The sequence below is a fragment of the Typopeltis vanoorti genome, chromosome 8 (assembly GCF_054136105.1).
Source record: "Typopeltis vanoorti isolate ZY-2024b chromosome 8, IOZ_Tvanoo_1.0, whole genome shotgun sequence".
NCBI classification, from domain to species: Eukaryota; Metazoa; Arthropoda; class Arachnida; order Uropygi; family Thelyphonidae; genus Typopeltis; species Typopeltis vanoorti.
This window is the reverse complement of record NC_143556.1, coordinates 134,326,504-134,470,682: the sequence shown is the minus strand read 5'-3', so window position 1 is coordinate 134,470,682 and position 144,179 is coordinate 134,326,504.

Genomic DNA, 144,179 nt, shown 5'->3' with positions numbered 1-144,179 from the left:
TGCTGCGAGTTGCCCGAGATTGTACTACGTACTAGGACTACTTGCATTAGCTCACGCTAGTTATCGCCGATACTTTTATAGTTTACTATATTCGGCATGAAACTCTCTGATTCCAATCTTCGAGTTTCTTATTCGGTTTTAAAACAATGTGGGATTTAATATCCCCTTAATTTAAATAATGGAGTTTTAAGTTTTTTTCCCCTTCATCAAACATAAAAGCCACCACTACATAATTGTTGAGCCAATGAACTTGCTTCGTGACCTTATTCTGAACTAATTCAGAAACACCCAAGCAAAGAAAATGTCTTCGACTAGGAGCCAGGACTTAAGGCTAAATTGAGCAATGACACGGAGGTTCTAGTGAATATGGCAGCCAAGGCGCAAGATTAAAACTTAATTTTAAAAACATTTTAAGTACAGATAAGATTTCGTAAGTCACTGAACTATTGATAATGTTGCACAAAAAGGATATTTCAATTACATTAATTATTCCGATCACTGATATAAACTTCTCAGCAAAGATGAGCCATCCTGTTCTGTTTTACTATCTTTCCCACTTTGCTTTTCCCCTTCGGTCTATATTTATCCACTTCTTTTCGTATTCGATCTCTTTCCATTGTATATAAATGTTTTCATTTACATTCCTTGATCTTTTCATTTAAACCATAAATAATCCTGCGTAGTGTCTTCAATTTCATGTGATCTAATTTTGTACATACTTTAATGATTCTCAAATATCTAATTTCTGCTATCTGTATATTTGATCTTTTTAAAACATTTAATAGGATTAGCACTAAAGACTTTTCTTAGTACATAGCTGGAAGGATCAAAACGAGGGATCACCCATGGAAATTGCGTAACAATGTGGTTAAAACCTGGAATTGCCAGAGTTCGTTGCGAGTGCTTCGTCAGTAAATGACTAAGGAGATGATAGGTATTGTACGAGTAATGGCGAATGTACTCATCGCTGGAGATGAGTCCATTCAAACCACTCCCTTTTATGACCATATAAAAGGGAGTGGTCATTACTTTATAAAATGTAATTTGTTTCGTAATTTGTTCCACAAATTTACTGAAAAATGTCATCTATATCTTTTAGACATGTTTAAAGCCTAAATAATTTGTGATCTATTATTTTATATTCAATATTTGATAAAATATATGTTCGCACTGCATTGAAATGCCAGGATTTTTGTTTTCAGAAATTTCTAGATAGTACAGTTGACCGTTGACAGATAATCTTAATTATCTTGTATTATAATCTATCATCTGCACACAGCATATATATATTTACAACTTTAAAACGAGTGGATGTTTTTCTTAATGAAACAAGATGAGAAAATATTTTACACTGTGAAGTTAATATCGTCTGTATGAGTAAACACATTACCTTTAATAGCCCATGATTATTTAATGTTTAGAAGGCTTTCTAGTGAGCCGACAGTCATTTCTAGTATCACAGGACACGTATTTGCATGTTTCAAAATGAAGATTAAATCAAGTAATTATCGATTTCATTATCAATTAAATCAGTTATCAAGTAATCATTCCTAAATTTTATTAAATTTTGCTCAATCTAAAGTATATTATTCCATATAAAGGAGTTTGAACACTACGACTGGACGTAATGAAGTAATGGTAAAATATAGTCCACGTACATTAAAGTCAAAACAAACAAACAAAAAAAAGTGGGTGATATACGTTTGGTGTCAGCCATGATTCATTGCGGTGCAGGCGTACTATGCAGTGAGATGGCATGTTGAGGACTTGGAGATATTTGTAACGAGGAGCACTGAGTGCAGGAATGACGAAAAGTGTCTAAGGCAAGGAAATACAGCTGTCCGAGCAGATATAGTACAAAAGTAACTGATATCATCAGGAAATCCATCCGTCTTTTGAACGCCACAATACATCACAAACCGTTCTCAAGTGGTCAGAGATGCTAAATACCAATTCAATTCTTATTTGATAATCGAAAAGTGGACAAGAATAAAATCATCATGAACCACATTTTATAAAAGAGCATTCAAAAAATTAACAATTTTAACAACACAAATAAATGTATGCATCACACTCATCTTTCTTTTCATTTCAGTATACTTTCGAGGCTATAAGTGTATATAGCAATCGCAGAGGTGATTACATAATACGACCTCAACTGCTAATTTTCTTGATATCATTAAATTAAAATTTTAATATACTAAGCTAATTTTCTTAATTCCTTCTATATATGGTATTACTTCATGATAAAGTACCACAAAATCAGTGGGCTATTCTTTTGTTAAATTTTAAAACTATATCAACCTTATTAAGCAAGAGATTCACAAGAAGATCACGTGGAAAGAATATCGTGAGAATAAGAGTGAGAGGAGTTATGAAATAAATAAAGCTCAGATCAGAAGAGTATTGTGCTGAAAGCTAAATTGGAGTATGAAAAGAAATTGCCTATTTAAGCTAAAGGCAATCCAAAAGAATTTTATTATTATGCTACAAGAAAAAGAAAGAATGAATGTTAAAGAATAACTTGATTGAATGCAGATGGTATTCGAGTGTCTGAAGCTAATGAGATTGTTCAGTTAATGATTGCCTTTGCTTAGATATACCAACCATGTGTATGTAATATGATGAACAGTGCTACTGCTATATTGGATGACGTTAGAGGTGCACGAAAATGAGGTTGAAGAGCTGTTGCATAACCTGGATAACAATTTGTCTATAGGGGAAGATGGAGTATCAGTGCGTTTGTTAAAGGAATGTTCAGCAGAACTATCTAGGCCTTTCACATGTTTGTATAACTTGAGTCTCAGCTCAGGAATGGAAGGAATGTATGATAGTTCTATTGTACAAGGATGGCGCAAAACCTAATGCTCATAACTACCGACCTATCAAGTATCTCTGGTGTGATAGTGAAAATTTTTGAGAAGTTGGTAAGAATTCGTATACCGAAATGGGTAGATAAACAAGCTATACTCTGCAAAGAGAAGCATGGATTTACTCAAGGAAGGTTATGTTTTAGCAGTTTGCTTATATTTCATAATACTGTTACAGCCGATTCGGATGAAAGGAATACACTAAGATAATGTTGGATTTTGCTAAGGTATTTGATAGGATGCTACACGAAAGGCTATTGCATATGCTAGAGAATATGAGATTGGAATATATATACTCTTGACCTGGATCAGAGAGGATGGTAGAGAGAGATATTTAAAAAAAAAACGATTATATGGTGAGTGTGAATCTGCTAGATTAAAGATGACCAGTTGTGTACCACAGGTTTTAGTCCTTGGGCCATTGTTGTACAATCTATACATTAATGACATTAGGAAGGGTCTAATAGGAGATGTGCAATTGTTTGCCAATGATGCGAAGATGAACAGGGCAATCGTGGAGCTAACCAGCACTTACAAAATTATTAAAAATCAGTTTAATATTAACAAGTGCAAAGTTATGTACTTTGGCGTGATGTGATTTCCAGCGGCATATTATATTAGCGGGGTTATGCTATAAGAAACTAATGAGGCTAGGGATCTTGGCATAATGGTGAATAGGAATTTGAAGTTGAAATGTCACATAGCAAAAGTTGCAAATAAAACTCAGAGGGTAATTGCGATGTTGAAGTGAACCTTGACATGTAAGGATAAGGAAGTCATTTTGTCTCTTTAGAAGGCCTTAATAAGACTACACCTGGATTATTCTGCGCAGATTTGTTTCCCCGGGTTATAAGGGGATAATGACGCTGTGGAAAGGGCACAAAGAAGGGCTACAAAGATTATGTCCCGTTTATGGGATTTAGATTATGAGGACAGATTGCGAGTGTGTGGATTGACTGGTTAAAAGGGGGGAATAGAGCTATATTATGATAGCTGTCTATAAACTTTTGAATGGGTGTTATAGGATATCGTATGATGAAAGTTTTCGTTATATGAAAAGTGGGGGAAAAACACGGGGCATCCATGAAAGTTAAGTTTCTTCGCAGTCAAAAAAGGGGTAAGAGCTAGGTTTTTCTCTCAAAGAGCAGTGAAAGTGTGAAGGAATGACAGCTGATTTGGCTAATTTATAGCCTCCATCGATAAGTCTTAACTCCCTGGAGGTCTCAAATAATAATAATATATGAGCAGGATCTTTCGGTCACTTTAGGATTTTTCCATAATTTGAAAACTTTATGACAAATTCTGTCGGCTATACTTATTCAGATAACCAATTCGAATGAATTCAAGAACTAGGAATACACCAGGCCTTTATAATAGTGGGCCGAGTGGTTAGTGCTCTACCAAAGAGGCTGCTGGATAATCGGAAAGTGGGCTTGAATGTTTGTGATTGTCTTTAGGTGGAGGGGATGAACTTCGCCAGGTGCGATCCCACTTCCCGCTTATTGGAAGCCGAAAGTGGATTGAAAAATTTCCGTCTTTGGTCACTTGAGCAGAGATTCCGAATCATAGGAATAAATAAAAATACAAATTCGCTGACAGACATCCATTAGCTAATAACGGACAAGATGTCTGTCACTGATATCCCATCATCCTGTCGTGTATTTTTTTTCTGCGTATATGCGCAGAAAAAAAAAATACACGATAGTCATATATGCGTCATATAGTATAGTATCGAAAATATATATGCGTATTCCGACTTTTTTTTTCGAGCAGGGGAAATCCAGCTAATCCTTTATGAGAATTATTAACCTACATTATATGGAAAGCCATTATAGAAGGTTCCTCATGTTCTAGATGGATATTCAACCTCTAACGCAATTATTTGCAACTAAAATTCATCTGCAGTTCCGAATGTGCTGTAAAAGTGTTCATCAGATGGAGAAAGATAAAACAAAATATTTTCTTGACACATATTTACAAAAAAAAAAGTATTAATAAATGAAAATGGTAATCTAGCAAAGTCAGGTAATAATAATAAGCCGAGTAACTGAAAGTCAATTATCAGTAATTGATGTAAAAAACTATCCATAGCCCAGAAAATAAAAAAAAAGGTTTTCTCTTAGGGCTTAATTTTTGCACCATCTTATTGTTTCATTTAAGATGCCCAGCCCTATATACGAGTATGTCACTGTGGAGTTATTTCTTTAAGAAGCTTAAACAGTTAATGGTTAAGTTAAATACGAATTTCTTAACTATTCCCAGTTTCTCTGTCATCAGGTCTAACATAAGGTATTATCAGTGTAGCCTACGAACGAAAGTATACTTTCAAATTATTTCATATCAGCTATGATCAACAAAGTTCTTTAGCTGAAAAGACAATTTGTATCAAGCCAATTTATAGTTACGAAATCTACTTTACATTACTTTCATAGTATCTTACAAATACTTCCAAATCAGAATGATTAAACATCTAATGCGTAGAAAAAAAAAATCATGTATTAAGAATACTAATCTTATGGAACTTTGAGCGCTACATTAATTACCTCATCTGTTATTTGGAATGAGGGCTGAATTAACTAAGTTAAATGAAGCCAGTGATTGTCTGTTAATTGACTATTATACAAGATTAAAACCCGAAGTTAGTGAAATGGAGGGGCACCCTACTTCATCTATATGAGATCCGCTAACTACCTTAAACTCTGTCGAGGAAATATAAAACTACCATAAAAACTAACAGATTCAACACTGAAGACAAATACAAAACGTGCGCCCCATTTCATTGACTTATTTCGCTCCTAATACTTGGGCGAGAGAGAAAATCACTCAGTGGTAGCAGCACCGATAATCCAGAAGGAATGAAATTCAGTAACTGATATAGGGGTCACGTATTTTACGATCAACAGTGGAGCGCTTAGGGAAGAAGATGGTGGGTTAGTTTTCCACACTTGTCTTTACAATACCATGCGTCCTACCGTAAAACCTCTCTCTACCATTTTATGCATTTTCTTTGTATGCGAGCTGCATTCATGAAGACACATGACTACTACCCAAGGAAAAAAAAAAGCAGTGCTGATTGGTCATTTCTTGCAGAGAAATGCAGTTTGCTTTATTATTGCAGTTTGTGTTATTTTTATTATCGTAATTTAATTATTTTCAAGTTGTTATAAAATCCTAAGTTCGAGATATAGTTCGCCCACCGTTTGTAGATCTCACCTTGGCATTTTGCCAAGAATAGTCGATTCATGCTGAAGGGGAGAAAGAAATGAAGGATGTACGAATTGGTCGCCAACATGCGAAATCACGTGCTTTCTTGTCTGCCGCTGTACTAGCACTAGCTTGATTTTTGTTGTCACTTTTTTTGCATTATTTTTTTATTGTTAATTTGTATGATGGATCCAGTACACTCGACAAAGTCTGTTGTTAAATGTTTCAGTAGCTCTTGCAAAAGAATGTTGAATAATGTGCTGACATTCTGCAAAAAAGAATCGTCTCCTTGTTCCCCTTTCTCAAGTCATAAAACGTGCAAGTGCAATTGCGGGCGTATCGGGGTCGACTGTTAAAAGAATTCGTAGGGAATCAAAAGGTGAAGGTAAGCCAAAATTTAAATCTCCTAAAAAAAGCGCCAGAGTAAAGAAAACCATCGAAACCGTAGCTTTGAATGATTTTGATGTAGACGTTATAAGAAGAACTATTCACGAATTTTACGTGAATGAGCGAAGTGACATTGTTTTATCTAGAACGCAGTATTTGAGTGCAATAAGACGTTTCAGGGAGGAAAAAAAACCGATTGTGTATCTAGATGAAACTTGGATTGATAGTAATTTAAATTATGGAAAATGTTGGCAGTCTAAAGAAGAATGTGGAGTGCTACAAACCGGAAATGCCTCGCGGCGCATAATAATTTTGTGTGCGGGTGGAGAAATGGGTTTTTTACCGAATTCAAACTTACTATACAAAACCAATTACCATAGGCAAATGAATTCTACGATCTTCGAAAAGTGGGAAGAAGAAAACCTGATTCCAAATCTTCCTAAAAATGATGTTGTTATAATTGATAACGCTTCATATCACTCTATTCGATCAAACAAAGTTCCAAATTGGTCTAATAAGAAACAAGTTCTTATGGATTGGCTCTCTGCAAATAACATTTCTCATTCCCCAGATATGTGAAAAATTGAATTGCTTAATTTGGTCAAAAGAAACTCGCCCACAACTAAACTATTTAAATTCGACACGATGCTCAAAGAGCACAGATTTCTATCTTTGAGGCTACCACCATATCATTGCGATATTAATACTATTGAGTATATTTGGGCAGAAGTGAAAAGTTTCATTCGCCATCCCAACGTAACTGGAGATATTGACATGTCGAAAGTTTTTAAGCTTTCAGAACAGGTGATTGAAAGTATTGCAGTTTAAAACTGGGGAAAATATTGCTTTCATGTCACCTCATTGGAAAAGATGTATTGGGACAGAGACAGAATTATCGAAGAATTATGCGAACCTTTGGTGATCAGTTTAAGTGAAAGTGATGGCGATTCGGACACCCGAATCGCCATCACTTTCACTTTGATAATGGTATTTTTTTCCAACCTTTTTTTTTGAGGGATTTGTTAAAAGAGTCACAACAAGTCATAAATAATTAATCGGTTTAGGACATTAAAGTGTCTCAGTTCTCTCAACTGTAAGTTTAGAATATCTAAGTTCATTTGAAAAAATTTGTTTTTCTGTATAATTATTTTTATTTTATAGAAAACTTTCTTAAAAATAAACTTAGTTAAATTTTTGTTTTATGCTATACCTTTTTTAATTTTGTTAATACTCTACGTACATTTTTCCAACTGTTATACAAGCAAAATAGTTACACTTTAAAAACTACAATATTCGTAAAAGAAAAGCTAAATTTTCCGCCCTGTAATAATAAACAAACACATCCCAGAAGAAGATTGATTACCCTATTATCGGAATGGATTCTCCTTTTTCTGACATGCGCAGAAGTGTCGAGGGACCTCTAATCGGTGGGCGAACTATACCAGCATTTATTTTACATATCGTACATTGCTAAGTACTTATTCACATACACAGTGTTTATTTTAATGTGATTTTTCTTCTCTGCATAAATTGGCTGTTAATTTAATATGCAAAATCTTAATGATTTTGCATATTAAATGAATTCCAAACGTTTGAATTGAAATAAAAGCAATTGTCATTGTCGGTCCAGCGCTTCTAAAATATTTCCTCAGTTCAAGTACTCAGAGAACTAAGTAAAACGTGAAAACACCGTACAAACGTAAAGCACAAACCTTGCTTCATTAAGAATGTACTGCCTAAATATTAAATTAATTTTAAATCTTAGTGGCATGATTTAGTTCTATGTCGCAAATCTTTCTAGCTGTATTTTGAGCAATAATTTGTACAGTCGTCATTATATGACCTGAATGTATATTAAAAATTACATCAAAACATAATGGGAAACTTAATGCGAGGTTACAAGATATATAATCTTGGTAAAAGCGAATATTTGCTTCACACAAAGAAAAGTAAATAAATTCTGATTTACTTAATTTGATCTACAATTCCTTGTGGGAACCAGGTGGTAAAAAAGAAAGAAGGAACGTAGGATACTGTATTTCCTGAAGGTCTGGAAGCGTAGTCCGTCGGGAAAAAAGTGTGAGGATTAATAACAAAACAGAAGTCGAGAAAGTGGTTTGGTAAGCTTGAATCTTAATTTAATTATATGGAAATCTTACACAGAAAAGCATCAGAGAGAAACAACGGGTCTATTAGGTGATCAAAATGTGAGTTGGAGAGAATTGATTTTAAGGAGTTTTTTGATGCAGCTTCCAAACGTGAGAACAGTGTTCTAGAGGTAGTAAATATTCGTGTGAGAAATAGCGTCTTGAATGGAAAACAATTTTGGGAGAAGAACAGGCTATCGGCTGAGATGCGTTTGTGTCAGCAAAAGACAGAGTTGGAAGCAAACCCAAGAACGTCGGTGACGATTTTGGTATGGGGGAAGGGTTAAGAGTGAAGCCAGAATCTTTCTTAGAAGAAAAAATAAGACAGGACTGTGTTTTGGCATAAAAGGTATTTTTAGATATGAATTATAAAACTGAATTTTCATAAAAGGATGGAGCAGCGCGATCAATCATATCGTAACATCTTTAACGAATAGCAAAACTGTTACTTATACTTGCAATGAGGAAGATTTGTTTGTAGACGAAAAAAATCAAGTTTTCTTCAAAACATTCAGTACAAATTGAGTTACTACAGAAAGAAGTTGATACCTTTTGTAATGTCTTTATTCGTTTACTGTACGACATCTGATACACTAGAAAATATTCTATTGTGAGAAAGAGAACCGAAATTTAGAATAAAATTTTAATTCATATGCATTTTGAGGAAAGTTAAAAAACACCGATCTAGCAGATATTTACCTGCACTTGCGTGTATTGCCAAGGACACCATCGAGCCAGACAGGACTGTGTGAAGCAACTGGGAGAAAAAATTACTCTCAGATTACTTTTCAAATGTAGGCAATCAAATTTGCGCGAAATATCCTACCCAGAAAACAAAAAACACACGTATAAATTTCAAATGTTATCAATGCAAAAACATTAGTATCTCTAAAACCCTCGAGCAAAAGTCATAACCAAGTTCACAAGACAAGCAAAAGTAGACGGTTCAAAAAATATCATCGGTGTGTACAGATATTCGACTTGACAGTTGTTTTTCCACAGTCTCTTTCCACTGAACTAAAAATTATTGCTGACAAGTCGTATAACTTCAGAAGATGAAATTTTTTTTTCTAGCCTTTAGCTTACCCTTAAAATCCTATCATTTTTAACTTGGTGTTTTCATGCGGTGCTTTCCTGGGAGTATCTTAAAATACTAATATCTAGACTTTAACAGTCTTGAGGGAAAAATAGAGGTCATAGGTACTCTTCTGATGAATAATAATACATCGTCTTCTTCGAAATACTACTATACAGTGTGTCCTATGAAAATAGGTCAAACAAATATTTCTATGCGACCTTTCTTACATTTTGATTTGCGTTTTATTAAAGTTTCTTAGCTTCGATGAAAAAAAAATGAAAATATTTCGGAATATGTTTTTCATCGCAAACACCAATACGACTGTTCTATTACGTATTCTAAAACAGAACTGATCTTATACTGTAAGAAATGGATAACAGGGTCTACTAGTTCTTATGCTGGAACCAAATATAGTCAAACTACGGAGGCATTCGTTCGCCGTCTACAAACTGAAAAAGAAATGGCTACTCCGAAAGTTTTCCATCCACGTTTTTTTTCGGCCAAAGGAGGAAAGTTTATTTCTTTAAGGTTTATTTAAGGACAAGAACCTTCGGCGAAACCTAAGTAATAAAGTTTATATACCATGAGAACTGCTTCTGTCCCTTCAAAACTTACAAAGATCTCCCCTCTATAAACAAAAGATGTAGCATTAAAGCGAAATAGCCCTGAAATAGAAGTCATTTATTATTAGCATCAATCGATGAGTCACAATGTCTAACTTTATTCCAGAAGCCTGGATAAGTATGCTTACTGTCAAACGGCAGAAACGACTCAAGCATTTCCTTCAAGTAAAGCAGATAACCCGAGAGACGTAGACAAAGTAGCAGAGGATTGGTAAGAGATGAGATAAGAAAGATATGTTATCTTAGATGTGATCCTGTGTCAGTATTCTGAGCGGCAAGCAATGCTGTGTTTTGTGGATGCAAGAGAAAAATGTCTCGAAAGCATTCTCAGACACCACCGCCGTTTTTGTGAATACTTTTTTTTTGTAGTCCATGAATGATGAGTCTCACGACTATCTCTTTTAATGGTAGCTTTGGAAGATATCTTTTTATGCTGAAAAGCCTCTTTTAGTCTTTGTGTTCCTTATATGTGTTTTAAATTCTGTTTATTGCTTGAGCAATACATTTGGCTTAAGTAGGCTGCTGTGCGTGTTGCCTAACCTATTTTACTTCTTCCAATATAATGAAATTAAAAGAAATGCTTTGATGACTAATGACACTGAGTATTTGAAAGGCGATTTCTTATGTAGTACTGTATAATATTTCACACAGAAATTTACGTGTGAAAAGGATTGACTGAACAAATCACTATTGCAAATGGTCTTGAGTACATGTCACGGGCATGCACTACTAACTATTCTTTTGTTTATTTTTTTAAATACGTTTGGCTTTGAATTATTGAATTGTACTCTAATTTAATTTCCCAATTCCTATGCATCTATCAACGGAACCTTTTCATATTAGAAAATATCTGAAACTATAAATCGTATTCTAATTCTCAAACCATACGTGCAAAGCCTTTCTCTGAAAATTTTAAAGTTTCCAAACAAAATGTAATTTTTATTTTTTAAAATTCAAATGGCATGCTCTAAGCATTTTTTACTTATTATTTTAAGCATTTTTTACTTATTTTTTTATTAAAAAAATTTGCACGGACCGAAATTTATAGCCTGAGACTGGGCTTCCCATCCCCCCTTCAACGACCCCCATACTAGACCCAACTAGAATATAAAGTTTACAATCACTTAACGAAATTCTGAGATTGCTTATGCTGTAATGTGTTTTATCTAGATTTAATCCATAAACTTAATTTCAAAAAATACCTGAGAAATCAAGCATGCTTTGACTTTCTTAAAGAAGTTTGAAGAAACTATTTTACAGGCCTTCATTTTCTCTTAATAAGTTCTGAGACGCTAGGACTGAAAAATGACTGTTCTGATCACTGTCTACAGAAATGTTTTTTTTTTGTAATGGGGTAAAGTGAAGATCAGATGCATCCAGATTTCGAAAAAAGGACGGAAAATTGGTTCTGAGCTCTTTTGGAAACTCATAGATTTTTTCGTAGTTAATAAATTTGTCGTTGCAGTTGCAAATGTATATTTTTTTTCTTCCAAAAATATTAAAGTATTTAATGATAAAATTTACTTTAAAATTCTTATCAATACATAGTTGTTCAACATCTGTCTAATATACTGAAATTATACGCAACTCGAGTCACACCTTTGTCAGCAGCAATTCTTGAAGGTAGTATTTCATTATTTTGTGTACAGTAACAAAGACGAATTTAGTTTGATTAGAAGGTGAAAAATAAGGTATGCAAAGCCGGTATATTTCTTAACTGAGTGAACTCTGACAGCTTTGTTTTTCGGGACGATAAACCGTTATGAGACTGGGTAACACCCATTCCTTTAAAAGTCCTTGTAGAAACTTCCCAAGCCTAAACTGGGATAGAATTAGTCTGTCCAACAAAAGGGAATATGTTACGACTAGTAAAAAGGCTGACATTTCAAAATATCGTTTTACCAAATGCGCGCGCGCACACACAGAGAAGATATTAATGGTAGCGATTGTTTGTTTTCACTCTCACTATCCAACCTGTATGAATATCAAATCAAAACTGAAATGTTTCCATTGTCCCCTCATGCATTTTTGATACGATAAGCACATTTAGGGCAATAAATCACCTGCCTAATGCACCCAACAGACAATTCGCTTTGACGCCACTTGTATCTTTAACACTACGCTAAGAATTTGATTTAAAGAAAGATCGAAGACTGCCAAAAGTTTCCTACTTTCTGACAGGTGTCAGTTATATGTGAAAAATTGTCTTGCGGACAGATGGAGCTAAAAGTTTCAATTTTTATGTCAGTGCATTCAAGACGATGATGTATTTGTATAAGGCTAAAGGGGATTATGCTATTAGAGCCTTGGTGGGTTAGGGCTAAAGATCCATCCTAAGTTTGTGTGTGTAAAATCTTCGGATCAACTATGATAATGTCCTCAAATTTTTAATTAAATTTTAATTTAATTTATCTAAACATTTATGGATTATTTTTGTAAATAATCATTTACAAAAATAATCCATAAATGTTTAGATAAAGAATGTTTAGGTTCATGCCATTTTCTTTCATTTTTGTCTACGACATAAAAGCTAAATGAAGCTTAAAAACAGCAGGTAAGAAAATCGATCTTACAAGCTTCTGACATTCTCTGACAAGTTTCTTATTCCTGCTTCCCTTCTTGGCAAATGACCAAACATGCAAAGGACTCATAGTAGTAGTAATGAAGCGGATGAAATCTTAACAGCTTGTTAATACTTGTATTTCTCTCAGTTCTGTAGCTAGTGGAGGACAGTTTCTTTGAATTTTTTTATTAGAAAATTTATTTTCAACCATTATATTTTACCCTTAACCCCATTTAGGTAGTATTAAGGTATCTGCTATCATTAGACATGCCGTCCGTTTGTATGAACTTACTGGAATATTTACCAATTAGTATGAAGTACACAGAAACTTAATTCACTGTAAATGGGCATCAAGTTCATTCTATTAAAATACTCATTTACGTATTCGGTGTAACTAATTACAGATATTTAAGTGTGCACTTTTGGTCTGTACAATTAATTTTGAGCAATGCATGAGTTAAATTCGTTGCCAGAAGCAGACTCGAATATATTTTGATTCACTTCATTTCCCCCTTTTTTTTTATTCCACAAAACCAACGAGTAGACTACACGAAGGCGGTTTGATCATTATGAATTTTTTTAATGAGTGTCTTTACAACCAAATAATTTAGCAATTAAAAAGGCTTTAAAAATGACAGTCAAATAATGAGTTACAACTATTAATAACAAACTCATTTAAATAGTATTAAAATGATTTTATAAAACAATGCTTTGATGAATTGGCCTTTCAATTCATCTTCCGTCAATAAATAATTTGCTTCCCCCACTTCCTATGATTTGCCGATTCGATGAATTGCTTTCTGTAAATTTTCTGCACTTCGTGGCATCTTCGCTTTGCAACCAAAATGTTGCAAAGAATTCTATTAGAATAATTCTACTGTAGAACGAATGCTTTCTAGTCTTTAGGGCGAAGCCGATTTCTATGATCGGTGTGTGGAAAGATGACAAACCGTCCGGATTCCAATACATTGTCCCCCATTTCAAAAACATCCCAATTTTTAAGATGCGAGTTACGCGATTTTAGAGTGTTTTTAATACAAATCTAACTCGTACCTTAAGTGGTCACGTGACAAATGTCCGCAATATTATTTCGAAAGGCTAATACAGTATTTTCTATCTATATATACTGTCCATACTGTACCGACATTTTTAAATTAATCACTTTTTTTTAACAATAGACGTAATATCATTATTCTAAGATACAACAAATTCCACAGGTTACAAAGGTTTCTGGACATTGTACAAACAATTATGTTCCTTTTGAAACTTAAAAAAAAATGAATTGAATCTCTTTTGCAGGGAACGAATGCACATAACGTGCAGTTTCAGTAACAACTTGTAGAGTGCATAACTGAACCTCGAAGAATAATGTACAATATTATTTGTTACTGTTTTCTTAATTGACTTTTGCGATATAATTATTAAAATTGGTGATTGCCGCTATCCTGCTTGTTAAAGTCTTGAAAAGATCTTTATTATGTAAAATAAAGTTGTTGATTACATAATCTTTAGTTGATCCACAGTACCAATGTGGTGTACGCTTGCCTTTCCTTGTGAGATTCATATAAAAGAAACATATCTCGATAACTAAAAGCAAACAAGTTCATCTAACAGACGATAGTCTGCTAGACAAGGGAATGCATGAATGACTAAAATGTAAAATATATTCCATCTTTCCAACTAGTTCATTTGTAATTCTTACGAATTACCTTATATTTTTTTGATCCAAATACTTCCACCATTCCGCCATGTGGGGGGGGGGGGGCAAGATAAACCCTCTTGGAACTCACTTCGGTCCCACGAAGGGGTTGTTGCAGCGCTATCATCAGTCCAATTACTGTTGTTCATTTTTCACAATAAAACTATTTATAGTTCAAATAACTGTACAAACCGTACGTAGTGTAATGTAAAAGGTGTGATTATAAAAGAAGCACTATTATATTGAAGAAAGAATAAAGTACTTATATTTAAAAGCAATATTAGACCATTCTGAAGTTACATCCTAATTTTTTGGATACGACATCAAATTTTTGTTATTCCAAGATTCCCTTTCCAGCCATTTAGATTATGAGATGCCATATTCTTAGTAATCTCCATTTATTTCATCCTCGAATATCTAATTTTTTACGTAGTGGTTTACTTAAATACGGCGACCAAATAGTGACATATACTTTACATAATTTGTATAAGAAAGCGAATCTTCACAATGTGGTAAACGAACCATCGTCTACTGAATTTTTTTTTTTTTTTTTTCGCCGTGCTTGTGTGGAGTACTTTCAGCCTCTTCTCTCACCTAATAATTTCGGTCGACGGAGAGGAGCATAATGACAAAACTGTTTTCCATCCTCAGTAAGCATCAGGGCCATAATGCACCCCTCTGTAGCGTAAAAAATAACTGTCTCCATGGTGGTAGGACTATAATTTGTAGCAACTCCCGAGCAATTCGTGCCGTTCTTTGCAAGCCTAACCGTTACTACGACCTATAATTTCACGAGCTAGAAATGGATGTTCCACGTTTTTCTGAGTGTGCTGGCTAACGATCAGATCTGCTTTTTTGTTGTTTTTTTTTCTTTCGGATTCTCTTTTGCATTACATTATTCGTCACTAATGTTTTGCTTGTTGTCATCTTGCTAAAGAAGTGAAAGTTGTTCCACACACACTCTCATCTCCAAAACCGATAGTGAAACAGATCCATCTTGGCTTGCTCATTTTTGCTCTTTCCAGAAATAAAGTTACTTGTTTAAGGAAAGACGTTTGCAGAAGTCCACTTCATGTAGAAAATGCTGCTCAAAAAAATAATCGCTTAAATATTTACTTCTAATCTAAATTTAGTTATGTTACACAACGAGGTGACATTTACCGATTTTCGAACAAAAATAAGCGTAACTAAAAATAATTGTATAGGAGTCTATAATTATCGATGCGATAATTATAGGCTCAATATACAATTCGAGTGTTTTGTGTTAATGTAATACGAAATCAATGTTGATGGATCACTTGTGCGACCGTGGAGGTGACCAGTCCATTTAAGTATTCATAATTGAGATTATAGAGGAAAAATAAAAATGAAATTTGTTTAATTAGTGATTCTAAAAAATGTTAATATTTAGAGCATATGCAAATAATTGTTTTAAAATTTGGTTGTTTGATGAGATGCGGATGTACTTATAAAACAAGCAGATTCAAGTGTACTTCGATTTTCTAAAAAAAAAGAATCAGAATTTAATTAATTCTCATTTTTTTATTTCATTTTCTTAAAAATAAATCACTTTCAAGTCCTAGTCTGTGAAATTGTGGATTTTTTTTTTTTTTTTTAGCAGAACGGCACAAAGAAAATTTAGATAAAATTTTGGCATAAAAGGAAAAAAGAACTGAAGTACCTGAGAAATCAAGGATTATAGCAACATATGTCTATCATTATTTAACAGTAGAGATCGTGCGTGCACCCAGCATTAATTACTTGGTATTGGAAGCCTAAATAGCTGATATCACGTCGTCTGCTATTCTACGAGTATGAACACTTAATGCATAGTAATTTGGATTATTAGAAATGAGTTATTGAAGTAAATTATTAATGATTTATTACACTTTTTTTGAAATTTCATTACAAAAGCAACCGGAACAATTGTTCCTATACTTGCGAAAGATTTACCTAATAGACTATTTCCGATCTAAGCTAGCAACAAACCTCTCTCTAAAGTATCAACGGCATGAATTCTATGAATTGCTGCAAATACTCAAAAAAGTGTGTTTACAATAGTGCTACTTACATGCTTACTGTTGTAACAATCGCCACATTGGAACCGTCAATAATTCAAAATATTAAGAGAGCTTGGAAAGCAGAGCACTAGTTGCATATGTTTCGTTAAGTATTATTTTGTGTTTTAATGATGTTGGGTTTGCTGAGTGAATAATTTATCCTCTTTCCAACCAGGATGTCGTAGGTTCGAATTCAACTGAAACCAATTAGTTTACCCTGGTGATTCCAGCGCTTTATTAGACGCCTGGAAGTGGCTCGAAAAATTACGATGTTTCAGAACAAGATCAGTAAGGATTACATGAACTATGGATTTACAACTTTTTGATTAGATTAACACAAAAAATATTGCGTTAAAATTTACATCCAACAGTAATAACCGCAGCCATTGTTAATATAGACTCTCATCGTAAATGCCATTTTACAGTAATCACGGACAAAAAGAAGCACTAACAATGTCGACATTTTCAACTACTTTATTATTCTGGAATACTAACTTCAGCTACGCTAATTACTGATATTATTAACAACGCAATTTCCAATTCAGTTATTTAACATACCATCTAATTCATTCTTAAAACAATGTAAGCAGTCTGCACTCAACTCTTAAGGACAAATATTCTTCACTCTAACAGTAAAACAACGGGACTCTTTAATTCTCACCTCTTTCTTCAGTAACTTACTTCTCCGAGTAGGATCTAGCTCGGCGAAGTGCATTTGCTATCTGCATTACATAATCCGCGAACTAAATTGTGAACGTCAATTAAGTCTCGTGTCCTCCTCCTCTTACTCAAATTACAGCTAACCAACCGAATCTGTAACTATCATTGATGCAATCTCGCAACACGCTTAGGTCGAGCTTCTCTAGTTCCATTAGTTTTGTTTTGCATAAATGTCTGATACGGTTCGAATGGAGCTTTTTCTGGTACTACCGGAAAGTCATGCACGCACGCACGCGCACGCACACCACGACGTTTAATTGAGTTCTTTTTCCGAAGTGGGAAAGTTAAAAGTATGTACTTCACTCTTTTTTTTTTCTGCTAATTGCTTTTCTGCCGGTTTACACTCGTGAATATTTCATGGTTCCATCTAGTTTCGCCTATACTCTTCCCCCAACATTTATTTAAACTAAATAAATATGGTATTTGCATAATTTCCATTTGTTTTTTTGTTTTCAGCAGTTTTTATTGCGTTCTCATAACAGGACCTCTCTTAGTGTTCTTACGTTTTGAAGCTCAGAATACAGAAATCAGTTTATGATTGTGTGTGTATATATAAGCATTAAGGTTTGATCACAAGATCAGTTACAGCGAAGCATCCGTGATCTTTAAAATTGGTTTACGTGAAGAATGCTTTCAAGTTTCGAATGCGAGACAAAAATCTCGATCGCAGTATAATATAATCTGTTCGAGATATAGAGATCTACACACACACGATCATTAATGATTTGAGAGATGGGTGATAATTGGATCAGTACGCTAGTCGGTTTGTCAAGAAAAAGCGGTGCTGGTGTCTGCATAACAATTCATGACGTCAACGGAACTATGTGAATTAAAATTAGGGTAATTATTCCTAATCGCGGTCCGCAGTTCGACACGATAGTCCAGGCCTATTTAGCTAACTTATGAGTTAAGTTGTTACTTAAATAGGCCATAGAAATTGGAATAGATCTTACTCTCCTTGAAACGCATATATCATTCCAGATATACAAAAGAAATTTCGATATTTTCATGTATCTCCCCATTTACAATGTTTTTGAAGTATCTAACATTTCATGAGAGCAATTTGGCTGTTCATCAAGATCTCTAGTAAATTTGGATCTTAATGAACTGTAAATATCGATGCGATGTGTAACGAATGCACATTTATAAATAATCAATAGATAATTATGTACGTATACATGAACTAAAGTCCATGAACTCTTGAAATATGGCATATTAATCGCTACCAGAATTGCTGAATGCGATAACTTGTATCCAAAAATCAGATTATCAAATGCCTGAATGATGTGCTTAAAAATTTCTTTAAAAAAAGTTGGCCGAGATAACCATAATTTTTTCAAATTGTATTATTGAAAGAGTTGAATTGTATACAATTTCTTAGAACATTGCTTTTGCAAATCGAAAAAGTACTTTATAAAACAACTATATGGACTAACGGAAAGCAATCAGCGTAAGCCATGTGACAGAATTTACTTTGATGGTAGATAACATAACTGAACTTACCAAATAATTATTCGACGGTTGTGGAAAAGGAGTCCGACTGAAAAAAAAAATTAAAGCGCTACAAATAGGAAAGCAGATGCGTGAGTCAGTGAATATACTAAATAATGTTTTAGTGTCGTTTAAGTGCACTATGTGTTCAAAACAAATATAAAATATCAAATAGAACGTCAGTTATCATACAATCCGTATTGCAAAGCAAGGGTAGCCGAAAACCAAACGATTGCTTTTGACAATCAGTAGATTTTCGAATTATACAATTTGGCAACAGCGAGTTTCAGAAAAATAAGACTTGGAATAAAATTATTGCTGCTAAGTAATAACTCGAAAACCTTTATTCAGGAAAAATAGATAGCTGATTGAGGAATATGAAATTATTTAGAATATTTAAAAAATAACATCTTTAGGGGGTCGGTGATACAGAAGTCATTAGGGGTAACAAAAACGTTTCAACTTTATATTCCATCAACTGTTTTCTCCCGTTTATCTGCAGTGGAAATGTTAATAATGATTTGCAGTGAAGACAATATGAGCAAGTTTTTAAGAAGATGAACTATTATTGTGGAACCTCAGCTTGCTTGATAATAAAAACTGCTCTTCCATGAATTTTGGGAAATTTAAACTTCTTGACTTAGGATTACACCAGCCGTTTATTGCAAGAAAAAACCCACTATCATTAACTCTGTTGACATCGATCTCCAGCAGAAGGGCATGAGACTCGTTAAATTGTGTCTACTTCTGACGTCGGTCGAACGATGAGAAAGCCGTACTTAAAGCAGAACCTTGTTATTTTTAAAGGTCAGAAGCGTATACGAAAAAAAGATGTCATTAAAACAATGCATTTGCAAAAAGAAATGACATACCTAAAAAAGACAATTCGATGATTGTAAGAAGCTGTCCGGGCATATGCATAAACCACTCAAGAGTAGGAATGAAAATAGTTCGAAAAGTTCCTCTTTTTACTTCTGGAAGGTGACCTTTGATGTGTGTGTGTGTGTGTATTTTTTCCTTTAGCATAAATTGTAATTTATTTGTTTTTCCTACATTTGTTCTTTCCGATAGAAGGCGTATTTAATACAGCACAAGTAATAATAGTAGGTTACAACACGAGCATTTATTCTTTATAATAATCTGTAGGGAAACATTTTTAGGCCGAAGTTTCATGAAATGATTTTCCTCTTACTGGTAAAGAAAACGTTCGGAAATCAAAGCAGTTTTCGATCACTTAATTTCTTTTCCATAGTTATATAAAGTACTTTTACTTAATCAGGTGTTCAATAAGAATGACTTGCAGTTACATCTAACTAATTAAAATCAATTTCAGTGGCGTAGGGCAAGGACGGATCCTAAATTTTTGGGAGATGTGATCAAGTGTTGTACAGATGTCGCTGTAATTAATGTTAGCACTGAAGCTTTACATATTCATTTCCATGAAAGAAACTGGATCGAGTAAAGGAATAACAAGATGAATACACCTCTTTGTAGTTTGATCAGAGAAGATGTTATTAAAATTAAAAAAGAAAAATGGACAACATATTTACAAACGGAAAACGAATTTTAACCAATTTACGTACAGCTGGTTCATTTAATTGGACTACGAAAGTGGCTTAACATTGTGGAAATTTATTTTAAGTGTAGTGTAGTGCTATTTTATAAAATTCTCTATTGAATCCTCGTAAAAATTGTCAGTTTTCTGATTGTATTGTTTTTATCTGGAGGGAAGGCTTCACTATAAAACTTTCAGGAGTTTGATACATTTTCCTCCTCTGCCCACTTAAGTTTGAAATAATACGTGTTATCTCATGTCCATTTGAGGAAAATAGTTTTCCGAATAAAAAAGAGCGCTTCGAACAGAAATGAATGAGTACTGTAAATGTTTATATTAGGCTTGTACTCAACCCTGAGGCAGTCGCGGGAACTATTTTGTTTCCTGCTGACCTTAACTTTGTTAACTTCATAACAGACTTGAAAGGTTTGAGAAAAAGAAACAATTGTCATAAGAGAGAAAAGAGTTTCGGTTTTTTTTTTTAGTAGCGTAACATATAAAACTTAAGTCCCATCTCATTCATGTGCCGTCTCCTATATAGGAGGTTGACTGCTATGATTTGACTTGTGGTGAGGACCCTCTCTTCCACATATTATCGTATTCATGGCTGTAAATCCATGTTGTTAGATAAAATATCGTTATTGTTTTTAAAAATATCGTATTTGAGTGGAATTCATGTCTCAAACATTCATAAATTTCTCTTTTCTTGCGTTTATCAGTTGCATCAGATGGCTTAAGAAATTAGAAAAGTATGGAAATATAGGGAACTAACAATTCTTGTCGATTTACCAAAGCTGACCGGAGAAGATGCAAAATAGTAATTGAGAAAAATGTTTATTCTGAAATAAATTTTATTACTCAGAAAGGTAAGTTGGCACCTAACATCAACACCTGTCTCAAAGACTAACTCTACTAGCATCACCTGCCGTTGCTCAATCTTCTCTTTCCTTTGTGTCTCTACGCTGCTAAGTGATCGCTCTTGTTCCAAGTAGAAGCTAATCAAGAAATTCAATTGTTCGCTGGTCTCCCTTTGGCTATCAACCCAATTAACCGACCACTTAAACCATCTAAGCAAATAAGCTATAGCAAACTCGAACTAACTTTGTTTCGTCTGGATACAGAATGTGAACCCAAGTGAGCAAACGGGAGAAGGGATGGGAGGAAAGGAAGCAAACCATTTCTACGGTTGGAATACACAAAGAATTTTTTATCCTCGAATGCATTCTTATGTTGTACATGAAATGGGTGATAAACGTTGCAGCTATGAAAACTTATTTGTGGCTTTCCGAAATTAGAAATGAAACGAATATTTCAAAGACAAATGACCTTCTTGAAAGCCACACTAAAATAGAATAACTGGGTGTCTGTTTTGTTGCGAGTTAATCATCTGTAAGAAGTAGCAATAAAATTTAATTTTTGTGAGGTCACATGCAGCTCAATAGTCTGATTGAAACCATTGAGTATGAATCTTACATATAAAATCATTTAGACTGTCTACGTAGTTTTTTTAATATAAAAACGGTTGTAGGAAAAATCTTCAGGGTTTATATGACTAATGTTTAAATTTTCATCTGTCAAAATACATATGGTTGTCTTATATTCTTTATTTAACCATTTTTAAATGATTATCTTAAACTTACGACAGTAATCAGAATGCTATTGTGTGGGTTTATGTTTTTATATGTTAGGGGTATCCAAAACACTGGATATTTCATAAATGCCATTTCGACCTACTTTGGTATCACACAGTTGAAGAAATTACTAACGTGCTTTGAATAAAATTTCGTAAGCCTTAAATATTTCAAAAACAGTTTCTCTGGAAATGCTGTGCCTTATTTAAAGAGACGAAGCTTTCGTTTTTATCATTTATGAAATGTATCTTTGTTTATTATCGTTATAACCTTTAACTACAACAAAATTGTGATTAAGCTATAATGTTAGTTATAATAGTTTCTTTGTTTAGTCTAATGTTTCATATTATAAGCTATACGATACAAATTTTGTTGACAAAATAGTTTCGAGATAGCAGAAGGGAAAAAAATGGCTATGGCTAAAACCTTGAGGCAAGTGGATTGTGTTTCCTAATTCCCCGTTTCTCTGGACCAGCCAAAAGAGCCCTTATGAAAGTTTCTTACACCTTGCATAGTATTCAATCCCAGATTTTTCCAACCGAAAGACCTGGGATTCACTCAGATCTTTTGGTCGGAAAGAATAAAGGTCTTATGCTATACTAAAACGTTGCGTTATAATAAAGATCCACAGAGTATTATTTGCCTTAGTTAATAATCTGTATTTTATAATCCAAACACTTAACATATTCGATAACAATCAGTAATCATGAAGAGGATTTAGCTGAATGTATTGTATTCTTTAAGTAAACTTTGGCACTTTTTCATTTATTTCCTAAAATATTACCGCAGTTTAATGATGGTTTAAACCAAACAGTTATTAGTATTTATATATAGAATGAATTGCACAAATCATTACAGTCAGAAAGTAACACTAGCTTCTGTTGGTAATGGAACATATGCGACAATTCTAACACGCATTATAACAACAAATACATCATTAATAACTTGCTTTATAAGAATAGTGATAATACCAACCATATGAATTTTGTCAAGGTATTTCACACAGAATTCTGTTATGCAAATTAGAGCAAATGGGGATGGAAATGACACTGGTTAAGTGGATAGAGGGTGGCTGCTGAACAGATATCAAAAAGTGATATACAGAGAGGCAGAATCGAGGCTAAAAGAGATCACTAGTGCTGTGCCACAAGGTTCAGTGCTGGGACCATTGCTGTTTAATTTGTACATAAATGATATAGGAAATAACCTGAAAGGAAATATTCCGTTGCTTGCTGATGATGCGAAATTACGTAGAGTAATAGTTAAGGCGATGTGGTGAGCTTGCAAGACGATGTAAATAGGCTGTCAGTATGGGCTAAAGTTAATGAGTGTCAGTTAAATGTGGAGAAATATAAAGTTATGCATTTCGGGAAAAATAGATCACAAGCCATGTATCATCACATTGATGGCACTGTACTCTAGGAAATAGATGAAGCTAGAGATTTAGGTGTGGTCAAGTTACATTTTAGAGGACCTATTACTAAGATAGCCCATAAGATTACTTGGCAATTGACGAACACACTAACAAGTAGAGATAAGTTATTCCTCTCTATAAGGCCTTGATGCGTTCATACCTGGATTGCTGTGCTCAAGCTTGGTCTCCTGAGTTTCTTGGGGATGAAGAAGCAGTGGAGAGGATTCAGAGGCGAACAACCAAGATGATCTGTGGAATGTTTCCTATGAAGATCGATTGAGGGTGTGTGGATTTCAGAAGTTAGTTGAGGGGATATGATAGAAATATTTAAGTTGCTTAAAGGGTTTTATAGGATTGATGCAGGGGAAATGTTTCAACACTTAGCTGGAGGGGACCAGACCAATGGGTCATCCGTGGAAGTTGAATAAAGGTATGGTTAGTAGGGTTATGAGGATTTTTTACTTGGATAGTAGCGAATGAGTGGAATGGATTGCCAGGATCAGTTTTATATTAATGGATTCAAGGAAAAGTATGATAGATTGTTGGATAGTTTGGGTCTCTCGATGAGTCTTCGGAATCCATGGAGGTGCCCGTACAATGATAATAATATTGCACTCTCATGAATATATGAGATATTTGTGTCACCATAGGCATGCTTTGCAAATAATATGAACTCTTGGAAACTAAAAATAGGAAATTCCAATCGCTAAACTTGTCAGATCAAGCCATATATGGTATTAATTAATCAAATTATTGTGGGATGTAGTCAACTAGGAGCTCAGCCTCGATTCGGAAAGCAACAAAGATTTTTTTTGATAAACTAGAATTGCATCCTCTTCTTGTCACAATTCATGTTAAAAAAGTCGAAAATATTGCAGAAGAAGTTGATTGAGGGGACATGATAGAAACATTTAGGTTGCTTAAATGGTTTTATAGGATTGATGCAGGGGAAATGTTTCAGCACTTGACTGGAGGGGAAAAAACAAAACATTCTCAGTAGAGAAAATTATTTTTTTCCTAACAGAAGGAAAACGGACATCCAAAATAGGAGAAAAGACGAACAAAGAACGACATAAATGGGAATAAAATGAGAAGGAAACGAAAATAGTGCTTGCCAAAGCAAGAGAAAAAACAGGAAAATTAAAGAAGACAATGTCAAAGAATAGATTATCTTTTCAGAAATAATAGTATGCCAAACTGTAAAATCAAAGAGATAGAGAGTGTTATGAAAAGTCGAAGAAAGAAATGAAAAAACGTGTGTGAAGATCAAACATCAAAAGAGAAAATCTATGAATGAAAATCACAAAAACTAAAGAAGCGAAATGCATTCAAGACAAATATTCGCAAAATGCATGATAGGAAGTCGAAGATTTAAACGAAAAAATTATGACAAAAGACGGCGGGAAAATACAGCTTATGTGCTACAGGGAGGAAAAACAAGTGATACTAATGAAAACAGTGCAAGAACTCGATCCATACAAGAAAAACAAATTGCCTATCATATAAATTAGATTAAAAATATGTTGCGAAGCATTAGAATCCGATGTCTATCAATTCTTCAGCAAAATTGGGCAGGAATATGAAGAGTTAAGATAATTGAGATGCAAACATCAGGAAATCTCTAAAGGATGAATTTCGGAAGGGAGTCCGCATTTAACCATAATTTAGCGACACATTTTATGTGCAATACCGAAAGGGGGCCAAACAGTAAAAGTTCAGTAAATAAAAATAATTAAGAGTGAGAACATTGACTGAACTCCTAATAATCCAAAGCGTATTCGCAACGAAGAAGCACGCTCTCTGGAAATATTATTTTTGTAGATCAAATAAGAACGGAGGGGAAAGAGGGGAATCAAATTATGTTCTTGAGAAAAGAAAAAAAAAACACGGTCTACGACTGCTAATATAAAAGGTAGAGTGATTCTTCTGGTAAAGGTACTCACGCGAAATACCCTTACGTTAAAAATCTACCAGCTTAGATGTAGCCGTCTAAAAATAGATCAGCAGAAAAGCTGCTAAACATTCTTTAGGCTGCCTTTCTAGGAGAATTTAATAAATATGCTTAGTAGCAAAACAACCATCTTTTACGTAAGTGGCTTTACTTATTCATAAAATGATTCAGAGATAGTGTACTGTGATAGCAGGCCTAACATCAGCGGGTTGCAATATTAGTATTCTTAGGGTATTTATATGTATATTGTACTACACTGTTGTCTAAGTACAAGAGTAACTGCGGCCTTGTTGGCGGGTGGCACGCGCTGTCCAACTGGCAATTTTATCACTTAGCGTGAGACCACCATAAAAGAAAAAGTAGAGAAAATTTAGGTGTAAAAAAATGGTCAAATCAAGTAAAACAATAAGCATTATTTGGTCAAATCGAATCCAAAATACGTATTTGTTTGTCCGAAATAATGCAAAATAAAATTTCATGATAATGCTTTTGGGAGTTTATTAGTTAACTTCCCTCTTTTGACACACTACTGCATTGTGCTTGGAAGAACACATTTGTACTGCAACGTGAGAGAAATAATATAATATATACTATACTCTACCTTTTACCATACCTCCTTTCAATATACGGTTTTGAAAATTTTCACTAACCCAACACCGATTGAGGGGATTTCTTGAATATAGATTACATTAACATCTAGAAATCTTGAACCAGTAAGAAACGATATACTATATAAGCAGAACTTATATAATGTAAAAAATGTAAAAAACCCAAATCTTCGAACAAATCGGTGCAGAAAATATTACCAGTAGTGTATAAAAACTGAAGAGAAGACCCCTCTCCCCCATTCCTCCAAAAATTTGATTCAAATTTAAGACAGTTTCAACTAAATAATAAAAATAAATCTAATAATTATAAGGCAAACAAATAAAAATTGATGTTTCTCATGTCGAATGTTGTAATCGAATTACAATAATCCGATTACAACAATAATGGCTATAGTACATCGAGTACGGGATGAGTCAAGAGGTTTGTAATCTAGAAACTTCGCTGAATGGAATAAACGCATTTTTTTCGTATTCCGTGAGTCTTCAGTAAATAAGATGTGTTACGCATTTTGCACATTGAAGGAGGCAAACTTCCAAGTAAGAGCATTTTTATTTAAACTAAGATGACACTCAACGTTCCGACTTTTATCTCAAGGTCACCATCAGGAATTTTACACGCACACTGGCAAGTCTGAAGTACATGCTCAGAAAAGCCTGATTTTTCATAATTAAGGTATTTAGTGTATTTTCTTTCTTTTATTATTGGAACTGTACTGCTTCCCATTGTAAAGTTGCATGTGCACAAGAATGAATAAGGAGAAGATCCTTAGAGGGGTTTAGCGAACGTATTGTAAGTGGTTTGAACACAGTCTTAAATATTTTTGCAATGTTGTGTTTATTTTCTTAGATATTCCCTATTGTAAGAAATGGCTACGGCCATATTGTAAATGTTTTCTTCGGCATTTAGTGGAGGATTATGATGATAGGTTCCTATTGCCGTAATTATTTATAAGGAATTCTTTATTAGGACTCTGAGTGCAAAACTACTGGGTGGAAAATTCCTTCAAAGAATTTATGGAGGTGAAATTCTCACATTAAACACATATGGGAAGGAATCAAGAACTTAAACCACGTGAGAGGATCGCTCATACCATAACGGAAGGTTATGGTCTTGGAACTACGCAAACAGATACACGAGTGAGCTTCGATATACTCACAATTAGCTCATATAATATGCGAGAGTAATAAATGTGACTTCAGCCATTTAAGATAAATTGCGGGGTGGCGATATTCGTTCAGTGTCTACGAAGGACGCTGTGCCTTATGTTTAAATGTAGTGTTTCTGATGACAGAAAAGCAAATTATTAGCAAAACGCGCTGACACTTTATACTTAACGCAGTTTAAATAAATATACGCAAGTCTAAACCCGATCTAATTAATCTCAGAATGGAATCCCATGAATCAGCATGGATAACATTAATATTACTTAACAGATGGATGAATTATTCGCACTGTTCAACTAATCTGTCAATTTTGCATAGATCGAAACTACTTTGAATTTAAGTGAACAGTTTTGTGATCTATGGGAAAACGCATCGAATTTCACTGAGTTATTAATATTTGTGGTGTATATCTCTTAAAGGAGGGTTAAAACAGGCTGCGTTTTGAGAAACAGTAGTCATCATCCTATAATATAATGTAGATCCGCCATATTTCTTTTTCGTTCCCTCTACTGCATATAGGTAGAGATGCAGAGTTAGCTCACAGTAGGACATCTTGGTCTCACATCCAGAAAGTCTTCCAAGAACGTGGCTCTATTACACACAGTGCCTTCCTTTAGTTTATAAAGAGTCTTCTCTATTTTAAGATAAGACGTTTCTGTGATATATTCAGCATCTTACTGTTGCTAAGGTTACGGAAGAACCCTGTCTGCGCAGAAAACTAAGCGAAGTATCAGAAAAATAGCAGGTCGTTACCGAGGCGACGAGTTTATCTGTAACGAAAGCGCTATCATTACCAGCAAGGAAAAACAACAGCATGGGATGGGAACAAAAGGAGTTTTTCACAGCTCCAGGTAATTCCCTGATCACTTTTATTCTTTCCGGGAGAACATTAGTGTTTTCTTTGGGTATTGCGTTTCTTTTCGTCAGTCCTCGGTACTACTTCACTCAGATTATGTTCCTACAGCTTGAAATGCAACGAAAGGAATCATTTTATTATATCATCCCGTGTACCTTCGATAACTACTTGCATTTCCTCTAAGAAATGAAATTGTCACTGTGCAATTGAAAGTAATCACACGAAAAAAATATAAACTATTTACATGTATAGGACTGATTTTATGTATAGTGATAATCACAAAAAAAAAAGAATTTTTCGAAGAATATATTAATTGTAGACTGTTGATAAAAAAATGGCACTTTTCGTTATACTTTACCTGAGCAAGAGAAATATTGGTAATTCGCATTTTTAAATTCACCCACAATAGTAATGTGATGCATCTATCGGGAATATTATATTGGGGCTATCAAAAGGAACCTGTTCACGTCAGAATAGCATGTTGTATAATAAAAAATATGTTAACATGTTCGCGTTTACGTGAATTTGAAAAATTATTATGATTTATAGACCTGCAGCAGTCCTGCCATGTTTTACTAAGTAAGTATCTAACAAAGTTACGACAAATGTTCGTTTTCCAAGCAGTAAGCCAAGCATGGTATTTCCCCTGGGTGAACAAGCTTAAAACAATTCTTCAGATGGATGTAAATATTAGAAATGTGATAAATGCATAAAGACTAAAACGTCAAAGGGCTAATGAATGATGCATCGCTGGAAGATAAATGATCTCTGCGGGACCTCCAGAGACAGTAAGCTAGAAGAGGCTAACATGCTGTCTCAAATTGACTTGTAACATATTTTTCAAGTTTGCCAAGAATAACCCAACTTCTAATACTTTTCAAACAAAACTAACTTTCTACGAAACCATTTACGAGACATTCTGGTTTACTGTTGGTTGTTATAGCAACTTCGGAAATTCAGACAGATGCAATCACTCACAGACACAGTCAGATCAAGTTTGTAAAATATTAGCTTTGTTAGAACTGACAGAAAGAAATATTTGATTCGTCTTTCTAAATCCTCGCACAAAATGATCTAAAAATGACATTTATTTGTATACACTTACACATCGCTGATGCCATTACCGCGAGGCTGGCAATTAAAAGATGAGTAATCGCAAAGGATTTTGATGCGTGGAATAACTGAATTGTCGAACTTTAATTTTTTGTTATTGACTAACCTAGTAATTACAATATCTAATTAGCAATCTCCTACGTTCCGCTAAATTTTTATCCACTTCCTTTAAAATTTTATGATCCAAATTAAGATATTGTTTTAATTACTATAAAATGAAAAATCATGATAATATTAAAATATTTAATAGATATTTTACATGGTGATAGAAGGGTTTATTTGGAAAAGCATGATTCTTCTCCTAAAATGCTTTTGGTTTCTCTTCATATTTCAAAGTGTCTGAGCCTGCTTTCTTTCGTCAAATACTGATATCACTCACTCTAGTTGCTGCTCTATCAATCGCTAAACTCAGGAAACCGAGCAATAAACATGGATGGTCGGAATTTTCTTGATTTTGAAATTTTTAGGGTTTCGCGTTTTTCACTCCTGTCAAAAATTTAAGTATTTGAACTTTATCTTCAAGACTGAACATACGATCAATTGCGGCAGGAAGAATAGACTGTTTAGCACATGGCATAGTATTTAGATAAATATTAAAAATATTATATTAATTAGATCATTCCGGCTATGAAATTCTTTGCTGAAACCTTAAGTAGCATTCAGACATTCTTTGTTAGCGATTTAAAAAATAAAAATTCTCAAAATGGATTCTTGTGCGTTGGAATCTCAAAACTAATCTATTACATAGTAAACCAATCTGTCAAACAAGAAACCCCACCACCCTATCATCGGTTACACTTCAATATACATTAATAATAAAATACCAATTATGATCCAACTAGTGGTTTGCGTGTTATCAGCAATGACAGCCATTTCCCCAGAACAACATACGCTCTGCTTGACTGGATTATCCTGTCCTGTGGACGATTTTATCTTTCTCTGACAGGTCAGTGATGTGAAACAGCAGCCATCGTTGCTCCTTATTTGATCGATATACCAAGAAGCTTAGTGGTAATATTGATCCAATACAAGTACTGCATTGACAGATGCAGATTATTACTGCCCAGTAGATTTCTTTAAGTTTTACAGTTTCAGTTCTACTTCAATTATTGCATGCTTCCTGTTTGAATGGTGTCTAATTACTGAATATTAAGAGAAAACTGCCTTTAAATGGAACTTTTAATGGAAAATCATTTATATTTCAATTACATTTTCTACAATTCACGTTTTGTAGAAAATGTAACTTTGTAGAAGGGAGAACAACATTTACCATGAATAGATCCATCACTTCTGCTACGTATCCTTAAAACGACAGTGAAATCTAATAGCGAACACACTCCATTCCTTCCCATTTTATCGGGAAATATGTTTCTATATCACCAGCTTGGTTTGCCGAATGGATAACACTCCAGCTCTTCAGCCAACAGGTCGTGAGCTTTCAAATCTCATTCCGGACGTGGATATTTTGTGAATGTCATGAGATGGTAGATGAATTTCATTGTCCAGTGCAAAGTATCTTGAAACGATTCCATCCACAGTACATTCGCTCAGTTGCAAGCGGATTTTTAGGAAGATTTCTAGGGTTTACAGCATTTCCTGGGAGAAATTCCAAAAAAGAATATTAAAAATGTACACATAAAAGAACTACGTGAAGTCTATAGTAGCACTCTACAGATAGTATAGAAAGACGATATATTTGCAGAACATAAATGTAGTGTTTATTATTATCTCCCGAATGAAACAGTAAATAAAGCAGTTAATTTATTCCATATTACCTCCCTGATGTTAGTTTTCATTAAGTCATTCCACGTGATTGCGTTGGCAGAAAACAGTGCAGACGAGTGTGAAGTAACAGTTTCTGTATATCATGCGTTTATCTCACACTTAAGTGTTTCCCCAATTATTCGGCAATTTTTGAGGGAAAAAAAAAACGTCGGGTCAAGAAATAATTGAAAATCTGTTCATTATGGTGAACAAATTCAGCAGCGCAGGATGAACAAATGCGAAAAGGAAAACAATGAATAGTCGAATATAAGCATGAAGTAATTTATTAAATGCCCTGTTCGCGAATGGGACTAAGTTGCTTTGTATTTTACATACTTTAATTACTAATCAAAAATTCCTGTTCAGGAATGTATGTATGCCGTTTTGAGGGTGGTAGATATGTAACTTACGGACTTATCGTGGACGATCAATAGAATGCTAATAAAAAATAACTCCGTTCTCATTATAAGCAAAAAAAAATCCCATTTTTATCGTTATTTCATCTCGAATTGAAAATATTTATATAACCGAGCGACCTTAAGTATTATGCAGTATTATGTTAAATCCAACTTGTAACTATTATCTTATGACCATTTCTTTATTAACTCATAAAACAAAGTACTGTTACTGTCAAGAAATTAATCGTATATAAATATTAATTATTTCCAATACTATTTCCATACACAGAATAAATTAACGCCTCGAAATCTTCCTAAAAATCCGCTTTCAACTGAGCGATTACATTTATCATGTTGACTCCCCTCTCTTATCGAAGTCCATTTCTTTCACGCGTTTCATGGATGTGGCTCCGGAATGACGTCTTGTGATTATCCTGCATTTACTTAAAATTACTAGAATATGCAAGCAACTATCCAACCTCCCTTTATTATCATACTACTCGAAACTTCAGAGTTTCTTCCTCTTCACTCATCTTTGAAGAACAATGCATTCTTCTTCAGAAGCCTTTCTTTTGAAAATCAAATCCTCAGGAATTCAAATAATTCTCCGCAGACCACTGAAAAGCACTATGGCTCAACTCTGAGTGCTTTGGACAATAAAACTTACTGTTGTATTGTAATATACTCAATTACACCTGGGATCTTCAAATATTTAAGCTAAAATAACAATGTCAACGTTGTAATCATATTGAACGCGCTTGTGCACGTGTTTATGAGTTTTCAAAACTACAAATGAATGTATTTTCAGCTTTGAAAATCGAAAGATTATGAAGGCATTTTCCGACATACGCAATGCAGTTGCCTGAACATGTCAGCGCGACAGATGTGTGGAAATCTCATTGTCAGTCATTAACGTATCAAAAGCGCAGCTGAAGATTCCATTCTTTTTACTTCTCATGAATTTGTTGATTAGTAATTCCCTGTTGGGTGGGTTTTTAATTTTGATACACTGCTGCATATTTTGGTAAGGCATTGCATATACACCACACCGATGGATTAAGAACTTTAACTGACCAAATTGCAAGAAGATTACAGTTTGGGGGCTCAGCTAGCTAAGGATCAATATTTAATCAGCCGTTAGTTGAAAGTAAAACTCTGTTATCGCTTCTTGCCCTCAGCTTTCAATTCCGCCGAGCAACTGACGCAAGGAGCAGAGCGCAAATGAACTCGCAAATAGTTTTAAAGTCGGTAAATAGTCTCTTTCTCTGTTATGCGGTAAAGTGCAGGTAGAAAGGCCTCAAGAATGAGAAATTACACGATTTTCCACTTGAATGGTTCCCCGACGTAGAAGGTAAAATCAATAATTGTTATCAGAGCTAGATAAAGCTGGCCGTAATGAATGTTGAATTTCCCATGGCGCTCCTTCTGAATGACAAATTATCAACAGCATACAAGCATAGTGAAATTTATAAAACCTTGCTCATTGCTTCTGCCCTGGAAGGTTTTAGTGCTGTTGTCCTAGTGGAGTACCTTTTCATCAGCAGGAAATAGCAGTGTTTGGTCACTGCCACACACCATCCCATTTCGTTCTTCAGGAAAGCAATTTCGATCTTCCAGTGGCTTTACGACTTCCCATCAGGGATCGATAATAATAATAAAGTTTTAAAAAATACCCTCACAAGGCGCGTATGAATTTTAACTAAATGTCACGGAGAAAAGTGGCATAAAAACTGTCTCTCGGAACCGAACGTATGATAGCTACTTTCCAATGACGTGTTTCAACAGTAAAAGTTGAAAGATCTTCACGGGGAGCAAGCTTTCTTTCTAGTTATTAAGAAAAGAAAAACAAAATTAATATAAGAAACTGAAATGCAAATAAACATTTTAATTTTGTTTTACAGCGATTCTGCCAAATACTTAAATGAAATCACACAATGGCTTCGTATTTTTCTTAGCTATTTTGTGACAAGCACATTCTCTGAGTTGTCGACATCAAAATAATGTGCAGCAGCAAATGGAGATCATATACTAAACAGTCGTCAGTAGCGTAGGCGGGAGTGAAAATCCAGTCACTGACGTCCCTCCTCCTTTACAGAAAACTAACTCACTCAAAATTAAGCTATTGACCTTTGTTTCAGTGAGGTTTATTTTTTTTTTCGTGCTAAATTTTTTGTTAATAGTGACTAGCATAAAATAAGACAGGAAATTACAAGCCTATGATAACCATGCTGTCGCAAGCATATAAATTATAAGCATTAGGTTATTAAATGAATCAAGGTTATTAGATGAAGCCTAGCCTAATGAATAAGTTAGATTCAGAATCGGATTAAGCAAAATCGACCATCTGCGAACAAGTCAGCTAAGAGAAGAAATGCAGCAAATACAACCAATCATTTCACTCAGGTTTTATCGACTACTTGATTACGTTGAGGAAAAAAATGCAATCCTAATAGCAATGACAGAGAAACATGGGGTACGCCAAAATTATAAGGCTAATGAACAAAATATATGAAATTGCAACTGCTACTCTTCCTTACATATGAATAAAGCAGTCCAATTTAACATAAGGTGAGTCAAAGAGAGGAAATATTTCATCCAAATGAATAAGATCGGAATTAAAAAGGAAATCTCACTGGAAAAAAAATCTAAATTATTTATGATGCTTATGACATTGTAGAAAGGAATGAATTAAATACAGGATTATACATAAACTAGTAAAACGCCAAAGTAACTAATGCTGAACAAAATCAGATAACAATAAATAGATAATAATATAATATAGTAAGTCTAAGAAGATATACACCTTGAAAGACTTCTTATATTAGGAAAAAAGCATTTACGAAGAAATAAAAATGAATTCATCCAGATTGGGTTACTTTTGACAAACTGAACAATTTCTGTATACTAAAATAGAACTTGAAAATGGAGCCCAACTTACAATCCAGTGCATTATTCCATTTATGACTAAGCGTAAAATGGAATTCACTATGGTAAACATCAGACATGATAAAATAAAGAATGAGAATATAAGAAAAGAAATAAGTGTTGGATATTGGGAAGACGAAGGTCTGATCAACCAATGAAAATGACTTGGCGAAGATGGTCGGAGAATATTGGCATCGGGAAGCCATCTACAAGAATTTTGGATACAAATGGTTATAAAACGGACTTTAGAGATGATGGCATATAATTTGTTAGGTAACAAAGTTAAAGTTAGTTTCTCTTGAGAAAATCGGAGTGCCTGAAATCCCGTTTTATGACATTAATTCGTTTTGCACGATTTCAGTATGAAAGAAAGAAGAAAACAGGTTGAACTAGAAATGAAAAATATTTTAAGAATTTTTCCATAGCATAAGATATCCGCGCTAGTATTTTACAGCCTAGTAAGCTAGCAGCATTTATCTTTTTGAAACTAGAAATGATCGACGGCTTATGCTAGCACACTTCTTCAGCATGAGCTTCCTTCATATTCTACTATGTAAACGACGACCAACTCTGTCGACGACTTTATTTTATTATTAAAAGATTTCAATGATCCGACATATTTTATTAAACTGTTAATCCCACGCTGGCTGATGTTAAAGGACGTTTATGGTGTTAAGAGGAATTCTAATGAGAACCGACAAATAGTTCTGCGAATCCCTTAAGCACTCGTGAAACGCAAATAGACAAGCTCTAGATTAAAGCTAGAATCGTCTTATTAAGTACAACACCAAGGATAACATTCTTGGAAGCTCTAAAAACTGAATTTCTAAAAATATATAAATGTGTTAGATAGATGACAACTGAAGATGAGAAGTTTTATAAGCTCTTTTCATGTTCAACGATCTAAGCAAACATTTTGTAGTATAAGTACTAACATATACAGTATATTATTATAGAAATGCAATGCAAATGGGGAAAATAAATGGAAATTTTTAATAGAGGATAATATCACAAAAAAAAATCGAAACAAACATTAAACAATATAACTAGATGATTGTATTCTTGGATTCATCAAATAACTTTCTTCGTATGTGTGTGCGTTTTAAACCATGTGTAAAGATACAGGAAGGGGAGGGGTCAAAAATTAAAATAGTTTCATTTTTCACTAAATTGAATGGATTGTGTTTACCAATTGTGTTTTGTGTATTAATTGTGTGTTTGTGAGGCAGGTTCGCCTTTTTTGTGGATTTAAATTCCGAATTATTGGAAGTGGGATACTTACATCCATATAAGAACCAGCTAACTCACTTTCCGTTGAAACGTCTTTTTAATCCCATCTTCTAGATGGGATTCTAATCTGGTCTTTCAAGTCACATGGAACTAAATTAGAAATCGTGGATAAATTTAGTGTGAATGTTAAATACAAACTTTCACGCAGATTTAAATAACAAAAACGATCTTGATGGTGAAAACATTCATTTTAAATTGCTTTTTGGAATGAAATTATGGCAGAATAAATCATCCATAGAATAATCCAACCCAAGGAAGAATGCAAAAGTTGTCGTATAACTTAGTATCAGTGAGTTAAGTTAGTTCATTCGAAAATCCTGATAGATCACATATAGGAATTTTCAAAGTCTCCTCTGGCCTCCAAACAAAGTCGTTTTTTTTTTTCTTTCTTGAAGACGCTATGACGTCCAAGAAGACCGTTACGTCAGTGGCTTGATCTCTTCCTTGTGAATCATGAAGAAACTCGCTTCAAATAGCTCTCTACACAACCTAAGCTTCTTATTAACTGCATGTTTGAATGCTGAAGTAATTTGTTTGCGTACATCTTCTAATCTGCTAAAATTAGCTTGATTAATGAAAGTAAGCTTCAATATCCATGCTGCTTTCATGCATATCGTCAGTAGATTTTCCCTACGCCATACTGAATAATGCAGTGACAAACTGAGTTATTCAGATTTAAGCGAAAAAAGAACAGCTAGGAATCTTATCTTAATATTTTCAAAGACGGAGTTTTTAAGGGGAAAAAATGAATGAGATTTCTGTTGTGTTACCTAAATTATTCGGACAAAAACGACAGCTTCGGAGAATTTTCCACTTAGAAGGCAGGCAATCCTTTTCTTTTTAGTGTTGCTCGCTGTTCCCACTGGGAAAAGTGATTTCTGCAGAAGCAAGCATTTCAATCTTATTCTTCGATAGCCGAAAAAAGCCTTTTCTTAAATCATAAAAATTCGTGAATAGCATTTGCACTTCACTTTTCAGAATGAGAGGAATACACACTTAGCGAAAGAATTTCTATTATCATTCAGCAAACCTCGATTTTCAGAAACTTTCTTCCATGACTACCGATCTCAGCAGCACACCAATACATTTTCTGACGAATTATTGATATTTTAAAAGGAGTTACGTATCTACTATACAAAACAAAGCTCTTAATGTGATAGCCTTTTTTTTTGTCACTGAATTGTCATATATTCTAACTAGGAAGGAGAGATCTCTATTTACAATTCTCAGTTGTCGGGCTGACACTCCTGGCTTTTCCCATTTGTTCCATTATTTATATCAAATTTAAATTTCATTCAATGCACAGCATAATATTCTGTGAAATTAGAAGCAAATAAACAAGTCAAAATGTATGCGCGATATGATTAGGTTTCGGCTTTTGTTCTATTCATTGTGTAGAATATAAAAATCCCAACAGCCACGCAGGGGAATGTTATGTTCTACTTGAGGTTATAACTTCGTCATAAACACCGTAGATTAGAATATGTGACTGCCTCTCTTTTCATCGCATCGTATAAATTAACCAGAGCTGAATTTAAAAATAAAATGCAAGACTGATATTCTCCCTCTGCTACAGGATTTCTTTAAACGCAATGTTTTGTGTTCTGTTTCCATTTAATTCTTTTAAATCTTTTGCAAAGACTATACCTTGGCTAGAACTATACAGGCTCTCCTTGTGTTCAAGCAAATAGTTATGGTTAAGTAAATAATACCTATTATCTGACCATGTGACTTGGTAATTTTGATGGAGAATGTTGGAAATTGTTATTTTAAAGTGGAAGAATGGTAACAGACGTTAAAAAAAAAAAAAAAAAATCCTCATCCTTTTATAAGTCTGTTGGCTAAATCATTCCAACACATGATACCAACTTTAAACAAGAATTTGAGAAGATACTCTAAGGAGGAGTTTGTTTTTAACATAGTAACATTTCTCTATGGTAACCGTTTTCTCTCTCATGCAGGCATAATTAATTTTTTATACTTTCCTTGAAAAACACGCTACTCAAACGACAGATTTTTATTATCCAAATGTGCTCTAATGCGAAATAAATTCTATTAAACAAATGTCCTTGAGGCTTCTGAATAAAGCTTTTGAGGATTTTCATAAATTTTGTACAAATCTACATCACATCACTTTTCATCTAAAGCAACGAAATTGACGAGAGGATTCTATGGAAATAGAATGATAAAGGAATATAATTGTATTAAATATACAGATTATGTTATGTGTTTTCATATTGACTTACTGTTATATGCCGCAGAAATTTTTCTGAAGCATGTTCTCATGGAGAAATGTTTAGCGTAAAAATCATGTCAAGGTTTTAGATATCGCAGATGGGAACTTATCCTATCTTATATCGCGTAGGGACTGTCCATATATCCCCTTACGCCCTCGTTATAACTCAAGAGAATTGTATTATGCCATATTTTAGTTAACAGCACCTGGCCACATTCAAGCTATATAGTAGGGATCGGCACAACCTTTTCAGACTCGCGGGCCACATTCAACTTTTATTTTTAATAATCGGGCCGCAAGCGTTTATTTAAGAGAAAATAGCGAGTGAAAAAAAAAATACTTGTTATTAATTTTTATTATGTCAATCTTAAAGAAACATAGATTTCAAGTACGAGATATGAAACAAGCATGAAAATGAAACACAATGAAAAATTATCACGTAAAAATAAAGTAATGTAGTGTATCCATCACAATATGTACATATGTCTCCCTGCTTAATGTGACTTTTGTGATTGTTTTCCCTTAGCCAGATTATCTATATCTAGATCCACTTTATAACCTGAGGTGCAAATTCGAAGCGAAGCATGCAAATATTCAGCAGTCAGTCGACAAGGAATTTTATTTTTTCTAAAACTCATGGCAGAAAATGCTTATTGGCAAATGTAGGTGGTTCCAAATGCGACTATCATCTTTGGCGAAACTGATTAATTCTTCAATTTTTTTTTTTTTTTTTTTGGTAAGCATCGATCAATGTCGACATTAAAAGCTTTCAAACATAATCGAATTTCGATGCTATTTTTTATGAAAATCCACAAATCTTGTTGAAAATTCCGTTTGTAAATCTTCAATAATACCAGCAAAAGTTTCCTTTTGTTGGTATTTCCAAGTTGCACGGGAGATATCACGAAGTATAGGTATAAAATTATTTTTAATTTATTATTCATATTATAAAATGTATTATTTAAATAATTCAACATACGGGCCACATGCCATGTAGGTATGATCAACCTTTTATGAGCCACCAAAAATGCACGTTTGGGCCGCATGCAGCCCGCCAGTTGCCGACCCCTGCTATATAGTATCTGTGTCCTATATGGCTTAGAAACGAACATTTGTAAGCCAAAGGGTCAAAGATGGAGTATTCGAGGTCAATAAGTAGAACTTGATACCCTATCTGCTCCTGAGCACCAACTTATGGAGGGAACATCCAGTTAAATACGCCTACTTCATATAAAACAGTTTAATGGAGTGCCTTCTTTTGTTATTTCATGACAGGCTTCTCACTCGGATATTCTAAATGGAATACTTTTAATGGCGACCACAGGCATTTTCTCCTTCAAAACGCCAACACATCGTAATCTTGAGAAAAACATTTGTAAGATTTCGCATTCACATTGTTCTTTGTCTCTTGATATTTTTTAATTCGGCGAGTCGCGCTAAATCAAAGTATTATAATATTACTGATAGCACTTACTTGAAAATTTGAAATAGAATTTTTCACTAAATTTTTAATTTTTTTACGCAAGAAATGTCCATTAAAGAACTTCAGGTTAGCGTACGGAATCTACTAGAAAAATTTGATTTTATGCAAATATTTTCGAAGTAGCCACATCAAACATCAGCTGACGTTTCTACACAGCACAAAGAAATAAAATTAATTTTTCCAACTGTATAATCCAATTGGGTTGGATATGCAACAATATATGCTTTAAATAGAAAGGAAGGATAAAGTGTGATTTTAACACCCAATCGTTGGATTTCTAAAACATTTAAAAAAAAAAGTTTCGGTTGGTTCTTTTACTAAAATGAGTCAAGATTCTAACTGAGTTCTGGACATTCTCATTAATTGTCACGTCATCGCAATCAACTGTCGCCTTTCAATATTTTTATCTGTTACAGTTACAAAGGAAACATAAGCTAAAGCTATGAGGAGAGTATTATGTCGGTTATGTTCATATAAATATTATATTTAGAAGAGCAAGATTATCTGTTGTGTGGATTTATACCACAGTGGCTAACAGAGATACGCGTCATTGTGTTTTCTATGTTTTGCACTCTGGAGGCTAAAGATTTATTCAACATAGCAAGTGAACTTTTATGTAAGATACTGATAAACAAGTTGCATTCCTACAGATCTGAGTACGTTGGTTAAAGTAACTGAATAATTGAACTTTGCTTCTGTTTTTATTTCAATGATATCACCAGTGGGTTTCGCGTTCTGGACAATTTGTCACACTGACAGTCTGTTGTTGAATATTTAACAGCAGAAGTAATCCGATGTTATTCATTCCAGGATTTGATGATGTAATCATTGATTTAATAGCGCTTGTCAATGCATAAACTATATAATAAATATAAAAAAAGGAAGAAATACAACCGTTAACTGGTAATAGTTCTTCGAAGTGTATTAAACAAAATGCAAATGCTAGTTAACCACGCTACCCGCCAGGACGTATATATACGTCCACATTACCATGGATGCGAAGTGCATATTGCACTTGTAATACCATTGATATTACATTGAAATTTATGATGGATACGAAGCTTCTGAGGATGCGTATTCGATCTTTAATGGTCGGTACAGGTTAAGTGATGAAAAAGGATACAAGAGCAGAAACTTGATGACGTTCTCCATTTAGATAAGAAGAACGTCATCTTCTACTTAATAAAAATTAGTCTTCTTTGCATAACTTTATGATTTTGCTGAGGATCCAGTTTTAAATCTCCATATGATAAAACACTTTCGGCTATTTAGTTGAATAAGATGGATGTGATGTAATTCTATGTTTCCATGACAATCACAGGTTCTTAAAATGAAAAGCCAAACGCTAGTTTTCTGGAACTTAATAGAAATTAAGCAGATAAAAATAAAAATTAAGCGGATTAAAATGAAAAGCCGTTTGTCTTTTCATTTTAATTACAAAAAATAAGCACACCTTTATGGCATTCGTATAGTGAAGGTATGTAAGTTCTTTTCACTAAGCTTTGATATCTTCCAGGTCTACCTACTCACTGATGAGACCTCAAAAAAGGTTGAAACCGGTCTGGGTAGTGACCTCTCCTCATAATGTAATGACAGTATTACATCTCCTAGGAGCTGTGTTTTACATTATGAGAGAATATCAAGAATAGTGAGGGAGCTTGCTCCACCGTTGCTTCGATTTGCCTTCGCCGATAGTTTTTCGGCATTGAAACTCATATAGATCGTAGTTCTCGATCTTGAGTTTCACTTACTGGCTATATAACAACATACGATTTTTATACGCTTAATCACAGGTTCTGTTTACACATGTGAGGCATGAATTCATCTTAATTAAACTGACAATTCGTGGCTCTATGATGGTAACACATTCCCCATCACTTTAAACGTCATGGTTTGACCAACTCACGCCGCACATATGTAGAACAAACTTTCAAGTATACCAAACGTGAAATATTTGAGACTTCATTGCCAAAGCCTTTACAATAAGGAAGCAATTTTTGTGTCTTTAAACGGGTTGTACGCGAATTAGACAATTCTGGTGCAGTTAGAACTCGCTCGTCTCTGGTTGGAAGGTCCGAAATTAAATAGCAAGGACCGGAATAATTTTTTTTTCTGATCATTTTCAAATGGAAACTGGATGAGTAGAATGGAAAGCATGAACAGTTCAGCTGCACTTCTCGTTAAGAATGATTAGACTATTAGGATTAAAATCACATGAGCAAGTTCATAATTCATGTGTGAGAAGTTCAAAATTTTGTCAGTTTAACAGGTCTTGAGAAAAAGTTTGTCAGTAACTGGATTCGATACCGGATCCTTCAAAAAAAAAAAAAATAAATAAATGCATCATTTTGACTGCGTAAGTCTTCTGTGTAAAGTAAGAAGGCAAATGAGTTAGAACTACAGAAATAAAGTTGGAACTAAATGAAAGACTAAACTGGAGGAAGTAGGCAAGCAATGAGGTGAAATTTAGCCAAAGGTGCTTCGATGATTTTCGTTAAAATGATACGAATAGTAATTCGATATTAATATCGAATAGTAAATTCGATATTGAAACTAATCGGCTAGCTTATAAAGTTACAAAATGTATATTACAACTATAAAATGCCGTTGCTAACTTCTTAAGTCAGGAGATCGGAGTTCGTTCGGTAATATGCTGTTTCCATTAGCTACTCCGCCATTTTTTAGAACTCATTTAGCATGTTCAATTCCCGAAATTTCTTTTAAGCGCTTACGGTTGACAATTATCCACAGTTCTCATTCTCCTACTTAGCAGTAGAAATGAAACGATTCTAAATTGTCATATACAAACATTGAAACAGAACTTTAATAAGGTTTCCATTTCCAACTTTATCAATAGAATCGTGGCATTAAGTTCAGAAACGTTTATGTTAGAACTTACTAAAAAAATAAATGTTTTAAATTTTCTCTCAGATATTGGATACATTTTTTTTAAAAACAGATTTTCAAAGAACATCCATCCATTTATTTTTTTTTTCCATTTTCCAAAATGAATTATATTCATTTTTCCTTCTACTCACTAAAATGGATGAAAATTCAATTCTTAATATTTTTTCATTCGACTGTTTTGGTCATCGTCTCTCAACCAAAACCGATAAACGAAAACTTCTCGTTACCAGCTGCAAATGAAATAAAAGAAAGTGAATTAAATGCCCTTTTTAAATCAAACAGCAGCGAAAACTTTCATTAAGCAGTTCTGTTAACGCAGCTATCGTCACCCTATCTTGGGTAGAAATTTGCTCTGGTGTTACCTGAACGCATTTTAAAGACGTTCGTTGATTGAAACTTCTGCTGTCTTTGCATGTAACATGCTTATCTCCCCCCCCCCTCACATTCTGACGTTATATTTAAATTACACTTAGAATTTATTTAACAAAAGAAGCTAACACAGCTGCTATCATTTTATTTTGATCTTTTTTCTCTTCTTAAAGCGCTTATTTTATCCTTCAGAAAATTTAATAAAATGGAAGTTTTATTTTTTATTTATTTTTTACAAATTGAGTTCTTTGCTTCTCTCTTCTTTTCAAGCACACAACCTTTTATCTTTTTTAGCGACGTTTGAAAATGATTTCTCGCTCCTGTAATGGTCGTTCTTTAAGCACTAGAGGAAAGGTTACGCAAAGTGATGAAATACAAGGTTTTCTTTCACCGATGACGACAATATGAACACTGTGGCACTCGTATGTAGTTTTGTAATATGCCTCATGGAAAGTGAAAATAAAATAGCGCTGTTGGCAACACATCTGCTAACGAGTAGTACTAAAGAATCAGTGAACTCTTTCTCTGTGAACTTTTCAAGTTCTATACAACAGTTTTCATGGTCGGAGAATATATAACGAGCAAAAGCAGATCTCACGTTACCTTCAGATAAGTCATACATACAATTATAATTTATCTTAAGAATTCATTTTAAAAGCATATCAGCCTGAACTTAGATTTTTCAGTATCTTCTATGATTAATTCCCCGTGCTAACTGAAAACTAAACTGCTAATAAAACCTTGGTATCATCATTATTTTCCATGCGATCGTTTTACATCTAATTTACATTCTTTGTACGGTTACACACAAACAAGGGTAACAAGGCATTGAAAATGTAAAAAAAAAAAAAAGGCCAATTCAGAATAGATCATTTTTCTTTAATTTCGATTCTCAGATTAAAAATTCCTTTACAGCATATTTTCCTCAGTAGTTTCCTTTTATCTCATTTGGATATCAACCTATAAAACTTTAATCTATCTTTAACTTATTATTTGATAGAAGCAGGTCAAACAAAATTCACATTCAGTACAAGATTAAAGATCATTATTTTTGAAAATTAGTTACGATGTGCTGCCATCTAGGGAATGTCTGAGCATTAATTTAAGAACCTATAAAAGTCCTTGTCTACTGAATATATGGTCAAGAATTATTCATGTTTGTATTACGAGCTCTACACAAATCATTATCATAAAATAAAAATGCTATATTATTAACATATTAAAAAAAGAAATAATATCCTAAAAGCTATCACAAGTATATATGAAAATAATCAAATACAAATAAGATTAAATCACGAGCTATCATATAAGAGAGAGATAAACCAAGGGGTCCCCTCTCAGCAACTCTTTTTAATATTTTCCTAAATGAAATAATAATAAAATGGAATAAAAATTTCCATCAAGGTATTAAATTTTCTCCTATCGTGAACTTAAACACTCTCCTTTTTGCCGCCGACCAAATAATAATTACAAATTCTGAAGATAATTTACAGAAAGCTATTTTAGATCTAAATGAGATAGCCAAAGATTATAGGATGATAATATCAACAGAAAAATCAAAAACTACGGCCTTTAAAGGACAAGATCCAGCAAGAACTAAGATAGCAATAGATAACAAGATCTTAGAACAGGTGAATGCATTTAACTACCTATGGTGCATGATCACATATGAAAATGAAAAAGATGCAAACCTAAAAATTGCAAAACATTTAAAAATAACAGGTGTAATTAACTCTCTATTTAAACCAAACCTAGTTCAAAAACAAACTAGACTAAAGTATACAATACATTAGCCCTACCAGTCTTAATGTATGGAAGAGAAATCTGGACAATAAAACAAAAAGACAAACGAAGATTAACAACAGCAGAAATGAAGTTTATGAGAAAAACTGCATGGTATACTCTATTTGATCACAAAAGAAACGAAGAAATTATGAAAGAATTAAACCAATAACCAGTAATAGAAAAAATTAAAAAATATCAACATAAATGGATGGAACATGTTTTATCCCATGCATGAAAGAATGAAAACAGAAAGATTACCAAAACAAGCCTTAAAGTACAAGCCATTAGGAAAAAGAAAATCTGGACGTCCTCTTAAACGATTCAATGATGACTTCTAAGGCGGAACAGGCCATGCTAGGCCTAAATCCTTGATACGAATGATGATGAAAAATGCTACTGAACAAATTCAATTATACTTATTTAAAATTTAATCTCCTTAAATATCTGAAAAGACTAACAGTTTGTGCAAATAGCTTTTCTCATTACATTGTAGCGAGAATTAATCAAATTATCTAAACTTGGATGAAGGCCAAATTGTGAATTATGAACAACAGTAAGGATTTAAAAGAACATATTATGAACTAATTAACTTTGGCAAACCATGTTGACAATAACCGTAATATTTATCCGAATTTCGATGAGGTAGCTAAAACAATGATATGTAATGTTCGATTGCGGTATTTCTTCGGTAATTTGTTTGAGATAGAAAAACCCCATCGCCTTTTGAGTCTAGTTAACTCAACCTTTAGTGAACATCTTAAATATATTTAATTTTCTTCACTTAATTCAAACTCAGATCTTTCCTATAAAACTTTCGTTAGGAAATTTAAGGAATAAATCGACATCGAAATGTGGTGCAACTCATTTTAGTGTTGGAGAAACTTTCATTGAAACTAGAAGAGAGAACATTTCTAATTAATAATCGATAGAAATGAGTAAAAAACTCGACTATAAAGCCATCAACAGCAATTCCATGCAATAAACAAATATTTTGACAAAATTGAAGTCGTTATAAACCAATAATGAACCATTAAAGAGTCATCAGAAGACTTACAATGGGATGACATTACACGTCAAAAAACATATAAAGGGTTGTCGCACCTTAGTAACCGCAGTATATGATAAAAGCGTGTATTGAACCAGCCATGCTGAACATAATCTCCAATACTCCGTCTCAGACGAAAATACATGCTGGTGGCGGTTGTTCAGTATTAAAGAGAAGCATCCACAATTACATATCTTCATTCCATTATAACGTGGATTAATCAAAATAGCACTGATCTTGATTTATGACTTCGCGTTATGTTCCTGTTCGCTAAACTATTCACTTCTGGCTCATTTCCAACTTCGGAATGCAAATATCTCAACAGAACTAAGACTGTTAGTCGAAGTTTCAAAATCTATTCTTCTACCGCACAGGTTTCAGGCAAATCATTTTTATCGAGTAGGACTCGATAAAAATGACTTTTTAGCATCTAAAACAAGAAGGATTAGCAGTTTTGTTTCATTAATCCTTTTTACTAAGATATGAATTAAACCTGTTTATTGCGTTTACTAATTTGAGAATTAAAGTCTCCTCCGTAAACAAAACAGAGGAACTGAGTAGCCTGCCTTTGTTAAGCCTAACTAAGAAATAAGCTTTGTATTGCTGAAGTTGAATAGTGTAAAAAGCTGCAGTTTCGAAACCACGAATAAAAATATGGTCCTCTGTTATTTTGGCAACTCAGCCATATAGGATGTATGTACCAGATGAACGAGCAGCAAAATATGACGTCTTAAAAATTCTATGCATTTTAGAAACACATACAATTTCTAGAAATGTAACTTTTCACACGTGTTGTCTTACACTTTGTGTACTGCTTTTTATACTGAAACTCAAGAAGTGGTAGAAACATTTTTCTTAACGTAAATCAGGTGGGTGGGGACCGCATTCTTTAGAAAGGAATACACTTTAAATCAAATTTCTTCTGCAGCTCGTGCTTAATGATATTATTCATCCATCTAACTCCTACCTGATTAACCCTCCTTACCCTAAGTACACATTTTAATATTGCTTCCTCTAGATGCCGTTAACTATTTCCCATGCGCTGTTAACTTTCTTATCCTGCAGTGTTTTATGCCATAGCACAGATTTAAGCTTGTTCCTAAGTTGTCATAATCATCTGCATTGTAGTTCCACAAATATCCCTTCTTGATAGAATATTCCTCATGTTTTACAATCTACCCAAGTCAACGCTGCATGGGTCACTTTCACCAATTAGAGGCAATGTTTTCACCTTGGTTATGGATAGCTCTTCTGATCCTATGACCAGGTCCAATACTCTTTCACCTCCATCACATGCTGCCTCAAGTAATCTCTTAGTAGGTGTATAAATTCCATTTCCTTCCTGCCATGTGATCTTTCTTCCTTCCAGTCTCTATCTCCATAGTTGAAGTTCCCTATAATAATCATTCGACCTGCTCAATGTACTAATTTGGCGTTTCATATCTTCCTGATTATCTGTGGAACTCCTTGGCCTATTGCAACAACCAACCTGTATATTTTGTCTTACTGGCCTTGATCTCAATACCAGATTACTTCAAATGAACAGCTATCCTCCCGCCCGCCTCGTATTCTTTTTGGCTTCAATTCATCTGCTCATCAGTAGTACTCCTCCTCCCATCCTATCTTTTCTATCTACCCTGAAAATACTAAACCCTTCACATTCCATCTCATTAACTACATCATCTGCTGTTAGCCAAGTCTCACTGATGCTTATAACTTTTGGCGAGGTTGCACTAACCATTGCCAAAAACTCTTGTTTCTGATACTTCGGCCATTAGTATATAGAAACTGCAGTATCCCTTTAGGCCCACCATTCACCTTTACTTCCTGAACTGCTACCGTATTCAATATATTTGCTTGAGAGACTAGATTCCACATTTAGCCATTCTCACACTCACTTGTCTCGTTGGTTCCGTTATCTAGTTTTAGTCATTTTCTTTAATATAGTTACTCAGAGGTAAGCATACAGTCCTAAAACCAGCCCTGCAAAACAATGATATAGCTTTCAAAATCTCTTTATTTTGTAGTAAAAGTTGAGTCATTTCCGATATATGCGGGCATCTTATAATTGCAAGCATCTCGTTTTCTGAATCAGATCAGGGGAAAAAATAATGAAAAGTTAAAAACAAAACAATAATAATAAACATTCTAAAATTTGGTGTCGTTACTCCCTTCTTAACCACACTCACAATTTATGTAACAAAAATATTAAAAATTAATATCGTACGAAGCATGTGGTATTATAAGAAAAAAAAAGGATTAACGTTTTAAGAAATAAACAAATTAGGGAACTCGCCGATCAGTAAAACATAAAATATTTCACTTTAGACGTAATATCAAAAACAAAAAGATAAATAAAATTTAATTACATAAATAATACAAAAAAAACTATTTTCTGAAATATTTGTTTGCATTCGGTTTTCATAAGTGTATTATTACGATACTTCCATTTTCTCGCGATGAGTTGTGTGCACACGCCAAATGGCCTATGGGACAGCACTGTTTATCCTAAATTTCGGAGGGATTCGTTGAATAAATGCCGTTAATAAAATTTCAGATGACACTGCAAAAACTTAATGAAGTAAAAGTAATGCCACCCGTAGGAAAATTGGACCTCAGAAGCACGATTTTTCACATCAGAGAAATCTTTTTTTTTCTCGTCATGAGTTTACAGCTCTCGTTAGTCCAGTATAACAAGACATCATTTATAACAGCTAAGGAAACCCGAAGCGAAAGAATTAGTGTAGGTATTCTGTGAAATTTTCCTGTTTTGCGAAAGGGTCGGAAGAATTATATTGTCATCCTTACAAGTGTAATTATGAAACCATCTGGAATGCGAGTGCAGCATTCTACTAGTGATGACAAACGTAAAAAGTCCTTCAAGGTATAATACCCAAGTGCAGGAGAAATGATAGAAACAAAGATATTGGATTAAATTAAGGGGATAAAAATCCCTTATTATTTTACAGCCAGTATGCGAAACTCTAAGATCGAAAACTACGATCTAAGAGTTTCATGCCGAAGAACTATCGGCGAATCCAAGCGTAGGTGATCACTTGGTAGTACAACACCAAGGCAACTCGAAGTAAAGGTGGAGCAAGCTCCCTCACTATCCTTGATATTTTCTCATAATGTAAAAACACAGCTCCTAGGAGATGTAATACTGTCATTACATTATGAAGAGAGGTCACTACCCAGACTGGTTTCAACCTTTTTTGAGGTCTCATCAGTGAGTAGGTAGACCTGGATGATATCAAAGTTTAAGTGAAAAGAACTTGCATATCTTTACTATACGAATGCCAGAAAGGTGTACCCATATATTATATATATAACTAAGATGAAAAGCCAAACGGCTATTTTTTTCTGGCGAAGTTAATTAAATTAAGGGGATAAAAACCCCTTATTTTTTGATAAGGATATTTGCAAAATCTAAATATACAGTGGTATATTTAGATTTTGCAAAGGCGTTTGATAAATTGCCAATGACAAGCTGGTAATTAAATTGTTAATTTTTTTAATTGTTAATTATTTTACGAGCGCATATAAGAAAAGTTAATTTCAAAGTTTTTTTTTTAAGAGCAGGTGCAAGGAAAAAATGTTCACAGACCTTTTAGCCACAAACCTCTTGGTTACATAGCTAAACAGGTTGACTGAGGCCTCTTTATTATCTCTTACTATCATACTCTACCTTTCTTTAACTTCCCTTATTACTACCTGCTGACCCTCAGCAATCTTTATACTCCAAAGGCCGATGATGAAAGACATGAACTCCCATTTTACCTACTCACTGATGAGATCTCAAAAAAGGTTGAAACCGGTCTGGATAGTGACCTCTCCTCATAATGTAATGACAGTATTACATCCCCTAGGGGCTGTGTTTTTACATTATGAGAAAATATCAAGGATAGTGAGGGAGCTTGCTCCACCTTTACTTCGAGTTGCCTTGGTGTTGTACTACCAAGTGGTCACTTACGCTTGGATTCGCCGATAGTTCTTCAGCATGGAACGCTTAGATCTTAGAGTTTCGCATACTGGCTGTAAAATAATAAGGGATTTTTATCCCCTTAATTTAATTAACTTCGCCAGAAAAAATAGCCGTTTGGCTTTTCCTCAAAGATATTGGATTTCAGTAATTGTAGAAGACATTTTAGATGACACATTATGCACCCAAACAAGAAATTAAATCAGATTTTAACGAATTAAATGAATCGATTAACAAGTTGAAATGATTTTATTCAGTCTTCAAAATTGTTTTTACATAGAAAAGATATAAAGTTTATCTAGATAGATTACCATTCTTCCAATTGTATCTCGTAAGAGATATTGAGATGCCCTTGCTGAATTAAACCTTCCAACTCGCATTTTCTACCTGGAACGCCATTTATCTTCTATTAGATTCAGGACAAGGGCCAGTGGGGCTAGTCTGGTCTGGATTGTGCTAGAACCGATTGTCATTCTCTCTGTATCACATAAATATCCGGAGTTTTTGGATAACGAAACACTAATTACGTGGGAATGGGGTAAATAAGAATAACTGTAATTTAAATTCAAAGCCGATTTAAAAACGCTGACAAAATTTGTGTAATCATCATTCACGGGACACACATTGCTGCTAATAAAACGGGGAAAATTTTAAACTGACATTCTAACCTATCATGAAGTAAGATCAGATGTACGGATCTTCAAAGCAGTCGTATTTCGTTAGAAATACGGAGGACTGAATAACGCGAGATTAACACGACAAAACCGATCTGGAAGTGCATGCTGTTTAGAAGCAGCGTGTACTTTAATGTTTGTTTCATACTGTGTTGCACGGAATTAAACAGCTGTGCAACAGTCGGTGCAGAAATCTTTGCCAACAGCACGATCGCCTGATAATCAGGCTTTATCTCATTATACACCAATGGCGAGAGCATTCTTACCCTAAACAGTTCCCCTAATTGCTTTAAGAAGCAGAAAACGAACTTTCTCCGTTTCAGATGTTTACTTCTGTCGTTTTTACGTTTCTCATTTTTCTTCGAATCTACCTAAAGACGGCAGAATCGAAGATACTGAGGGGGCTCATTTTTGCGAAGCACTCCGAAGTCTCCGTCTCGCTTTTCGTATTTAAGAAAAAGTGAGAAACGCGGTTGAACACGGAAAGCCTTCGTAATCCGGACGTCATCTATCACGTAAGCCGCACTTGTCAAGAAGCTATGAGAATGTCATAGCCGATGAAGAACAAGTCTTCAGAAGAAAGATAATGTCAAGTGAGAAACGCGGCAACTACGGATCAAACGGAATCATGTTTTCCACGTCGTGACCCCGCTCAATTCTTCAGTGATTTCAGCTGCAGAAGCAGAAATCGGGGAGTGCGGCGTAACTTGAGCCATCTAGCCGAGAAATCTTCCCGTCCACAGAATGAAATACGTCCGTTATTTAAATTTGAAGTGGTCCGTGGATTTTTTCGCTGACAGGTTCTCGGAGAAACTTTTTAAATATCGGAGCAGTAACACGCTCAGATTTATTTACGCTCTTTCTCCTGGAGCTCGAAATAAACTTCTTCACTCACGTGACGATAAAAAGAAGAGCGATAAATATATCGGTTTTTGCGTTTTTTGCTTTACCAACTTATTTCGTACGGTTACAGCATAAATCTCAACGTTATTTGTTCTTTTGTATTCCTCCCACACTTAAAGTTTGTGTTGATTTTAATTACAAGTTTGAACAGTAATGCTATCCAGTGAACAAAGTAACTGAAATCAATCCGATATCGGAACCAACTGCATTTATGATCACCGCATGATCTATCGATGAATCGCAGGTTTTAGAAGTAATGAGTATAAATCATATGAACATATGAAATAAAGAGTGATATCAACATGACGGCCTTGAACACATTCGATTTTACTGCACCCGAAGGAGAACAGAAAAATATCCAAAATAAATTTCAAACTAAAGAAAATCAAATCAGGAACAAAACGGAAGTCAATCATTTTGTTTATAGTGGGGAAATTATCGTCTGTTTAATTAATTAGGACTATATTTTCCCCATTACTAGGCGAATATGTGGTTGTTTACTAAGTATGGTGAACGCACCGAAAGGAGGATGTTTGTATTGATGAACACAGTCGTTTCGTATTGAAGTTTTTCAAAAATCAGGCCCACACCGTCTTTAATGAATTGTCCGAGGCGATGTCGCTTAACTCGCTGGAGGCGATGCGGAGCAGGGGTTGGAGTTTTCTAGTATATTTCAAAAAACAAACCCATGACTCATTATTTTATTTATGCATCTTTTGTATGCGTATTTATCGATTGAATAAAATTAGTTAAGGTTCATTTTATTCAACGGGGGTAATTCTAATAAGTCGAAAATTTGTCAGCCTGGCTGCCGAGAGGATGGCATTCAGCTCTTCAAACAAGTGTTGGTTTAAATCTTGCTTGCTATCTTCGTGGATGACTTCGAGTGGAAGTTGATTTTCATCGCTCACTGTGAAATCACTATCCTGCTTATTGGAGACCTGAAGTGACTTAAAAAGTTTAAATAAAAGTTACGTGTTTGGCTGGATTATGTAAAATAAAAAAAAAAAATTAATTAATAGAAGCTTAGTCCATCCACTATACCAATGAAATATAATTTACATACTTTGGGGGGGGGATCACAAAAATAAACGAATACAATATATTGCAACACAATGAATAATACTGAACAGTAACTATCGATCACTAGATTGAATGAGCAATTCCACAAATCGTGAACTTTGGATGCATATTGCTATAGCGATGAACAAATAGCTGATTAAACATGCTAAAATAGGCAAGTCCAAAGAGAGGTAGCCGTTATTTAAAAAAAAAAAAAGAGTCAAACATCAGGAAAAATACATGCGTCTCTTGGATTCATTATGTGGCTCATGAAATATTTACCTGCTATGCTGAACTACAGCTGATCACATATTTTGAAACGCTATCAAATCTGCTAATCAATTTGCATTTCTTAATAGAAATCCACCCCAAAAATCTTCACCTATCCCATATACTGAAGTAGCATAAGACTAAACGCAAGTACGAAAAATGTAAATTCAGAGACCAAATATTTTTTAAGACGTTTCACTGCTCCACTAAGTAAAATGGCAGTCTCAACGATCGATGAAAATCATTACCACCTAAGCACATTCACAAAGCCCCAACACCACTGTGGGATTTGAAACCTGCTGACTTGAGAAGGATGTTGTACATTCGCCAATCAAGCTAGTCACTTGAAAGTCAACTATACTTGTTTAATTAAATAACTGCTGTAATACTTTAAAAATAACGAGAATCGGATGGAACCCTGGAACAGTATATGTATTTCGAATAACAAAACACTGGGAAAATTAACTCACTTTTGCTAATGGAAAATCTTTAGTAAAGAGAGGAAATTACTAGAAACATTACAATTAAGGAGACGACCATATTTTCGAGCTAATTACTTATATTCACGTGCAGTAATAGACATCAACCAAAACATTATGAAGAATGATGAGAAAATGAAACTATTTCACAGTTAAAACGTTCAGTTCTACGTAATATTATCACTAAGTACTAAAAAAACTTCAGATTTATCCTGGTATGGTGAGCCATTTCTTATATTATAAAGTCATTTCCTATATGCAGTCAGATTATTTATATATTCATACACTCAAACTAAGACGAGTCCATGTCCAGCGGTTTCTTTACATGGCGAATTTCAACTGGAATGGGAAGGATTAATTTGCAGAGGATTTTTGTCCAAGATGCTCAACATGCGGTCATTAATGGAGTCTGTTTATCCTTGGGAATAAAATAAAGATACGGGAGACAAGATTTGGAAGTACAGTACTGGTAAAGCATTACAATAGAAAAATATAAATATTAACAACAACACAGAAAATATTTCTTCTTTGGGGATTTTTTTTTCTCTGATGAAAGATCGCCATTGTACACTTTGCACATATAAGAGTTCGAGTTAAAATGGTGGAAAATGTTGTCCACTAATCTACCAGTTATAATACTCTAAGTGATCTCAAATACCGCTACACGCTAGAGTTAATAAATCAGTATCGGCGCTAAGAATAAATCTTACACTTGACAACCAGTGTCAAGTTACATAGGAAAATATTTTCTGAGTTCCTTTTCTTTCAAAAAAAGGAAACAAACAAAAAAAAAAGACTTATGGTCGCCAGACGTTTTCAGGTACTCGGGTGCATGTGCGTCTCAACAAAAATAAAATGGGTAAGGCCACACTAAATGCACAGAAAACTATGAAAAGGCATTTCGAGGCTGGCAGATTAAATGTACTGCAGCCAAGTTAAGCTAACACGCAAAGCACTTCAGAAATAAACGAACGTCAGCTGGATGTCGAAGAATCTGACTTAACGTTATATCCGTCTGGGCATCCACATGAGAAGCTGTTTAGACGCACTTTAGTGCAGACATCGAAACTACACAAAGAGATGGAGAAAGAACCTGCGCTTTGCTATAGCGAGCTTCTGCTAAGAATTCAGCTGGCGTAAGATTTCTTAGTAGAGGAAAATGGCGCAATTTAAGAACAAAAAAGGAAGCACTTTCACGGAAACGGAAGACACGATGCCCCGCAAGTAGAATACTCAGAGTTCATCAACATTTGGACCAACTTGTGGCTATTCGTTTATTAAGAAAATACAGAACCTGTCCCGAATGATTTCCCGTTAACTCAATGTTATAATATCAATTCGATTCCCTTGTGTGCATGATGTCATTACTTATAGATGTGGTCGTGATTGCTCTTGCTGTAAAGTCACATGTTCCAAGCGATTCATTTTTTTTTATCAAATGCATTGCAAGAAAAATAAGTTTTATTAGAGAGAGAGAGAGAAGAAAAATTAATGGCATCTATGATACCAAGCCGGGTAAGGCGTCAAAGGATGCCTAAACATTAGACAGTGATGTCATCTGCATATGTGGGAGGATGCAGATGGTTTCACATCGGTAAAGATTGCCCTTATTCCTAGGAAACATAAGAGATTGAAAGTTAAACGAAAACAGGAGACGATTATCTATTTCGCATAAAGAACAACGATTTATGGCTATTTCACGAAATCTGGATCGAAAGTGAAGTGCACCATGACTGACGTAATCCTCTTTGGAGAGTTACAAGGGTAGGGGAGACTACGGCCATATCAGATAAATGTAAAAAAAACAATTTAGTTTTTTTCAAATAAATTTGCATTTTATACCGATATGAAGACGAATATTAAGGAATTGCCAAAATCCTTAATCAAATTACAGTTTAAAGAGTGTTATTAGTAGATTAATAATTATTCAGTCTAAAATTACAAATAAAAACTGAAATATTAGTTTAAAAAGAAATAATATATATTCGGCAACTCGCAAATTTTGAAATATAATAAACAGATCTTTCTTATTCTCCTGTACCATTTAAAAGTCACGTTCATATTTCAAACTTCATCTGCAAAAATTGATTCCATGATGTTACCGCAAGAGAAGGTAAGGAAAAAATACATTTATTGCTCACGAGGATAACGAAGATGATGAATAATCACCAGGATGAGGATGTTGTAACTTTGGTGAAACATCAGTTCTCAAGACTTCCAGTGTGTGCTTTATTCACCGGATAATTAAAGAATCTCTTGACTAACCATATCAGTATGGTAATATTCATTAACAATTCAATTATATTAATAATTTTCGTGAAACGTGATTTTTGGGGAGGGGTGTGAACACCAGTTTTCTTGTATAACTTTTAATATTATTTTCTTTTATAACTTTTTCTCGTGTAACTTTTAAATGGAAAATTATATGAGGAGAGGGAAAAACAAATCCTGTAACACTGAAAAAGCACAGTCAGTTTCAAGGCGAATCATGTGTTAGTTGAAATTAAATTTAAAAAATATTAAATTTCATTTGTGTGATTCAATGTAAAAAAATGTAACAGAACTGATGATTTTAACTACATCGAAAAAAAAGTACGTGAATTCCATCCATGAAAGATTTTAATCTAAGGTACTTTAGTATTAGTCCAGTGGATGATGCATGGGTTATAATCCAGAAACGTTGCTGCTTTGGATATCCCACACGGTTTTTTTTTTGTTGTTTTCGAATCACTTCAGTGTTCCATTGAGCAAAGTTCTCATATCGAGTGATGAAATCCATTTACTACAAAATGTAAATCCATTTACTCCATTTAAAAAATGGATTAATCTTGCTGAGCAAGATTAATCCACATTTTGGTTTGGGAGCGTGGACAGGATCCACTCGGTCAGCCAAACCACAAAATTGCAAAACATCAGAAGAGAATCTTATTTGTACTTATACTATTCATGCATTTTGATCAGCTCACATGCATAAGCTGACTTCCAGAGGTAGTCCCACCTTTCTCCCCATTTCTTAATCAATGCTGGTACATATTTGGGTATGTTTAGTGATTTATCGCTGTTTGTTTTCTAGTTTTATTAAATTTTTTTGCAATTCACCGAATATTTTTTACAAAAAAAAAATGCATTCTCGCATTCAATTTACAGAAAACAAATTCACATTGGTTTTCCATTTCTATTCAAATAATATGGTTTTTAGTTAGTTTTAATACCATTTGCCGTGTGATGAATTTATTCTTCGATGTTCTACAAATCTTCTCCGCTCCACGTATAGAAAAGCAGTGGGTTCATTTGTCTTTCTTCTGTTAGTATTTTAGTCGATGTTTTGATATCACGTACAAAACGTTGGTCAACAGGCGGTCAGAATGTGTACCGTACTGCTAAAATAAAACCACTGATGCTCAAAAAAGCAATTCTATAAATAACATCTGCAAGAAATAAAACGAAATTCGCAAGTCCATGTATCTTTCAAAATAAATTTGACTCCGTTCTCTTTACCGTGGACATAAAAACCTTCATTTGGCTGCATTATAGTAAGACGTTTCAGAAAACAAATGCAAGGCTACATAACAATAAAGAGCAGCTAATGTTTTCTGGGAAGGGAAAAGTATCGCATCGCTGATTCTGCAGAGTGCTCGGGGAAAACGGCAAGGCTGAAGTGCGAGCGAGATGAACTGCATTAGTAACAAGGTAATGTTCTGATTGCACGAGTTCTAAGATTGCAAAAGAAGGAAGAAAACTTACTCTTTCAGAACGCTACTTGGAAATGGGAAAAATAACTGTGGACGAAGTTAAAAGTAGCCGATTTCCACATGACCAAGGACTGGATTACAATGAAATCAAATTTCGTACTATGAAAATAAAAGTTTGATCTAAGAATTCTTCTATTAGAAGTTATGGTATATGAGGGTGCTCCAAAAATTATCTATAAAACAAACCCAGTTTGGGTTAATAGTTTTTATAAAACAATATTAATTACCTAATCAGTGATTTTTAATGATAATTAATCAGCACGTGATAGTTATTGCAATTAGCAAAAACGTGCTCTAGATTCTACAAGCAGGCAAACTAAAATGCTTCACAACAGGAAAACTAAAGAAACAAAAAGTGAGCTTTCTGCAAACAGCAAAACCAGGCCCAAGTTCTTCGCAATAAACTTGTTAATTTATTCTTTTCGTCACGGATAAAGCCGAACTAGAGGTGTGTGTGTGTGGTTTCTTTTCCACCGAACCGATCTCCACCATTACTCCAATCAAAATATGCGAAACCGCTAGCAACCGATGGCCAACTTTTATACTATTCAGCTTGAAACGTATTCAACCAACTCATCTTTCCCCTGTCTCATTCCGCCTGCCCCCATCATAGCCTTTCTCACACCGTTAATGACAGCATTAAATTCAAGAAATATTAACAATCATAGATAATCCAAAATACCCGATCTGGAGACCAAACAATACTTTATTTTCAAGCCAATTCGGGGGTCTAGTAAATAGTGCGGTAAATAGTGAGGTGTACAAAGAGAGAAAGCAAGAAGCCAAGAGAGTTGTGGCACAGGCGAAGGCCATGGCATATCAAGATCCGTATGATCAATTAGAAACAAAGGAAGGACAGAGAAAAATTTACCAACTAGCGAAATGTAGAAATAAAGCAGCAAAGGACATCTTACATGTGAGGCAGATCAAAGATGCTGAAGGAAGAGTATTATGGAGGGATGTGAACATAAGAAACAGATGGAAACTATACTTTGAGGGACTTTTGAATGAGGAAAATGCAAGGACTCACAGAGGAGATTGACAGCCTTCTGAGGGGATGGTGTAGAACATCAGTAGAGTGGAAGTGACGGAGACCATGAAGAGGATGAGGAATGAAAAATCGGTGGGCCCCGACAGAATTCCAGTGGAGGCATGGAAGGCACTGGGGGAGAGGGAATTGACCTGCTGTGGGACCTGTTCATGAAAGTTTGCCAACAGGAAAATATACCCGAGGAATGGAGGGAGAGTACTCTTGTCCCCATCTACAAGGGTAAAGGGGGATGCACAAGACTGTAAAAATTACAGAGGAATAAAGTTGATGTCCCACACAATGAAGATCCTAGAAAGGGTTCTTGATGGTAGAATGAGGAAGGAGGTGGAGAATGCAAAGGAACAATTTGGCTTCATGCCTGGTAGATCAACAACAGATGCTATCTTTGGGTTACGGCAGATGGAAAAATATCGAGAGAAACAAAAAGGGGGCTACATCTGGTATTTATTGATCTGGAGAAAGCATACGATAGAGTGCAAAGGCAAGAAGTCTGGAGGTGTCTGAGGGAGAAGAAGGTGCCGGAGAAATATGTCAGGTTGGTGCGGGAAATGTACAGAAATGTGAAGACAAGTGTTCGGACCTGTTTGGGACAGACAAAGTTTTCAAGTAACAGTTGGCTTGCATCAAGGGTCAGCATTAAGTCCGTTTCTGTTTAATATTGTGATGGAGGTGGTAACAGAGGAGGTGAGAGAAGATGCGCCTTGGACAATGTTCTATGCGGATGACATCTTGCTGTGTGTAGATTCAAGAGAAGAAGCGGGAACTAAACTGGAAAGATGGAGAAAAGTACTGGAAGAGAGAGGTATGAGACTGAGCAGAAGTAAGACAGAGTATGTGTGTTGCGCAGTGGGCGGCGGCGGCCAGGAGACAGATCTGCAGCTGGAAGGAAATGTCATCAGGAAGGTGAGAGACTTTAGATACTTAGGTTCAACAGTGGAAGAAGATGGAGGAGCTGAGAAGGAAGTGGGATGCAGGATACAAGCGGGTTGGAGGAACTGGAGCGAGATGGCTGGAGTGTTATGCGATAAGAGGGTGCCGATCAATCTGAAAGGTAAAATTTATAGGATAGTAGTGAGGTCAGCTATGACATATGCTATAGAAACTGTGGCCCTGAGGAAAAATAACATCAGCAGGATGGAAGTAGCAGAGATGAGAATGCTTAGGTGGATGTGCGGTGTGACCAGAAAGGATCGTCTGAGAAATTACTATGTCAGGGGAACAGTGAAAGTTACGAACTTAGGAGCGAAAATACAGGAGGCAAGGTTGAGATGGTTTGGTCATGTGATGAGGAGGGAGGACGAATATGTGGGAAGAAGGGTCATGCAGATGGATGTGCAAGGAAGGCGGAAGCGTGGGCGGCCAAAGAAGAGATGGAGGGAGCTGGTAGAAGAGGACTTGAAGATGAAGAACTTGGATGTGGTGACAGCCCAAGACATGAAGGTGTGGAGGAGACTCATTACAAACAGTGACCCCACTTAAGTGGGAGAAGCTGCAGAAAAAAAAGAAGAGTGAATAGTGTGGTGATCTGAACAGAGCAAAGAATATCATCTACTGCCCGAATATATTTACAAATACCTTGTCATAAGGAATTCTGGCCTACATCCTTTACTGAAAAGCAGTGGCGCAATCCACTCTGGTAAACAGACAGTCTAAATTAAGATGCATTAAGTGAAGTGGTCAACTATTAACAACCTGCTTCAATTTATTTGAGGTAAAGAATACTGAACTGGGAACAGTTTTGTACACAGCTTCCAATAAGCTAGGGTCTTTTTATAATTAACAAGCAGCATATTTAATCTATCCTTGACTAAATTAAACTGAAACAAAACACCATAACAAAAGCATCTCGTGAGGCTTTGGAAGTAGGCACGGAACAATACTAGAATTAAAGTAAATTCTAATGAAGTGAGGAAAAGGATTTTATTTGGAAATGTGAATAAGCAATTCAAGTGATTTTCCACAGGAGTGGAAGTCATTTGCATATCACTCAACACTTTGAAAGGGACGAAACATCAGACAGGAGAGAGCTACTAGAGACGATGGAGGAGACACTTTTTTTTTTTTTTATCTAAGAGTTCAGTCGATGTTATTCAACTAATATCGTGGATTTTGAGTTGCAGCATTATGCGTCTTCTTAAGAGTTCCATCTCCATCAGCTAAAGCAGAATATAACTTGATAAAATCCAGGAATTGCACTCCAACATTCGTTAGACGATTGCAATTAAATAAAAAGTTACTTAACTATAATTGAATTGAATATTTTTATCTTAAGGAAAAAAAATTAATCACAACTCCAATATTCTCTTGTAATCAACGCAAATTAAATTCAAGTTTATTTCCAGCAGCTTTTAAGTTGTTTCACCTTTCTAGTAAAACAATCGCCAGATAGCTGCCAAACATTACAATCTGTTCTCAACGAGATTCATTAATTTCACAGCCTTGAAAAATAATAATGATTAATAACTTATACATCAATGCTGAAAACGAAAGTGAAATTTGTACTGGGGTGCTGAATTAATTTGAACATGAATTATTTCAGAAAGGAGATAGAGAAAAAAATGTTTTAACTCCAGATAGTAATATATTTAATTATTTTTAATTATGATGTATTTATTAAATCATAACTGAGATTTTATAACTAAAATTTTATCATTTACACGCACTACTTCTTTTAATGGAGCCGAAGTGGTTTCAAAATGACCTACAGGTCATATTTTATATAATTTCCAATTTAGTATTGAAGACCACATTGGCTGGCGAGGTCACTCCTGATGAAACTTAACAAACCAAACAAAAGTGCTGGATGAACGAAATAAATTGTGCAATAAGATAACTCATTAATCTACCTTTGAAGTTAAATAAATCTTTACCCAAAGGTTTATTTAATTCAAGCGTCAGGTTGATGGGTTGTGAAAAGGTTTCTCTAAGAATAGTGATGATATTTAACCTCCACTCTTCTCTATATAATATTCGTAAAGTGCCACCAACAAAGAGAATGATCAGCTTGACCATGAACTACCTCTGCATTCCAATTAATCTCACATATGTGCCATTAAGCTGTTAGATCTGGTTTCTGACGGCCGTTAAGATGGTCGATGTTAACTCTTAAATCACCTGTTTTTATGTTGATCCCACCAAAAGGTTCTTTACAAACCTAGAGTACATTTTGTACCGTGAGAAAAACCAAAGATTATTTTCTATTTTTTTATTGTTTTATTTATTTATTTTTTTACAGTCCGTAAAACCTGCTCTAGAGACCAAACATGAAACTTTTTCAATCCACTTCAGGTATCCAATAACGGGGTGGTGATCTCCCACCTAACGACAATCGCAAACATTCATGCCTACTGTGGGATTCGAAGTTAGCATACCCGCTCTCCAACCAATTGGCCCAAAGGGCCGGAAGGGGACCAGCGAACTTAATTCATACCATCAAATTCAACCCATCATCTTACGATGCTAGAAAACTTTATTCTTGGTAATAAACACACTAAGATAAAATGCCAACTACAGGCATCATCAACCAAAAGTATACGTTTAGATTAGATGAAACTGTTGTTTAATTATTCACAGGTGGCTGATTTCCATTGCTCAAAAGTCCAGCTCCGGTGGCATGGCGATTATATTCTATGTTAGTCTTGTGAGACGTAGCTGTTCCGTGAAAATCATAGTATGCAGCTTCCTAGCATGTAAACACTTACGGGACTACTTGTCTTTTCACATTCCCAAGCACAATCTCTCTAACGGAGTGATGAGGTATCAAGCTTTCTCCAGCTAATTGGACTTGTGTATCTCAGAACAACCTTGCCTTTTCTTGTACCAGTGTAATTTGACTCCGTTTCTTAACGCATTGACAACTGTGAATTTAAGAATGCTTAAATTTTAATGCATTGTTATGAAACTTAACGTACATTCTACAATGAATTTCGACTGCAATCTCCCTCAAAGACTCTGTTAACCGTCCATCTTTAGGAATACAAACCTGCAGTTGCTTCCGAATAAACTGCCTAATATAACTCAGATGCTACAAAATAGTCACATTTATTTTCCTGCAATCAGAGATCAGTGTCACTTGACTTTTGATTAGATAGTGCATACGTTTTATCATTTGTGCTCCATACATCGAGTGTGCTTCTCCATTTATAGCAATCTCTTCTCTAACATGAAATAAGTGGTCTGCGAAATAAAATTTGTATTTTAATATCAGTTTAAATAGGATTTCCAACAAAGTGAGAAAAGTTTTAATTGCATGCGCCTTGATTTATAATGCCTCCACCTAATGTGTTTTTTAATGCTTTGGTGCCATTAATAGTGGATTAAAAGTTAAGCCACACAGATGCATTCTTTAAACTTTCCTCTTTATGTTGTGATCTTCAGCTGCCAGGAGGAAGAGAGCGAGCTACCGAGAGAGAAAACAACCGTATTAACCATACCGCATCAGGTACTTTTATCTCTTCGCCAATGCTTAGTGTATGCCTTAACTTGCCTCGAGCATCCTAAATCTATTTTTCTTGAATTACAGAGATTGTGTGTTGGATCCCGCTGATAAGCCATACCACCCAAAGGACAAAACGGGGACAAAGACCGATAAGAAGTAGTGTGTGGCAGCTAAAGCACAGCCATCTCGATCTAGACAGCATATGGACCAGATATAATAGCTTCCACATTCCCTTAGGGATGTCTGGGGATTACAGCATCAGGACTTCTTCCAATAAAAGCTTCTCTTACAAAAAATTATTTCTTCCGGCACTACTAGAAGCTATTCAAGTGAATTTTATCTACCCACCTTCTTAATGCGTCTTTATATCTCGCATTGATGGTCGTCGCGGTGCATTGGTGGAATGTCGTACCCGTTTCTGCTTAATTAATTTTAGCAGTTTAGTTATTCAGCCTTAGACGCAATTAGTGTCAACTGAAATACAGAAAAGATAACGCGATCTTTCAACGTATTTTTTTTAAATGTTACTCTACAAGGTGTTTCATTTTGGTATGTGAAATTCTTAGGCAAAAAAGTACCTGCAATACGGCACAGTAATTCCAGAGCTTAATACTTGCTGTTATTGCGATAATAATTTTATATTGGCTTTTAAGATACGTTCGTGTTAATAGAAACTCTCTAATAAAAAAATATACGGAAAAAAGTTCGAATTATTTCACTGGAGAAACAATGTCTCAGAGAAACAGTGACAGCAGCTCAAGAAAATAAAACAAACTTCAGTCCACAACTTATTTTACTATAGGGTAGAAGGCAGCGAACAGTCACTGAATAATTATTACGCGACTTCAACTTAGCACATGAATGTAGAAATTGCGTTTCTTTTAGATATAAAAACAGAACAGATTAGAAAAAATACGAAAAGATGAGTTTCATGACTAACCCTGATCCCATTTCTGCCATACTAATATTTTCTTGCATCCCTGGAATTAATGTCGCCGTTACTGCAGGCTTCGAACGAAACATATCACCGATAGTTAACCACCCACGAAATTCTTACATCAATTAAGACTTAGTTTAATTCGATTATAATTATGAAATAACTAATCATCATTAGATGAGCATATCTTCGAAATTGCCTGCAATCTTCAGCTGGTTTAAGTTTTTTCATGAAGAAAGGAACCATGTGGCCTAACTAACCTTCAACTGAAAAAACTCAAGGTTCCTCGAGTTACACAACGGAAGCAACCACCAGACTTCTAAAGCTGTTGCTGTTTTTATGTGCTACTACACTACTCTGCAAACGGAAATGTAGTCACTCATTCCACAACTACAAAAACTTGACGTGGTGTGCCAATTTCATATAATAAAACAGCTGTTGTTTCATCGTTTAAATAATGTCTCAGATAAATTGGGTGACAGCAACTCGGGGGATGAGAACAAGCTTTAAAAAGTCCAGTTATTTTACCTCGTATGTTTTGTTCTGTATCATACATCAAATCTCTAGGAGGAGGATATTTTTTTTTCAGAATACTATAAATGACATAGCGACAATTACTTGCGATAACATTTTGGGTGGCTGTTGAGATTTACGCGCAAGCAATCACGGCTATGTGATGAGCGTGCGATGCATGTAGTTTGTGTATTCTTTAGTATGTTTGCATGTTGTGTGCGAGGCAAAAAAAAAAAAAAAAAATAGATATACAGGGAGAAGGAAAAACTCTTCCACTCTATTAATCTGATAATTTTCTCTCATACAGCGATGGGAATAGAATTCTCGTCTTTTCAACTAAAGGGAGCCGATTGCTACTGATTCTGAGCCCTGAAGATGCTTCAGAAACATTAATGCATTTCGCTCGATCCTTAAAATAGTCTCTACAGATTCTGAGCAGACATAGTGGCGTAGCTTACGATATGAACACTTTGTGCCCTGGTGTTAAAACATCAGGGTGGGTTTTTGTCGAGAGCGATTTTTAAGATATTGTACCAGAGAAACCAAACTAAAGAAAAACACAATATGATCATAAGCGAACCAGTTCATATTTTCGTTTCTTGTAGAACGAATATTATACTACTAAATTGATTGTATGCAATAAATGGATATTTGTATCTTTAATATAATATAATATTAATGATATAAAATATATAATCTGTGATATATAATTTAATGATATTAAATTATATAATTTATTTAGCGATACGATTATAACTGCCTGCTGGCTTGGCTGGCCTAGAGGGAAATGTGCCCGGGCTCCAACCAATAGCTGCAGGTTCGAGTTCACCCACGACATTAATGATCTTGAGTTTAAAAGATGAATTTCATCGATCGATTTGATGCCATAATGATTGTTAGAGGACAGACCAAGTTGATGAAAGAGATCCAGGTTGCGTAAGTTCATCGTAAGTTAGTCGTTTTGTTACTGATAAGCAACCTGTTAGAGTACATCGGGAACTTTCCACTTAATTCTGATCTTATTACGAAATTTGTGTTGGCATAATTAAACTACAGTGAGTATTACAGAACAGTTGGCTATTACCATGAAGGTTTACTTTTCAAATGCATCAAATTGGCCAACAAAAAATAAATATCTGATAATGGAAGATTACCCATCTCCAGAATTAGGAACTAGGGGATGGGTATTCGCCTCATAGCAGGACCTTTCTCAATATGTTACACATTTTGTTTTATGAACGGTGTATTCCAACATGAGACGGAACCTATTATCCACTGAGAAACCATATTATGGAATTAACCTTTTGGATACGCATCTACTTCAAAGTGGTGAAAATACAATGTGCTGCTGTAAGATGGGTTGTTAGACTACAGGGATGAAGAATAAACGATTTCATTTTCCTAATGGAACGTATGCGGACTTGTGAAAACTTAAAATATATTACATAAATCAAGTGCATGATCTTGTGAAGAAAAAAAAAGACTAATTTTGTATGTAAAAACTTATTGACAACATGTATAAAAGATCTGAATGAAGGTTATAACGTTGCTAAGGAAATTATTACGTTTAATAATAGGAATTTGACATTTTCTCTGTAACCTCATGCATAGCTTTGTACCAATAAAGCGTCATCAATTGGTGAAATGAAATTTCGGATGTAATAAAGTAAATAAATTCAAGAAGTTTCAAAACTTATGGCCTTTAAACAAGCATCTGGAGGGCTATAGTTTAGTGTGTGACTTATCTATCCCTTATGGTTTCCATTTTGATACAACACTTATTGTAAATGGTTGTTTCTATTTAGTCATTTTACGACTACCGTTTTCTGGCGTCGATTCTATATAAGCCTTGCTTCAGATTTAATACTAATTCATTTCTACGATGCATATCTTAAAGATATTCCAATCTAAATTATTCGCGTCATGCCTAAACATGGATGCAGACTTTACAGAAATGAAGTTTTAGATATTAAACTAAAGGGATTGTAAAGAAACAATTTGCATATTTCATCCACAAATTGTTTTATTCCTCTCATGATTACCGTTAAGTACTTTTATCAGTATGAATTCTTTACCTCTGACAGATAAGAACAGCTTTATGCTATAAATTGCTAGGAATAAACACCGACTGTGCATAGGGAGGAAATCCCAGATGCTTTAAAGCATCAACAGCAAATATGCTTCAGTTTTCGATCATGAATGGGATAGAAAGTAAGCGTAGTTAGGAATGAGCATTGACCGTATACAGGGAGTTATCAAAATAATGGAAACATCTACAAATTTTTTGGAAAAATTTTTTATTAATAGTCTGTAGGCCCACCTCGGGCTGTTAGAACACCATGAATTCGACGTGGAAAACTCATACAAGTCATGTACATAAGATAGTGGAATTTGGAACCATTCTTCCTGCAAAATATTTCTCAACTATGCCAGTGATGTTGTAGGCAGAAAATGTGATCGAACCTTGGAGATAACACCTTATCTACTGGCTGGTGCACTAACAGCCCGAGGTGGGACTACAGCTTATTAATAATAATAATAAATTCTCCAAAGAAAATTGTGTTTCCATTATTTAATAACTCCCTCTATATGGTCAATACTTATTCCTAACTACGCTTACTTTCTACCAAAGCTGTGCCAAAAACCCACAAGAACAGCAGTTGAGGTGGCATGCATTACTTCTGAGATTAAAATTGTACGGAGATTATCAATTCGTTACCACCTTTTGGATTCTTTGCCGCCAGAAATGAACACCGAGAATCCTGGACGAGTCCTTGTAAATAATTAGCAAATGAGGATTAGTAGTAATAAACAAATGCAATATGAGGGGGAAGAGAAGTCGAATTTAAAGGTTACATATGTAGAACTGTCGTAATTGAGCAATCAATTCATTGTGGACAGAGCAATAAAAGCTGGAATGATGCCGTTACTCTACTATGCGAAAGGCCATTTAAGAGAGGGAAAATTCATCTCCACCTGTGAGACTACCATAATTGCGTAATGACGCCCCCTAAAGTGGAATGAAAAGTTACGGTTTTTGCTGTAAAGCAGATTATCTTTTTTTTTTTTTTTTATCCGGAAGAGAGCGATAAATATACTAGTTCTCCAACCTTTCACTGTCGGATTTATCATGAAAATTATATCAAAAATAGCGGAAATCAAACATTCTTTGCTCTTGAAGTTCGTGAAAATAATGCAACAAAGTAAACTTCGAAAAAAGATGGCGGGTTGATAAACATGTCAAACATAAATTCTCATACTTCTTCGGGGATGAAATACGAAACTTACTTGAAGGAAATTTGAAAACGGAAGAAACAAATATTGAAGAGAAGGCTACATTACAAAACTGAATATTTACAATGTTTGAATATGAAATAATTTAAAAGTTAGCCGAAGTAAGTAAATCTAGAAAGAGAACAAAGCAGCCTTTAGGAAGCGACAATTACACTAATGTCAAATATTAAAAGAAATTGGTAAAAACCCAAACTTATATGTCGCTGAGGATTTATGCATAAAATTAATTTAATTAGCGGTAGTTTATCAAATAAAGTAATCAAATGTCAAGTACCAGAAAGACTGTCTTGTTGATTGCATTAAATTTTCTTTAGAAGGCATTAAATGGCTAAAATATGTAATACACATTTCAATTTTACAGATTTCGAGCAATAAAAGAAATTAAGATATGGAATGCTTACTGATAGTTAAAGCTCGTAACCAGAGTTCACAAAGAGATGTATCATTTTCGATTATTAAGTTATGCTAAAAAAAAAGGCTATATTCCTTTCAACTGCAACAGTTCTAAAGCTATTTTATTTTTTATTTTAAATATGAATATAATGTACAAAGGCATGCACGACACAATCAGGAGGAGGAGTAAAGAAAAAAACGATTGAAAGCAAAACAAAAAAAAGAAGAAATAGCTTAAAAAGAATGAACAATAAGAATTGCTAGTTGAAGAGAACAAGACAGACGGTAGAGACGTCTTTAATTGCAGCTATTTGTTTTCTGAAAGGCCCCCTTTTATTTCCTCGTAAGCCAGACTAGACTTTCACAAATGTCTGTGGGGAAAAAATAAAAGAACTTCCAAGTTCTTCACCATTCAGGGAGCTTACCTCAATTCTTGCGCCCCACATATCAACGATCAAAGAGAATGCATTTCCCATTGCTAATCTTGCTGGTTAATTAAAACCTACCTGCGATGTTAATCATCCAAGGCAATGATTGGAAGTGGTGATCACTCAGTTTGTCGCTTCCGGCTGTCAAACAAAATCTCAGCCATCTCCGTAAAATGGAGCTGGAACTTGCTCGCTAATGGAACGGACTTAATAGAAAGGCTTGACAGCAGCTAATTAATCATGCTTGGTTCTGCTAGCCAGGAATAGAAGGCCATTAATAAATGATACACATTGCAAGTTCCTCTCCCTGTATCTCTTTATGTTTCATAAAAGAACTCTGACTGGTAATTGAGAGAAAAATTAACAGCTCTCTTCCTAGTTTCACAATCAACACACCTAATGCTGCCTTTGAGACTACTTACTCCCAAAATTATGCGAACTTTCAGCATGCTGATTCATCTCGTGAACAGCTACTACGGTGATTGTTCACCTCAATGTACGTTTTTATCTCATTACTTAAAACATCTCACAAAATGAGTTATGAATTTGAACTCTGCGTTATTTTGCGACAAACAGATGACTGTCTCCAGAAACAGTTGATGAAATTCCGAAATATTATGATAAAGTTTATTATACTGTTTACGTTTTGAAACACATTACAGAAAACTTACAGAAGCGTAACTTATGACTTCTTAAAATATTTAAATTATTTCTGGTACATGGAAGCATTCTCCAGGGTTGACTGCTGCCTATGACTTTCGCCTCTATGTAAGTATACACAGAGGCGAAAGTCACAGGCAGCAGTCCTTTTTTCTTTTTTTTGTAAACTGCTTGTTGAGGAATAAATTGAGGAATAAATAGAGCGGCTGGATGATGGTTTTACATTAACCTCATTTGAAAATTCCTCTGATCAGAGATTTGCAGTTACGCAACCACAAAACATCCTTAACTTCTCAATGACCACTGTATGTTAATATGAAAAAATGCTCACTTAGTGGTCCACGTGATGTTACGCCAATTTTCTGAAATACTTTAGAAACTGAAGATTATTTCAATAAAATACAGACCTTTCAGGCACTGCACATTAAATATTTCCAACTTTAAAGATGAGATGTATTACGGATAAACTTGGAGGTACTAAGGGAACACGATTTATAATAAAATCTCCTGGACTGAGAAATCACATATAGAATCATGTATGTATACATCCCTACAGAGTAAGGACTACTGAATTCATAGTCATGGCATACTAATTTCGTGTAGTGTTTACTGTAATAGCAATCATTTAAAAAAAAAATTCGCCCCCAAACATCTAGAAAAAGGATCATTACCCTGTTTGGTAATGTCATGGTGGACGGTTCTTTGCAACTGCGTCGGTTTACTTCATATTTTTGTAGTCATTTTTGTTTCAAGACTCTCATGCTATGCATAGTGGTAAGCTAATCTAAATGATTATTCACATTATTATTTTATGTATTAATATACATAAAAAAATAACGTGAAGTTGATATAATTAATTAATTAGAAACAGAAATGACCAGCGGTACGCACACAATATCCACTAAGTATCTTAGATTAGACACGATCCTTAGTCATACCACTGTGCTAATTCAGCATGTTAGCTAGGCTTATTAATAGAATGGCGATATCCTTAAAATACCAAATAAATATGTTGAATGAACCATGCAGTTAACTCATCACGAGTTTTCACCTATATATCTTCATCGATACTTAGCATACATTTGGTGTTTTCATAGCAGCTCCAATCCATTCCATGAAACCTACTAGTCACACATCTCTAACTTTGGGATTTCAGATATGCCCATTTTGCTGACACATTAAGACAAGGGTAGTGACAATACAAAAGCATTTGAAGAGAAGGATTTTAGCTCTAGAGTAACATCTTAGACAACATGAATTAGAATTCAGGAGCCATTCTAGGAGGCACTGAAATTATTAAGAATCATTTTTCTATCAAATATTCTGAGGATGCATATGCTGCCATAGAGTATCTGACAACAAAATGTTTTTAAAACGAAAATTTCTGAGAATATAACTTCCATAAATACTCTAAATGATGTGAATTAGAGGCACAATAATATGAATTATAGTAGTATATTAACAAGGTGATTAATGAGATGATCACTTTAGGTCATTTTCAACAGTCATTTAAAACTACTGGCATTAAATGTGGTGTAATCGCCACCAATCCCCCCCCCCCCATGAGACGAGTGGTTGTTTTTCGTAATCTTGAAAAATTGCTTCTGGCAACATTGCTTAGCCACAACTCTTATTTTCAGTCTGTTCTTTTGTTGTCATCATTGCGTAAACATCCTCATACAGCGTACTCACTATTATGATCATGTTCGCATATTCTGTGAGAGTGAAGTGGAGTTAAGGCTATTGTCCGCAGAGAATGAATGTGTGTAAATGCTTCGGCAATGGCCAAATATTGAAAGCGGTTTGCTTATTTGCTTGCTAATATCTTGTTTGGTCATAGTTAAAATTTATTTGAACTATGACCAAAGCAAGTAAAACTTTGAAGCCATTATATTATGTCTGTTAATTGAGTCTCTTCTCTCGGTTTGACTATTTCCCGGATAACTACTCTAATTCCATCTCTTGAGACCAGCTGAAAAGTTGAAAAGCCATCATAAAGGTTCTTCGCCTTCCAGACGAGAAAATATCCTCATTCTAGCGGTACTCACTATCATGACCATAAGGGTACAAGGAAGGTGAATACAAATGTCCACGTAATTTTTCTAACTGACGGAGTTTAGTTACTAACTGAGCTATCTGTCGAAGTGACAGTCAAGCTATGGTAACAATTAAAGGTAACATGAAATAACGCTATGAAATCCTGCGCAATAACCTCCAGTCATATTTAATAATCCCAGTGTTCATTTTCGAAAGTCCATTCGGTTTCACTCTTTAGCTTCAAAATTGTGCTACACTGAAAAAGTTTAGAATTGCTTTGTTTTACAAAGACATCTTACAAGTGATACTCGTAAACTTTTTGTTTTAAAAAACAAAATTTGTTCCTGGGAGGAACAGTTTTTCTACTCACTGCTGCATACTTGAGTAGGATGTAAAATTAATCTTGTAATATAATCCATTAATGTTTCAAGCATGTTTTCACTGTTGAGTTCGATTGCTCATCATCAACCTCAAGAGATGTTCACACTACTACAATGACAGCATTACATAAGTTTACATTATTATTAATCTCCTATCAACAGTTTAATAACAAGATTAATGACAAAGTTAACGAAATCATTAAGAACAGAGGACTTTAGCTTAACCCTAGCAAAACAAACATTATGGTTCTTAAAGTAAATACAGATAGGAAGCTCAGACTCTTGTTTTATCTAAAAACGAAGTCAGAATTGTCTAAAATTTGGAAGAATGGATCTATCTCCACGGGAACACAGTTCAGGAGTTTGAATGCAGCTGATTTTCCGACAGGGACTTATGGATGCGAGACTTGGAACCTAAAGATGTCTGACAGGAAAAGGATAGCTGCTTTTGAGATGTGGTGCTACAGATGGCCGTTGAGGAATCATATACTGAAAGGCGGATAACCGGATTGGCTAGAAAGGATCGGTAAAACTTAAAGGCTCCTTAAGGATGTTGACAGAAGAAAGTTGAAATACTTTGAACACACTGAAAGGATGGAAAGAAGGCATCTCAGAGTTACCATACGGCTGATCTCCAATGAATGGATCAAAACGTTTCCTCAGAATTAGTCTGTTACGTGTCAGCACTCCAATATTGTATCCAATATTTAGTGCTTCTTGGGAAGTTCTGACCGAATCTATCCACCTATATTTTATCTTTTTCCTAGCATCTTGGCATCAAACACCTGTTTTGCTAACCTTTCCTCTCTCATTCTGTTTAAGGGATGATACCACATTAGATTAGCCCTGCTCACACATTCTTGAATTCTAACAATTCACATTCCTTTCTAAAATCTTCATTTGTAATATGATTCTGCATAGAAATCATCGGTTCAGACCCTTAAGTTTTCTTAGAACTCCCATATTTGTAGTCTCTAGCCGTTGATCTAGTGCTTTATTTCTAACTTATCTCTTTCAGGTCCGTAACTTAAAATTGATTTGAATACCATCCTGTATATTGTTAGTTTAGTATTTTGCCTAATTTCTCTTATTCCTTATAAATTTATTCAACTGGCTCCTCATCATGCCAGTTTGCTTATTATTGTGCATTTCCAGATTTAACTTGCCATCTTCAGTAAAAACTGTGCCTAATTGCTGAAATATTCACGGTCGTTGATATTCTTATTACTAGTTTGTCACACAAGTGTAATTAACGAAGAATCCTGCCTTATTATTAATACACAATATAACTGACATTTTCTAAATGACTTCACAGTTGATTCGGAATATTCGTACATATTGATGGATGTGTATTTTTAATGATGTGTAAATATGGACATAATTTGGAAATGATAAACTGATTTATTGAGGCTCACTGTCAATTTATCTCAGCTTCGATATGAGTCAAGAAAATGCGAAAAAAGAAAGCTATTTAAGTTTTATAAACCCTAACAAAAACAAACCGAGTTGCAAATTGTCCAAAGTAATAAAATCATACCCAGTATTCTACTGGACCATCTTAAGACTTAATGAAGGCTTAAGATGATCACATAATACTCAAGTTAACGGTTACCTCATTTGAAGGAAGTACAGGGTATCCCAAAATTCACGCAAGTAATTTTGATAGAAAACACAGGTTTTTAATTAAAATTCATAAAGTATACAGTATAGGGTTACGCATGGAATAGCATATCGGGTAAATGGCCTCCACGGCTTTGCTGGCACATACGCACTCTTGTGTCGAAATTTTCCATGACCGTTTTATTATTATTATTATTCCTGACACCTCCAAGGAGTCCGAAGACTCATCGCGGGAGGACACCTACAACTGTCTCAACCACTACACCGAACATCTACTACGAATCAACGCCATCTCCCACCCACATCCACTACAACTCAACTTTTGCATAAATGTGGCTGAATTTCGTTGATACAGCGCTCAATGTCCTCCTTGAAGGCGTGGGTGGTCGTGGGCTTGTTGGCATAAACCTTAGACTTCAAAAAACCGCGAAGAAAAAAAGTCCAACGGCGTTACGTCACGTGATCTGGGCGGCCAATTCTGATCACCAAAACGGGAAATTGCACGACCAGGAAATGACTCATGCAGTAATTGAATTGTTTCTCGGGCTGTATGGTATGTGGCAGCGTCTTGTTGAAGCCACATGTCGCGCACATCCATATCTTACAATTTAGGCACAAAAAACTGGATTATCATGTCGCGATAACGAGTACCATTAACTGTTATTGCCTTACCAGCCGCATTTTCGAAGAAGAATGGACCGATGATGCCTCCAGCCCAAAATCCGAACCAAACAGTGACACGTTGTGGATGCATTTGTTTCTCAACAATCACTCGTGGATTTTCTGAACCCCAAATGCGACAATTTTGTCGATTAACGAAGCCATCAAGATGAAAATGAGCCTCATCGCTGAAGATGATTTTGTTCGAAAAATAAGCATCCACTTGTTGTTGTTCCATAATCCATTCAACGAACTCTCTTCGCTGTGTGTGGTCAGTAGGCTTCAGTTCTCGAGTCAATTGAACTTTGTAAGCATAAAGATTCAAATCTTTCGTGAGAATACGCTGTAGAGAGCTTCTCGAAATGTCCAATTCAAGACCGCATGCCGAATTGATGTTCCTGGACTCTCAGCAACACTCTCACGAACTGCTTCGATGTTTTCTGTTGAAAGACTTGTTGAAGGACGGTCAGAGTGTATAAGATCACTAATTGAAAACTCCAGTTTCCTTGAATTTTTTAATTAATATATTCACAGTTGATGAAGTTAAACACTATTCCGACCATATTTTGTACGAAAATTGCGAACTGTAGCTGCCAAACCTTCCTTATTTTTAAACTATTGCTCAACAATGAAAATGCGTTGTTCTTTCGTGTGGTGCTCCATTTTTAATAACCCTGAACTGTCAGCTGTCTTTTTTTTTCTCGTTGGCAACACTTTACCGCACAAATGGCGCTAAATTTAAATCTTTCGTGAATTTTGGGACATCCTTTATAATAATATAACTGGTGATAATCTAGTCAGGATCGAACAAGATTACAATATAAACTGTTAAAGTGAATGAGAATCTGATATGTGAATCTAGTTATTTATGAAGATAGTAACCTCTCAAAACGCGTTATAAATCTTTAAGTGTCTTAAATAAACGAAACATGAAATTCTACGATAAAAAGAAACTTACAAAATATGTACAACATCTTAGCACGAGTGGAATACTGCCTATTAAATGTATAAACGGTTATGGTATAGTGAATAAGTTTATACAGAATAAAACAGAAATCGCAATAATAAAGTTAGTACTCTAATTCAATTTTAACTTGGAATTTGGTGAAAATTAAAATAATCCAGGAAGAATCATTAAAATTCACTTTTAATATGATTAAAGATAGAAGACACTTTATTATTATTAGAAGAAATATTAAAAGACTCTTTTAATATGATGTGAAGATAGAATAACTTTACAGTTTTCAAAATGCAGATACCATTTTACACAGTGTGCCCGTTAAGTAATGAGATTGATTTTTTTTTTTTTTTTTACAGGATACTCTTTTGAATAAAAGTAAAAGACGCGTTTGTAGTTTTAACCATTAGAGTTTGTCGTAATCGCAAGTGCAACTTTCGAGTCGGGTGACGCAGCAATTTTCATGTGGCAACCGTTGAAGTAAGAGTAATGGGTGGAGCGTGTCAGAATTTGTGTCATGGAGCAAAGAGCTGTGATAAAATTTTATTGTAAATTAGGAAAACTGCCACACAAGTGTACCAAGATCTAAAAAAACTTGCAGCAATGACTGTCTGATCGATGCACGTTTATTCCGCTGGTTTTCAACGTCTATAGAGAGGGAGGGGGGGGGGGGGGGTTCGGAGGATGAACCACACTGCTGGAATAATCCACCGCGAGTTTGTTCCTGGGAGCACCACAGTGAACGGCCAGTATTACTCAGGAGTAATGCGATGTCTGCACTCCAGCTTGCGATGTGTCAGGCGATTGTGCAACAGAAACCAATTGTTGTTGTTCGACAACAATCTGTTCATGTTACACAACAACGCGTCCCCGCGCAGCTTGTGAAGCAGTGGAAGTCTTCGAAGTCGATCTGTATGATCGAACATCCCCACTATTATCCAGATTTGGCTCCCATAAACTTTTTCTTTCTCCCAAAGATTAAGTGCGCCTTGAAAGGATGAATGCTTCAGCGACATGGAGGACATCCAACGCGGTGTTAGACTTTCGCTGTGTCTTCGAACACCTATACGACAGATATAAAAGTTGTGTGGAATTGGGAGATTATTTTGAATCTCTGTAATTGACAATTGCAAATATCGTGCTTTGTTTTAATATAATAATTGTCTCATTACTGAACGGACGCACTGTGTATGTATGTTGATTCTATATGTGTTTCAAGAAAAAATGGAAGAAACAGACCAAGGTGTAGACGAAGTGATGAAAATATGAGCACACCATATTTGAAAATTATCCGGTAATATTTGTCAATATTACAGGTCAATTTAAAAGAGATAAAAAAACGGTTATTGGCTTTATTTCCGTATTTTGAATTCTTTTTAAGGTGCTTTTTCCGGTTGAAGTTTAGTTACATCGTTTCATACGAAGGTGGCACGTCCCCCCTCCCCTACTGTGAACTCGGGGTTGAGGTGAGGTAGGGGATTTCATCCTGCAGAATAAGAAAATCAACCCAAAAGAAACACAATTAACAGCACTGGCTTCAATCGTAGCTATTTTGGTTCGTAATCCCAACCAAAACATCGCTTAAGAGTACATCTCAGTGATCAGCTAACCCACACATGACACTGATGTGCTTATAGTTCTTTAGAACCCTCGGGATCAGTAAAGAAAATCATTCTATTACAGTCGTGTTCACCTTAAATTTTCCTTTCATTATTTAATATTACGAGCGGAAATACTCATGCAAGCAAACAGAATAAGAACCGCTTTTCGAAGTTAGCTGAAAGTCTCATCGATTTATAGGAGATTTTCGGAAATATTCTTCCTTTGGCTAGTTTCGATTTTAATATGCTTTAAATATAAACGGGGAAAAACTCGCACAATATGTTGTATTACGTGTGAGTTGCTATTTATGAGCAGAAAACGTTTCTACAACTGGAAACCGTATTACGTCGTACGAAGCTCTTACTAACACATCATTTGAAAAGTTCTTATACATTCTCTTTGCATCGTCAACGGGACAGGAACCATAGAGCGCATTCGTTCTTAAGATGCCGAATCAGGTTATACTTCGGAAGCTATTGTTTTAGGGATATCAAAACAACCAGCTGTGAAGCTGTAATCCTATACGAACGGCGTGTTTTTCAAGTTTGTGGACGCAAAAATAAATAAAATAAATCAACCTATCTCAGTACTACGACGGATGCATTTACTTAAAATGACTAAATGAGCTTTTCAAATTTACGAGTATTGAATTTTTTTAAAAATGTCTATACATGAAAGTTAAGATCCATTCTGTTGATACTATTTCGTCCTACAATTATTTTTATAGTCCTCTGTGACTACTGATGCATAAATTTTGTTACAGTCGACGCTCATTATATTGAAAGGTTTTCCTAGAAATGTTGAATATAACGAAAACTCGTATGATTTACTTATTGGGAGGAAACTAACCAAGTATGCAAGGACAAAAGTCCACCTCGTACAGAAACTGTATAACGGTCGCTTACACCTGGAAGCTGTACATCGGAATCCAACTGTGACAAGGACTTTTATCTTTTGGTAGCAGGCTTTCATCTTCCATACAAATCCCACTGTGGCTTGGAAATGTATCTTTAGATGGTAGTTTGTCATCACACAGTGTACTTATTGGAAGTCTGAAGTAACTTGAAATCATTCATATTTAGTGTTTCGAACAGGAAAATGGTCTAACTTTAATTTCCTGCATGATACTAAAGTGCTGTACAATTCAACATTTCGTCGGTGAGATTTCACCAAACGTAATTCAATATCAAACATCATGGTGAGTATACAGAATGAATGCAACAGAATGGTCATTCTCCAATGTATTTTAATTCAGTCATGAAGTGAGCATAAAGTGAAAGCATTTAATAATGTAATTTTACGACTGTGAGTTCAGTAATTTCCTTGTAAAAAGAAAATTATTGAACTTCAACTTTTATAGTGGTACTTTGTTTTATGACAGAAAATAAAAACTAGTTTCTGTCTTAGCTAAGTTTTGGTTTTAACGTGTAATCAAGGAGCATGGCACGCAAAACGCTATTTTGTAATTCTTCTCCAAAGAAAAATTCTGACATTTGTTATAGGCTGTTTCCATTCCATATGTGGGAAATCTCTACACCAGTGATGCGTACCACACGTCACTGGCTCCTCGTTCTTCGATTTTCAATACTCAATCGACCTGATACGAGTCTTAAAATTTGCATGTAAATTGTAATCTTTATACACCAGACTGAAGAGATAACTCCTCCAGTGATGAAATTAAGTATTTTTGCATGGTTATAATTTTTCAGCGACTAACAGAATCCAATCATTTTATCAAATGCTTAATTGTACACATTTGCACGAAGTTACGCAACTTAATTTTAGTAAATCTTAAAACTGAAAGACTTACTAACGACAGTCCGTACGTTTTCCTGATTCAGAAGTGGGGAATTTTCAGGAGCACTGAATTTCGAATTTTATAATCCTTCCACGTTTTTCTCTGATTTTTTGATGGGGAAGGGAGCATGCGATAGCAGCTGGTGATTATTTTGGAAATGGCCATTATCTTATTGTCAGTCAGTCCACAATACGCAAGAATAAGGCTATCGAGGAAATATAATCCCCTAAGGTGTGAAAAATCATTACTGAACTTCACAAAAGTTATACATATAACAACGAAAATTCTAGGCAGCCTTTTCATTGGCTAGAGAAACACATGCAGTTAACCTGCTTCAAGCATAATATCGAAACAATAGACAGTCTCCAGTGACGGGAAAATTAATTCCGATTTTAAACCAACTGAAAGAGTATACCACTTCCGATTTGAAAATGATGTACTCTTAATTCATGTCATTGACAGCTTTTTAAATTGCGAAAACATTTCTCCATTCTTTGGTGTTGAATGAGACTGTTCCACAGAGGTCAAATCGGGTTTCGCAGGATGACGAGGGACAATCAAAAATGTAAATCCAGCAAATAACACTTCCCATCGCTTCAAGTTGAGATGATTACTATCTGTTAGATAACTCAGTCCACAAAGACCAATTGAATGGCCTCTTTCGTTTCTTCACCTACGAAGTATGCTAAATTTGACAGGTAAAATTTCTGCAACCAAAATCCACTACTTCACTCCAGGTGATCTGCGAAACAATCCTAGTTTTGACGTCTCGAGGAAAAGTAGTGTAAACACAAACTACAAGAAGTCAGATTGTCACTATTCCTACACTTCCAAAAAAAAAAAAAAATGAAGATCACAATAAAAAAATAAAATAAAAATTACGTACCGAAGTGGTTTAATTCCGCAATTAGTCCAATGAGATTTTTTCTTCAAGGTAACATGGATTCAATAAGATAAAAGTGGTAATAGAGCCAGCATCCTGTGATCAGTTCGTGTCCATCTAATCAAGAACATCCATTTTAAGTGATTAACTGACATTTAAGAAGTTGCCTGATTTTCGTCTCTTTTCGAGTAATAGCACAACTGGTATCGAACCCCGTTGGGTTAAAAGTTAAAATCCAGTAAAATTAAATGCACGCCCATTCTCTTCTATTAATTGACATTTATTAAGAAACAAGTGAGAAGACATCAGGCGTAATGCAAAGATGCTGCTTGAACTGTGACATACGACACTCCTTACAATTCCGAAAACAGAGCACGAAATCTTTTATTGCTATTCTAAAATTCCTCCAATTAATTTTGTGTTTGCTTTGAAATCAACTGAATGGTTCCCAGGCAACAACAATTATCATTTCGTCTAGTTCATTAGCAACGCCTGTTTTTCCCACGTGCCACGAGCAGAGTTAATTGTGTTTTAACGCCGCGTGTTCTTCCAAGGGAACGCTGTTAATTAGCAGCAGTCTCACTTCTAACTTGATGGATGTTTACCTTATATTCTTTCTCATGCATAGCATCTCTTTCGGATAATAAAACGGCCACAAGAAATACAAAGGGAACACCTTCAGCTGCTGCCACAGAGAGCTGCTTTGCTGTAACTAAAAATAGTTTCTTTTCGAAGGAGGGTATTTAATTTTGCTTCAGGATAATGTTGCTTGATTTTTTTCCCCTTCTTTTAAGATGGTTTAAGCCAAACTTCTTATATTCCGAGCTCAAAACTGATTCGTGCGGAAGAAAGTTAATTTAAAAGAATCTCAGTTGTGTTTGACAGAAGTTACCAAGTAATGTACTTACGAAACAAAAGGAAGGAGAAAGTAAGATTGCGAAGTAGCTTTCTTATAAACAAACATTGCATAGGAAGTATTTCAACGTAGCGCTGAAAAAACCGGGAGGAGATGCATCTTAGCAGATTAATATGTCGTGATTAAGTTTTTAAAATTGCCCACACAGTCATTAATGATTCAGAACTACTGAAAGCTAGCTTTTTCGAAGATAAATCATAAGAATAATTATTAATTTTATCGGTTTTTATGAGAAATGCGTAGTTTGAAGCCAAAGATTTGTTTTAGAGAGCATTACCAGAATAGAATACTCGTAACAATAGAATTAACCGAAAACAAATATCGGTAGTAGTAAAAAAAAAGAGAAATATTATTTGCCAGTAAGTATCTAAGGTAAAATCAATAATTCGCCTTGAAAACACACGCAGTTTCGAAAAATACCTTGCTGTCGAAAATACCGTAAAATATTAAATATTTATGTTCAACAGAAATACAGAATATTTAAATAGCTCGTTCGGTCTTGTGTGAGAAAACAAATACATGCAAGTTGGGGGGGGGGGGACAATAAAATGTTATGTTACGTTACGAACTGAAAACTAAATGCATTCAATTTCTATATCTCCTGCGCTTCCAAGATGCATGCAAATACTGCAGTGTTGTGCGTAGTGATTTGCATAAATTTACATCATGGTGTACGCACATATTGTTGGGAAGCAAATCAAATGAATAACTTTTAAAACTAACGAAGGAAATGGAAGGTTGGAATCACGAAGTAATCTGTAAAAACCCTTAGATTTTCAGTGCAATCAGAAATGTTCTAAATTGTTTGACATCTTTCACTATATTAACGCCAGAATTTCACTTTTAGTGTGATGCTTGTTTTTTATTTTAACTTAATATAATTTAAATTTAGTTTCTAATATATATGAGCATACTGCGTTTGTAATTTTAGTACTGAAAAAAAAAAAATATTTCATTGTATTTTACAGGTGATAGAGCACTACTACAATACAGAAAATTAAATTATATATCCACTAATGTGTATATCATTAATGAAGAGCAATTTGAAATACGCGATAAACTGAAATCTACTTACGTTGTGTAATGCTGAAAAAAATGGAACCTTCCTGCAAGTACCCATGCAGCGAGTGGAGTCATTTGCACGAAGCTATGAGCAGTGTTGCACAGTTCGTTTCACTTTGATTACATTCTTAGAGTAAAACGACGTGTTAATTATTAAAAATCAATAAATGCATTATGTAAACCAATAAAGTAACTACGAATTATTGAGGAGTATACAGAAAACCGCGAAGAACAAATATATTCTACTAAATTCACTTACCAAATATCAATAGCACACTGACAGTTATGTTATAAATTATATCGAACTTCACTAAACACTTACATAAATAGAATTTCAGTACACACAAAAGAATAATTACGGAGAAAATATTGGCAAATGAAAATCCTTATCAAAATACAAAACGTGCACCCTTACTGCAAACAGAAACCAGAAAATGTAAAAGCGAACTGGCAATGATTATTTGACGCCCTCTACCATCCATCCGCTGAAATGTTTTTTCTAGCGAAAATTGAATATTTCCTTAACAGAAACTACAATATTACTTGGGAGTTACGTGTTTGGGGAAAGAAAGGAAAAGTAAACGTCCTAGACATTAACTAAAAATAATTTTTTGTAAATGAGTACATCTCTTTTTATCTGATGATAATTAATGTATATATCATTACCTTATCGTGCTTCTGTAATTCATAAAAAAAGACAACCACACACGTCTTTATAACAAACCTTTAGCATTTGTTTGTTCGTAATGAAATCTTGCTTGTCCTTGCTAATTAAATTTTCTATGGTAATGATTTCTTCTTCGAAGAATAATTACTATGAGGTAATTATTCTTCGGAGAAACCTACCTTTGAATAATGTTTTTTGTTTCAGTGACTTGCTCTGAAGATATTTGCTATGACTGAAAACCAAATACAACTTTCAATCAGCAACGACGAAGTTTACTTAGAAAGAGCTGGCATCGAATCCCGTATAAAACGCAAAGAACCTTCATAAGCGCTTTTCATCTAAAGGTGGGTTAATCAGTCTCACAGGAAGGTATGAAACTGGTTAAAAACTCATCCTAAATACTCGAGTTTTTGCAACAAAATAGGAGAGAAAATACGAGGTGAACACATATAACTAACATTACACACATAACACACTAGCATTAATTTCTTCAACAGTAATTCCAAACAAGTAAAGTACAACCGATATTAAATGCATTTTGATTTACTATTATACGCTTGCATACGCTTACACATATCGCATATGAAAGGTTGCAGAACCTCTAGAAAATTGCATGGGCAGGAGTCGTGAGAAAGAATCTGTTGATGTTCTTATTTGCAAAAGCTAGAGGTTGAGATCTTTGGAAAATACTTATATATGGTGAAGGTTTTTTCAGTGAACAAGGTTAAGATAAAGATAAGGGGTAGTAGCAGGTTCGGTGGGTTAGAAAAACAAATGGGAAAAAAATATTCAGCAGCTGTTGCTGATGTTATTATAGGTTTTGTAGAAATGGGAGGAATAATGGATGCCAACAGCACCATGTAAGTGTGTTTAGAACAGAGTGGCTGCAATGAGACTCCAAGAAAGTCTTCTCGTCAACTAGCGGAAATGCTAAACTATTTTGGACAACACAGTAATTTTTAGAGAAATTATGTCTCCACTGTTCCAAATCTGAATACTTCATTTTTTTTTCTAAAGTTGGAGAGACGGATTTGGATCTCAGAGTTACTGACAGGCAGATGAACAGTACCAATTTTTCATCTGTGTGCTAGTAACTCCGTACGAATGAAAAATAACCTCTTGAGAGAAAAAGATCTGATCTTGGCTTGATTATTAACTGAGCATTACAAAAAAATAAAGGGAAAATTTTAAAAGGGAAAGTAATGGGAAAGAAAGAAATTTTGAAAGAAAGAAATATTGTGCGGCATCAGTGTACAGAGCACTGGTTGCAGAATATCTTTAAGCTTTGAAGTTTAGCACTCAAGTTTCTCGTATGGGCAGGAGGAAGGACAAAGAGTGCTATGCATGCAGCAAATAAACCGAGAGAAAATGGCAACAAGATTACAAAGGGGTGGAATTACGATATAAGCTGGCAATTTGCTGAGGGGCTCCGTATGCCAGACCCATCAGATGGCATTAAAATTTCAAGTGCGACAGCACAGTTCTCCAAACATTTCTTTCAATGGTATGCGTTCAGAGGTGGATGATGCAGTCGAGAAGATTTTCTGGAACATCTTTAGTTAGAATTCATACTGGTGGTCGCTGATAATATGCATAGTTTTTAAAAGCGCAATACTTTAACATAATTAGTTTAAACGGTATTAAATTCACAATTATTTTAATAAGTATTATAAGTATATAATAAAGACTAAATAATAAATTTTATACTCTCTAAAAATCAATAGGCTGACTTCTCTTTCGCTTAATCTATAATCGAAATTGCGATACAAATAGCTCGCTTTTACTAAAGGTTATAGTCTCTCGTAAACAGATGATTAAAATGAATAGATGAAGATGAAGAAGAAAATAAATATTTAGCAAACGAGGCAAAATTCATTACCTATACGGCATGTTTCGTGTGTTTTCTATTCTCATGAGATCGCCCTGTTATGCTATCAAACAGATAGCGTTGTTTAAAATTATATCTGCAAATGCATATTAACTGCCTGAAATGCCAAAACAGACACCCCTTCCTCTAACAACTGGAGGAGAAAATATTTATCTCTTTCAGCGAGAAAGACAAGTAATGAACCAACATCCGACGCAAATTACTATAAATTCATCCCAGAGAAGAAGGATCAGATGCTGAAATCTCTCTCTTTTCCACGAAGACAATGTAACTTATGGGAAGCATATATTTGTAAAGCCGTCTGAGAAAGTTCAAGAGGTCATGTGAGAGAAATGAATCCTCGCGTATTGCAGTGTGCAACTTCCACGAATGTCAGAGCAGCGAATGATTTCTGATGTGTAGGTCGAGCGTGCATTGTTATCATATCCAGAGAGAAGCCCATAACTGTCTACCTTCCAGGAGATGGGTAATTTAAAGCAGTCACCTAAAACACTTCCTACTGTTTATGGGAGAGTGCTAGTAGCAAGCAAGCCAGTAATGGGAGCAGTTACAGACTACTGGAGGCTTGTTATGGGAAAATGTGATACACCCTTCCCATCCGAGTTACTGTACTCCCCGCATTTTCTAGATTGCATCCAGACCTTCTACATGAGACCAGATACGGTGTCTACACGACTACTCTTGGCGAAGTCTTAATTAGATTCCAAAATATTAATGTCCCAACAGCCATAATTTATCATATTCAACCTTTTAAAGCAAACAACTCGTAACGTCTCCCAGAATTCCTCTTTCAATCCATGAGCTGTTGTTAACAGCAGTTTCCAGCAAATAGCAGCGCCAGCAGATTTTTCAATCTACTGTCGTGTTCCTTCACTTTATGAATTGTTTCTCCTATAATTCGAAAGGATGAAATGCTCAATTAACTAATCCAATATTCTGAGGAATTTTGGAGTTACCAATTTTAAGCAGTCATTAATAATTTTATTAATAAGCTTCTACTACTGATTAAAATAATCAATATCAAAAAATTTAAACTAATTAAACAGTTGCAAATGCCTTTATTATTAACCTTTGCACATCACTAGCTGCCTGTTATTCAGAAATAAATTTTATACCACACGTATGCGATTATCCTATAAAATTTTAGTTGTTTAAAATAAATACCAGAAAATATAATATCAGAATAATCATATAATAAAAACCAGTCCTTGCTCTTATTTCTATAAAGACATATTTTGTATGTGAATGATCCTCAATACAGAATACATATTGCAGTTATTGCAGTTATAATTGCATTGTCATTTTCAGCATCGCATGCCAGTTAGTAATTATTTTCGAATAGTTTTATTAAATACCGAAGTTCGCAAAAAATATTTTTATTATTATTATTTTGATACTGAATACAATGAGAATAAAGGTCGTTGTGTGATGTTTTTATTTTATCGAATAAACACGTTCACACACACCGATATATCCCACACTTTTGGAAACTGAGCTGCCATTTTTCCAAGGCTAGCAGAGAATTCGAATACTGAAATATGTGTTTAAAGATAACCACTAACTCGGGAAATGCAGTCTCATCAAGTAAGATATGACAATTTTCCAGTCTGACTGACAAAGTAGTTAGCGTATCTGATTTCCAGTCAGACTGGAAAATTCGTTAATATATTGGAGCCCTTAAAGTGTTTTGTAAAAATTAAAAAAAAATTCTTGGTTTGGGCTCTAAACCAGGGTTCCTGTATTATATAAAAAATAAACAAAAACTACCACAACAACAACAATAATAATAATAATAATAATTTCTTAGTTCGCTACGGTATTAATATACTCTAAATTTACTACTATTCGTAGACTGAGGTTAGTTTAAAAAAATCATTGTTAAGGAGGATCAACATTTTATTTTGAATTCCGTTTATATTAAATCAAGAAAAAGTGCCATCTACATTTCCGATTACATAGAATCTTTGCTCTCTAACAACTTGAGGGTAAGGGTTTGAATCCCACTGGCATGGTGTCTTTTTACTAAATATAAGAGATTATTTTCGCCAGTTCTGGTCTTCACCACACAGACTGGTGAAGACCAGAACTGGCGTGAAAAATACGTTAAGTCTCTTGCTTAATACGTAAAATTTGGGCTCTTGAGCTCTGTTTTTGGATTATCTAATCCTTAGCTTATCCACAGGACAGTACTAATGTGCTATAAGTGTAGACTTCCTGCAGTAAATATAACTGTCATTAACGTGGAAAAAATCAATATAACTGGATTGAAATATCTTCACTAACATTTGTCCATTTCGTTCACTTCTGGTTACAATCAGACCATTTTAATTTATAAAATTTGCGAAAACGATCTGAAATGATATTAATAATTCTGCTATAGGCGATCGATGGAATGGTGATTTTTTTCTTTCCCTCCAGTCATTTTGGACTTAAATTGGGATGATTCAAACCAAAATTGTCCTTAAAATCTGCTCAAAATGCATGAAGTAATTTAAGGACAATACTAAGCAAAAACTAAATTACTCGTATATATATTTTCAATGTACGATCTAATAACCAACGAAGTGGAATTGATAGTAAACTAAAATAACAAGGAAAGAAACGTTACGGTACAACGAGGCGTATTAAGATATGTTATTTAATGATGGGTCACTTAATAAACAAAATGAAAGAAAAATATTACTGAAAGAAGATAACTGACAATGTTTCGATAGGTGCGATTAATATTTCGAAGGAGCGAAAATATCATTGTTTTCCATGGGCAAACAAAAAATAATATTAACTAACAATACAGTCCGACCACAGATGCGAGACACTTCTGCGCATGGCAGAGGACGAATCCATTCCGATAATAGAGTAATCAATGCGTTTCGTGGGGGATGAGTGTTTATTATTATCGTCAGGAAATTAGCTTTTCTTTTATGAACATTGTATTTTTAAAGTGGTAACTATTTTGGTTGTATAAGAGTTGGAAAAGTTTACGTATTAAGCACGTGAACTCGTGAGTTGGTGACGAATTCGTACATCGCCTTATGCCTTGCTCCACATCAACACGAATTGACTCTTCTTGGCGCTGTGCCAGCTAGGGTAGGGGTGGTAGTGGTAGTTGTTTTTGTTCAAGACTACCACACATTCATATTTTATATTAAAATATTATATATTTTAATATAAATTATAATTATAATTCATTATTTCTTTCGGAGAATGTTCATTGGCAAAACAGTTCAATCTAATATTAATAATTCTGCACTGGTTGGTTCATCCAACATGCAAGAATATTCGGTTCAAGAAATTGAACAGAATGTGTTATTTGAAATATCTATTAAATTTGTTGGTTGACTTCCCTACTTTAAAAAAAGCACTATCCTTTAGGATAAAAGAAAACTATTCGTATAAAGCACATAGTCAAAATGAGATGAAGTTTCATGAAACGCGTTAGGACTTTTCGCATTGCCTGATTTTAAGAAAAGTATCACCACTCGATAACGTAATTTGAATAACCTATAAATGATAGTCAGCGCGAAAACAATAGAAGTACTAAAGTAATCTAAGTAAATGCTGAACAAGAACTTCATTATGCGTGAAAAATCGAAACACTGCAATGTATATTCTGGCACATAGTGGTTCACAAAAGAATATTTCTTTCGTAAACCACTATTTGGTTTAAGATTAGTTGACGAAGAAAATTTCTCTCGTTAAATATCGTGTTTCATTGACTAAAGAATTTGAGACTGTAATAATTTTTTCAGTGTCCCGATTTCGCTATAACTAACCACTACTTTTATTTCTCAAAACGGTTCAACATAACATTCTTGGAAACTCAGGTTTGTTTTCTCTCCCGTAAATAGCAAACCAGCCAAAAGAACACGCGCAGTTAATAGACAATATGCAGGCTTCAAAGAATTGGCTGCTTCTGCCCTAATTTAAGGGGGAAAAAAGGAAATTATAATATTTCATGATGTTTCTGTATAATTACTTTTATTATGTTCTAAGTTCAAGAATGACCGGAGAAAAGTTTTCCCCTCCAGCTCTTTTTTTTATATTTTATTGGCAGATCAATTTGAAATTATGATAACATTTATTATTATTTTTGTTGCTGCTGCTACTATGTTGTAATTGGATTGCTTTTATTCGCAAAACGGATCAAACTGATATTACCATGCAAGAAGCCAACAAGTAAGAAAATATTGACAATTACTACTTTTCTTGTTGGTATATAATATAAATCGTAGACATACAGTTTTGTTTTGCGTGATTTTTACCAGCAAAATGTTCTAATTGACACGAAGATTTATGTAAACCAGTCACGATTCCAAATCTTAAAGTTTATTAAACTCCATCAAGCTTGAAAGGAGGTACTTCATTTTATTCTTGAATAAAATGAATAAAACTGAATAAAATCTACGCATCCTGAGTCAAGGAATATTTGAAACGAATGTAAAAGGTGCTCAGGCATTTTGCGAAACTCATCTAAAAACTCGAGATTCAAATACTGTAATAATGAATGAAGTACCAATTAAAGAATGATTAATAGTATTATGAAACGCACCCTCTATGACCGTCTCCAATCATCTGCGTGCTTCTATCTTAATTCTCAGATCCATCTATCGTAGCTAGTTTTAAAATTGCTTTGCACATCTAATTAGTTCTCACATAACAAAACTTTTTTTCTTTCCTCACTAAAAATTATTAAAATGCTGAAATGTTTTGCTCTGTATTCGATTTCTTACCGAGGATCTACTTGATATTATATGTTCTCCTTTATGTTTTTAAAATTCCGTGTTGCATTTTGAATAAATCAAGAAATTTGTTCAAAATTTCTTGATTTATCGATTTAGTCAGTAAAGAAATTTATTTAAGAGGCGATTCTCTAAGCACAACTGACATCTAAATATTAAGATCTGCTTGGAGAAGAAATTGTATACCTCCCTCCCTCTCTCAATTCGCTGGTCCCGTATCGGATAACTTTACATCATGCGTTACTTTGGGCAAAAGAAGCTGTTACCTACATGGCAGAAGCAGGCGATATACGTAAACACTGAAAGTCACTTACGAAGGGTCTACTCATGTGGGTCACATTTAAAGACGACCGCAGTGTGTGACAGTGTGGATGGTGTCCAGTGTTCGTCATCGGTCCACAAGAATAATCGTGACCGTAAGAGAAAGATGAATGCCAGAGACTGCTGACACCTTAGGCGAATTACCAACTCTTACAAAACGTTGGGTTATTGCCACGAATTTCAACAATGGTTCCCAAGTGTGTATTTCAGGGAGAGTAGTTTGTCGACATTTGCCCCACCGTCCATTCGCTCAGTAACAGGAAATGCAACCAACAGTAACTTTAGGAGAATAAATTTTTGGATTGCTGGACACTGAAAAAAGACTGCGTGATTCAAAGAATTGAAACCTTGCTAATTCTCAATGATGCTGAGCTATATTTTCCAAAGAAACCTATAAAAATGTATGTGTGGATACTATTTTAGTCGATCAGTTCCAGCTCACCCCAATGTACCATTGCAGACATATTTAACTCCTAACTCGCTCTGTTCAGTGCTAATATGGCGACACAGTTTTATCGCATGAGCTGGTAGTGATGTGTTTTTAAATAACACAGTCAAGGGGGGGGGGGGTCACTTAAAGTTCGAAAAGCATGACATAAGCATTCTTCTGACCTATACTTCTTGTGAAATAGTGTGGTATATTCTGGAGGAACAGTGAAGAGCAACTGTCTATCATAGGCCTGCACAACACATACGGCCCACAATGCTATTTATTTTGGCCCGTCTGCCTGATTGAAATTAATTAATCATACGGGGGAATATGAAATTAGACGATTTGAATTAAAATTTTACTAAGACTCTGCATGTTTACTTTCATGCGATTAATGTCACAATCATGTTTCTTTCAACTCAACAATAAATTGCATTTGGAGTTATTCCTACTGTTGTATTTAATAACAAATTATTACAATCGCTTCGAGGTTTTGTTAGCGGGGAAATTCAAAGTTATATCTCCTTGATAACGACTTGATATCTACGAACGAGAACAAATCGTATTACACAAAGTTGGCCGTGCCTTGACTAGCTTTGGCAGTGTAGTGGTTGGTTGTAGCTGGAGCAATACATTACATAACTGTTATCATAACCTGCATTATTGTGAGTTTTTCATCATTAGTTTTTGTAATTAATATTGTCAATCTCGACACAATGAGCTTAAGTAAAAAGCGTAAAATAGATTCCGAACATCGAGCATTTAACCCTGAGTTGACAAACAAATATTAACATCAAACTTTGATAAAATAGTGGCAACAAAGAAATGCAATGTATCACATTGTGACATTCTGAATGTCATAATGTGACATCCAGTCATTGATATTTCACTGAAAAGAAGTGTGATATTCTCAGTGAAATTACTAGTAAACTTTGTGTTTATGTTCAAGTGGTTTTTATTGATACATTTTGCAGCTATATCTGTTTGTAAATAATTTTGATTATAATTTTAATTGTAACTCTCTAAAAAAAATTAAATATACATATTAATTAGTATTTACTGTAGACCTACTAACAAATTTACTTAAGTTTAGCTGCGGTGGAGTAGTCTAAGATTCTAGGTCCGAAGTGATCTGACCCTTGGTCAGGTAGTCCAAGTTGGGTTTGGCTCTCAAACTTTGTCTATTACGTCTATCTGATTAGACTGGCAGACAGACGTAATAGACAAAAGTTTAAAAGCTTCAGGCAGTCTCATTCATTATTAACTATTATTCGTTTTGCCTGCACACTATACGAATAGTGAAAAAGGAGTTCCGCGTAACTTGTCAATAGGAAGCACAGATAACGTTCTACTACATCTTACATCTGTTTCACCCTTCGTTAAGAACCAGTACATAAAATAATTATTTTCCTAAATCGCCTCCTGATCACTGCCATATGCGGATTTTAATCGTATATGGCAATAATAAAACAAAACAAATTTTTTAATGAAATACACAAAGAACAAAATTACAAAATTAAAGGATAGTGAGAAAGAAACAACACTTCAGAATACTTTAGGTATTGGCGGACATTTTGCCCAAATTCCCGTATCATTAGTAACTCATGACTAACAAGTAACTCATCATCATCATTCCCATCGAAATTATTTCTTTGTTTTGATGCAAATCATTTACCAGACAAACTTAAGAATTTTAATTTGGATCAAAGTGATACATTAAAACATTATATCAACATAATAATTTGTACACCTTGTTGATATTGATAAAATGACAACAAAAGTTTCCAAAAATAGCATCGAAAAAAAATAATAATTTGTTAAATACTGTAGAAGAATCTTAAATTCCATTTACCTGCCTTTGGAAGAATACGACATATTCTTTTTTGATAAAATAAAAGTTGGGTAATTTTATATCAAACATCGCATACGGTCTCCGATAATTTTAGGATACTTTGAGACCCACTGCAGTAGGTTTCGATGCCAAAAAAGTCTAATACGGCTCAGTTAAATCCAAATAATCACACATAATACAATAATACTTGTTAGTTAAATGGATAATCTCGGTTTTCTGTTTTGAACTAAGCTAATTAACGATACGAAATAACAAAGAACGTCTAGATGGAAGCCATTAGGAACAATGCAAACACTTGCGCTACGCTAACAGTGGACAATAACGGATACCATAAGTCGAAATAAAAACCAGCTACTCAATTTTCTACAAATCCTAACAGACCAGCTGAATATTATCATCTCAGAGAAGTTCCGGTAAATATTAAATTAAAAACTCTTCTTAAGATGTAGATTCTATTCTTTAAGATGCAGATTCAAAACTAAATCTGAAAGAATTCGTTCTTAAACTGTTGTAACGAAGTTACTTGAAGTTGTCAAACATTGTGATTAAGAAGCAGTTTGATTTGACAGGCACATGGCGTTGATAATGGGAATTCGTATTAGTCGACACAGAAGAGCACGTTTCTTTTCCTGCAGGTCACGACTATGGATCGCAAAGGCGCGTGTGTTAATAATCGACATTATACAGAAGCGCTGCACTCGCCAGGAATTATGCTGTTCTAATGACGGTAGCATCTGTTACGTCGTTGAAGACAAAGAGCTGCACCAAAGGGCATCTTTACTGTAGAATGTTCCGGATATTCCGAATTAACCGAACCTGAACGGTTGATGTTTCTTGAAAAATATCAACTGCTCGAGTTAAGTTCTTCTCCTAATGATGCGCTTGTTTGCAGAACGCACGTGACTTTTAAACATCCACCATTATGTCAAGCTGTTTGTTAGCAGAAGGCCGGTTTCATTAAAGAGAAACAATAAGATCCATTGAGCAATATTGCTTTACTGTTTCTCTTAAAAATGCCGCTGCTAATCAGATGCCACGCGAAATCTTTTCCTATTGCGTATTTGGATGTTTGCATTGCTGATTAGTTAAAAAGGGGAAGCACGGGAAATGAGTCGATGCTCATTTCTTTTAGTATTACCTCGGCCATATAACTGAATTGTTTTACAGTAAATGAGCAGCTTAATTATTATTAAATTAGGTTCTGTCCTTGATCTTATCTCGCACTTAGGAGTGCTCTGTGATGAAAAATCATCATGAAAAAAAAAAAAAACTGTGTCATGCATTAGAAATATATATATATATAAATGATATTTCCAATAGATATCTTACATGCTATTTTAACAGAATCCTCAAAAGTTAAAAGAATACTAAATTATTCTTTAATCTCAAAGAATATCTGAAATGCATTTTACAACAGAAATCTGGTCGCAATAATTTTAATGTGGACTGCGAAGTGAATGAGTTACATCAAGGACATCTAATTGAAAGCATGCACTGTTTTACTATGTATTTGATATAGAGCATACTGATCAGCTATCCATTAGCTATTTGGTTAATTTTAATACAGAATTAACAGCATCATAAAAAGGATACATGTGAGTATCGAGTACCAGTATTATCAAAAATGCAAGAGCTCTGCAGCTCAGTCGGTACAGACGAAGCCCTTTGGTTTCACGACGTCAAGAACTTTATCTGGTCTCTTTCGACTAAAGATGACTTAGCCAGTCTGATACGGAAATCGAGGGGTTTTCGTCCCTCGAAACAGGCAAACCGGCCCGTGAACACACATGGATCTACAGTCATAAAATGCATACTTAATCCCTCATTAGGAGGGCTCAACCAGTCCTAAAGGACGGTCGAGGAACGAGAGAGAATCCCACATGAATAAATAAATAAAAAATCAAAAATGCAACAATGCAATAGTGAATCTCTCTCTCTCTCTCTCTCTCTTGCTAAATTCGAATTTAGGAAAGTTCTAATCCATCAGTCTTCTGTATTATTAACTGATTTTCAAATAAAGTTTAGTGAATTTTTTCAAAACTGATTTTTTTTTCAATTAACTGAAGGAGAGTAATGCGTTGCATGCACATTTTGTGCGTCTGCAAAAATAAATGAATTTATGAATGAAGAAATTCACTTTATTATTACATAAAGTTTTCTAAGTATTTTTAGCATCCCTCTCCTTTGTATGTATTTTTGGATAAACGATTTTTATTGTAATTGTGACATTAGAAACATATGGTAGTAATAATTGATTCACTAATGATACTCTTAAAATATAAATGATTTTTTTTCTGCCTGCTGTCTAGTAATGATCGTAATATTGTTCTGGAAGATAAACAGGTGGTCCCTTTCTGTGTATAATAAACGCTCTTAGTGAATTATATTTGCAGATTCCTTAAATAACTGGCGTCGTCCATTCTTATAATGACTTTGACGTGTCTTACACAAGCGAAGACACGAGAGAGGGAAACTGCTGTGTTCCAGTTTGTCTTTACATCGATTTGGTTGCCAGTTGGAAAATCTCGTATGCAACAATGCCCTTAGGTTGAAACAACTTAAGTTTGAAGCCTAGGTCTATTCCCGTTTAGGACTCGAAGGACCTTTATTAGCTTTTGAACTAAAGGTGAATTAGCAGGTCTCATAAGGTGGTGATGGAAAGGCCTTCCTCCAGGAAACTTGTTTTTTTTTTTTCATCCCGCAAAACAGGCAAACCGACCGAAAAATACTCATAATAACTGGCCTGAGTTCGATTTATTTCGGCCTCAAATTCCAATCAATCTAACATATAGCAACCTAGAAAACGTTGGTATTTTAAATTTAAATATATCAAAGCAAATTAGCGATAGTTACCTCAAGATATATTCAGAATTTTGTGGGCAAACTTTTAACTGAAAGGAAACTTAGGAAAATCTCTCTGGCTAACTAAACTGATAATAACGTATCAAGCGGTAATATAATCAAGTTTTAAAAAATGCAAAGCTGATAAAAGTATAGCTAAAAGGTTACCCAATAACTTCTCATGGAAAGAAAATGACAAATTTCTTGACCACCATGTAATCCCAAATACCTGATTTTTGCCATTTTCAATTATTTAAAGGAGAGAAGGTACACACCAAAAGTGACTTCAGCGAAAGGCTTAAAATACAAAAATAGAGACGCTGGTATGTGTTACGGTATGTTTCTGATAGATGTACATTTTTAACTGAAATATATGACACTCTGTGCGTGATTTCTAGAAGGAAGAATGACTTAACAATCAAATCTTATTAATTGACTTTTAGTTTAATGCCAGTTATAGAAAGTTCAAATGGCGGCACTCGTTGTGATATCACTTGCAGGACTCAGACCGTGAGATATATTAATGAAGATCGCCTTCACCGATGTCGTGGATACGCGACAGTATGATACGGGTAATGTTATCGCTTTCTGTCCCATAACGCATGTTATATTTCTAATCTTCAGAAATGCAAACTTCCTCATGCACCGCAGAATAGGTTACACTACGCTGATTGCCAGTAGACTTCAGTTCGTCCACTAAACTGGCTATATCGATACTGTTCAGCGAGTGCAATTAGAGTAATTGCACGTGGACAGTCCTCGACACAGCGCAGAGAGTAGATGTATGCAGTCAGACGAATCAGTTATTAGTAGTTCCAGCCATTATCATCTGCGTAACGGTCCTCTGCAGGTTGCTAGGTAACCAAGTTTGTCAGCAGAGTTAACAATGCCTGTTGAACGTCTGTTACAATTTCCCATTTAATCAGTGTTAGAAATTCATTTAGAGAAGATCCTTCAGGATTTCGACGATTTTAACAGACATGCAATTTTAAATATTCACTTATTTAGAAACATAGTTTAGGATTAAAGGGATAGAGTAGGCAAGAGTATGTATCACACTGATAAGCACTTTAAAGTGTCAGCATCACTATTGAAACCAAATAAATGTTCCGATGAGGATCCAAAAGAAGAAAGCCTATCACTCGCTACATAAGATCCAAGAAAATGTTGTCATTGAGAAGATGCTCTTTATGGCCCACATCCAACGTCATCCCTGAAAAGGAAATATAAAAAAAAGCGACCGATAACTTTTCTATTGGTTAAATGAATCGCCAAAAGATAAGATTCCTCTCTTCTTTCAGTATGGAAAGAAGAGAGGAATTCATTAAAATATTAAATAAGTAACGTTGTAAGTCTGAATCGGTTTACCAACCATAGGAACTTTTATAGGCTTTTGTTTGAACTTCTTCCATACCATAGTTACTCGATTTCTGTTGCAAGTAAGAGTTTTTTTTGCTCTTGGAAGAAACTTTAGTTTTTGAACTAGCAATTCAGCAAATCTGACCACAGATGACGCCCGACTGCATATAAATAAATACCAGGTATTGATTTATTTATTTCTTCTAGCCAAAGAACTGCACACGAGGGAAGCGATAATGCAAAAAGGAGACCAGCTGCCAACCAATATTTAAAACGTGAGGCTAAAAGAGTGCTGCGTACTCCCTCTGGGGATGAAAACGCGTTTATTTATAAATTTCATGCAGTTTAGAGCATTCTGTCGCGATGCTCTGCGTTATGATGTAAATGTGCCGCCACTCTGCAAAGTCGTTCCATTAGCCGCTAACTTCCACTTCGAACAATGACACAGTATGAATATTTCATGCAATTTGTTGATCAATTACTTTTACTTCTGGAAACTGTGCTGAATTTTAAGTTATTCCTCAGAAGCGCTAAAATCACTCAGGTGTCACAAAGCAATTTAAACAAACGAATTTTTTTAATATATTAAAACTAATACCAGATGTTTGCAGTGTGCTTCAATAGCCTGAAGCCATCAAAAGAATTATATATAATTGATTTGTTAAGACTAGAAAAACAAAGAGGATTTCAGTGTCCCTAAGGTCTCACCATTGCTCATTGGTTCCTTGGTAAGAGACCGATCTAGTGTTCTTAAATCATTTAGACTTTTATATTCTAAAACAATGTTTATATTTAGTTAACAATTACGACAGTTATATTAAGAAAATTAATATAAGCAAAGTTTCTAATTATTTCAGAAGAAGAATAAAACAAAAACGCAATTCACTTTTGCATTTCGCTGCAAAGAATGTCATTACAGTACCTGCTCCAAGTGATATCTTCGGAGCATCGCATATTTCTTTGTCTGTTAGCTTACTATGGCCATTTTTCACTGCGACTGAACAAGTGCCTAATCTTCAGTCGCAGAAATTGTCGAACAAGTATTGAAACAAACAGCAAAAACACATGTAAAGAAGATGAAGACAGAAGTTTTACAAATGATATAGAAGACGCTCGGCAGATGCGTATATATATATAAGAGAGAGAGAGAGAGAGATAACAGCAGCCATGTTCAGCATGATTGATACTTAAGGCAGAACTTACCAACTCCGAAAGTGATTATCACAGTTCATGCAGGGCGACGGTTGTAACAGCACTAACTATAAGCAAAACTTGAACGCTGCATGAATGCAAATGATACATAGGATAGATGCATCTCGGTGTAGTCCACTTTCATCGGATAGGAGAACCTGGATCTTGCAAATGGTACAAGAAGGACAACATTATCACAAAAGAGGTAGAAGCATGGTGGCGAAGTCATGGGGATGGTTTTCCTGGTACAGAAGCTGTCTACTGCATTTTGTCAACAGTATCATTAACGTGAGCGGTGTACTTCACATGGAAACTCTACACTTCTTTCCTTATGGAATTACGGTTAAGGACTCTCTTTATTGTAGAAAGATAATACCCTCTACAATATGACAAATCTTCAATAGCTTGGGTTAAGATAATAAAGAATGGACTGGATAGATTTAAATCAGATTAAGGACATTTGGGAAACAGTGAAATGATGCGTCAGGAATATTTCCTGGAGGTCAATAAACTAGAAGAGCTCACGGAGTCCTGGAAGGAAAATGGACGATAATTTTCCACGGATCTTGTTAGAAATATACGAAAGGTTTACAACTTGGAGTAAATTCTGGCCTTATTAGTAAGGCCAATATATCTCGTATTGGCCTTACTGATTAAGAAGAGCATATATTTATTTTTGCTATGTATTTCTCTGATGCCCCAATTCCAAACATTGTACATGAAGTAAAAGGTATCCATTTTTCTAACAAAATGGAATACCTTTGGAACAGTAATGATCAATGAAAGAGCCATGTGGCTTCATTTCGGCAATATAAAATAAAAACAGGGAATGTTAAAGAGCCAACCTTATTTCAAAGCAGAATATATGCAGAAACTTTGAAAGTTTCGAAAATTTGACCAGAGAGCTTATGGGAATACGATCCTCGGTATCGGAATTGCCTTCGCTTCCACTATTTAAAAGACACACACTCATCCGTATGGTCGTCTTTTATTAGTAATTTTGATAAAGGTTTCACTGCCCTGACTTTTCGAACTTGTTGGCTCTCCTTAGAAACCAAAGATAATCTTGTTGACTGGCAGACAGTTTCAAGTAAGCGATGTAGGAAAATATGAAAATGGGTGGCAAGCATAGTTCTACTGAAAAAAAAAAGCAAAGGGACTTTTAAAGTCATTAGAGAAGGTAATTGCCATTATGAAAAAGGAAACGTTGATCCTTCTTGGAGATCTAAACAGCAGAGAAGGAAAATGAACACCAATACATAGAAATGTTTTGGGAAAGAAAACTTTGGTGAAAAGAGCAAAGCTAGCAATAATGATAAGCAGCTGTTAAATTTCTCTTCGAGACAATAATCATTACTAATACATGTTTCAACGCAAAGATGTGTACAAGCTCGCATGGAGAGAAGACACAAGAAAGAAGATGTCATATTGTTATTGATGACAGTAATGTCTTCCTGCTTGTTCGCGAAACGAGAGTATACAGGGGATTTGAACTAGGGAATTATCACCATTTTGTTTTGAGCAGGATGAAACTGAATATCAGATTGAAAAAAACAAATATCCAAGACAGTTTTGAAAAGAATAAAAGTCGAACAAATTTCAGAAGGAAACTGTGTACACCAAGAATGGACGATTTAAACCAGACATTAAAGATGTGATGAGTAAATTTGCAGTGGACGAAAAACTCATCTCAAACATCATATTTTCCAAACATCAGCACGCAAATACACATGGACATCTCCAGATGGAATGATTAAAAATTGTATTTATTATATTCTAATCAATAATAACTGGATATTCTCAATCCAAAATGTAAGTAAATTTGGGATTGAGGATTTTGACTCTGTTATGAACTACTAGCTGCAAAAATCAAGTTGATATTTAAAAATAGCAAATCAAAGACCCCAAGCAATACTATTAACGTAACAAAACTGAAAAATAAAACTACACAAACAACAACAACAACAACAACAGAAATATAATACGATAATACAGATCTCATATTTTTACATTTAATAGCCTGGCTGAAAAAACGAAAATACAATCAAATGACTTCCAACAGGCATTTAATTCCATCAACAGGAATAAAATGATAAACATTTTAAAATCTATAGCATTAGACTCTGTAATAGAAATTTCTATAAAGATGCCAAAACAATTGGCGTATTTAATAAAATAAAACGAGACAAAATTCAGAGTAGAAAAAGGAGTCGTGCAGAGCTAGCCAAATTCACTTTCTGTCTATCTCGAAGAAATATGCAAAACCGTAGCTGAAGGGCCAGGTTTACAAATAAACAGCATGAGTAACACCACATTAAATACTCAGACGATACTATTATTATTGGAGAACCTAGAACATAATTGGAAACGACGATAATATTTTAAATGAAGAATACAAAGCTTATGGAATGGATGTCATTTTAACAAAACAAAAATAATGAAAAAATAAGAAGAGATGAAGAAAAAAATCCCAATAAACTTAGAAAATCATATACTTGGACAGGCAAAGAAATTTAAGTATCATTGTATTCTCATTACTTATACCCTCGAGCAACACAGACAATAAAATACAGACAACGCAGGATGGTCTAATATGAATAAAACGAAATATGGGAAAATAACAGCATTTCAAAAAAGCTTCAAAAAACTGTCATTATATTTACGGCAACACATGGGGCCTTGACATGGAAATCAAAAAATGAGAGCATCGAAATGAAATGCTTAAGAAAAATTAGTAAGACTCCCAGGTCAGAATACAAACAAATGAGCAAGTCAAACACGAATTAAACTACAGAGAAGATGTTACAGATATAATTCTTAAACAGCAATTAGGATAGTTTATATACCTCAAGAGAATGTACTCTCAGAGATTATCAAACATTGTTTTGAACGGAATCGCTGGAGGAAGACAATCAAGATGGAGACCAAAGAGAACGTCAGGACAATTGCTTCACAGGAAAATTGTCCAACTTCAGAGAAATGACAGAAGTGGCCAGAGATAGGCCAAGACGACGATGATTTGATCATTCATAGGGGACTCAACCTGTCGTCTGCCAGATGAGAAAGAAGTAATGCTTCATCAACCACCTGACAGTTTTTTCAGGCTTCTGTACCTCGTACTAAATGTCGTTTAGTGTCTTCGGGTACTAATTTTAATAACAGGAACTGAAGATACTGAATTGCATTTAACACTGTTTACCAGTAATTTCAGTTCATATAAAATTCTGCGCATTAGTATCAAGAAACAGTAAACCCCTGCAATCGTATTTGGAAACATGTTTCTCTGCTCTTCCTGATTACTCGTGTCCAGCCTATGGAGGTTACTATTTTCTACTTTTCCAATAAGTTAGACAGAAACAAGGAAAGAAATCATGAGTAGAAAAAGAAAACTGAACCCATGCGTAAACGCACTGAAATTGGTCTAGAGATGAAAATTAAAATTATAATTAACAAACTAAATAAATAATAATAACAATAACGTTTGTTCTACTTATCTGATAAGTATCTTTTAAAAATTCTGTACCATCGCGTATTTAGAAGTTTTCGAAGTTGATTTTGCAATGTGCGTCCAGAGCACTATTGAACGTAACGCATCTGTAACTTAACACATTTATTATCCTCTAATAAATTTAGTTTAATCCAGGCGCAAACTTTGTTTGCTTACACTTGGATAAAGGATTAAACTAAATTTATTATAGTCTAACCAAGTAGGAAAAAACTTCCAACATTTATTATGGACGTCTAGGTCTCCTTGGGGACTTAGACGTCCATAACACAGACTGGCTCCCCTACTCCAACTTCACAAATCAAGCTGGTAGAGAAGCTGAATCATTTGCCATCAGTCATGACCTAACACAAATAGTCAATCTACCAACCATTCCACCAACGTTCTTGAAGTTTTCTTAACCGCCTTTCCCTTCTAATATACCGTGGATATCTGCTCTCTCCTTAGAAACTCTGGCCACAATCTCACTCAAGTCTCCTTCTCTGCAGTTCGTCCTCCGCCAAGCCAATCTCAGTCTCATGCCCTACGCACTATAATTGTGCCAAATGAGATTACTTCCGGAATTCTTATGCTACTTTTCCATGGTCAGATTACTGCTTTCGTTCTTGTGATCCAAACACCTGCACTGAACTAGTCACCGAAATAATCCTCACTGGAATGAGAACTTTCATCCCCACTGCAAACCCCCGACCTGTATCCAAGCCCTGATTCTAAATAAAAATTAAAAAAAAAAAGTGCCTCCCATCCGTGATAAAAATGCAGCTTATGTTCAAGGCTTAAATTAAAAACCTCCGCTTCCCATTCAGCTTACATAGCATGCGTAAAAAAGTTTATTCTTGCACAAACATATTACTCTCATAGCTTCCAAAACGTTTAGTGTTCTTTTTGGTGTTCAGATCTTTTGGTATTTCAGATCTTTATTGTTCAGATCCATCTAACTTTGTAGTACTGTTACGACATTTGGGAACAGTACTCCAAAGCACCCAAGACGTCTCTAAGAATTATCGACGATATTCAGAAGAGGAGAATTGACTTAATAGACAACCCTTCGCTCACACACACTTTCTTCAGTCACTTTATCATAGGCGCTGTGTTTCAGCGCTGTGCCTTTTCTGTTTTCTGCAGGCATTGCGGCTGTGAAATTGGCTGCTATCATTCCTCCACTTTCTTATAACCACAGAAAAACTAGAGCGGCCAGTGTCCAGCTTCGAACACACCAAGCTAACTTCTCATCAGCTTCCATCTACCTCTGTTCCTTGGAATAATCTTCCCCATGCTGTTTTTCGCACTGAGTATAACCTCTCACTCTTTAAGAAACATATTAACAGTCTACATTTTCTCCTTAATCACTTGTCCACACATGTCCCTATAGTGCTATAGGTCTTGTGACCTTTAATGTGCAGGATCAACAAAAAAAAAAAAGCAAAGACAATTTTAATGTCAGTATGAAGGAAGACAAGACAACTCAAGGATAGATACTAATGTTTCATAGTCTTAAATATCTAAACAGAAATAGACGACGCTTTTAGCATTATTAAAAGCATTATGAAATTATGAAGAGAAGAGAGAAGCTAATGGAAAAAGAAAAAATGTGTGTTCTTCCTGTGAATGAAACTAACAAATAACGTTTGAAACATGTTAACGTGCTAACGGGAGAGGGGGGGGGTTAAATCGAACTTACGTAAACTTCGAGTTAACCAAAGTTTGTAGAACGTAACTCCTATAAGTCAAGACGTGTCTGTATACGGGTTAGTCAGTCATCGGCCGTTCTGTCGATCCCGTCGTAAATCATTATACGAATCATGAGGATATGTTAATAATTAGCATTCTTGAATGCTAAAATGTATTTATCTGTTTCTTCTTCTTCTTCTTCTTTTTTTTTTTTTTTACTATTACTCCTCGTTAATAGTGACGTGAAATAATGCAATGTACAAATTATAACAAAATTTTCCACATATTGCTGTATTGAAATAAATAAACGTAATATAATATAAATATAATAAATAAGAACCAGGATAAATATGTAATGAATAAATAAATATACATATGTTTCATATACTGAAATATGAGGGTACAATATATCCGGCTCAGTTAGTTTGGATGGAACACTTGGGTTTGAATCCCATCTATGTCGAAGAAACGTTATCAGAGTTTTTCAAAGGTGAGTTAGCCGGTCTCATACGGTGGTAGTAGTTTGGTTTTTTCTGCGGAAACGTAGACTTTTTGTTTCTCAAAACAGGTAAACCGGCCCTGTGAACACATATATACAGACAAAAAATACTTCTATGGGCAAGAAAGGCAACGGCAAGCCATCTTGTTCTATAACAATTCCGTAATCGAGTAGCACTGCCACCACACCAATCAGCTGGAAACACATGGAGCAAGGGCAAGCTACTTAAGAGTAAGTTTCTTCAAAGCTACTGTTTTAGTAATTGGTCTGCAATGGTTAGCAAGGGGTACATGTATCCACTCTGCAACTAACCGGCTACAAGTTTAACCCTCTCCGTGTAGAGATGTTTTTGCAGTTGTTCTAATATATATATATATATATATATATATATATATATAATAAAAACAGAACATTCCATAGTCCATATAGGGTACTAACGTAATTTACTATAGATTTAGTCTATGGTGGTTCTCTTTGTGAATCTTACAAGGTATCCCCTCAACATCAGTGGATTAGGGATGGTACCAGATTACTACAAGGATATGAGTATGTAGACCTTATTAGAACCAGAATTAATGTCCAGCCCACGAGGACACGTACAGCTCGTTGGAGTACAGATAATAAGTAAAGATGATATAATATATACGAGATGATATGTAGAGCTGGCTGCCGCTACAGTAAAACTCTCTCACACACATCTCTCAGTGTTGTTTTAGAACACATGGAATCCGTGTACGGAGGCATGATGCCGTGGTTTCCATACTAAATAACCGGTTAAGAAATAAAGGTTGGAAGACTATGGTAGAACCTCACAACGTACAGAGGTAGGCTTAAGGAAACCAGATTTTATAATAAAGAAAGATGTATGGGTTGTTGATACCCAGGTGGTGGGTACTGGGCGCCCACTTACCTCTAGCCATCTTAACAAGGCACAATACTACAAGCAGAACCAAGACCTCGTAAGACTAACACATACAAGAGGAATTTGGGGCAACTCCTCACTTTACCAGGATACCATTTCTTTTTGCAGGGTTTGTTGCTCCGCTAGTTATAAAGACCTCTCTTTATTAGGACTGTCATATGGAGACTTTAAAATTCTGTCTCTGCGTGCTCTGCAGAGCACACTAGTGGCTTGGCGCAGCCATCAGCCTATGACCGTTAGGATGCCTCGTACTGGAATCGGTTGATCTCTTGTACGACCTCGGCCTTATAAGCTTTCTAAGTGTAATACTGCACTCTCAGTATGAAGTTCAATAAATAAATACAGCAATGCTATATTCATCGTTAGTTGAAGAAATATATATTTGCAGAGTATAAATAGGGTAACATATTGACCCAATCTGTGAAATTTTAACTTTTTTTTTTTATGAATGCGGTGTACGATGGGCGAGGAAGCAGAGAGGAGAGATATCATGGACATGCAATCTCCAAAATGGTGCACTATCGTTCCTCTCGCGCGGCAGCCTCCTACATGTGGAAAAGCATCTGGCGAAAGGCTGATTTTCGCTAGAATCTCATACAAATGAATCGTTCAAAACAGTTCCGTTGGGAATAATATGCGTTGCAATTAATGCACCCTACAATAGGTTGCATTAGTACTATTTGTACCACAAGATGAACTTTCTCAGTCGGATTACTGAATGGTCTGAGAGGAGGAAATCGTTGATAGTGTATTGAGCTTTTTCGTTACCACGAGAAGGATCTTTTACACTTAGGTTGTATCGATCGTAATACACACTGTTTGGAAAGAAGTCATGCTCACCCCTATTAGCACGTTACATATCACGATGCATTGTGCATCGTGCTATGTAATGAGTCACGTTTGTAGCTGGTATAAATTGAAGGAATATGATACCCAAAAGTCAGTGTAACTATGTCCGTATGAAATAGCTGCCAGAAGAGAACTGATGGAATATGAAAGAAGCGTTCTGATAGAATGCCATGTTGCAGATCTCTTTGTTCGGCAAATTTTTGACAAACAGGGCCAATTCAAGAACAGTCAGCGATACCATACTGAGGTTGAAGCGTAGGAAGTCGCAAGTGCTACCCGCAATAAACGACTCACCGAGCTTGAAAGATAATATGTAGAAACCGCCATTTGTCTGCCGACCCGTTGAATGCGGAGTTCTGAGCATCGACTGGAACACGAATCTGCGCAAAAAACATTCAGAACAGAGGATCACAACAGGGGTTTTCATGGTAGTACCTCAATATGCAAGCCCCACATTACACGAACCAACATGTCTTGTTCAGTGGTGCAAGAGTGTGTACGGTGGGACCTGGAAGCTTGGAAAGCTATGTTATGGAGCGACAAATAACGCTACTCTCTCTCTATCGAGCAGATGGACGGGTGAGGCGGATGCCTGGTGACCGTCTCTTACCAGAGTACGTAACCTCAACTATGAAATTCGGAGGTGGTGATGTGTGGTCTCATTTTTCTTGGTTTGGCCTCGGACCTCCGTTCTGGCTCGGACCTTTGTTTAAACTCCGAGAAGTATCTGAACATTCTGGACAATGCAATGCTTCCTACTTTGTGACGTTTCTATGGAACTGACCATTGTCTCTTTCAGGAAGGCAATGCAGTGTGTCATAAGGCTGATGCTGCTGTAACTACGTGGTTTGTGGATATTAACGTCACCACACATGGTTTTCCCCCACAGAGCCCTGATCTCAACCCTACTGAACATGTGGAATGAAATGAAGCGTCAGGTGAGGTCAAGAGATCTACATGACCTCATTACATAGCTGCAGGAAGAATGGGCAAAAATTCTCATTAATCGCTATCGTAATGTGTGAAATTATGCCCCGTAGTCATCGCATGTGAAAAGTGTGCCCTGTGCTGCAGTCAACGCAGCGAAAGGAAGTCCTGCATCCTATTAAGGTGGACGCCATGGCTGTTTGTTTCTCATAGTATGGTGTCCGTTTATGCACTGCTTCCCAAGCAGTGTATAAATGCTACAAAAAGTAGGTATGCTACATACCTGGGGAATTCAGGAAATAAATTTTAAGCATTTATTTGAAATTTTTTAATTCATTATTTATTTAAAATAAATAATATTTATATTTCTTTATAAATATTAATAACATTACTTTCTCTTCATTATTATTGTTATTATTATTATTATTATTTATTTATTATTATTTAATAGCTGAAAGCGAGTGGAAATTGTGCAATATATACACACACACACACACACTGACTGAAATTTGCTGGGAATTAAAAGTTCTCGACAACATAACGAAGTAGTTTATTTCTACTCAGCAGATTACCTGCGATCGAGATGTATAGTACAGTGCAGTTATTCTTTCTGTTTCTCTTAGATAACTATGTATTTTTTAATTGACATTTATTTATCCTTCTTGGCAATGGGTTTTTTTACGACTCCCGGGTGAATTGAGAAAGAATATTTAATAAACTATATTAACTATATAATAAACTATAAATATCAAATTATGTGTGTTGTTGTGACGGCTTCAAGATCAGTGGCAGCTAAGAAATCTTCACATAGAGGAATACGATATATTAAACGCAGAAAATTAAAACAAAGAGGAAGAAAAATCGGTTAGAAGAAGATGAAGGGAGTATCGTGTTTCGCTATTACTGTTAACTCTTCCCATTTTCCCCAAATCTACAGAACGAATTTATTGCAATTTGGAGAGAAAATGGAATATTTAAAACTCTTGCTGACTTTCCTCAATACGTTGTCATAAAGATATGGCATAAAATCACCAGAAGAGAACGTATGACGGGTACATAAATGAATGACTTACATGTTACGTTACTGCTGTTAGTGATATCCTCAGACTGCCCTACAATTCGAGAATCTACAAACACTACAACTAAATTCTCGACATCAAAAATGCACAGAAAAGAAAGGTGGGCACAAAAGTTTAAAAAAAATTAGTTAAAACCTTTCCCAGGACTGCTTATCCCAAAAGAATTGCTTCTCTTTTAGAATCACAATAAAAGAAAAATCTGGAAAAATGAGTTCATTTGAGAAGGGCAATTTTCCCTTGAGGACTTAAATACAGGACGTCATCCGGCTGTCCAATAATACTATCACAAATATGTGTACTATTTGTGTTGGATAAAGGAGTATTCACTTCTGTTCGGAGTAAATCTTACAGACATAAAATTATTAAAGAAAGAAGATAACTGCGAAGATTTCAAGAACAGTTTTAATTTCTATCTTAAATATCGTGTTCGTAATGAAATATTGGAGATATTGCATTACCTGTAATACTTCGCACAGTCTCTACTTTTAAACGTGTAGCGTGGTAAGACTTGTAGCATTTAGCATTCATAGATTATCTGTGGTTGGAAAGGAGTTAACGGTATGAGATAAACGACGCGTCATATGACAATACAGTAATCGTTTCCTCAATAAAAGCTCCTGGATCGTGATAGATCTGTTATAAGATTGAGCCACAGGGCATCATATTCACTATCCAAGATGTCGTGTAATCATATCCAAACTCCCGTTACGACAATCATTGGGGTTATATGATAAAATAAAAAACGCTTATTGTATTTATTTAAGTTAAGGGATATTACATCCCATATTGCTTCATAGCCGAATAAGAAACTCAAACAGTTTCATGCCGAATATAGCATGAAACTCTTCAAGTTTCTTATTCGGCTATGAAGCAATATGGGATGTAATATCCCTTAACTTAAATAATTTCACGTCGCCGAATTGAAGTCTTTGGCTCTTCATATAATTAATAATTTATTAGGACACCTTCTTGGCAATTCTTATAGTAGGGTATGTAAGTTCTGTTTGCTACAAACTTGGTATTATTAACTAGGTCTACCTACTCACTGATGAGACCTCAATAAAGGTAGAAACCGGTCTGGGTAGTGACCTTCTCTCATAATGTAGAACAGTAATACAAAGAATGGGTAAATACCAAGAATAGTGATCGGAGCTTTCCACACCCTTACTATGAGTTGCCTCAGTGTTGCATTACCAAATGGGTTATGTGTTGCACTATCCAGGTATTTGCTTACGCTTGGACTCGTCGAACTTTATATAGTTTCTATGTTCGTCATGAAACTCTGAGTTTCTTATTCGGCTATGAAACAATACGTCGCCGAATTGAAGCCTTTGGCTCTTCATATAATTAATAGCTTATTGTATTTTTGTTCATTATACTGTGGCTCTTTTTTTTTTTTTTTTTTTTTTTTTTTTGTCTACTGGTAAGTGACAGAAATCTGAGCAACTTATGACATACATAGCAGCAAGAAATAAAGAAACTTTCAAACAGACATGCAATTATGATAACCTGTTTATGCAGTTCTCGGCGTATTGTTCTTTGTTGAAATGAACTCTGTATAACCGACCTCTATTGAAATCCTTGGTGAGAGCCTAGACGAAGACGATTTATAGTTCATATTTTTCAGAATAGTTCTTTCTCTAGCAGATTCATCTCTGTGTTGTTTCCAAGAGAAGAAAACATCAAACATTCTTCACTGACACACCTGTCGATCTCTGTTGCGTGATTTGTACAAGTGAGTCAGTCTTTCGAAGTCACTCTATAGCGCCTTCTCCTCCTATACAGCTGTTAATATATTCGCAATTGCCTCTGTGTCAATGCTTTTATGCCAACAGAGGAGTATAACCAAAGAAATGCCATTTCCCACATTTTAGGAGAGTTCTCGAACTAATAAGCTAAATCTACTTTGTCATAGAAGTCTGTCCGTCAGCTACCATGATCATTCGAGGACGGACGAACTGATTTTGCTGAAGCTTAATATTTAAGACTGAAGAAAAACTATGAGAAGAATACCTGAGCTACTTATGACATACTGTAAGCGGCAAGAAAGAAATTTATGATTAGTACTCTACATGAAGGCCAAAAATATAATTTTCCTGTGCCAGTGACACGCGTAACGTATGCAGTGGAGTTGCTTTTGCTTTCTGATGATTTGTACTGTTCCCTCGGAATGTTAACCATGCCCCGTGAATGTAATTTTGTACTTACCTTCTCTGGTTAATTTCTTGCCTTTCTTAATAGCACCACTACGTCTGAAATGTCACGTTGCATGTACATTTTTTTGTTTGATCTACTCTCTCTCTTTCTCTCACACACAACCGCGATATATTTTCCATTGTGTTTATGATAAAGCTAACCTGATATTTACTTATACATTTTTATCCTTCACTCTCGTGGAAAACCGCAATCCATCTCTCCATTAATTTCATGCTCTGATAATTAAGAATATCACGTACCCAAGTCTGCAAAAAAAAGTCTCACTGAAGAAGTTACAGAGATTACTGTAGGCGGCAAAATTCGCCAAGAGTCAACTAGTTAATTAAATGCAAAATCCATTATGTATCAGTTCGTACACAAAAGACGCTATTAATCAACCACTTTGCATTTTACTCAGTGGAAAATGCTGTAAAAAAGTTTTGCGTTGTGCATGCCCTGAAGAAAGCCTGAGTAAACCAAGCCTCTCTTAAACAAAAACCGTTATATATATATATATACACACACACACACACACACACACACACACACACACACACACACACACACACACACACACACACACACACACACACACACACACACAGTCATATTATAGAACCCTGAGAATTCAGGTGTTAGACAACATGCAATGAACTGCTCGTGCTAAAGAGCTGGAGTGTCATGGCAACCACGTATTGGATTCATGAGACCTACAAATTAAATACAGAACACTTCACATGTCAGTTTATAATTCAGAAATGTAATCGAAGGTTTTCTTCTAAGAAATGTAAATGTGTTTGGGGGAATATATTACGGAACCTATTACGGAAAAGTAATACCAGTATTATTTTTCCGTTTTCTGCGTCATAACTTAGGTAAATAATTCATCAATAAGAATTAGTATTTGAATCACTAAATTTTATTATTAAAATATCCTGCAAAAATTTCTGACCTTGTTTTCAATCAGTTTTCTGGCGCGCGCCTTTCGAAAGAAAATAACTCCTACTTGCCTGAACCAAAATTCGACTAAGCCTTGAATTTTTTCTAGGCCTTTTTTTCCAGATGATTGCAGGGTTATTCGAGATTTAGCTCAGACATGTACAATTTGTTTTCCCCGAAGAAACGCAAGTTTTTTACCCTTATCTCGTCAAACAAGAACAAGGAAACTCACGTTGTGGTAATGTACTCAGTCTAAGCAAAGGTGAGAGTTAAGACTCGCTGCCTGTCGATTTTCAAAACAGGTAAAATCAGTAGCGCATACATTTCTTGAAGAATGACATGATGTTAGAAGATATCTTCAAAAGAAGGTTGAATAATTTTTCAGCAAAGATAACGGCATACGCTTACGATTTTAACGATTTTATAGGGCACATTACAGATGAGTCATACTCTTTTTCTAGCTGTAGAATGCTTTTGAATGTGTTTTCCGAAGAAATTTGGTAGTGAGCGTAATGGAGCGTAGTGTCACATGGTCAACTAAAGTTCGCTGGTATATAAAATCATAAAATCATATATATTCGTTCCTTAGTAGATCTTACATCAATGTTTTAGTCAACAGTGCATGTGCTATCTCATAGTAATTTTTGGTTTTGCCCCTTTCGCCTTCATGTTACAAAGAATACAATGACTGTAAACCAGTGGTTTGAAAATAACAACATTAGAACATTGCAGTGGCCACCACAAGAGGGGGGGCCGAACCTTAACCTAACCGAACATATGTACTAAGATGAATACATATTCATGACAATGTAGTAATTCGTCCCCCCTTTTAAATACCACATGCGTTCTGCATATTCCATTTAGTAGAAGAATGTACATTCTTCAGTTATTCTCACATTAATTAAGGATAGGTATTTGGAAGAGTTATCGCGATATATATATTTCATAAGTTGTTACATCCTAATAGTTTTTCTTTTCTCTGTGTATGAACGAACAGTTTGCCGTTCTGTTTATTGAGAAAAAAATGTGTTTGTCTCTCTAACGAAAGATATAAAATTTTATTTCTTGGATGGCAGTAAAAATATTTTTGTGATAGCAATGAATAATAAATGTTTTTTTGTTTTGATGGACTGTTTTAACTACAGATATTGCGCACTACTATTATTATAAATACCTCCACTGGTTCAAGGTTCATCATGGAAGCAAATCTAAGGTGTACAATATAACTTGTTTTGAACTGATCCACGCTCTATTCAGTAACCATCTCATCCAACACTTGCATTCGTCTCTCCCATCACTCTCATCCTCACGCCTTTGTACGATTTTCAAAGAGGCCATTTTGTTATTATCCCTTCTCCCCCTTCAATTATTTGAAAAAATATCCCGTGAATCTGGTAAGCTCTTTTCAACAATTTCCATATCTCCATCATATCACTCCTCCTCTTTTTAATTACCAGGTTCTGCAAATTGCTCTCTCTCTCTCTCTATCTAACATTCATATCTCCGATATTATCTTTGATTGTGATTCAAGTCTAAGGCTTGTTCCTTTAACTGAAACTGCAGTGACTGAATTTGTTTCGGGACTCAAGATTGAGTTTAATCAAAGCTTTATACTGAGAGTCCTACTTGTCACGTTCTTCTCACTATTTTATCATTCTTTTTGTTTCCTTTGCCTCTTTTTCAATAACTAGCACATAATATTAATATATTATTATTCTCAAAAAAAAAAGTCAGTTGCCCAATACTTAAAGTGGTGGTGATAGAGAACTCCATCTGCCAACAGTTCACTAATTAAATCATCGAATACTGCGAGTGGTAATTTTTATTATACAAATGGAGTTAAACGAAGCAATAAAAAAGAATCTCGAGATTTCACGGCAGAGGACCATTGTTAAGTGGTTTTGCGCTCATGGCACGCGAATACGTTTATTTCATGTTAATTTTATGTCAGCTGTTTTCCCAACTCGTTAATGGTGTTCATTCACCTCTTACTGCAGCTACTTGCTCTGAGATGAAGGATCTAAAGTTTGTTCAGACAAAGCAGAAATGGCAGATGCCCGAGAGATTTGTGCCTTTCATTTAATTCGCATCGCATGAGGTGCGAAGGCATATGTTAGTTTCTCATATCACTGTCGGCAAGAGAAAAGGAGAACTTTTTCAAGAAATTTAGTTGTTCATCTTCCACTGAGGAATTTCAAATACTCTCAGATTTCGCATTAAGAACTAATTTCAATCCGGAGGATAAGTAAACATGAATTACTAAAACCGTTATCATGTGAAAATAACTGTTTAAGAGATTCACGTTTACTTTCAAAAAATATGCACATATGGAATGAAAAATAATTGTTTTATACACGTATAATATTGAATTATAACCATCGTAATCCAGAGGCGAACTAGCCCAGTCTAGGGCAGTATCTACCCGACTACACTATTATTATATAACGGTACGTATAATATGGAAATAACTGTGCATATTGGAGTGTGTTTAAATCTGAACTGAAGGGAAAATCAAAAGATATAAGGTACCTCGAAAAGGACACGATCATTAGGGATCGAGAATTGGATTCCGGCAAACCCTCCATAGATCAGATTTCGCAATAGTTAACCTGCACATTAAATAGCACCGAATAAACGAAACCATCTCCAGTCAGCAAAATTGTAAAAGAGCATGGGTAATGGATGCTCTGTATTTCTAAAGAATACAACTCCTGACAGGGACTAAGTGGCAGGTGATGTTGCTCACTAAAACAAGGGGAGTGCATAAACAATACTCCAAGACGACGGGCCATGCTATCTCTCATGTAAAGGTTTCCAAAGTCGGTAGCTCATAAATATCCTTTTATCGTCGAAGGGCATCATCAAAAGCGACTGACTTCTGCGGTGTAAGCAGCCGCTCTCGATTACGTAAATATACTGTACTTGTACTAGGATTCCTGTTGCACATTGACTACCGTATGATAAGCGTAGTCTAGAGGCAGACTGCGTACACTTCGCTACACCCTTGCACCTGGTCTCAGATGGAAGGAAGACAACGTCTTCCAACATGATGCTCTAAATTACTAGGCATAGATAGGCTGTAAGGAAACGATTCGATAAACACGAAAAACATCGCTCATCTGGAGCGGCTGGTGAATTTATCACACAACCCAGTCCAATACCTTCGAGATATTTCAAGGTGCATTGAGAGTCTGAGACGTGTAAATAGCAGCTTTCTCTATTCAGGGGGGCTGCGAAATGACTTGCGAACATGTTGGCTACACATTCACACTAACGTCATTAAACATCTAATGGAATCACTACCAAGGATACGCTTGGATATAGGCCATTATCCAAGCGAAAGGTGGTCCAGCCTTACTTGGCAACCGATCATAATTCAGTGTGATGTCAGTGTATTTATTTCTGCCTGATGCTTATCATGAAAGGGATTTTTTCCATGTGTTATAAAACTGCTGCATTGAAAACAGACAAATTTCAAAATCCTAGTAATGATTTCTCAGTAAGCTATGAAATGACGAGAAAAAATTTGAGAGATGATCTGGTTTACAAAATGAAAGTCCACTAGTCACGCTGTCTACGGCTATTATAATGTCCAAGCATCCCTGTAGTGCAATCACAAGACGAATATTTTTCTCTTAAAAAACTTTATAAATTTCTGGAGTTATACAAACTTCCGATCCAGGCTTTTACAAATATCAGTGTTTAAACGGAAATCGGACCTGCAACCTTTGCAATAAAAAGAGGCTTCAGTCCTCGCCAAGTGAGTTGCTGAGTCAAATCAAGGGATTTTATAGATAACAGACCAAGATCCTCATAAATTACAAGGACATTTAAAATGGCTTTTCCAATGAAAGTAACTTAACCGATCTCATAGAAAGGTGGCAGCTTTTTCGCTGGTACTAAATGGATCCATTGAACAGTATAAGAATTGAGGCTTTACTTAGGGACTTAGGGATGACATCCCTTCCATCATCCCTAAGTAAGGGATGACAAGGGATGATGGAAGGGAGTGGGTGGTGGTTGTGTCTAGAGCCTGTACTTAGGAATCCTCTGTATGACCATATTACCCCATGCCACACATCAAAGTTCATATCCTTAATTCCTGATAGTTTTGCATTTGAATGAATTAACAAATAAACTACAGTACTAATTAGTAATGAAATATACAAAACAGATACCATTGCGCAGGAATTGCATTCAACTGTTAGTATAAAATGTTGGTAACATGTTCTCTAACACACAATGGAGGTGGTTAAGACTGATTTGAAGTTTCCTGTTTTAGTGGTACAGCAAAGTGTTTAGAGATACACGTGGGTATGCACACTTCAGTGAACAAAAGTGTTTACAAACATTAAATCAGGGGGAGAAAAAAGTAAATTTCTTGTGCTCAAAGAAATAATGTAATTTCGAAATCCTCTAGTGTTAGTTCAACAGACCAAAAGAACGGAAAATCGGAAGTATATATGTGTATATTCCAGTATTACTTTCTGACTTAATACATGTTTATCTTAATACATGTAATACATGTTTCATAATTCGCTACACATATTCATAAAAATAAAATAAAATAAACCATTTCGATTCAGTTTTAAAGAACAACTGAAATTATGGCTCGTAAGTGAACCTTCCTTTTTTTTTTTTTACTTTACCTTTTCAGTCATAAAACAATTTCACAATCAAATTGCCCTAATAAACTTTCCAGTTGCAATTTGTACTTTAACCACGCATCCACTACCTTCAAGCGTGCTAATATACAACATGTACAGACTCGAATACTTAACAAGCGCAAAGAATATTTTGTTTGTGCGTCAACCGTGAATTATGCAAGAGAGCATTGCAAGTAATATAATACAGAAAATTACATAGAAACGGCTATTTTGTTCATAACTACCTGGAATAAATAGAACATAGTGCGCCCAGAAACTGCTTTCTCGGTGACTTAGTCGTAATTGCAGAAAGGCTTCAATAACGTCTGCCTATTTTCTTGTGAATTCTGATGAAAGAGAAAATTTCTCAGAATTGGCCTAATAAAAGAGTGATATTTTCTTTGTTATCTGAACTACATTTTTTTTTCCATCAAAGACAATTTTTACTAAAAATTCGCTTGTGTTACTGAGATAACAAATACTAATCTTTCTTGCAACAATTGTTATTCAGGTTGATCTGCTCTTAAGTCTCGACCAAGGCAGTGAGTTGGACAAGCCACTTTACGACCGACAAGATTGTAGATCCAAATCACACATTGCGATATGAATGTTTAGTAAATTTTGTAAATGTTTAGTAAGTTTAGTAAAAAATGTTCAGGGCAAATTATGAAAATGTTTAGATGAGAGATGATTGTCATCACCCAGCTGTATCGACTTGTTAATTGGAGACTACAGTAGCGATTATTTTAAAAAATGATGAAAACGAAACGTCTAGTCGCTCAATGGTTCCGTGAGTTCGAGCGGAATTTGTAGCATGGATCTTTGTGCAAATATTTAGTTAGCACATGATTTTCATGTATAGGTGTGACTCCACCATCACCACTTACCATTTGATTTATTGGAAAACTTGTATAGGCCGTGGGAATAGAATACAATCGTTCCTAATTTCTAAAAAGGAGAGTTTTCGTGTAATGTAACACTTGATGTGTTGAGAGCATATAGCACAGCGATATGTTCCCAGTGTTATTCAAAAAAAAAAAAAAACTAAAACTAAATAAATAAATAATAATAATAAATACTTTTACTTATTTGGCATATCATTATTTTATCATTTAAAAGTATCTTCAAAACATAATAATAATTGAGAAAAAAATAAAGATATCAGATAACTAATATAACAATCATTTAAACAAAAATTTTTCTTCTCTCCATTAGTATAGTCCGCTTAGGAGACAATGATTAATAAGATTTGGTCTATGAATTAAGCAGTTTACAGCTAGCAGCAGAGAAAGTATTCAACATATTTATGTGTTTTTTATTTTTATTTCATCTAATTAGAAATTTACAGCAAATCATAAATGGCAGAAGACGAACAGGGAGACTATTTAATTTGCAGCTTTTATGGTGGATTTAGTTTGTAAATATTTTGACACGACATCAGTAATATAACACATTCATTCAGTATTGCTTCGCTGATAAATTTATTTATTAGTGAAAAGGAATATTTTCCACGCAGCTTTAAGAAACAAGCAAAACTGTCAGAATGTGATCATTCAGTGTGTCATATTCAATTACTGTTATATTTCCAACCTAACTCGCCTGAAATCTTTTTCGATAAATAACATTGCATCTAAACTTTACTTTTCGCATTTCCCTAGAGAAAATTGATAATTCAAAAGAAGCTCGCACCACGGTTTACGTTTAACCGTGGGAAAAATTCATAACGGAACAGAGAGATTTGTGTGTGTGTGTGTGTGTGTGTGTGTGTGTGTGTGTGTGTGTGTGTGTGTGTGTGTGTGTGTGTGTGTGTGTGTGTGTGTGTGTGTGTGTGTGTGTGTGTGTGCGTGCGTGTGAGAGAGAGATAGAGAGCAATTTATTTATAAATCATGTTTCACATGCACGAACACTTGGTTATGAATGACTGGACGAGGAAGCTCTTATATTTTTACGGGTATATATTCGAATTTATGTCGTGCACGGTATCCGGAGAGTTCATCGAAAAACAGTTTACCGAAAGACAATTCATCGAAGCCAATTCATCGAACAACAATTCATCGAAAAAGCAATTCACCGAATAAACAATTCATCGAAAATCAGTTTATCGAACAACAATTAATCGAAAAAGCAATTCATCGAAAGACAATTCCCCAAAAAAGCAATTCACCGATGAGCAGTTAATCGAAAAGACAATTCATCGAAACGCAATTGATCGAAAAACAACAATTCATCGAAAAATCACAATTCATCGAATATACAGTTCACCGAAAAATGAATTATAAGGCGTGTGGGGGCAAAGATGTGTGTGCAATTTTTTTTTTTTTTTTTTGTTTTGGATTATTTTGAGAGGTATTTTATATTATTTGAGAGGTATATATATCTTTTTATTATCCTACTATTTATAACTATTATTTATCCTACTTCGTTCGGAAAGCGAATTTTTGGCGGGGCATACTGGTTGCAGTGAATGATATCCACTGAGGCGGGTATAGTTGAGATGTTAAAAGAACATTTCATAAAGGGATTTCATCTTCGTGAAATTTTTTAGCTCATATTCTAACCGTTGATGAAACATGGCTTCGTCACTATGACCCAGAGAACAAACAACAGTCAATGGAGTGGAGACACAAAGGTTCTCCATGGCCAAAGAAGTTTCGAACCAAACAGTCAGCAGGGAAAGTTCTTGCCATTGTCTTTTAGGATATGGATGGTGTAATCCTTACCTTACCTCAAGAAAGGTGAAACTGTTACAGCAGCTCTGAAGGAATTGAAGGAGGTACTGAAGGAAAATCGGTTCGAGAAACTAAGCAGAGGCGTGTTGCTTTTGCAGGATAATGCACCTGCTTATGAAATCCAACAGACAATATACGACTTGGGATTTCAATATCTACCTCAAACACCATATTCACCAGGACTGGCCCCAGGGCCAACCCTAGAAATTTTGTCGCCACGTGCAGTAGCATATTTTTCCGCCCCTTCCCCTTAAAAAAAACTATTTTAATGACGTCTTAAAAGCCATGATCATGTTATCAGGAAATGAACGTTTATGCTAAGAAAGAAGATATATATATATATATATATTCAAGATACCAAGTAATTTTATATTAACTTTGTTTTAATCCTATTTCCCAAGTAAGCAAACAGACAAGAAAGTCAAGTTTGCGCCTGTAAGTAGTGCAAGTCCAAGGCAACTCTTGGTAGTGCCAGTCGAGGCATAATATATATATATATTAGTTAATTAGTTATTAGTATTATACACACTAAGAAAAGTGATCAGAACTTTATCCACCTTTACCAAGAGTTGCCTCGACTGGCACTACCAAGAGTTGTCTTGGACTTGCACTACTTGCAGGCGCAAACTTGACTTTCTTGTCCGTTTGCTTACTTGGGAAATAGGATTAAAACTAAGTTTATATAAAATTATTTGGTATCTTGAATACATAATATACCCAAGTTAAAAAACGTTATATATATATAGTTCTGTAGTACGCAAGTTTACATTACTGAAATACATGAACTTAATTAAGAAAGGAATATTAGCCACATTTTTTTACATAGAGAAAGCAAAGCATTCACTATGAAATTTCTTCACGTACCATGATGCACGGATGTCAAAAATAGACTGGACGTATAAATGCTTGTAATCTTTTTTTTTTTTTTACTAAATTTAAAAAATTAAAATAAACATCGATATTTCTTAGGCAACCAAAACGAAACGAGAGAGAGTGTTCGCTATGAAATAGTAAATTGACGGAAAGAAGAATAAACATCGATATCGCCCTATCTAAGTAAACTCAAAGAGACCACACATAAAAATCAGAATTACATTAGTTGGGATGTCTTTCTAAATATAAAAAATGAATTCATTTACGGCGCCATACCATTTTTGCAGAAAATGTTGTGATATTTTCAGCTATTTTGCCTAGTTAAAGTTATGTTTGCAGCTTAGCATCATTCTACATGTCTAGAAGGAGTGATATCTAGTGTTAAGGGAAAAAACAATAAATTGATAATTTCGAATGACTGCACAGGAGCCCTCAACTATCGCGAGAAAGTGCAGTTTCTGTGGACATCTGACCTATGGTTCAAATCTTTGAACGATAGTTGTTTCAGATGTCGAATAAACTGTAGATTATTAAGTGTGTGTGGTGTTTTCGTTTTCTTCCCAACAGTAACCCTACCGGAGGTTATTTATTGTTTATCGTATGACAATCTACATAAAGTTATAAAAGTGCATTTACAAAAATGGGTACAGATATGTAAAAAGTAAAATAAAAAAAAAGTGTAAATGATAAATAATTACAATAAAACAGGCAGTTACACGTTTGACGGACAACGCACTTATAAGTTAAGATCATGTTCTCTGATCCAGTCTATAGAAGGCGGTGTCGCCTCTAGGAAGTCGCTCCTTTGACCTGTATATGCGCGAAGACTGCACTCAATGCAAATATGATGGATTGATTGGTTCGGGTGTCCATAGTCACACTCCGGTGAGGGAATTTTCCTCCACTTGTACAGAAAGCTTGCACATCTTCTATTGCGTACGAATCATGTTCAGTGTTATCCATGTCTTTCCAATTCCACACCCGGGATACAGGGGCACGCCGGCCATATGTGCAATGTGTGCCACGCACACAGGCGCCAGGATAGTAAAGGCGCCAAAGAGGAGGAAATACTTTAAAAAAAAACGTTTTTTTTAAGTGATTTTTTTATTGGAGGGGAGGATAGGAGCGCCAATTAAAGTTTTGCACACAGGCGCCAGACACTACTGGCGCGCCCCTGCCGGGATGTTGAGGCAGCAACTATCAAACTAAATTTTGAGTTGAGCATTAGTATTTATGCTCCACACTCGTTTCCATTAATTTTTAGTATTTTAATTAATCATTCTCAGATGTTTATCTTCACGAAGAGTGAGCTTTCTTGATTTCAATCTGTTAAGCTATAGTTCTGATATGTCATTATGTATAGGCAATACAGTATTTCTGAGTACTTTGTCATGTTCTCGTGAACAAGCATCACTTCTTAGATTTGGTGGTATTATGTTGCTTAGCATTGTAAGCCAATAAATAGGAGTTGTTTTAATGGTTCCAGATATAAGTCGCATGGTGCTGTTAAGCTGACCGTCAATTATCAATGGTAGTATAGCTCCTGTATATATTGTTTTCAGGGCTCATTGGCCTAATCCCTCAATCTCAATTTTCAATCTCTTGTTATCCTAGGTATTTTAGCTGACTGGCTACCTCGAGAACTTCGACCTTTGGAAAGACCGTTATGGGTTGTTTTGATTATTTGAGACAGATGTGGAGTATTTTAGTCCAGCGCTTCCCAAACTGTGGGCGCGGCCCCCGGAGCCGTTAGTTTTGTTGAGAAGTCTCAGATATAAGTTGCATTGTGCTGTTAAGCTGACCGTCAATTATAATTGACGGTCAGCTTAATTGTTTATTTATGAATAATTGTTTATATATGAATAATTATTCACTTAAAAGTGAATAATTATTCATGTTGCGGAAAAGGTAGATAATAGATAATATATTATTCATAAACTGTTATTTGTGTTTCTTTCTGGTTTATCTTTTAAAAGTTCTTATATTATCACATTTTTGAAATCAATGGCTGAAATCAACAGTTTCACCATTGAATATAAAGTTGCATCGTAAACGAAGAATTTAAAGAATTTTTGTAGAACGCACTTAGAACTTTTACTAGATAGCTCCAAGCATCACAGTTTTCCATAGTGTCAATAGCAATGGGAAACCTAGGGCATGCCGCCTTTTCGCAATTAAGAAAGAAATGTAATCAAAAATTATGAAATTAGCTCAGATTGAGATTTTAATGAGATACAACTACATATCCTATTCTGTGCAGTTAAAAGGAATCGTAAGGAGAACGCTGAAGTTATCACAGATATTTAATATATTTAACATTTAATTTCATTTCCATCTCCTAATGGGGTATTAGGGTTGAAGTTATTTCCATTGTCGAAGTTCCTTCAGAATTCAGAATTTTTGTAGAATACACTTAGAGCTTTCACTAGAAAGCTACAAGCATCACAGATTCCATAGTGTGGCCCATATATTTATTTATTTATTTATTTATTATATTAAAAGCAAGCAGGTCAGAAGAACATATTTAATATTCACTTAGACATTACACAGTCATCGAAGGCTTAGTCCATTCGGCCGAAGCATATTTATGCCGCATATGTTTGCATATGGAAAGACATTAGTGTGAAACCCATAAAATTCAAATGAAGAAACTACACATATGGCATCCACGAAAACATTTAATTGTTTAGGAATATACCCTAAGATAGCAGTTTGAGAGCGATCAACCACAAACAAAACAAGAAACCAAAAAAAGTCGCATCACGAAGCTGCAGACAAAAACTCAAAATAATTAATACAAACAGAAATCTTGAATGTTTAATTTAATGCGACGGATTTCACGCCCGTTTGTTTCTTATAGCTTGATTTGATTTTTAATAATTTGTAAAATTATTAAAACTACACTTTCAACTTGTGAACTACACTTTCCAGTTGTCATGGCGGATAATCAACAGCTTATAATATAATATATATAATATAGTATAATTATATGTAATATAATATAATAATATATATGTAAAAAGTTTTTTTAACTTGGGTATATACTATGTTAAAGATACCAAGCAATTTTCTAAACTGGGTTTTAATCCTTTTTCGCAAGTAAGCATACAGACAGATTAGTGAAGTTTGCGCCTGAGGTATTTTCAGGTTTGAGGCAGCTCGTCGTAAAGGTGAAGTAAGCTCTGATCACTTTCCCTTAGTATCTCCCTTAATGATAATAATCCTCTAATGATCACATGTAATAATCCAAAACAGGAAAGAGAATTGGTATACAAATGCATTGTTTAAAATGAGTAAATTAAAATGAATAAATAAATAAGGATGCACTAACAAAGATTATCGGGAACTAGAAGACTAGATTTCAGAAAAATAGATAATAAAAAGAAGTATAGAAAACAACAAAAACGACTGTCTTCAGTTTACAATGTAGAGTAATACTGCTTAAGAAACTTGCGGTGTTATGTTTTGAATAGTATTCTAAAATAAATGCACATTATTGCAAAAATTGAAATGTAACATAATGTATAATATAATACGTATAATAATATATATAATATATGTCACTGAATAATTGTATTTCCTTACTAATTCTCATATGATTAATTTATTAACAGTATACGAAAGTTGCTGGTAATTGCAATTACATATGGAAAATAACGGGAATATAAAAGTAGGGCAAGTTTATTACATTATACATATTATAAAAGCAAGAGAAAATGCATCACTACCAGCCTAAGTGTAAATAAGTCACTTAAACTGAATGAAAATGGAAAAGTTATTTGGAAAAAAAAAGTTCAGCAAAATCAGATAACATACATATAAACTATATGATTCATTTACAGTGTAATATCATATCACTGAAAATCAATCCGCGCGGTTAGCCTAGTGGCTATGCGCTTCGCAACCGTACTCCTGGGGAAGGAGTGTCCTAGGTTCGATTCTCGTCAATGACGTGAGGAGCTTAAGGAAATATCCAATTGTCTAGTAAATTTTCTGGAAAGCTCCATTGAGGGATCTTGGGCGTGGACAGCAGGGTTTTTTCCACCAGTTTATCTGGTAGTTTTCATCCCGCAAGCAGGCAAACCGGTCCAGTGAACATACACGGATTACAGTCAGGAATACTGACCCAGCCATAGGTCTGATTCCTCATCTGTTCCGGAGCCCGGATAAAATTTTGGGGGGAATGAGATGGTACCGTACCTCCTCATAAAGGGGACTCACGGCCGTGTATCATCATACGATTATTATTATTACTGAAAATCGATTAGTTTCAATACTTGGTAAATAAATTTGTTGACAAAAATGATAAATTTGTTGGTAATAGGAATTTTTATCTACAATATTGATCTTAGCATAAAGATGATAACTAAAATATTTAAATAATATAAAAAATATTTAAGATGCGCATGCAAATATCTTGTCTAATTTTAGTTCTTGGCTAATTTTCTACAAATGATATGTGTATGTATACTTGTAAATTAATAGTAAACAGTTATGTAAATTGCATAAAAATGAAAAAAAAAAAAATAGAACAATTTCGGCTTACAGTAGAGGTCAATTTTTTTTTTCTTTTTTTTTTTTTGCATATTCTTAAATAGTTTAAACTTCCACATTGGGCAGGAATGAAGTCTGCTGACTTGGAAGGTAAGATACAAATTGAAGTACAGGTAACTCTCGTATAACGCGGATGTTAGGTTCCACAAAAATACCGCGCTGTATAAATCGCGTTATGCGAGACTCAAATCACATAGAAAAAGTAGGTTTAGGTTCCCAAATCGTTTTTTTCTTTTTTTTTAAGATTATAAACAATGACATATTCAGGTAATTCATGTAAGTTAAGAAAACATAAACTATGCAACAAATACATAGTAAAAAATTATAAAAATTATAAATTGTATGTATACTTCATAGATGTTCTTTATTTATATATGCAATAGTTCTTATTGCATACTTCGGCTGGTTTAGTTATGAATTCAAGAAGTCAGTAATAAGACCTTGCTTACCACTATGCTACAATTTTTTATTAAGTTCATAATACGGAACTAAACAAATGTCCAATTGTCTCGTAAATTTTCTGGAAAGCTCCATTGAGAGATCATTATCCATAAAATAACTTTCTTGCCAAGTCTAATCCTATTGCTAATTTCTTTAAACTGAATTCTTTAACGGACTCATCACAATCATAATCTTTGGCAGAACTTTCAACGTCATCTATTAATTGTACCAGTTCCTCCTCGTTTAACCCCCCCCCCCCTCAACCGGTCAGGACGTCTATAGACGTCCAGATAAATCTGGATACGATGAATGCTATCTGTTGAAGTTATAAGAAGTGCAATTCGGCCAGCATGTTCATTAGAAGGTGTGATAAACCCTCCCGCTGAAGAGAACAGTTAATGGGATTATCTCACGCTCATAGCTGCATCTCAGTTGTCTATAACAAGGAATGCAGTTCCTCGTTCTATGCTGGGTAACTGAATCCTAGTTATATTGGATAAACTAAAAATATAGAAATTATTTTTATTTTCTCTTTTTCTTGTACAAAGCAATTTTAATGCCTGGACAAAATAAAGGTTCTTGCATAGTTTCTTCATTTAAATATTGCCTTACCTTGGAACACTAATTTCATTTTTATTTATTTTTATTTTTTTGCTAATTTTTTTCTAATCGCTTACTCCACAAAACATTTTCTTTGTTCTCGAAAAAAAATAATTCACGATAGTTATTTGATATATTTGAATTATTTTTGAAAAAAACAGGCTGCGGAGGTTCAAGATTATGTTATATTTTTGTTCAAAATCATGTTTCGAAGATTTCCTGAAGGACGTGCTTGAGCGACTCTGCTTTATAGAGAATAAAATGAAATTCTTTAATCATATCACTAATTTTTTTCTTTATATTGTGATCTTTTTGGTTTCCCTGTATAATTGGTCATTACAAAATGAAATTAAAGGTTATGATTTAAATTGATATGTATGTATTTTCTGCTAGTTCAGATATACTAATTGTATCAGATGTTATAATGGCAAAAATAGTAAGAAAATAATCATTTACACTTTCCTTCCAAAACACAAAGAAAGGACATTGTAAATTCACCCAATGAAAAAGAAAATATTACATATTTTTCTTGTTGACTGATTTTTTTTTTTTTTTTTTGTAGTACAAAGAAGAAATTACTGCCCATAAGATGGTAGAATACAAGAGGGCAAAAATCTGTAGATTGATTACATTATAACTAATAGAGATATGTCAGAAAAAAATTATTTATGAAAGAGTTCTAGCATCAGCAGATTTATTAGACGTTATTACTCTTGTATAAATATTTTTTTCTTCCAGTTTAGATACATGGCATTGTTGTATTTACATTAAAATGATTGGACATGTTTCCCCAAGTGATTTACGTTTGTAACAGTTGTTTTGCGAACGATTTATAAAATAAATTCTCTGAAATATCTGCAGATTGAATAAGTCTATAACCCCCCGCCCCACCAAAAAATAAGATTATGCATATGTTCCTTTTCTTTCAAAAACAATTCAAATCTTCTTTTTCAAGATAATTGAAAGAAATAATTTATAATTTTTCGATAATAAAAATGAAACTGATCATTATAAATTAAGAACTTATTTTAGATAAATACTGTATCAGCCTGTGAAAGAAATGTCTATATTTATTTCTATGTTAGGATGTCTACTAATCAACAATTGAAAACAAAACACGACATTCTTGATGTAATTCGCACTACAGCTTGAGGCACTTTAGTGTCCCTTCTGGCTAAGTGTCCTCTCTTTTCTTTCTCAGTAGCACCCAGAGTAATCTAAGCCTTTACCCTTTTCCTCCAGCTAAGAGGATTACTATCAAATATTTCTAAGACGTAGTATTTCTAAGACGTATTTTACTTCAGAAATAGCAACCAGCATCTGAAGTAGAAGTAAAAATATTTAGATTATTTTAAGAAAAAGAAACAAAAATCTGAACTTTCTACTGAACTTTCTTTTGTGGTATGCATATAAGCAGTTTTACACGTTGAAAAAATAGCATAGTGTTTCTAAAATTTCAAATAATTTCAGCAGACAGTAGAACAGCTGATTTTAGATGGCAAAGAAAGAGTACAGAATTAGAATCTGCACGGTACAACAATATTATTCTCTTATTTCTTTTGTCAAAATGGTAAAATGAAGTAAGAGATTTTGAATACTATCTGGAAACTTTTCAAACCTGTAGAAATTTAGAGTGGTTATGTAATCGAATTGCAGGAGAGAATAAGGAGGGGAGAGGGGCGTAAGCATTAGAAATTCTTCAAAATAAGCATACATTTTGAATCATTCTGTATATGATATCCTTCATATTATATTTTTAACATATCTACAATGGTTACGCACTGGATATTATCGTAATATGCATCCTACAAGAAAAAAAAAAAATATATATATATATATATACTCTCATATAAATCCAGTATAAGTCTGCTTGCCTAAATAAACTGAATAAATGCTGTATTAAATTTGGTATAACAATCAACAATAAAAAGACGAAATGTGAACTGCATCCTGAATGGAGAACTTACAGAAGAAGCATAATATTTCAGCTATTCAGGCACAATTTTTAGTAAAGTTGGCAAATTTAAAATTTTAAATATGGAAATAGACAACAGAATTAGCAAAACTGGTATGGTAGGAAGGAAAAAGAACAAAGTTTCATGGAATTAGAGAAATTATTCAAAACACTAAAACTAGCTGTATACAAGACAGTGTTCGAACCAGTTTTAAAAAATTATGGATCTGAAAGCTGGTTTAGAAAAAAAAAACACTATCAGTCTAGAGACCGCAGATATTAGAGAGAAAGATTAGAAGCGTGAATAGAGGGCATCAATGGCAATATCATATTAAAAACAATGATATGAGGAAAGAACTCAACATTGCTAGCATTGAACAATTTGTTAATCTCAATACATTAGGTTTTTTTTATTTTATTTATTTATTTTTTTACTGTCAGCAGCGCTTATGTCTTATCAATAATAGAAGATCTCAAAAATAAAAAAATGCTAATATTTTGTTGTAAATCAACTTCTTATAACACAGAGAAGTATTCATTTTTACTCAGGAATTGATAAATTTTTACTACTTCTGTTTTGTCCGATGAAAATGTCCATGTACCATTAAAGAAACTTTCACTTCAACAGATGCTATAATGCAGAAGCCAGAAAACAGGTGGCTTTGTTTAACACTGAATACGGTAAAAAGACATTTATGTATTGCGATGGCAAATAAGTTTGTTCAGTTTATGCGTTAGTAAAAGTTTACGCCTTTACGAAATTTATCTTCACTGCATTTACTTTTCATATCGGTATCAATGCAATATCATTTCAATTTTCTAGCGAATAACATTTTCAGCGAATTTTTTCTGCAATCAATAGTTCGCGAGATGAATTTTTCTGATTTTTCCTCGCGATGAATTGTTCGGACACGAACATAGCCATATGTAAAAATCGGAAAAAGTAATCATTTGGGAAAATAACTCTTTTACTTAATTATTTATACACAAATATAAATATACGCAAAAGAAGAAATCCATCGGAATCAAATCGGGACTGCGCGGTGGCCACAAGCAGTGGGATACGCGCAGTCACCATAATGTGGAGTTGCTCCATCATGTTGGAAAATGAGGCCCTACACATTCTCAATCTGGGGAAACACAAATTTCTCTAGCATATTTAGGTATGCCACTCTCGTAATCGTCTCCTCATGGAAAAAATGGCTCAACAATGCGATCATGCATGATCGCATTGTTGAGCCATTTTTTCGAACCAACTCGAAAATTCCAAATCAGAAAACTCAACTTTAAGAAACATCTCATCTCTGGAAAATGGAAGACCACAAAAAAACTTGGCGTGAATGTATAAAAAAAAGTTCTCCATCCTAAACTTATTTTCATCAAAACTGCAGAAACCGAGAAGAGAAAAATTCTACAGCTCATTTAATGAAATTGCTGAAAAGGACTTCAGCATCCTACGTTTATCAAGGATGTCAAGTGCAAAATTTGGTAGAACGAATTTCTTAGCCTATTCCTCCCCTTATTAACTGCAATTACATGTTTTCGAGGTTATTCGGGAGATAAGTGCATGCGGTACTCCTGTCTTCCCTACAGATAAATCGCTAACTGTACAATGAAGCAGGATGTACACTTACATTAAATGCTCTAGAATGCAAGAAAATAATTATTACGTTTCAATGACCGCTTCCATATGATGTCTGTATCATGAGTAACGTTCCACATTGTTACTGAACATTTTCTAAACAATAGTTTGCAAGAAAAATGACTTTTCGATGAATTCTTTCATAATTCATCGAAAATTTTTCGGTGAATAGTTTTTTCGATGAATTGCATTTTCGACGAATTGTCGTTCGATGAATTGTCATTCGAGGAATTGGTCATTCGATGAATTGCCTTTTCGACGAATTGCCATTCGTTAAATTGCCGTTCGGCGAATTGTTTATTCGGCGAATTGCTTTTTCGATGAATTGCTGTTCGATGAATTGCATTCGGTGAATTGTCTTTCGATTAACTGTTTTTCGATGAATTTGCCGGTAACCGTCGTGCACTTGGTCACTCTCGATCCCTTCAAAACTTAATCAGGTCTGTATATGCCATCTTAAATATATTGCAAAAATAATATCAACTGTACACTTCATAATATGAAAGTCTGGTTATAACTTCAAATGGCAATAGCTATACAGTATTGAATTAATATACCGTTATGGATACTGCAATTTTTTGCAGTGCCTGAAATAATTTTATGGAATAAAAATTACGCAATCACTTGTTCTTATGTATAAAAAAGAAATTTTTTTTGTTTATTTGTATTTTACTTTTATGCGACTCTCACCCAAGAAATTTGTAAACTTATGTACGTTAGTTCATTGGGCGGGCTAAGGGTTTTATATTTTTTATATGTTTAAATTTATTTTTTACTTATTATCCAGAACTACACTAGCTTGGAACTTTGCCAAGTTACTTCAGGCGTCCACGAAGCGGGACGGTGTTCTCAGACCAGACGATGAAATTCATCTTCCACCTAAGCAATCACAAACATCCTTGCCGATGGCTGGATTTCAATCAGCAGCCATTTGGTTGAAAAGCGTTTATACTATCCACTCAGCCAACCAGGCAGGGAGTAACGATAGAAACATTTATTGTTGTTGTTGTTATTATTAAGGGCTACTCCAAGGAGTCCTTAGACTTATTGAGGTAGACCCAAAACATGATATCAAGCATTATTCAACATTTGCGCAGTATCTATCATACTATGCTCTGAACTCATTCACAGCCATGGCACCCACAAGAGACTCTTGCAACCTATTTCACTCATTCACCGCTCACCAAGCAATAAACCTAGTTATAACACCCTTGCTAACTACACTCTTGCTCAGTTTCCAAGGGTGGCTCCTAGTTCTCCCACCATCAGACCTGTTCTGAAAATTTTCCTCTAAATTAGTCTTGTAAAAATCCTTCAGTAATTTGTATGTCTCAATCATGTCACCCCTTTATCGTATCTCAACCAGTTTCTGTAATCCATAAATATTCAACCTGTTCTCAAAAGGTTCATTTCATGGACCTGCGACCATCTTGGTCACTCTCCTCTGGGTCCTATCTGCCTCTTCCTCATCGCCAAGAAACCGTGGTGTCCAGATCTGCTTGCAGTAATCAAAATCGGTTCTTATCAAGGCTAGATAAAGAGGAATAATAACTTGGTTATCTCTGGTCGTCAAAGTATTCTTCAGTAACCAAGTAATCTGATGAGCTGCTTTAGCCACTTCTGCTATGTGTTCTCTAAACTTTAACTTTCTATCCATTAACACTCCCAAATCCTGGCTTCGTCAATTTCCTGGAGTACAGTTCTACCAATATGATATATTGCTGATAATCTTTTGACCCCAAAATGCATAACCTTACACTTTGTCACATTAAACTAACATCCATTATCCTTTTCCCAGTCTGCCAATCTATCTTAATCATCTTGCAAAAATTTTACATAATCTATATTAACTATTGCTCTACCCAAATTTGCATCATCGGCAAACAACTGAATAGTTCTTCTAAGATCCTTTCCTATATCATTAATGTACAAATGAAACAGTAGCGATCCTACAAGAGAACCTTGCACCACGCTACTGGTCACAGGCCTTCTTCTGGACTCTACTACTGAATAAACTACTCTATGATATTGTAAAATCTTTCATGGTAAGTGACTTCGTAACTTATCATGTTCGGTTTTACATATTTTTTGAATTGGGAGAATGCACTCAGAAAATTGTTAAATTTTGACAAATATAACTAGGTATTGTTATAGACGGAAAAGATTAGATTATAAAGAAAGAAAGGGAATAAGGTATGACGCAAATATTGTGTTAATAAAGAGTGACTTACAGCGTAATCAAACTAGCAGATTTAATTGCGACTCGTGTAGTCAACTTAGTAGTAACGAAATAGCACATGAAATGCCTTTAACTGTAAAAAACTGTAAACGTAGTAAGTCTAATTACTGAAATAGTGAAGGTCATCTCCTCGAGACTTGGGATAGAAAGAAGAAAAACAAATTTTTTTCGAGAAAGATTAAGCCTTTGTTAAGGCTTAATCTTTTGTGACTCTCATTTGTGACTACATAACTTATCATGTTCGGTTTTACATGTTTTTTTAAATTGGGAGAATGCACTCAGAAAATTGTTAAATTTTGACTGAAATTATATTTTCTGTAATATTATTCGGCTTTGAAAATAATGTGGCTCATGACGTCATCAAATAAGTAATGTGAAATAAGTAAGTTTAGTAGTAAGGTTAGTGAGCAAATTCTGAGAATAGTCATGGATGGAAAATTCCAACGACCCGAAAGATGACGCCATCATGTCCATAGTTGCCATGGCCAAAGAATTCCAGACTCGCGAAGGATGACGTCAGCATGTCCGTACATAAATACGTGACCAATTTCGAGAGACGCGCGCATGCGCACTACGGAAGTCAGGGTCTATGTAATCAACAATTCGTCAGGAAGAAATTTTGTCTTTGGGTTTCCTATCTCTTCCCTTACCTGAAATCATCGTCAGGCAAGATTTCGTTGTCGGGAATTGAAGAATTGTCGTTTGTTGTCTACCTGGATCACCACCACTTGAGAGATTTGTGTCAAGTCGTCGTAAAAGGAAGGAGCTACACTTCGCCGCCATGTCAACGGTCCAATAAAGAAAGGTAATGTCAACTATTCGGACAAGGAAAAAATTTAGCGGGAAGGCAGGAACGAGTCAGTAAACGGAAAGAAAGTCAAGAAGAGGGTGTGAACGAAGGATTAATGTGAAAGACTGTCTGCTGAACGAATATTGTAAGGAGTTGTATTACTAAGCAAGATTGTATGTCAATCGTCTATGTTGGTGAGATATTGTATAGCAATGGTAAATTAGGCTTAACCAGGGTATGTCTTATAATCGAGTAAAGTTATGCTATATTATATCATTCTGTAAATATTCCTTTAGACTTAATTAAATAGTTTGTAAACAACACATGGACTGATTTTGTAAATGCACTATCCTAAAAAATTCGAACCAAAATTACATTTAAGATCGTAGCTTAAATGTAAATCACAATAACTTCTTTGTGATTTACATTTAAGCTACGACTAGTAAAAAGTAAGAATAATATAAGCGGGGAATATATAAATGATATCTGCTTTGTCTTTGGTCTAGATCTTATACTCTCGCACTCAATATATAATCTAACTAGCGCAGTCGTTAAACAAATAAATTTGTTAGACTGTAGAGGGTGGGAGATAAGACATAACAGAATTAAATACTTGGCGAAGGTTCATAGGCAGCTGACCATTTACGATAAGTAATGAGAATACAAAGGCAAAGCAGAGTAGTGGAAGTGCGTAGTATAACAAAAGGCGCAGCCGACAAGAATGCTGAACGTATAACAATAGTACAGATTTTACAATATCTCTTCATCAACCACCCTCTTATTCACCTCACCAACCCTATATCCGTCCCCATGTGCTGCAGTTTACTGATTAGAATTCCATGTGGTATCCTGTCAAATGTTTTGGCAAAGTCCAGCAGTATCGCTATAAACCCATTGCGTTTATCGAACTCAGGATCACTGTATTATAAAACGTGAGCAAGTTACTGAGGCTCTGAGACCAAAATGACCTACGGTTGAAAACCCCTGAAAAAAGGTAAATCAAGTCCCAAAAAGGATTGCATGGAGTGTATGAGCTTAGATTGGAGGGAGGAAATGATATGGATCCTGTTATCGAGAATTAAATTACTTTTCATATGTTTACCTATACAAATTGTGTATATTATTATCCTCCTGATTTTAATAATACTTTGATTACTTTTTGTTTCTAATAATTTGTTAAGATAGGTTGACTGTGTCCAAAAACTTGGGTCTGCATAGTTCAGTCGGTATCGATGATGCCCTTTGGTTGGAAAGACCTCGGTTCGAATCCCGTCGTGAACGTGAACATTATAAGAGCCTTTTCAACAGAAAGAGAGTCATTCAGGTCGCCTAAGAAGGCAGCAAGGTTTCTCTTCTGGAAGCTTCCAACAAAATAGGCAATCTGGCGAAACAATAGGGATCTTAGTTACTTCTGCCGAAATCCCAAAACTTATGAATATATCTTTCCTTCATAACTAATAAATATAATGAGAAAAATTGTCAATCTGTTATTTTCCTAGTTTAGATATATGTCTTTCTCTCAAACGAAGTTTAGAATACAGTTTTATTCTAAAACTTACTTCTTTTCAAAAGGGAACACTGTTTATTTATTTATTTGTTGCTCCAAAAGTAGTTGATCCTCAAATGCAAGAGCACCCCATATAATAAAAAAAAAAAAAGTCAATAAATTGGTTCTCCATTTTTATTACACTGAAATCGTAATTGTTGGTATGAAACTATAATTTCCTTCGTGGCTGCGAGATGTGCAGCATTAGATTAAGTAAAGTACTGCCGTCCTTGTTCTCATGCACGTTATTTAGTTTTCTGAATTTCCTGTTAAAGCGAGGCCGACTTTAAAGAAAGGCTACATCGCGACATCGCAGTGAACATGAAGATAATGAGATAAAGAAACAAAGTGCCGAGAGAAAGAGAGAGGGAGTGGCAATTTGGTATCTTTAATCATCTGGATGTCTACCTCACACCGAGATCGAATTAAAAGACATTGTTTTGAGGACAGGTGGTTAGCTTAATAAAATTGCATTTTTCATTTAATTTGACAGACTGTTTCACAATTCCTTTTGCTCGGTGGAGCATTTACAAGTTTCCTTCTCCCTCATATCAATAATTCTTACGGTTTCTTAGCTAACTTGAGAAGATGATGTGTGAATTTCGTTAAGGAAGGCATCACGCCTGACGAACAAAACTACATGCACGGTCCGGTAACGCACGTTCCGCCGATGCGAATGAGAAGAGAATCGTTATGCTCACCGACGCAGAGAAGTACGGACGTGAGAGTGTTAAGGCTGCTAAAACAGTTTTCTGCATGTTTGTTTTCATGAGTAGCACGACTGTTTGTGTGGATGGGACTCAACAGAAACGGCCTCGCTAACGGAGCACTTCTAGAAAGAAAATGACTCACGGTTAGTTTTGATTCAAGACTGACAAATTCCTCTGCTGTGAACAAATTAAAATCCTGAAACATTTCCTTGTTTAACTTAAGATTTCTTTATTATTTTTTTTCTTTTTCGCAACCTTTCTCTGACTTAAAATTGGTCAAATATGTGAATTCAAATACAAAGTAATAAGATGACACATCAAAAATAGTGAAATAACAGTAAAATAATTTCTTGGTACAGTTCTGGATTCCTCCTTCCGATACGCACCCTGCTAATTCCATCCACACTCACTTTCATTGTAAATAAGCAAATCATGACTAGGTCTTCAGCATACTTTTCATTAGTAAGAACAGAAAAAAGCATTTTTGAGTACATAATATCAATAATGTGTCTTATATGTTCCTTATGACGCTTTACGATCGTTCCAGTTATTTCTGCACAGAATTAAAATGTAAATATGTTCAAGTACTTTTCAGGAGATTCTCTATGCAGCTTCAGGAATGCCATATAATCAGATGGAGCTAATGAACGTGTCATCAAAGCTTCAAACTGTGAAATAACTAGCAAAAAAGGCAGCGATCTACCTCTTGCAAGTAGTGCACTATGATGATGATCTCCTCTTGGCCTTACCTAATAAAAAGTCGTAAAAAAAAAAAAATTGCAGGAAAATAAATAATAATACAATGCAAATTGCCTGTTTTTTTTTGTTTTTTTTTGTTAATATGTAAGCTATGGGATGGTTTACTGAGCATTCACATTTTCTGAATGAGTTGCTTTGTATTGCACTTTAAATGTTGCATCATTCAGTAGTCTGAATTTCTCTTTTCATGGGCGTTTAAGATTCTGTTGACCTGATAGCGGTATTTCGGACCTATTGTTCTCCCCAGAAAGCAAGCTATGTTTAAAGATAAATATAACTTGCTTTCCTTTTTAATCTGGAAATGAAAATCTTTAATCTGAAGTAATAACATTTATCTTACATCATTCCAGTTTCGCTCTAGTTGAAAAAATATTTCACAACCAATCATAAAAAAGATAGGTTATAATAGTGAATAATAATTGCGTTTCCATTTCCTATAAAAAAGGAACCTTGGAAATATATATCACGAAATCCTCAAAAAATTATACATTACACACTCAGTTTCCTTCAATCAAATTCCATCCACTGAAGACATACATTCATAGTCTCTCCGACTGAAGGATACAAAATTCCATAATTATTCAAATCATTCATTATAATGAACTGAATGTCAGAAAAAAGTGGTTGAAGAACACAAATCATATATCAGAAAACAGACAAAGAAAATCTGTATTGTAAACCTTTCCTTTCCTAAATAAAAAAGTCGCTTTAAAGACGTATGCAAAACTCTCATGAGCAAATCCAAACCAAAATAAAAACAACTATAGTTCGCCCACCGTTTGTAGATCTCTCCTTGGCATTTTGCCAAGAATAGTCGATTCATGCTGAAGGGGAGAAAGAAATGAAGAATGTACGAATTGGTCGCAGACATGCGAAATCACGTGCTTTTCTTGCCTGTCGCTGTACTAGTAAAATAGCTTGATTTTTGTTGTCGCTTTTTTGCATTTTTTTTATTATTAATTTGTATGATGGATCCAGTACAGTCAACAAGTTCTGTTGTTTAACAACAGAACTTGTTGACTGTAGTTTCAGTAGCTCTTGCAAAAGAATATTAATAATGTACTGACATTCTGCGAAAAAGAATAGTCTCCTTGTTCCCCTTTCTCAAGTCATAAAACGTGCAAGTGCAATTGCGGGCGTATCGGGTTCGACTGTTAAAAGAATTCGTAGGGAATCAAAAAGTGAAGGTAAGCCAAAATTTAAATCTCCTAAAAAAAAAGCGCCAGAGAAAGTAAACCATCGAAACTGTAGCTTTGAATGATTTTGATGTAGACGTTATAAGAAGAACTATTCACAAATTTTACGTGGTCAAGAAAAGAGTGCCAACTGTTCCGAAATTGATTCCTGTGCTTAAAGAAAAAATTAATTTTCCTTGGAAAAGAGAAACTTTAAGGAAAATACTTCATGAAATCGGATTTTGTTTTAAAAAGTCCCAGAATAAAAGGAAACTTATCATGGAGCGAAGTGGCATTGTTTTATCTAGAACGCAGTATTTGAGAGCAATAAGACGTTTCAGGGAGGAGAAAAGACCGATTGTGTATCTAGATGAAACTTGGATTGATAGTAATTTAACTTATGGAAAATGTTGGCAGTCTAAAAAAGAATGTGGAGTGCTACAAACCGGAAATGCCTCGCGGCGCATTATAATTTTGTGTGCGGGTGGAGAAATGTTTTTTTTTTTTTTTTTTTTTACCGAATTCAAACTTACTATACAAAGCCAATTACCATAGGCAAATGAATTCTACGATTTTCGAAAAGTGGGCAGAAGAAAAACTGATTCCAAACCTTCCTAAAAATGCTGCTGTTATAATTGATAACGCTTCATATCACTCTATTCGATCAAACAAAGTTCCAAATTGGTCTAATAAGAAGCACGTTCTTATGGATTGGCTCTCTGCAAATAATATTTCTCATTCCCCAGATATGCGAAAAATTGAATTGCTTAATTTGGTCAAAAGAAACTCGCCCACAACTAAACTATTTAAATTCGACACGATGCTCAAAGAGCATGGATTTCTAGCTTTGAGGCTACCACCATATCATTGCGATATTAATGCTATTGAGTATGTTTGGGCAGAAAAAAGTTTCATTCGCCATCGCAACGTAACTGGAGATATTGACATGTCGAAACTTTTTAAGCTTTCAGAACAGGCGACTGAAAGTATTACAGTTCAAAACTGGGGAAAATATCTTTCATGTCACCTCATTGGAAAATATGTATTGGGACAGAGATGGAATTATCGAAGAATTATGCGAACTTTTGGTGATCAGTTCAAGTGAAAGTGATGGCGATTCGGACACCGATTCAGATGACTATGAAGATTAAAAGATTTGATAATGGTATTTTTTCCAACCTTTTTTTTGCATGGGTTTGTTAAAAGAGTCACAACAAGTCATAAGTAATTAATCGGTTTAGGAGATTAAAGTGTCTCAGTTCTCTCAACTGTAAGTTTAGAATATCTAAGTTCATTTGAAAAAATTTGTTTTTCATTATAATTATTTTTATTTTATAGAAAACTTTCTTAAAAATAAACTTAGTTAAATTTTTGTTTTATGCTATACCTTTTTTAATTTTGTTAATACTCTACATACATTTTTCCAACTGTTATACAAGCAAAATAGTTACACTTTAAAAACTACAATCTTCGTAAAAGAAAAGCTAAATTTTCCGACCTGTAATAATAAACAAACACATCCCAGAAGACAGATTGATTATCCTATTATCGGAATAGATTCTCCTTTCGGTGGGCGAACTATACTTAACTATTTCCTATATGCAAAAGTCATCGTCAGAGAAAAACTTACAAGAAATAGTCATTTTTATTTCCCCATTAAAGGAGAAATGCTCATAAAGTTTGGGGAGAAAACTTCTTATCTCATCAAAGATCGTTATTGATAAAAATTGATTCTATATCTATCTACAAAACTGATAAATATAGTGCCCATGAGCTATTTTTCAGTTATACATAAAAGTAACTTTATTTTCTTACACCTAAATCTCAAGAATATCGCACTGCCAACTCAGTACTCAGATTATACAATAGATTGCATAATACAAAACGAGCTGATTTCTTCGGTAACGGGATTGCAACTCGAACAATGAAAACGTCAAAACGTCAACGCATTATTAAAGGGGAAGAGAAAATCAAGTAGCAAACAAATCAATCTTTTAATTCCTACTTTCTACTCTAAGGGCGAGAATAAGGCAAACAGTTTTATCTCTCTCATATTCAAATATCTTGAACGCTTCATTATTGTCTGAAATGCTGAGTTAGAAGATCTAATTTCTGAGAAGAAAAATCCTATATGACTGCGTCTAACATCGGTTTACTCTGGAACCGAACTAAAAAAGCGGTGGGAGTAGAAACAAGTTCTTGTAGAACGATTGGAGAAAACTGCCTTTCTTCCATGGATCTAGCACTATGACAGCGCTACCCAGACACCATAACAATAAAGAATTACATCATTTAAAATATAAGTCTGCATATTTCTTGACTGAATTTTTTTCTCAAGTTGTACTTGAGTTCGCATTAATTTGTACAGGAGTGTATATGCGAAACGACTAAACATGATAATATCCAACGAAGAAAGAGAAGAAAAATGAGTTGCAAGATTTAAATAATTATCTGCCTTCAGCGAACAGCTTTTGTGAAAAATTACAGACTCGCTTCTCCTTCAAAGAATGGCATACGTCGACGATTAATTAAAGAACAGAATCAAGGCTGAGTTTTTTTTTTTTCGTGTATAATACTCACAAACGACTCTTAAAAGTCGACAGTTGCTTTTTTTTTCAATTACAACTCTCCTGAGGCGTTGGCCAATAACTGCAAGTTTCTTATTGTTGATTAATTGCGACTTCGTTAACGAAAATTTGATTATATTAATTCACTGCGGGTTTTTAACGAACAAATCGATAATCCACTAAGTGGATAAAGTTTATTGTTTTTCCTAATACAGTGCAGGAATAATACTTTTATGTTCTTCTCCTTTTCCATTTCTTTTCTCCCTTGCCAATTCCTCCTTCCTTTTTTTGCGTCCACCCTCGCTTTTTATGTTAAGGTACGGTCAGCAGCAAAACCTTATTTGAATAACACAATCTAAGGACCTCTTAATGCGAACAACTTTCAAAGGCGTAAGCGATCACACTTGTAACACAATGCACACAAATATGTCTTAATTTTATGCATAGACGTTACGCCGAAGGTTTTTATTTTTCTTTCTTTTCTTTTTTAAACATTTAAAACTATTCTTGCTGATAACGTCTTTCACCACTCAGATTTTTTTTTAAAATAATAATTCCGTTTAGAGCCAATGTTAGATCCCACTCTGATGAACAGATCTACATTTTTACTTTTAATTCAAAAGTATCAATTACAATAAAAAAAATTGAAGTGTTTAAGATAATCGGCAGGAGGAGTTTCTCCCCTTGGACTAGCCAAAAGACACGATCCTCGAAGTATTATCATATCCTCTTTTTATAGGTACTTTTGGTTACGGTTTCACAGTCCTGGCAGCACTATTTCTAACTTATTAATTTTCATTATAAGCGATGGGGAAAAGTTCTCGCAAAAATATGCATTCAGAGATTCAAAACTATTGCTACAGATAGGATGGTTCCTGCCCTGCCTGTGGAAACAAATGCCACGTGAAATCCTGGTAGCATTCCATTCACCTAACAGCACTGTTTCCAACTGCGCTACTAAACAGTATTACTAGAGAAGGTGAGATGTCGCGTATGAGTACTGCAAAAGGGACATTCAATAGTACTCTTGCTAATGATTAGTAATAAGCGAAAGGTCCTTTGGATTTAATGTATCGTGATTGACCATCCGCGAAGCATGCGAGATGATGCTCGCGGAATACAGCCATGATAGTATAGTATAATGTTATCAGATTCATGCGTAGTCATGCAAAAGATGCATAATAACCTCCTGGTTAGAATGCTGGACCTATTCAATTGAGCGAACTGATAAAATTCGTTGCTATAGTATCGTTATCCAAATGTCCCGTTATTGTTGTTGAGAGGTATATCCATAAAGATAGCTAATAAAGTGCATACTACTGTTCATTTGAAAGGGATGAATGTCCATTAGCACTAAGAAGCATTTATAATCATTTTAAACCCGAAACAGTGGGAAATAATGGGACATAAGAACCGCCTGTTAAAGCTGCAGTTAACGCCTAATTTAAACACTTGTTTTGATAAGAGAATTTCGAAACCTGAAATACTATTAAATCACCATTAATTTTCACATAAATAATAAATTAATTTTTTTGCATTAATCAAATAATTGTATTAGAAATTATTAAAATTCACTAAATATCTCAAAGTAAATGGAGAATAAACGGATGAATTAGGTCAAATGGATGATATCACTCTGCAGTGGTTTTACTGCATTTTGACGTCACTGTAGTAATTTAAAACGGAACATTCTAAATTACTAAATGTACCCTTTTTCTTATACATTCTACATTTTGAAGGTCTGGATATTGATCTTGTTAAAAGAGATAATATCATTTGCATAACTTAAGTATTAAAAATTCAAAGTTTAAATCAAACTTCAAATATGTGCAGCCATTGCAGCGTTGTTATACTACACCTAAGAACGAACAGATTCACAAAAGAGACTGATGTATAGTTATTCTTGCAAAGCACCCTACAATACTGTTGAGCAACCATGCTGACTTAATTCAATCATCAATTATTCTTTAGAGACTGAATCTTTTATAGTGTCATTAAATGACACTATAAAAAATTGCCTCCTGATACGGTAGGCTTGACCAAATTTACACTTTCTTTCAAAAAAGTAATGAGCCGATGCCTTTTCTTATTGAAAAATGGTGTGTCTACTGTATAATGACCTAATGCATGAACAACGCAGCTGTTAATCATTTGATAGCTGTAACAATTCTGTGTACTTTGACAGTGCTCTTCTCTCTCTTAAATTTAGTGCATATGACAAACGTACAGTATTAATTTTTTACTGGCATGCTGAGCAATTAGACGATAAAAAATATTATTTTATCATCCAATGTCGTTATTTTATTTTATCTTTTAATAACAAAAGAAATAAAATATAATATGAAATCCAAGTCTTAAGAACATCTAAGGGGAAAACGCATCAAAGCAGAGGAAAATTACTGTCCAAACCAAGATGTTTACTATTTAAAACAGGCTTAAGTAAGACCCATCGATTAATTCATGACCGTGGTCTTTCTCTCTCACTCTCTTTCAAGTAGAGGTATGCAAACCTACAGCGTCCTGGCAATAAGCAGTAAAGAGACGAATCTGCAGAGAGAGAAGGACTGGACCTTAAGTAGCAATTATCAGTTCATCAGTACTCTCCTGACGCGCTAATATTCTCCTTGAAACAGCCAGGAATTACGTTACACTTTAACGAACTAAGTTAAAAGTAGAGAAAGTGGCCTTTGGTGACGAAAGACATGTCAAGAACAAGGGAATAAATTTGGTCCAGTACAGCTTGGACGTCGTAGTAGGCAGATTACACTATACATGGAAACCTAATAGAGGAGCTGTTGTTATTAGCGAAGAGAAGCATCCAATTTAATTACTGTAATGGAGCGCATAATGTGGCAGTGTGCTAGTGATTTACCGTTCCTTCAGTGTCTGGTATTAGCTTTCTACAGAGACTTTGTCACGCTGTCCCGATGGATGACCATATTTGAACGGAGAGAGAGGCATGATCCACAAGATCAAGTAATGCGAAGTTTTTTTTTTCGGTTTACCTCAATTCCAACAGAGTTAAAACTAAGAAGGCAGTTTTAGTAATAATCAGCGGGTGTGTTTTTCCTGTTGGATCACATGTATAAACCCTTGATTCCATGGCAAAAAAAGTTGCTGAGATTCGTCATGAAATGCTGCTACAAGATAAAAATAATCAATGTGGAATAAAAATTGGCGCTGAATGAAAAAGTGATTGCCGCGATTTAAAGATTTAGGATTATGCTGGGTAACTCAGACTATAATGCGGGGTATTATGCTTATAAATTACGCGTGCTCTCAGCCCGTCTGCAACAATACGAGACAGACTAACTCATCTCTAGGAGAAAAGTAGTTATGAAATGTCCTCACATTCCAGATGAGTTTCTAAGCTAGGTCGCTTGAACTAAGTGACTCGCAGTTCTGACTTCCAATAGGATGGTCTTTTAGCAACTCGAGTAAGAAAAGTGCTTGTTTTGGAGTTATAGCCAGAACAACTAAGGTTATAAGGCTAATGTGCTGTGTCTGTTAATTTTGTGTGTTCTCTGGTTGACCTGCATGTTTTGCGGAATGAAAAACCGATTTCCGGAGAGAAAACCTTGTGACCTCATTATGAGGGCGATACCTCGCCTTCCGTTTAAAATCTCTTATTAACGTTCTTCCATCTGGGAAGCGAAGACCTGGGTTCGAGCCAAAGGGCATCGTCGATAATAACTGAGCTATGGAGGCTCATTAAATAAAACAGAAAACGAATGATGTTAAGTTAAAAGAATTGTAACTAATAAATTAAAAATTAATCTTACTGGACAAATGCAACAAACTGTACAACAGTGAAAATATTTTAAGCTTATTCATACTATGCTACTACACAACTTAGAAGAGGCGGGGAGGAATGAAAGGCAAAGAAAATGACAAGATTCTAAGAAGCTGCATCGAGTAAGAATCATTTGAAGGATGAAGTCATTAGGCAGTATTTCTATTAATTCTATTTGTTTAGTGTTAAAGACGGATACGATGAAATTCTAGGAACTGTACTTCTAACTTTTATCACGTATTTTAAATTTATTTCTATAGTGAAAAACTCTTCCCAATCCCTTGTTGTTATCACAACTTGTAAAAGGATCCTATTTTACCACAAAATGTACGAACTCGGAAGTGGGTACAACATGGATGTTTGTAAAAATCCTGCTCTAACAAACATGTAGACCTACTTGAGTATTATATGATTTGTCTTAAATAAATAAAAATTCCTATCCTATCCTTTTCATCCGTCTAGAACGGAGTCCCCTGCTAATGAGGAGTTACTGGCGTTTTAATGCAGCCTGTTCGCCGCTCCTGCTGCATCTCCCTAAGGGCGATATTCATGACTGTATATTCGTGTGTGTGTGTTCACGGGGCCGGTTTGCCTGCTTGCGGGATGAAAAACCGTGGATAAACTAGGTGGCGAGAGGGGGACCTGCTGTCCACGCCCAAGACCGGCTAACCTGGCTATGGCTGAGGAAGATCCTTCAGCTCCTCACGTCGACGACGGGAATCCAAACTAGGACACTCCTTCCCCAGGCATATAGTTGCGAAGCGCATAGCTACTAGGCTAACCTAGCGGACAAATAAAAAAAATTATGAAATAAAGGACGAAACGGGCAGTAATTTAGTATAATGAGAGAGGAGGTTGGTCGTGCTGAATTGATGAAATAAGAAACGGTTAGTGAAAAGAAAATACTAATTACTTCACGAAAATGAAAGCATCGTACTCAATTCCACAAATGCGGAGCACTTCTGCAATATGATTACAGTAATTTCAGTAAACCGTAAACCGAATGGATACTTCTTTGAGTAAAAATGAAAAAAAAAAGTTAATTGGCATGGGATGAGTCAAAGAAATCGAAAACCGAACTCCTTTCATAACTGCAGGTCTTAATTTTGTTGTTCATGCGTGTATGCGCGCACGAACACACGCAAACAAATACGACCAACTTAGTGATTATAGAGAATAATGAAATGAAATGTAAGGAATGCACCGAATAAAGAGAAAATGACACGTTTCTTTACTGCACGATGACAGAGTATTTGGGAAAAGAAAATATATAAGAAATCCCCAGCTAGCGATGCGTCTGATGTCTGTTAAGTTCTTAAAGTTTTGACAGCAACTCTGATCCTCACATGGACGCTTGTGGCACCGCAAACAAGTGCGATGAGTGATGGCAAACTTTTGCTGAAACTAATCGACCTCCTGAGAATTACGGTCACCCTTCCGGTAACCTCGCGTCTCGAAATCTCGCCACCTTATTGTTGAGCTCGCGCCCTGTCTAGTGAACACTAAATCACTGTCGGTTTTCTATCCCTTGTCGTAGCGAGGATTGTCAAATCTCGGAAATCTCAAGAAATCGCAGTTGTATTCATGGAGTACATCTTTGTAAAACCTCGAGATCCCAGGCTGCTGATCCCCAAAGGCCGGTTTTGCAGGAAGAAATATTTGCTGCGAAATAAACAAATTACTTCTCGGCGTTTGGTTCAGTCACACGGAAATGTATTTATTTGCTCTGTTTATATCGACCCTATTTCGTCAAGATGGTCGCGAAAAACTGAAACGCTAATTAATGGACTAAGGTGTTCCTAAAGAAAAAAAAAAAACATTCATTTTTTCTTCACGAAGAAAATCATTTGTACTATTGTCTTTAAAAAAAAAAAAGAAAAGGTTATTTTAATGCACAACAGTACGTTTAATTTTAAAGTCGAAATCGAGAATTGATAACAAATTCACATTTATGAATATCAGTTGAACCATTTATATTTGTTGCAACAATATTCACAGACTGCTGAACGTAGGCATGCTTAGCTCACTCAATCCATCGAGTGCATTACTTAATTAGGACAAAAATAATGCAAAAGATTTAATTGATCGTAGTAGCAACGAGTCCCAATATTCCACCAATTCATACTATTTGTCCATTATATGTCATAGCTTTCCTGTAGTGCGACCAGCTGATTTCCAGCTCGTATGACGAAAGGAGAAATCTAACGTCTAATATAAAAACTGCTGAAATTCGCGGATAAATATTCACGGGATACAGATGAAGCGCCATTTTGGTCAAATACGTTTGCTCATTTTTGTGACAGGGAAGTAAATTTTTCAGAGTGGAAAGTTTCGCTTTTCACAGGCGAATTTTGATATCAACCATGCCACTATAAAATCATTGTAAAGAATCGCCCACCTTTTCTAGGCAAGCATTGTAAACGAGTATAAAACGAATTACCAAAAGGTAATTTACCCATCTATGTCGTAATAGTTGTTTGTTTGTTTGCTAACTAGCACAGCCAAATAAACGTTTTTTTTTTTTAATACAGGACCTAAGCATCGTACAGGCAGTAACAATCAGATATAAGCAAATCGAAATATGGAAAAAACTAACGTTAAGTATTACACAACTTTAGTGTTGCAAGAATGAGTAAGTTTATTGTACTCGTACACTTCTGCTTTCAGACTGGATTTAGATTTGATGATGCTCTAAAGTTCTTCTGGAGGTTGTTGAAGAAGCTTAGAAATGGAGGAATGAGTGCTGTAAGAGGAGTTAGAGATGATAAAGGTGACATCAAAACAGGAGAAAAAGATATCCTTGAAGTGTGGAGTAATTACATCGAAAACTAGCTAAATGAAACAAGCAGTGATAGCACATTGGTAAAATACACTCAACAAGCATACAGTCAGGAATACATATCCACATATATCAAGCCATCAAAGGCTTGAAATGTGGAAAGGCAGTAGGAGCAGATGATATTCAACCAGAAATCCTGAAGTATGGTGGTATAAAAGTCTTACACTGGCTGTACTGCATAGTTCAGAAAGCCTGGAGAGAGGGACGAATTCCAGATGATTGGAGTAGAGCTCTCATAGTACCCATATATAAAAAGCGAAATGAAACTAAATGCGAGATTTACAGAGGTATTTCCCTACTGAGTGTTCTTGGTAAGATTCAAGTAAGTATACTTGAAAAACGGTTAAGACAAATTGTGGAAGAAAAGCTTGGTGAAAAACAAGCTGGATTCAGGCCAAATAGAGGCTGTCGGGATCAGGTCTTCACTTTACAACAAATAGTCGAGAAATCATGGGATTATAAAAAAAGATCTGTATTTAAGTTTTGGCATATAGTTTTGGAATAGGCATATGACAAGGGGCCAAGAGAGAAGCTATTCAATACGCTACAGTTATATGGTGTCAGTGGGGCATTATATCAAGCAATACTTCGTCTTTATTTCAGTTGTAAGTCAGCAGTTAGAATTGAAGGAAGTACAGGAAGATGGTTTAATGTTAAATCTGATGTGAGGTAAGGATGTACATTATCCCCTCTGTTATTCATTATCTATATGGATCACATTATGAAGGAAAGTGGTATTAAACATATCAAAATTAGAGATGTTAATGTCAGCTGTTTGTTTTATGCGGACGATGTTATATTTCTAAATAAATCTGCCACAAGTCTGCAAGATGCCCTGACTAAATTGAATAACTGTTGTGATAGATATGGTACGAAGGTCAGCAATAAAAAGACAAAGACAATGAAAATAGGCAGAATTGTTGAAAATGTCAACTGCATTGTGAACGGAGAACCTGTGGAACAAGTAAAACATTTCAGCTACATAGGCACGATTTTTAGTGAAGATGGTAAATTAAATATGGAAATAAACAACAGAATCAACAAAGCTGGTATGGTAGGAAGTCAACTGAATACTTTCATATGGTATAAGAGAGAAATTAGTCGGAACACTAAATTGGCTGTATACAAGACAGTGTTCAAACCTATTTTAACTTATGGATCTGAGAGCTGAGTCAGAAGTAAAACACGTGACCAAAGACTAGAGACTACAGATATGAGAGTCCTGAGAAAGATTAGAGGCGTGAACAGATGGCATCAATGGCAATAGAATATTAAGAACGAGGATATTAGGAAAGAACTCGACATTGTCAACATCCAGGAATGCGTTAGCAGAGCTAATCTCAGGTGGTATGGTCACTTAAATAGAATGAGCGAGGAAAGATTAGCAAAACAAGTGTTCTCTGCCAGGTTGGCAGGAAAATGACCCAGAGGAAGACCAAGATATAGGTGGATTGATACGGTATAAAGTGCCTTAGACGATAGAAATATAAGATCTGATAATATTGGAGTCTTGACAAGTAACAGACTGATTTGGAGGAAAATTGTAGATAGGAAGTTAGTAATGATGTAAATTTTTCATTTAGTACTATCGTATCCTGTACACCCCTTGAGGATACATGACAGGAATTTGATGATGATGCTCTAAAGAATTTCAAATGCCCGAAGCCTCGAAAATAAACACAATTTTATTATAAACAATAATATAATTTCGTTGCATTCATAAGTTCGATTTGTAACCACCGTCTATAGGAATTATTCTAAGCGCCCCACCCCCCTTCATTGCAGCAATAATGAAAGTAGACACCAACAGCTAACTAATGTATAAAAGATAAGGGTACAGAGACGACTGTGTTTTCTCTCCAGGAAACTCGGTTTTTCATCTCTGCTAATTAACAAGTTATATTATACGCATAATATAACTTGGAAAGTTATATAACATAACATACTTTAACTTTATTAAACTTGGAAAGTTAATAAAACGCGAAAATCAAAGATTGTGGGATTGTTATGAATTATTGAAGGTATATTGTCAGAAAAGCAGACGAATTTATGGTAATTGGCAGAGATGAAAAACCCGAGTTTCCGGGAGAGAAACCACAATCGTCTCTGTACGAGAGCAGCGGACTCACCTTCAGGTGAAAAGACTGAAGTACAAAGAACTGATCATTTATACATTTGGTACAAGTATGGAACTTAAATTAGCAATGATTCATTTTCAAAATATGTACAAACTGTGATAGCGAAAATATTTTTATCTAGAAAAGTCAATATTACCAAAAGATAATTTACAATTTTTTTTTAAAATCTTATTTCGTTTTTTTTTTTTTGATAATTGTTATTTTAATTTTTAGTTGGAGAC